General features: G+C 42.4%; 1 protein-coding gene across 2 annotated transcripts; it reads left to right on the top strand.

Annotated features, from left to right (window-relative positions):
• Positions 1–16,041: 16,041 nt before the first annotated feature.
• LRP12 (LDL receptor related protein 12) lies at positions 16,042–110,656 on the top strand. 2 transcript variants are annotated; one of them, XM_090040483.1, is made up of 7 exons: positions 16,043–16,712; positions 70,703–70,759; positions 86,371–86,506; positions 89,135–89,337; positions 99,763–100,864; positions 101,425–101,557; positions 108,226–110,656. In XM_090040483.1, exons 1-7 carry the CDS (start codon positions 16,643–16,645, stop codon positions 109,090–109,092), a joined length of 2,568 nt encoding a protein of 855 aa, XP_089896609.1. In that variant the 5' UTR covers positions 16,043–16,642; the 3' UTR covers positions 109,093–110,656. The 2 variants fall into 2 exon arrangements, with proteins under 2 accessions (XP_089896610.1, XP_089896609.1); XM_090040484.1 differs by lacking the exon at positions 70,703–70,759 and having other exon boundaries at positions 16,042–16,712.
• The last annotated feature ends 3,694 nt before the right edge of the window (positions 110,657–114,350 follow it).

Raw genomic sequence — 114,350 nt, 5'->3', positions numbered from 1 at the left:
CCAGCACAGAGCCCGGGTCCAGCTCCCTGTGGCAGCAAGTGGGGACTGCCCGAATCGCTAAATCTCTGAATCTTTCTCCAAATCTTTTCTGAATTCATTCGAAGGCTTTGAATTTGGATTTGGAGATTTGGCCATCAAATGGTTTTGGATTTGGAGATTCAGCTGCTGAATTGGGCGAAATCTCCTCCAAATTGAATCAGCACCCAAAGCTTTCCACAGCCCTAATGTGTAATATATCTTGTATATGTTTAATATATGTGTGTGTGTAATATATTTTGTATGTGTTAAATATATGTGTGTGTGTAATATATCTTGTATCTGTTTAATATACGTGTGTGCGTGTCTAATATATGTGCTTTCCTGCACAGTGATGGGTGACACGCTGCAATGGAAAACACAGCTTTCTTTTTAAAAAGTTTGGGGAAAAATTAACAAGAACAAATAAGAGGATTTTGGGAGAAGAATAGGTTGAAAGGAATGGATTGGGTAGTGATAAGTAGAGGGATTCTAGGCACTTGATTGGAAGGGTAATTAGTAATATGTATCCAATCCTTTCCGAGAAGAGACTAGCAAGAGACTGACTAAAGTCAGTACCTTTGACACACTGTTGCTTCCAGACAGACAGCTCGCATAAGGGAGAGAAAGGATTCACACAGAGCCTTATATGCTGTTTCTGCATCCCTCCCCTAGAGCACTTGATTGGAAGGGAACTCAGGGAAAGATTACAGTCACTAGCCAGCTACAGATGTCAATATCAGAGCTGTCTTTCCCCCCTCCTGCCCCTCACTTCTCAGATTCTGTTTCCCTGCAAGATAGCCTTCTGAATCACTGAATCTTTTCTGAATCAATTCGGATGCTTTGAATTGATTTTAAGCTTCTAATAGGTCTCCCAATTCAATTTGGATTTGATGATTCAGCTGCCAAATCAGGCGGAATCGTATCCGAATTATCTCGGTGACTGAAGCTTCACACAGTCCTGCAAACTAGCTCTGTTGAGAACCTGAATTTGCCAAAGCACAGAGCTGTGATCATATTGTTGCATGTTTCTGGTTCAGGGATATCCAATTGCTAAATTTGTGGTCAGGAAAGTTTTGCTTCCCCTAATTTTCGTTGGTAAGAGCAGAGGGGTGTTTTGCCTTACTCTATTATATGGGGCATAGTCCTCTGCCTAGAATCTTCTGAGAATTTATTATCTGCTTCCCTGTTGTTGTAGTAGCAGGCATAGTCTCCCTGTGTCTACATAGGACATATTATGAAGTGCTCTTGTACCTTGCAGTTGCATGCGAGTGTTTTGAAGTGGCAAATCTAGAAATTCATTGGGTAAAAGACTATCTGTGAATACAGAGGATGACTTGATGGCCCAAGAAGGTCCCTTCCAGTCCTATATTCCTATGTCCTAAGAGCACCGAGGAGATGGTATGGATTGGTTCTCAAAACCAAACATTTCCTGAAATTTCTCTTAATCACATCTGCTTCATCATCTTTGGCATAGGCACTATCATGGAAGGTGTTTCTGGCTATATTGTCTCTATCCTATACCTATATGACACTAGAGCTGCCAGCTATTTGAAAAACACCAGCAATTTCTTAAAGAAATTAGGCTCCACTGACAGGCATCCAGCAAATGACCATTTTAACTACCATGTATGCTGCATCTGTGTACATCAACATTCCCCTCAGGAAAATGGATTACAAGCTATAAAGAACATTATCCCAGACAAGAATATTGCTTCTGTTCCCATTACACTCTCCTGCTTTGTCCTCACACACAACTATTTCAGAGCTGGGGATTCCATGTAACTACAAAAGATGGGCATTACAATGGGCACATGTATGGCCCTCATTATGCCAATGTCCATTTCTTCTGCAGCTGGCCTCTCATCCCCCTCCTATAACTCAGGTACCTCAATGACATCATAATACGGACATGTGGGAAGGAATGTCTAAAGAATTTCACCAGTACTTTAACAACTTATACCACTCCAGCAAACTAACTCTGGAATACTCCACCCAGCATGTTCATTTCCTAGACAATACAGTGAAGGTTTGCAATGGCCACATTGCCACCACATTGTACTGGAAACCAATTGATGGCCACAGCTACCATCATCATCAGTTTTTATCTTAAGCACACCATCAGGTCCATCATCTACAGCCAAGCTCTACCTTACAACTGTTTCTGCTCTGATCCCACTGACAAGAAGGCACATCTTAAAAGTTCTGGAGCAGAGATTCCCATAATTACAATATGATTCCAAAATTATATCCACTTAAATCAACAAAGCCAGACTCAGACATTTGCTCTGACCTTCTGCAATATCAACCCCAGGACAAGGACAATAGAATCCCTTTGACTGTCACCTACAGTCCCAACTTGAATACATCATGCACATCATTAATGACATCCAACCTCTCCCAGAAATGAATGACCATCTCAAGGTAGCCATGGTGGACAAACCTGTTCTGGTTTACAGACAGCCCCTCAACCTCAAAAAACATCTCTCAAGCAACAGAATAACTAACTCCATTCTCACCAAGGCACTAGGCCTTGCAATGGACCCAAATGCTTGTTTTGCCCCCACATCAATACAGACCATATCATCTCTGAGCTAAATAACAAATAGTATACCATCTGAGGTTCATTCAGCTTCAGCTTTACCAGGATAGGGACAAAAGTTACACATAAACCAGTTTAAGTAATAAGACACTGATTTAAACCTGTAACAGAGCATAAGTTCAGCGCACGTAAACTAGTTTCAGAATGGCTGAAAATGGTTTAAGATAAATCTGGTTGACTGTAGTATGAGCCTTAACTGATTTGGGTCAAACCTGTTTATTAAATGTCTGACCCATCCCCCTTCCTGGTTTAAGTTAAATCAGAGTCTCCCAGCATCCCAGCATGCCTTCCAGTCCTGGGCTGGGCTGGGCTGTGATATCTGCTTCAGCAGAGAAGCAGGCATGGGAGGGGTGAAGGCAAGGACTGCCTCCCCACAGGCAAACCCCAGCTGGGGTCTGGGTCCAGAGCCAGGAAATAAACAACCCTTCCCCTGCTCAAACTTACTGCTGGGTGCAACTGTGGACTACAAATCCCAGAGGCACCAAGAAGCAGCCCCTGCCTGTGCCTGGAAGCAGTAAAAGTCCTACTGCTGTAAGTCTGGACTGCAAATCCCAGAGACCTCGGGGGCAGTCAGAAGTAGGTAGAGGAAGTCAACACACAGTCCATGCTGGCTATGTGTCAGAGAACCTTGCTCTAGCACCTTCCCCTTCCCCCTCCCCTCCAGCTTTTGGCCTGAGCCACTGCAGGAATGTGGTTGCATTTCCTTGAATCAAAAGTAAATGTGTGTCCAGTTGTTTCTCAGTTTAATCTCCTCAGTTTTGACTAATCTACAAAGACTGAATTGATTCAGCCTTAGGCTTTTTGGCTAGGGACAGACATTGCACATAAACTGGTTTAAGTGATCAGAAACTAATTTAAACCTGTAACAAAACAGATGTTTAGTGTGTATAAATCAGTTTGAAAATGGCTGAAACCAGTTTGAGATAAACCTGGTTGAATGTAGTATCAGATTTAACTGATTGGGTCAACCCAGTTTATGCAATGTCTGTCCCAGACCCCTTGCTGGTTTAAGATAAACCAGATTCCCCCAGCATGTTCTCTGGGCTGGGTGGGCTGTTTGCTCCATAGCAGGGCTGACCCCTCCCCTCTGTTCCCTGGCTGGAGCTCTGACAGAGACTTGCAGGCACAGAGCATCTGCCTGGCTTCTCCCTGCTAAGCAGGGATTATTCCCCCCCATCCCTCTGCCATATGGAGACACCTCAGCATTAATTAGCAGACCACATGCTGGCTACGGTCACTGCTGTGGGAGACAACAAAGACAGACAGGCTTTTTGGAGCTAATCAACAGGTAGCTCAATGTTCTTCCTTGGAAAAGCTGTTTAAGAAGAGCTTGGAGAGAGGCTTTGTTTTCTTAATGGGTTGATAAAGACTGAAAGCAGACTTCCTGCCTATGACAGGGGAGCTGGTATTGATGATCTCGTGAGGTCCCTTCCAGCCCCTAATGTCTACAAAATCTATTACATTTATGAGTTACAGTTGATAAACATTCCCTGCTGGGGTGCTTGGGGTGGGAGTGTGGATAATCAGAGTATCCTGCTGGGGCCATGGCCACAACCCTCAATGGCTCAGCACTATGGAATCAAAGGGAGGGCTGCTCTAGTGCCCCCTCCTTCGGCCCCCCCACCCCACCCCTCGGGTTCTAGCCTGAGCCACTGTAGGCATGTGCCTGCAATTCTAGAATGAAAAAGGAATGTCTATCCACCTCCAAATCGATTCAAGCTTTGCAGGTTAGACTAACCTGCAAAGTTTGAATCAATTCAGGCTCTTTGAATGTCTGTCCCTAGCCTTTGACTGTCTGTACTTAGCTCCAAAGTCATATACACCATCATCTTCTTACAGTGCCCCTCTGCTATCTAAATCAGGCAGATGGGGCAATCTCTATGTGTAAGAATGAATCAACACCAATCTGATAACAGTTTTAAAATGACACAGAAGCCAGTGGCACAACACTTTAACCTCCCTGGACATTCTTTTGCTGGTCTCAGGATTGCTGTTCTCGGGCAGCGACATTTCAAAAACTAGTTTGACCTGGAAATTGCAAATCAAGAAATCACACAGACTGGATTGTGTTAAGTACAATTTAAACAGGGACTATAGATGCTTATCATAGAATCATAAAATCATAGAAGTAGGTTTGGAAGGGACCTTATAGATCTTCAAGTCCGAACCCCTGCCTGGGCAGGAGAAAAAAACTGGGCTCAAATGATCCCAGCTAAGTAGGTATCAAGCCTCCTCTTAAAGACCCCCAGGGTAGGAGCCAGCACCACTTCCCTTGGAAGTTGGTTCCAGATCCTAGCCGCCCTAACTGTGAAGCAGTTCTTATGGATGTCTAATCTAAACCTACTCTCCAACAACTTGTGGCCGTTATTCCTTGTTATGCCAGAGGGTGCTAGGGGAAACAAGGTCTCCCCCAAACTCTTCTGGTCCCCCCTAGTGAGTTTATAGACAGTCACCAGGTCCCCCTCAGCCTTCTCTTGTGAAGGCTGAACAGGTTCAGGTCCCGCAGTCTCTCATTGTAGGGTCTGCCCTGTTGTCCCTGGATCATGTGGGTGGCCCACCTCTGGACCCTCTCAATGTTGTCCACATCCCTCCTGAAATGGGGCGCACAGAACCAGACACAGTACTCCAGCTGTGGCCTGACCAGTGTTGCGTAGAGGGGGAGTATCACCTCCCTGGCTCTACTTGAGACGCACCTGTGGATGCACGACAAGGTCCGGTTAGCCCTGCCAACCGAGACCTCGTATTGTCGGCCCATGTTCATCTTGGAGTCGATAATGACTCCAAGATCCCTTTCTGCCTCCGTGCTCTCAAGAAGGGAGTTTCCCATTCTATAAGCGTGCTGCTGGTTTCTACTGCCTAAGTGCAGCACCCTGCACTGGCCAGTATTGAAATGCATCTTGTTTATGTCAGCCCACTCCTGTAACTTATCCAGGTCTTGTTGCAGTCTTTCCCTCCCTACTAGCATGCTCACCTCACCCCAAATTTTGGTATCATCAGTGAATTTAAACAGGTTGCATTTCACCCTGTAGTCCAAATCGCTGATTAAGATGTTGAACAGCGCAGGCCCCAGGACCGAGCCCTGGGGGACTCTGCTGCCCACTTCCCCCCAGGTCAAATATGACCCGTCCACCACCCTCTAAGTACGACCCTTGAGCCAATCTGCAATCTATCTGACTGTGTAGGCATCAATGCCACAGTCGCCTAGTTTTTTAATGAGGATGGGGATGGGATTATCCAAGACAACAAGCCATTTGAATTTTATCACCACACCAGAGAACATTTGTATTGGATTCTCTGGAAATCTTTATATGTTTGGGAAATATGGAGATTATCAGGATGGTATGTTAGCATTGTCTCTAGATGCACAAATCAAATGTAAATAGATAATTGTAACTGACTGGCTCCAATTTTGTCCTTATGAGATCTGGATCTGTGTGAATAAAGGGTAGATTGGAGAATAAGTTTAAAATACTGTTCCTGCGCTGTCAGTCAGCCAGACTTCTACGTTACAGACCACTTTGGGTGTCACATCAAGTGACCAAGTCATACATGAAGATGAAGGCCTCATCAACAGCAGATACAATTTCTCTGAATATTTGACCCTGGATTGCTGTGAATAAACACTTAAAAACAATTTAACATTATTCTGAGTCACTGACTGCCTGAAATTGTATGTCTGAGAAGAATAAGTTCCTTTCTAACCAATTAACTTCCAGTAATCCTAGACATTTCCTATAATGCAAGTATGCAGTCCCAGATGAAAAAACTCTTACACCTCTTACTAATGTGGACAACATGTCTCTAGTGCCCCTGGGAAGGGCCATACATGAGTATGCCCTGTTCACCTACCTGCCCCCAATCACATGCACCAAGCCTGGAAATACACTAGAACCTAGATGTTTCCCCTTTTAGCTGAATGCTGTTATCACTTGGCTTGCAGAATTTTCTTCTTTCCTATGCTCTTTCTTTCTGGCCCCATTAATTTGCATTCCTTGCTTTGCACTGGCCCCAGCTTCAGCAGAAGTGTTAGAAATGGCTCCTGGTCATTTCTTGTTTAAGAATGGAGGTGAGAGAAGTGAGAGATGGAAGCTTGACTGACTTCAGGCTGAGGATGTCTCCCACATTCCTGACAAGTGGTCTAACCACTAGGCTATTCTATAAAAGTAGGATGATGGTGGTGACTCAGTTATCTGTACTCAAAAGGATGATTTTGATGCCTAAATTTAGGAAGCAGTTTTTATCCCACGCTCACATAGGTACTGAGGGCTAGGGATATTCTGGAGAATACTCTGAGGCAGTTTTTCAGATACATCTTTTTCTTTTATGTCCCTTACTGTGTAGTATAGGCATCCCCTTGTTCAGCATGCTATCTATTATGAATCCTATTGCTATTCATACAAATTCCCTCATTCACCATACAGAAAACATAGGGGTCTAATCCGGGTTTGAGAATTCCATGCCTGAAGCTAGCCACCTAAAGCCAGGCATGGAAAATCTCTGTGTTGCCATTCCCATATCCCTTTGTGGATCTGAGCAAATACCATCTTATGTCACGAAAGCAGCCATTACATGACTGCTAAAAAAAGCAACTCATCTTTCTAATAAAAAGACTAGCATGCAATTTAGATAGTTTCTGAAGTTAAGCAGACCAAGTAAGCAGGCCCAAATCCTGTTCTGTCCTGAGGCTGCCGAGTTTAGTACTGCACTTCTAATAAGAGGCAGACATTGAGCCCATGCAGCCAACTACACAAGTTTGCATAGTATAGTGACCATCTTCTAGCTGTGGTGAGCTGGCATACTTATTACTTGGGCACCCCTTGTGACTGGTTTAGGGAATTTGGAAGGAATGAGGGTAAGTCTATGCCACTCCTGTGACCACTGATACAAAGGTGCCACACTGGGGCTGCAGCTAATGGGGACAAATAGAAACTGCCTTTAGATGTTGCAATTTACCTTGGGGACCTTCCCAGGATCAGGTGAGTGCAAAAGCTGTTTTAACATCATTTTTGTGCATGTAACAGGGTTTGCTATGTGCTCCTTAGCTACAGGTGAGTGTCAAGGCCACAGATTTCTGGGACATACAAGCAAAGTATAGTTCAAAGGCTGAACTAGGTAACATTTTCCTTGATACACACACACACACACACACACACACACACACATACATACATATATATACACACACACACACACATATATAGATTTCAAAGAACATTGTTTTTGCAACAAGTTGGCATGATACCTTAAAAAGATCTAGAAGCCTGAATGACATTTTCAGCAGGTGAAAATGAATTCACCAAGAGCTTAGTTCAGAGTGATCCATAAAGCAAATGATACAGATACAAGAGTATTTTAGAAATTGAGCACGTGTATATAGCTGTAAAACTAGAACTCATGACTTACTACAGACATTGGGATCCATCAGCTGAACCTGCTATATTTGTAGTGATAGTACAAGAAAGGACTGGAGATCTTTGCCTGATAAGTTATTCAAAACAACATATCTACATATGAGAAGGTCCCTGCCCAGATTTAGATTGGGAAACTGGAGGTTTATCTCAGTTTTATGATAGGGAAATGGGCTAAAAAACCAACTCAGCTCATATTTGCAGACCATCACTTTGTTCACCCTGCCTGTATAGCATACCTCTTTTCCCTACTAGCTCATGTATCTTTAGATTGCAAACTCCTTGGGAAAAGTATTACTTTCTACAGTGCTTAGCATAATGGACCTCATTTTTTATTGATCTCTGTGTACTACTCTACATGAATATATAATAAGTGAACCTGTTGACCAGGTAAGCAGGTTTAATCGATCCCATCCTAGAGGTGTAGGCATTCTAATATGTGTGCACACAAAGACAACAGCACAACAGAAGGAGACAATACAGATGTCATTGCTATATATTTCAAAATGGGCTTCGTCCAGACATTTCTGGCAGCAACTTCTTTTGCTTATCAGCATTCTGCAATGAAGTTACTGGGGATGCTCTACCACTGGGGTTAATGTTGCCTGACAGACTCAGGTTCTGAATAAAGATCTTGTTTATTATCAGCTTTTATCCAGCTGCTATGTACTGGATTACAACTACTTCTTGTAAAAACATCTAATTTATTTAATAAACAAAACATGCCATTCTTGTTTACACACTCCTAGCTGATATGTTGTACTGTAAAACTAACGGGATGTTGTAACTGAAGTCCTGGTTCTTTGACAATTATTTTTATTTTATATTTTTACATATATAAACTGAATAAATATAAACACTCGCAGAGCATGCGCTAAATTAAAAATCTTACAGTCCCACAGAAAAGCCTTTTAATGATGACAAAGTTAAGTTCTGTTGCAGCAACAGGTAAAGGGAATCCCAGTATAAAGGGCCTGTCTACCTTTGATCACAGACTTTCAAATAAGTGGTGCTGGCTCCTACCCTGGGGGTCTTTAAGAGGAGGCTAGATGAACACCTTGCTGGGGTCGTTTGACCCCAGCACTCTTTCCTGCCATGGCAGGGGGTCGGACTCGATGATCTGCTCAGGTCCCTTCCGACCCTACCAACTATGAAATTATGAAACTATGAAATGTAAAGATTGTCAGTGTGCAAATTCCCCATGATCTCAGCCACCACAATGGAGCTGGGGAGCATGATGAGTAAGGAAGGGAGGAAGGTATTTCTTCACTTGAGACCCAAATCATACAGGACTGTATGGATCAGAGATAACAATATGAATTGTGCTCACTATTGTTCTTTGTGCTATGTTGCTAAGAGGCTTTTTCCCTCTACAGTTGTCTGTCTTATCTCTTTGCATTATAAACTCCTCCAGGCAAGTATCTATTGGCAAAGTCTGGGTACAGTGCAAACCTGCACTAAGAGCTTTTTTCCTGCCCTGAAGAATTTACAGTGTAAACAGATGAAAGAGAGAAAAGATGAGAAGAGGGTACACAGGCAGAGTGAACACTGTGGTGGTTTGCAAGAATGTGTATTTATATTTTTGGGTGAGATATGTTAGGAAGGGAGTATCAGATGATAAGGAGTATTACAGAAGAGAGGTAAGGGGAAAAAGGGGAAAAAAAGAAAAAATGATGAGGGTTGGTGAAAGAAACCTGAAGTAACTTGAGTGTGAGGTAGAGGGCAGGGAAGGTTGGTGCAAATAGCTAGCCAGCAAAGGGCAAGAGAAAATAAGTAGTAGGATGACATCATCTGTGTCTAAATGTTCCCGCTACAACTCCATCCATAGCATATTTGCCAAGCTGAGTTTCAGGTGAAAGAACAATTGTCTGGAACAACAATGTTGGTTTGGTTTGAGATGAAATGCAATAAATCTGGTTAGCCACAAGGATAACTTGTTACTATCATCTCATTAGTTGGTACATTGAATTGATTTGTACACGAAAAACTTTGTCATTTGTTAAAGTGTGATTAACTATCTCCAAATATATATGCACATAAATACTAAATCACAATTAAACTTGCTCCTGATAATACTTTTCACAGAACAACCACTAATATTCTGATCTTATTATCTTCATGTTCAAGGGAAATTTATAAAACAACTTCAGAAGGGGAGCCTGGGAACAAATATTCATAAGATGGCTGGAGACTAGGAACCAAGGACTGAACACTGATATTGACTTCACAACATGTTACAATTTACCTGATTCCAGGTAATATTTCTTCATACTCCAGGTGATAACAACCATTTTCCTTTTTGAAAGGCCTTGATCTTCTGTTAATCAAACTATCCTTTCTCTGTGCCTGTTTTGTTCTCAGACCTGAAGAGGAATGTATCACATACAAAAGCTTGTCAATCCTAACCAGGCAGTTGGTCCAATAAAGGATATTACACATAGAAATCCTTGCTTCCTGAAAATTAGTTGTTTTAAAAGGTACTGATCTATACCTCTTCCATAGCAACTGTTGAGCCAGCTGATATTTGCAAAGGCTTGAATACTCTTCAGCTTTTCTTGGCTCATCAATGCAGAGAAGATCAATTTTGTTGGATTATCCTCTTTTGGTAATGAGTGCATGTAAGAGTGCAAAGCAAAATCTTTGATTATTTACCCATCATAAACAAGTAATTCTTACATAGCAAGCTGTCTGAATTGTTGTAAGAACTGCACATTAAGTATTTATCTGAATAATCATACACATAGCGAGCTAGAGATTATACGGTTTGCACTAGAATTTTTGTAATATATTTTTTATTCTTTTCTTTACTGGGTCTTGGCATGACATAATATAGCTCAAAAGGTGCAAATGGCTAACTACTTGAAAACATAGCTCAAAATAGCTAAGTACTTCAAAATATAGCTCAAAAAGGTGCAAATGGCTAACTACTTGAAAGCAGTCATTCATGGATATTTAGTCATTGTGACCAATACTTTTGGGGCTATAAACTAATTAGACTAAACTGTTCATGAGCTATTTCAGAGTAGTTGTGTTCACCGACTTTAGGTGTCAACTTCTCCAGCATGAAATTATTTAAATATGTAAGCTTTTTAAAGTCATAATCTTCAATTAAGGTGGAACAACACAAAAATCTATCAAGTTTTGGTTGGTGGTTTCATGTGCCTATGCAAATGTTCATGATTTATGTAGGAGGCACCCCTCAGGCATTAAGGAATATTTTACTGTCTTTACTGTCCCAAACAGTAAAGGCATTAAATATGGTTACATGCAGGTGGAGAGAGGCCAGCTAATTGGGACAATTAGCTAAAAGGAAAGAGGAAACATTGCAATGGGTTTTAGGAAGGATTTAAAGAGCAGAGGGGCCTTGCAGATAAGCTCAGGGGGTGCCTGTAGACATGGTATAATTACAGCACATCAGAGCAGACTCCAATTAACTGAGTGCTGGAGTATGCTAATTAGCATGCCTCCAGCAGCCTCCATGTCTCATGTATCAGCATCTCCGCACTTCAAAATGGCTTGGCCAACAAGATTTATTTAAAGCGCTCCCACTGTCATTTTGAAGCACGATACGCAAGATGATACACAAGATGATATGCAAGATACTGGAGGCGCTTTAATTAGAGTGGCTCTTGAAGCCTCTCTAATTAAAGTGCCCTTCCCCCTTAACCCTCGCAGCATGTGTAAAAATGCCCAGGGAGGCTGCACCAGACATAAAGGGATGCATGAAAGACAACACAGATCAGTGGTTCTCAACTTTTTAGACTCAAGACACACCTCAGAAAATGCCAACTCTTAACTTTCACTCATTTCTTGACTATAAAAAAAAAGAACCAAAGCAATTCTTCTGTTGCAAAGAACTCCAGAAAGATCACAGCAGGTCAGAATGTTTTGGATACTATAGGCTCCTTTTTGAAATCTCTGGATTTCTCTTGTGAATCATAAGTAATTGTTTACACACCTAACAGTGATAATATTGTGTGGTACCCTTAAAAGGAGGTTACAGCACACTAGGGTGCCTGCCATGAGAATCACTACCATGAATTATCTGATAGTCTGATATATAGTTCCATTCGCACCTTGCTCCTGATTCCCCTTTCTCCATTGCATTAAACTTAAGCTATGTATCTTCACTTTAAAGGCCCTCCTAGGCCTGTCTCCAACCTGCTTATCTTATTTCCTATTGAGAAGTCTACTTCAGGTTAGCCAGTGATGTCTGTCTTTATAATCCATTCTGTTAAAGTTCTGGACAGGTACTTTGTGCTTTTTCCCATGGTACCCTTCATGCTTGGGAGGATTTACCAGTTCACCCCCACAAGACAATCTCATTAGCTTCCCTCAAATTTCTTCTGATAACTCTCCTTTCCCATAATGCCCATAAAGAACTTGGTAATGGCTGACAGCTGATGTGGATGAACTATAACCTATCACGCTGTCCAATATTGTTTCCTTGTACTTCCTTATTTGTATCCACCTTTTATCTCATGTCTAAGGCTTAGTCTACAGCACTATTATCAACTGTTGTTACCTAAAGTGGCAGTCCTATGAAGGTTTGTCTGCATAAGCGTAGCTCTGATAGCAGTAGTTTTTCACTATAATATACATGTGGCTTTTATAAACACTGCAATATAAATGAGGCTTTATAGTAAAGTTCAGTTAATTTGCGTGTAGGATACTTGGCTGTTTTTCTAACCCTCCCCACAGTCAAAAATGTCAACTTCTTGTGATTTTTAACTATTGGATGATTTGCATTCCCCTTGAGGTGGAGAATTAACTAGAGCGTACTGAACTTAAATGGTGAACTCTCTGGGAAAGGGAATGTCTTTTCTGTATTTTTACAACAAGTCTAGCACAATCAAGTCCTGGTCCCGAATTAGGGTTCTGCAAGACTTAGACATAGCCAAGATTTGAAAGCCTATAGAGGTCTGAGTTGAAGAGGCCACCCAGATTATGGACCTGAATGACAGGCAGGATGAAGGTATTATCCATAATGACTGAAAAAGGAAGTAGTAAAGAGAACTTTGGGGACTTATAAGCATTTTGAAGAGCTCCTTCCCAAACATGGCTTTTCTGAGGTTGAAAGCAACCATACTTCATAAAAGCCATTTCAGTCACATGGGTTTTTGGTTGTACCTGCGTTGGTCTAAGGACACAGGCTGGCAAGGTTCTTTGAGTAGATGTGATATATTTTATTAGACCAACTGAGTAGTTGGAAAAAAGTTCTTAGCGAGCTTTCAGGTGCAATCGTCCTTCTTCAGGCATAAGGAGTTTCTGCTTCTCTCGATCCTTGGAGTCTCAGAACAGTAGAGCCTCACTATGCCTGAAAAAGGGTGATTGCACCCAAAAGCTTGCTAAGAACTGTTTTCCATCGACTCAGTTGGCCTAATAAAAGATACTACATCTACTCAAAGAACCTTGCCTGCCTATCTCAGTCAGATATCATTGGCTAGAGAAGCTACTCTCCAGAGTAAAAGAGTTAGAAAAGAGTCAAGGGCTCTTATCCTGTAGCCCAAAGACTTTATCTGGTCAGTGGCTCTTTATGGTGTTGACGCTCCACAGCGCAAGGACAGGACCAAATTAGTTCTGGTAAAAACCTAGTATCTAGAATCTTAATAGTTCTGTAAACATCATGGCTGAGTTAAGGGTTGAAAGTGTGGATTCAGTACATTGGCTGGAGGTAACAGTATAGTGAGAGACAGTATGGCTAGAGAGGATGGCAAGGTCAATCAGCTTTGTTTATGCCTCATGCCTCACAAGTCCAATACACAAATCAACCCCAAACCAGGGTAACAAGCAACCAACCCACCCACCTAGCGCCTCCTCTCTTCCTTTCCTCAGTAGGAGAGTGGTTTCTCTGATCTGTTTTAGGGGTGTTGGTTGTAGCTATGTTGGTCTAAGGACATGAGGGCTAAGTAAAGACAGTCAAAAAGACTGAGGTTGAATTGATTCAGTCTTTGCAAGTTAGTTTAAGCTTCAGACATTAAATTGTGAAACAACTGGATACACATTTACTTTTGATTCAGGAAATGCAGCCACATGCCTGCAGTGGCTCAGGCCAGAAGCCAGGGGGCGCTAGAGCTTGCCTCCCTGACAGCCAGCATGGGCTGTGTGTTTGCTTCCTCTTCCTGCTGCCTTCAAGGTCTCTGGGATTTCCAGTCCAGAATTACAACAGCAGGATTCTCCAGGGTTGCTCATCACTTTCTTTTCCTGCTTCCAGGTGCTTCTGGGATTTGTAGTCCACAGTAACAGCTAGCACTAGGTTTCAGTAAATGTAGCAGCAGGACAGCTCTGTACTCAAGGGAAAGTGGGTTAAACCTCCTGCCGGCCTCAGACCCCAGCTGGGGTTTGCCTCCCCCCCCCCACTTTTTCTGCTGGCACAGACAGCCCAGCCCAGGGGTGCAAAGCATCCTAGGATTCTGGAGGACTGATTTAACTCAAACCAGGAAGGAGTCTGGGACAGAGTTTCATAGACCGGTTTGACCCAAATCAGTTAAGTCTCATACTACATACATTCAACCAGGTTTATCTTAAACCAGTTCCAGCCATTTTGAAACTTGTTCATGTACACAAACTTTCTGTTCTGTTACAGGTTTAAACTGGTTTCTGATCACTTAAACCAGTTTGTGTGTAATGTCTGTCTGTAACCAGGCAGACACGATTCTTTGGGTAAATGTGATATCTTTTATTAGACCAACTAGATAGCTGGAAAAATTGTTCTTTGCAAGCTTTTGGTCACAAACCAAACACCCTTGTTCAGGCAGAGGGAGAGTCTACAGTTGTACTGTCCTCTTCTGGATAGGATAGAAACCAGGAGAACAGAATACAGCTGTAGACTCTCCCTCTGCCTGAAGAAGAGTGTTTGTGCCCGAAAGCTTGCAAAGAACAATTTTTCTAACTATTTAGTTGTTCTAATAAAACAAATCTTTTACCCAAAGAACCTTGTCATCTCTGGCCTGTACTTTTCTCCAGCATCCTCTCCCCACTGAACTCCCCTCTAGAGTTATTAAACCTTAATTGCTGGTATTAGTATTTTTAAACCTTCAAACTTCTCATCAGCCGAGATCAGCTCCTTCTGGCTCTAGGTCTCCCAGCCAGGGAGACCGCTATCTGCTGAGCATGTACCCCACTGGGTTTCAGCCCCCTGAAGGGTGAGCACCTCTTTCCCAATGGCAAGAGAAGATTGTGCTGAGGTGGTGGCACAGCAAGAGTCAACATGGCACTACCATGTCTCTTCATGAAAGACAGGCAATGCTGTTTCCCACAGCAGCTAAAGATGAGTCCGCTCAAGTGCATTTCTAGGCCCTGGGACGTCACTGACTGCTGCTGATAAAACGAGTGGAACGCACTGGGGGAAACGGAGGGCATTGCCTCTCAGATCTTCACAACAGCAAGTAGGAAAAATGAGGTAAAGAACTGCTGGCAAAAAGTAATGGGAGGGTGAGTGTTATATCTGTGTACATCTGCAGATGATTTGGGGGGATTGTAAATTGAGGCCATGTTCATTTACATCATCATAACATGCTGTTTTATATGCAGGCTCAAGGCTTCTGATAGAGCAGGCGTAGGCAACATTTTTTGACCAGAGTGCCAAAAAACCCAATGTCTACCTTGGAAGGTGCCCGAGTGCTGACATGCCAGAGCATCTGTTTGCAGCCTCCCGGCTGCAGCCGGCCCACGGAAGCTGGGCCTGCAGCCTCCCTGCTGCCTGCTGCGAGCAGCCTGGGCTCCGTGCCTGGCAGCAGCTGCGGTGGTGTGCCAAGCAAAATGGCCTTGCGTGCCGTGCTCAGCCCATGTGCCGGGGGTTGCTTACCCCTGTGGTAGAGGAAGCATTGCCTGTAAAGGGCATGCATGGAAAGCAGTTTGCTTCTCCAGGTTGCTACAGCCACCTTCAACCAACAGCATTTATTAGCTGTAAGACCCTCCTACCTCCCCGGACACCTGGGTCTTTTTTAATCGCTAACAAGTTTTGACAGAAAGGTTACACACCTCTTTGTGCCTCTGGCCCTCCTGCACACCCACCCAGTGCTGACATGCGACCCAAGAGCCGGCTTTGCCATCAAGGCCCAGGCCACGCTTTTCAGGAGCTCTTGGAGGATCTGACACAAGTGAACCGGCAACCCAACCCCTTATCCACGCGGGCCAGGGAGGCCTGGGCTGCCGGAGCTCGGGCCCGCATCCTTCCTGGCCTGGCCCGGCCCGGCCCGGCCCGCGGCTTCCGCTCCTGCTTCTGGCTCCGCGGAAGTCAGAGTGCCGCTTTCCCGGGGCTCGCGCCGCACAGAGCGGCGGTGGCAGCAGGCCCGGCCCGGTCCCTCGCCCGCCGCTCGGGCCGTGCCTGCTCCTCGGGGAGGGCCGCGGCGGGCTGGAGGCGCCCTCGGCAGGTCGCCCCGCCCCGGCCCGGCCGGGGGCGAATCCCTGCGCTCGGGCGGCCACTGCGCAGCTGCGGCGGAGCCCAGCTGGAGCCGAGCGACGCGGCGGCGGCGGCTCATGGACCCGCGCGCGGGCCGCCAGCTCCCCCCTCCCCGCGCGCGCCCGGCTGTTCTGGCGGGGCTGGGCCGGGCCGAGCCGAGCCCCCCCCCGCCCGCTCCCGCAGACTGGGCCCCGGCTCCGGCCCGGCGGGGGGATGGCTCCTCGGCGGGGCGCCGCGGCTTGGAGGTCGGCGCTGCTCCTGCTCCTCGCCTGCTCCTGCTGCGGTAGGTCCGAGCCCCCCTCGTGCCGCCCCCGCCGCCAACTCCGGAGTTGTGTGAACGCCCCCGCCCCCGCGGGGCAGCCCGGCCCCGGCCCCGGCCCCAGGCGAGGTGTCAGCGGGGGCGCCGCCTCGGCCTCTTTGTGCCGAGCCCTGGGCCGAGCGGCTTCGGTCTCCGTCCCCGGGAAGCGGCGGGACAATGGGCCGCCCCAGCACAAAGCGAGGGCCTGTCCTGCCCCTGCCGAGGCTGCCGCCTTGTGCCCTGCCACTCGGCCTCTGCCTGAGCCGGGACCTGCTGGGGGGCCATGAGCGCAGCGGGCCTAAAGGCCTGGCCCCACTTCAGGAGTGTCTGTGCCAGGCCGGGGTGGCCACGGGGAGGCCGGCATGACCCCTTCAGGAGCGTCCGTGCCAGGCCGGGGGACCCTGAAGGGGTCACACTGGCTGTACTGGGGTAGCCATGCGACTCTTCCAGGAGTGTCCGTGCCAGGCCAGGGAAACCCCACTGAGCCAGCATGACCCCACATAGAGATACAGTCACGTTGCTGTAAGTTGGAAATGGGTTGTTTGCTGGCCCACGCAGCATATCTAGCACTTGCTCTGGTATCGTACAGAGGAGTGTGCCAACCTCTGATGGGGGAAAAAAAGCCCCTGGTCTTACACACACAGGTTAGATTTCAGCAAGCGTGTTCAAGTGAAGCCCCAGTCTTGTAGGCACATTGGTGTTTAAGGTAAAGGAGCATGAATTGAGCCTAAGCTGGTTGGTTTGGTCTGTGGGCTTCGGTATGTCATCATTGCAAACTGAACAAAGCCACAAGTGGGAGAAAGCTGGTTTATGTTACAGCAGGAAGTGGTAGGAAAATTTTGGCTCCAGGGACTCTTGAAGTAAACATCTGCTTTTATAGAATGTATTGTGAGCTCTAATTTTCATGCCAGGCACAGGCCTTATTTTTAAGAAGTGCTTGTATATATGCCCACATATACACTGTCACCCTAGAATAAAAAGAACATTAATTGTCCTGGTATCCTTGACTCAACATAACCCAAAATAGTTTTGAATAGAGCTTGCTGAGGCCATTTATGTATAGTATTTCTTAGCACTTTCATTATAAGATCAAATGTACTCTTTTTGTCAGATGTCAACTGCAACTCGTACTTAAAATCACCTTGGATGACGCATGTAAGGTTTAATGTACATTTTGCAAAATATATCAAGGACCTGTGGTCAGAGAGAAATTAGGCCTCCCAGGCTCCCTGGGAAGCCCAGCCCCATCTGCCACTTCCACTGTCAGGGAGAGAGACAGTGCTGAGATTCTACCAGAGCAGGGTTTTGCTTTTCTTGAGCAATCCTAAATCAGCCCTTGGTTACTAAATGTCTGCTATACACAGTTCCACCTCACTGCTGGAAGGGAAAACACTATCAAAATCTTCTGAATCCTCAGTTCCTTCCTTGAAGGAAATTAGATTTAACTATTCAGCCTTACCTCTATCTCTTAGTCTTCCAGATGCTGCAAGGAGGAGTATGTTTATCATAGTCTGCTCCCTAACCTCTCTTTCATAGGAGGGCGAGGGTAGGATGGGTTGTTTTCCCCAGTAAATAACTGAAGTGCTTCCATCTACTGTTGCCTATAACTTCCCAAACTGAACAAATATAAATTAACAAGGACAATTCTTTGCTGCCAGGGTTCTGAACAGCAGCACTGAAAGTGACTAGAATCTTGTAAGTTTCATTGTGGTACTGGTTGTTACCAACCATTGTGTTAAGGCTTTGGGTAGCAGAAGAGGGACTTAAATTATCTGTCTTTCAGATACCATACTGCATTTGGTTTCCATACTAAGGTTTATAACTATAAAGACAATATACATATTATTAAAGAAAAATTTGGATTAATTTTAGGAGTTTCAGTAGTTAGGACTTGATGCGCTCCCTTTTGTCAGTGATGGATACTTCCCTCCCTCCTTTAGTACTCAGTCAGAATTTTAGAAAATTAAGGATGGGGCACTGGTGTGTGAAACAATTCACTGTTATGAGTGCCTGTAGATGGGGATACTTAGGGTTTAGTACTGGTTTCATGGTGCGTTTTTGGCATAACAAAACTCCTAATAAAGTAAATGGGAAGTCTTGATCTGAGTGAGAAATCCATGATTGTTTCTCTTATGTCTGGGTAACTTTGAAGTGGTCTTAGGAAGACCAAAGACCTTCCTGTATGTCACAAGGGTTGCAGATTTTTAAAAAAATCCTATCTGAAAAAATGTCTTTAAAAACACCATTTTGAGAAATGGGATTTGTTCTCAGGCTGGGCACCTGGTTCTTCAAAGCACAGTTGAATGCTCAAGTGGGAAACTTGAAAATGAGTCTCTTGTGCTTTTTTGCTTGTTAAACATCAACTTACATGAATGTAAGATTCACTTGTAGCATTCTTTTACTATAGTTTTCTGTTTGACTGTTACCACTTTAGAGGCCATGTCATGTAGTGGGAGAGAATGCAGTTTTCTGAGAACCACGCTGGGACTGGGGTTTTAGAATGCAAGTTGGGCTATGGAAAGATCTCTTTGAAGTGGCTTTCAGAATAAAAAAGCTAGAGGAGGCTTGATATGAGACATGGTTTGAAATCTGTGCATTCATGTTTTCTGCTCACTTCTGGATTATAACTTTTTTCCCTATGAATTATACCAACTCATACATCCATTTGAAGTTTGTTTCCATAATGATAGCCCATGGATTGGGAAATTGTCATGGAATTCTGTGATGCCCTGTACTGTTAAAAGTAGTTCACCTTAAGGTTCAGTAGGATATTCTCCTTTTGTGTTTGTGTAACCTACTTTAGTATCAACAGTTGTTAGAGTATCAAAGGGAGAATATTCGTGGTAGTATGATGTTATCATTGAAATAGATTGAGGGTAGACACCTGAGGCAGGTACCAAGTGCTGGGACTAGTGAATGTTGGTACCATGTTTGCAATCTCTGTTGGCTAAGAAAATAAATTCCAGTAAGAGAGACAATATTATACAGCTCTGAGTTTTAAGACATTTGATGGTAGCATTTCAAGTCTCAGTGGTAAAGAATCAAGGGTGACTTGATTTTATCATAAGGTTATTTAAATTATTGGTAACAACTAATTCTTTTCTTCAGGCTTACAATATTGCCATGCAAATACCAGGCACAAATTTTACCTGCTGTTTACCTTATAATGTGAGGGAAAGATTAAATACTTATTCACATAGTTAAAAATGATAGAATCAGCCAAGTGAATAAGTAGGACTTTGTCAGCCCGTCTTAGTTAATTTTCTAAAGACACATTAATTCTCTTCAGTTAACTCAAGCCAGAACAGAATCTTCCAGTGAAATGGTTCTGCTGAATCCACTGCTACACGCTTACCTCAGATTCTCAAATGTCAGCTTTTAGTGATATCTGCATAATAAGAGCATCATTTACTTAATAAATATACGCTTCTCCATATTTGTCATTTTTGGAAAGGTGTTTTACAAAAGTATTAAAACCAATATATCAGACTTGTTTTTGTGTTCCTTGAAAATAAAACTATCTAACTTTGAGCATATATCAACATATTCATATGTACTATAGCGTCTGTTATCACAGAATGTCCCAGTGTGTTAAAGATCTATCACAGTCTTCTTTTCAAGGAGTCATATATGTAACTTGCTATTCAAAGTCATGGTTAGGGCTAGCTCAAGGATTGTCACAATATCCTTCATCCCCAACTCCTATGCTCATAGGACTAATCATAGCTTTCATTTAAAAAAAAAATCTGTTTCTAGACTTGATGCTTTTAAAAAGTTTGTAACTGGGTTGTAATTTACTTTGGTGATGTCCAACAGGAGAAGAGCAGCACCTGCTAGAGATGAGTAAAAGGGCACCTGGTCCTGTACTTATAGCAGAGCAGACAAGGCCTGCTGACCCCCTGTCACTTGTTAGGGAAGGGAAGAATTTCTAAAACAGTGATTCTTAACAGGGTGCCATGAGATCTTTTTAACTGCTTCACAACATTAGCAGTTGTGTGTAAGCACCTACACACGATTCACAAGATAAACCCAGAGATTTCAAGGAGGAATACATAGTGCCAAAAACTTTGACCTGTTGCTGGTTTTCTGAATTCTTTGCAACAAAAAAATTGCTCTTATTTTTCCATAGTCAAGAACTGAGTGGAAGCTGAGAGCTGGCATTTTCTGAGAGGTGCTTGAAGTCTAAAAAAAGTTGAGAACCACTGTGTTGAAGTCTGTCTTCTGTGTATTAGTGGCTGTAAGGAGCACTGAGGCAGGTGTCTGTCTAACACACTAGACAGCCTTACTCTGTCTGTATCCAGTGTTAATAAATTCCAGGTGTCTACTTCCTTCTGAATTCTTATTTGCATTACTTATCCATGGGTATGTACTAGTTTACTAGTTAATTGTTTTGCACAGGATTGAAAAAGGGGAAGATTTGATCTCTGCTTTGTAATGCTTTGTGTGATATTATGCAAGTACTTTTTTTCCTGTTTTTGTTTGTTCTACTATAATTTTTTTCTGGGTTTTACGTGGTTGGTTAGGGTCCAGAGATACTGGATTTTGATTTAAAAAAAAAAATAGTCATTCTTATTACCACCTCTGGTGTTTTCCATTTACATTTGTGAACAACGGTCTAAAGCAAGAAAACTCATAATCTCGTGCACTTGAAATGATATGAAACGTTGATTCCTGCATGTAGCAGTTTACTAGATAGCAGCTTCTAAAATATGTGGAAATAGCTTTGAAAATGAAGTTAGCGAGAGACCAGTACAAATGTTTTTAAGCCAAGTAAACTTTTCTTGGTCCTAGTTTTATAGCATTCTGAAGTAGAAGTTTGGATTTGGATTTATCATGCAACTTTTTGTTGTTATATTACTTATCTTTTCTTTGTGGTAGTGTAAAAGAGTGATACCTTCTATGCTTTTAACTGAATACATGTCTTTGGTAGTAGTCCCCTTAGAGAGTGTTTTGCATCTCTTTAGTTGAGACTCATGAGTTCAAAAAAATTTATTCATAGCAAGACTTCCCAATTATTTTCATGAAGAACTCCTCTCTGGAAGTAGTCTTTAAAAGAAAAACAATCTGCAGTTGAAATGTACCTTGCCTGTGGCTTATGTCTAAGCTTGTCTGTTACCACATCAGCAATAAGTTAGTAAACCATAATAACTTTGCATCTGAGCCAGAAGGCTTTTAGGGTTCAAAGATGAGTCATTGGCAGAAGAAAAGTAAACATTTAGTGGTGTTCATAACTTGAATCTAAATGAGCAGTAGCTTTTTGGTATTGGTACTATTAAATGCCTGTACACTTGGCTGTTTAGCTCAGAAAATATCAGACAGTTTTTTGTCTTTGCACTTGCTTTGCTGCCATCGCTGGGGAAGACATGCATTTTAGTAGTTTATGATGTTATTAAGCCTGAATATCTGTGTCAGGAATCTCTTAAAGCAGTAAATCTTTATTTAGGATTTGTTTTTGGTGGTGGTGGTGCAAACTTGAAACACTGTAGAAGTCCTGAGTTTAAATGTGTGACCTCTGTGACTTACCATGACATCTTGTTTGGTATATTAAGAGACAAAGGGCAGATAAGGGTAAAAGCTGAAGGGGACTAGGCTATTAGGTGGTGAATATTTTTAGAAAAAAATGTAACAAACTAGCATATTTGATTCAGTAACACAAATTGTCGCACTGTGCTTTTGTGGCACTAAGGCGTTTTGTGACTTTTGTCAGTACTTTTCCAGATGCTTCTTGTAGTTTAAATTTATTTGGAGTATAAGAGAGCTTCCCTTATTCACTTTAAAAACTAGCTACAAGTTAGCAGCAAAGCAGCAAAAGAAATCTGACATGCTTTATCAAAAACATTGCTAGTGTTTATATTATGGTAGAAATATGCCTGAAATGTCTACAGGAATATGATCTGATCTGTGTTACCTTAGTGTCACTGGCTCTAGTTTGGAAGCCAATTGATATCCTTTTTAGTCTAATAGATAATTCACAAACCAAGCAAACTAACAAGGGTCAGGTTTTCTCTAGGCAACAGTGTAGGACAGTGTTCTTATGTCAGCTGCTGGTACAGGACAGTAGAGCTGGAGCTCTAGTAGGTAGTACGTAGTCTGACATACAGTGGAAGATTGTAGTAAGGTCTTTAGTAAGGCTGATGTACATCTTATGTTAAAGTGTACAGCTCAAGAAGCTATAGTATCATGAGTTTAATAGGCCCATATCATCTTTTATTTTCCTAATGTAGAAATTCATATGAGCCTACCCTTCCCTTAATGACTTATACCAATGTGAAATATTTGAAGCTTGAAATGTTGTCCCTTAAAATGTAGCCTTTTTACTTTTACCATATGACTACTTTTCTAAAAGACGTGATTGGAAACTGAAATTCTGTATTTCAGAATAGATCTTAGCAGTAAAAGTGTTATACTCTGCTTTGTATAGAAAACGCAGGTAGTCTTGTTTATATCCTTAAGCTTGTCGATCTTTATCCAAAGTAAATTTGAATACACTGACAAAAATCTTTCCTATGCATTCTACACCCTAAACAGTATATGGGAATCCACCTGCTATTTCTCACATGGTTCATTCAGACTAGTTGTAGCCTTTAGCCTCTCCTGGCCTCATGGCAATGTTGTTGTTCAGCTATATAATTTCCAAGACCGAATTCCTCTGGGAGGAGCTTTTCATTTTCTTTTTTGAAAGAATCGGGTGGAAGAAAGTAATAATTGATCTCCTCCCACTTTTCCATAATCAGCAGATCTAATAATAATGAAATAAGTAAGATTTACTTATAGCTTATATATATCTCTCAATAATTATTTAAGTAGTTAAAATAGGTTTAACTATCTCTTTGTATTAGTTGCAATAATCGTCACATCATAGCGACTTAATTTACAAGATGTATTCATAATAGTGCTACCAGTCTAGTTCTTCACTTATCCTTCCCTGTATATATGCTTGGCATGCTGAATCCTACAACAGGCTGTTTACCTAAAAACTAAACAAAATATCTTTAACTGGATACAAAGAAAGCAAACATTGGTATTATGAAGAATCTTTTGTAATGGATCAGTTGTTTATCACAAGTTTGGAAATAAAACATTTAAAATTTGTAATGGCATGCAGAAGAAGTAAGGGTGATTAATGCTGAATGTGTGTGAAGGGTGTTTCAGAGCATGTCATTTGGGAAATGTAAAATCATTTCATGTGCCTTTAGATCACAGCACTGTGCAGCTGGAGGCTGCATGGTGGGATTGATTTGTATTGCAGGTTTAATTAGGGAAGATGTCTCTGTTCAAGAGACCGTCTCTCTCCTTTTCCCAAATATACTTGGTCTGTTGATACTTAAAGAACAACTAATGCCACGGCTAAGGTTTAATTAATTGTCCTGGACAGAGCCAGTTCATAAAATATGTATAAAATCTGTGGTGCCAGGAAATGAAAGGATGGGAAGGGTTTATAGAGAATGCGCAAGTGTGCTGCCTTCTGGTGGGGGACAGAGGGGAGGCATGGAACTGGCATCCTTTATTAAAAGGAAGAAGAAACAATGGATTTGGGTATTACTCATCTTTTTTTTTTAAGGAGGTGAAGGGTAGAAGGAACGTACTGGTGTCTTCCCTAAGTTACTGTGTCAGGGGATAAGTGGGAAAGATAGTGAGGAAGTAAGTATCAGGTGCCAGAGCTTGGAAGACTGAGGATGTTGTGTACAGTACAATCGCATCTTATGCAGGGGTTATGTTCTGAAGTCAGTACATAAGGCGAAAATTGCGTATAGTCAAAATTACCTTGAAAATCCCACCCTGTGCGTGCAGTGCAACAGCTGCACCTGCTACAGAGTGGCGGTGATGGCAGGACAACCTGCCGCTGCTGTTGCACATCCTCCTCAACCCTCTCATCCTCTGCCACATGTCCTCCTCACTCCTCTTGTCCTCTGCCACCTTATCCTGCCAAGGCAGCCAGCTGAGTGTGAGCAAACTGCCACCCCCCAAGCCATGCCGAGGTGTACAAGCAGTACCACACAGTGCCGCACTACGCTTTGTGCCCTGGCCGGCAGCCAACTCCAGCAGCTGAGCGCGTATAGCTGAATTTGTGCAAGTTAAATGCACTTAAGGTGTGACTCCACTGTATTCTCACATACTAATTGGGAAGGAGATGGGTCAAAACTTGTATCCAGACTCTTGACCCTTGCTAACTATGCTAAGTAGATAAGCAAGCTGTGACTTGCAAATGTTTTTGTGACCCAAATCCGGATCTCCCCATGGCTGCATTATTAGCCCTTATTGCTTTCCAAAACACAAGCTCAAGAAAATTAGTCAGTCTCTCATTGCATTAGTTGCTAGGCATATCTCCTGCTTGAGGACACAGCTGCTCTGGCCTCCATGTTGCTTTTCTCCTCAACTGAAACTCTTTTTTCAGTGCCTTGTGATTGCTACTGTAATGTTGTAGCATGTACACCATTTAACTTTAGTCCCAGCCTTGAAGGGACTTTCCCTTCTTTCCTGCTTCCTTTCTTGCAATTAAAATTAAAAGCATGGATGAAGGCAGGTTGAATAGGGTTTTGGGGCTGGTTGTTTTTTTTTTGGGGGTGGGGGGCAGGCAGGCAGGCATGGATCTCTCTGCTGTTTTGGACCCTCTTAGCCAACAGTGTGGACAGGAGCTCAAAGAGATCCATTGTATTAATACAGCTGTATTTGAAAATACAGCAGTATTTGAAAAACATGAAGAGTCAATTTAAAAAGAATAAAAATTAACCCAAGATTAGCCTGCTTGGTTCCAAAATCCTAATTTAAATGTGAACAGAAACTTCACTGTAACTTGTTATGGTGTTGCATAACATTTGTCTGTGAAAAAATGTAAATAAAATTTGTAGTATAGTCAGCAATAAATCAGTAAAGGCATCTAGATTTGAAATAAACTTGCATAGCTCCAAAGGTGTGTATAGTTAAGTTACATACTCATTGTAAACATTACTCTATTTTTCAGAGGTGGTAAACTGGAGACATTTGGAATAGCTTTAGAAGCTAAAAGAGATTAAGCCTATTGCCTTCCAAAAAAGTGTGAGTGCGTAAGGACATTATTTATAAATCATTTACTTTAAGGTATGCGAATTCGAGTACTGACAAGTTGTGGGACAATTCCTTGAAGTTTGGTCATGAGGTATTAGGAACAAGGAGGCATATTTTAGAAAGAGTTGGAGCTATTTATATGAAAGTATTAGTGTTTTGCAGTGTAAATTTCCACCGTTATGGTTCTGTCTTACTTCCTTTTTCATATCTGGAAAGCTCTTGTTAATTTCAACTAATTATAATGGATATTTCATCTTTCAAGAGAATGCAGTTGATAGAACAGATTCACTCTTTTCTGTTAATTTTTGTCTGAACAAAGGTGATGTGTTTAGTAGAATTCAATAAAATAGAGAGGTTTAGGAACAAATATACTACTTTGCTAGTAAAATTGGAGACGTGTTTTTACTACCTTTTGTTTTTGCCCTAAAAACTGGTACAGAAAAGCTTAACTTGCTCATTTTCTGCTTTCAGGTGCATTTCCTCACCTGGAAATCTTCAGCGATGGCCACCCAACCATTGCAGCAGTCCTTTTATGGCTTGTCACCCTTCTTATATAATCTGAAATGCTCCGCTTTGGCAGCAGTACTTGTCAGATAGGATTAATGTTTTTTTGCAAAACAAGGTTGGAGCTTCCCTGTTAATTACTAATCAGAACTTGTGGCAGAGGTGATGTGATATCTTTTATTAGGCCAACTAGATATTTTCAGAAAAAATTCTGTATCTGCAATCTTTCAGGCATACTCACCCTTCCTCAAATCTTTGCATTCTCCTGTGCTTGAGAGAGGGTGATTTTTTTCCCCAGTGAATTTTCTGGACATTGGATGTTCAACAAGGACCTGATTCAAATGCTGCTAAGTTAATATTAGCAAACACAGTGATAACATAAATATTGGATATTTCTAAGGTGTATATTGCTTTGCTATATTAGTGCCTATATGGTTCAAACTTCATTTGTCCCAAAAAGAGGGGTGGGATTCTCAACAGTGCTCTGGCTTGACTTAATGCTGCTTTATTTTAATCAATGGAACTTTTGCCATTAGCGAGAACAAAAGTTAGGTCAAAGTGGACTGCTCTTGAAACAGTGCATCTCAACTGTTGTGACTTTGAGGAAATCAACTTTATATATTTGTACAGAATTCATTAAGATGATTATCAGTCCAGAACTCATTTCACAAAAATTCTAGTTGCGATAGGTTTTTACTACTCAACAGTATAAATAACATTATACCACATTATATTGCAGATGACAGTTGGAATGTATATCATTCATTCCTGTCATCGATAGTGAAAGGTCTGGTCCATATTTCCCATATACGATTCAGTTTGCTTAGGAGAAAAAGCAAACAAACGTGTACCATTGTTTTTATTTTAGATGGCAGCAAGCCTGTTTGTTGGGGTCTGATCCACAAGAATGGACATAAAGGGCTTATAAAAGATCAGCTGCTCCAGCACTTATGGTGATAGCTAAATTGATAATCAAGTTACTTGATGCTAAACGTGTTCAGTCTGTGAATATATTTCAGTGGTATACATGTATGTTGAAAGATGAATCTCTTAATGTTGATCTAGAGAGTAATTTGAATATTTTATTTGCAAAATGTAAATGTTGCTGTAAGACTATAACACATACGACAATGTGAACGTTTGTCCTTGAGATTTTAAAAAGTAGATCTACCTAAAGCTACTTGTTAATCTCAAATAAATTTTATTGTCAATAAGAGGAGGAATTTGAGTTCTCATGGTTTATCTCTTTTTTTTTTTTTTTTTTTTCATTAATGCTTCAAATTCCCTTTTAATTTTTTTCCCAAAAACCATAGTTCTCAAAGTGGTATCCTCTAGGCCTGCTAGTATTTGCTTCAGATTTGGATTAGGCTGATTCGGGGAACAGCGATTTGATTCAGTGATTCAAATCACTGTCCCAAATCAATTCAGCCAAATCTGATTTGGAGATTCAGCCCCATCCCCCACCTGCTCTCAATGGCTACCTTGCATGCTCTCCCAGCTCCTGGCTCTTTTAAAAAAGAAGGCCGCACTCGCTGGCTGCTGCCAGGTGGGGAGCAATTCCTGCTGCCTCCCACTGCCCCATGCCACAGGGAGGGCTCTGCCACAAGCCCCCATCCCCTGCCTGCTGCCCCACCTGCCCCAGCTCTTGGCTCTTAAAAAAAAAAAAAAAAAAATAGCCCCCATTCACCGGCTGCTGGCAGGCGAGGGGCAATCCCTGCTGTCCCATGCCATGTAGGGGGGCTTTTCCACAAGCCCCCAGAAACCCTGATGGCTGCTGTAGCAGTCAGTGTGTCAGCTTTTTGTTCTAAAGGGCCGGGAGCTGGGGCTGGTGGAACAGCTATGGGTGGGGGGGACTGGGAGAGCGGACAGGGATCGGGGGCTCATGGTAGAGCCCCCATGTGGTGTGGGGCTGCAGGGATTTTCTCCCCTACCACCTGGCAGCAGCTGGTGAGTTGGGGCTTTTTTTTAAAGAGCTGGGAGCTGGGGATGGGTGGGGCAGCCATGAGCAGGGCTGGGGGGTGCTCAGGGGGCTAGGGGAGCAGGCAGAGGATGGGGCCTGGCAGTCATTTCCCTGCTCCCCCACCCCCTACTTACCAGCATGGAGTCTGGGTCCAGCTACCTGCTGCAGCGAACAGGTGCTGCCTGAGTCACCAAAGCTCCCAGAATCTTTTCCAAATCGATTTGGAGAGCTTTGAATTGATTCGAACCTTTAAACGATCTCCTGATTCGATTCGGACTCAGGGATTTGGCCACTGAATCAGGCTGAATTTCCTCCAAATCGAATTGGTACCTGAAGCTTTGCACAGCCCTAGTATCTTCCTGTCAAATAGCAATTGCTGGGAAAAACCAGTGCCCTTAAACTATGGTTTATTACTGCTCATTAGACAGAATTGCCTGTAAGGAATTGTAGGAGCTGTAATCTACTTTAATCGGTGCAGAAGTGTAGTAAAGCTTTTTATGTAAATTGAAAAGAAACTATACCCCATAGAATACAGCTGACTCTCAAGCGCAGTAAATGAAACTAAGGGAACATTTTGCCACATTCCCAATCTGACTTCTAAAATATTCTTCAACCACCACTGTAACATTGATTATTTTCTTTTATGTGCTGACTGCATATTGGAGTGTCCCACCCAACAGCCATCACTTGTTCTTAAAATGTTCCTCTTTCTTTATTACCTGTAGTATTCTTATCTGCCCCACCCCACCAAAAAAAGACCTTTTTCATAAACCAATTATTAGTTGGTACAGAACTGCTTAAAAAATGTGTTTATCCTGAAAGGACACTAACCTAATTAGCTTACAAATCTACTGTAATTTATAAATATTATATGCTGGTAAAAATACTCTCAAGGGATGTTTTCTGTATAATTTGCTATTTTGTACAGTAGCTCTAGACTACTGTATTGCATGTGACCTGTGTTTCTTTTAAAAATATACAAATCTTAATGATATCTCTTGCCGTGCTCTAAAATATTAGTCATATCTTGCACATAGGAAAATTTAAATGGATTTTCCAAAGCTACGCAGGAATCTGGAGCCAAGAATAAAGCTCATTTATGAACCCTATTCCCTAGTTTTGTCTAATTTTCTGTGTGTGTGCGTGCATAGTATGAGAGCACCTGTCATGCTAGCACGTGACAGATGTACATATTAGCTAGGTAATGCTCTGAAGGATGGTGGGGTGCCTGTTGTATAGTGATCTCTTTGGCTGGAAGCAGATGGATGGAAAACAACAGGGTCCTAAAGCTTCTAAATGTTGTCAGAAAAGGGACTTCTGGTGGAAGATGGGGTAAATTTAAGGCTTTCTTATTGGAACTGAAAAGTAGTTGAGGGGGACCAGGGAGGAAGGATAGAAATTTTTCTATGCTTAAAGTTTCATTCCTGCCTCTGTTTTCCAACTTGTTTAGTGTAAATAGTAGCACAATAGTAGTTGTGTGGTTCTCCTTTCCCCTTCAGTGTTGCAGGTCCTTTCTCCTCCCTTCCCCTGGTTGTTCTCCCTTTGAATTGGGAAGCCATTGTTAAAAGAAGCAGCTGCTCCAACCAATTTGATTTGAGCCCATTGGTGAGAGCTGCTTTAGGACAAACCCTCCTCTGGGAACAGGGATGACTTGGCAGATTTTGATGAGGGCAGTGATACAACAGTCAGCTGTTGGTTATGCAACACTAGAATCAGATTTGCCATTTTTTCTGCCTGTCTCTTTCTCATGCTCTCTCCTTTTATATCAGTTAGGTTGAATTGTCCATTTTTACTTAAGATCTCTTTTTGCATCCATTTACTAAAATGCCTCTTGATCAGCTTTGTGAAGGAATTCTTTCTGGCCAGGGATGGAAGTTATACAGGTTTATGTGTAAGTGATCAGAAACTAGTTCAATTCTGTAACACAACAGAAATTCAGTGATTGTAAACTGCTTTCAAAGTGCCCAAATCAGCTTAAGATGAACCTGGATAGACATGGGTGGCTGGTGCCTCCTGAGTTGGGGGAAGGGAGGGGCAAGACCAGGAGGGTCCCCCAGTGGCCAAGTGTGTCATTGGCATGGTGGCAGAAGTGCCAACAGAGCCAATTTCGGGGGGAGGTGAGTGCTCTCCATGCCCCCCTACCAGCTGGACTCAGGGAGGGCACACAAGAGACCCCCTCCTCCCCGTATCTCCCCTACACATCGCCTGTGTCAATGGATGTAGTATCAGACATAACTGGCATAGCTTAAATTGTTTTATTGAACTTCTGTTACAGATGTCCTCCAGATTCAAGTCAGCTCAGTGTCTCTGGATACTTTGCACCTCCCCTGCAAACCCCTCCCTTACAGGATGGGGTAAAGGGGAGTGGCTAGCTTTGGCCCAAGCTGCCTGCTTCAGCTGAGCGGGGGGTGTGCTGTAGAGCAGTGTTTCCCAATGTTTTCCACCCCATGGCACACGAGTCAAACACTGAGGGGAAAGGGTGGTGAATGGCTGAACACCAAGTGGGGAGGGGCAGATGGAGAGTGGCCAAATGCCAAGCGGGGGTAGGGAGGTATTGGGCCTGTAGCCATGCATCCCCAAGATTCGACGGCACACCGGTTGGGAAACGCTGCTTCAGAGTCCCCCCAGCTGGGCCACTGCAGGCGTGTAGCTGCATTTCCAGAATCGAAAGTGAATGTTCGCTTGCTTCTCAGTTCAAGCTATCCTGTGAAGATCGAATTGATTCAGTCTCAGGCTTTTTGACTGTCTGTACTTAACCTTTATGATTTAAATATATAACTGACATAATTCCTCTTTGCTTACATTGTAAAAGCATCATTGGTTTGACTTAAAAGCTAATTTTTTTGAGAGTACTTAATTTTAGGGTGGTTTAATTAGTATGGTGAAGTCCCAATATTTTGATTTTGAACAATACTTACATAATGTCCAATGGCTTGATTTTCAAAGATCCTGAGCCCCTGTGACTGACTTCAGTTGAAGCCATGGACGCTCAACATTTCTGAAAATCAGGCCACTATGCTGCTGTTGGTGATTGCTGGGCTATGGCTTATACCTACTACTGTGCTCCACAAGAAAGAGAAATATCCTACTGTTCTGTTCTGATGAAGCTAAAAATAGGATACAAATGTTCTTCTGGCATTGCAGCTGCAACATTTACCTGAAGCAGTGTAAGGTACCCAGTGTTACAAAATAAAATTGCAGGTTTTCCTGATGCCTCAGTAGTGGTCCCACTGTGGCTTTTTGTTGGTCTCTATATTTTCTGCAACACATTCTTCAACATTCATTTTTCTGTGAATGCTTGTATTTCACTTGCTTCTAATACATTATTTTTAACAGGCAATTAGAATTTCCAATGTTTTAATTAGAATGCTCAGTTTTTGAGTACTTTTTCATGCCTTGCACATTTCTGGATGAACTATTCCTGATTTACTACAAGAGTTACTGTGGCAAAGATTTTTGCCACACAATGTAAGCTATTTGTGTGGCAGAATGTAGGTTTTTTGTTTGTTTTTTATTATTCCCTTGCTGGTGTGCATTAAGGGTCTTTATAGGGGAGGAAAAATGGCCTAGTCTAAGCACAACAATACAAGAGGAGCCTGAGTCTGCCCAATTTTTTTAATGTTGTTTTCATACTGTTGCTTTGGCTGCTTGTTCAGTGGCAGTAATAGGGTAAGACCTCCCTATTTCTAAACTCTATAACTCATTGAAGGTCCTAGTGAAACATCTTTTCCTTCCTATTCCCATTTGCCCCAGGGAGACATCCACTTAGTGGAGTGAACCGCCCTTTGCTGTTAATTCCTAGGTCTTGCCATACTAGAGGGAAGAGAAAAACAGAGTTTGTCCATTTCTCCTGAGCTTTGCTGCTCTTACTTCCAGACTTCCTCTTCCCATTGCTCTGCATAGTTTCTGCTGTTTAGATTGGAGGCAGAAGAATGCATTTACCAGTAATGTAGGACCAATAGAGCAAGATGCAGTGTTGTGTTTGTGATATGTGCTTCTAGCACAGGGGTGGGCAAAATGTAGCCTGCGGGCTAGATGCAGCCCGCCAGGCCATTCTGTCTGGCCCACAGGGCCCCTAAGACGATTATAAAATTAATATTTATCTGCCCCTGGCTGCCTGTTATGTGGCCCTCGATGGCTTGCCAAAACTCAGTAAGTGGCAGCCCTCTGCCCGAAATAATTGCCTGCCCCTGTTTTAGCATATCTGTTCTTGGCTCTCCACAAAGAGGAAGGGCTTCAAAAAGGCAAGGAATGTTCCTAATCACAGTACGCTTGAGCAAGGAAAATGACAGGTGAAAATGGGTCTTGTGTCCTGCTACCCATTTATCACCTCCTACTTTGTTGTGTTTAATCTGATTTTGTTCAGCAAACAACCCTTACCTATGACACATTTGTGCAACACAAGGCTATACTGTGCCCATAGAGAGGTACTCCTCTGTGTGGTGCAATGCCCTGCCTTACTTTCAGCTCCTGGCAGACTTTCCTGTGGCACTATAACACATGGGCATTAAAGTTTCCAACTTCTACAGCACTGGGGGCTGTGCCACCCAACATTGTGTCATGCTGGCCTGTTTTCTGGAAAAATTTTCATGTACCAGGTCAAATTAGCCAGATCAATTTCGAATCCTTTAAATTGAGGGTTCTCAATCCCCGGGCTGCGGCAATTGGCCGCTAGGGGACCTCCCCACCTAGCGACTGGCTGCTGGTGCCCCCGCCCCAGACTCAGGAGGCACCAGTCACCCATACCCTTGGCACAAGAGAAACTTTTCTTGATGTGGTTTTTATATAACTTAGGTTGGCTGCCAAGTCGCAACAGGCTGGCAAACCGCGGCCCATCTAGAGCCAGTGGAGAGGCCCACGGCTCCTTCTGCAGGGCCTGCGGCAGTGCAGGATTTGCACCCCCGCCCCCCCCGCCTGTGGGGTGAGGGTATCCTTACCTGTCTTCCAGCCAGAAATTCCAACCACAGTCAGCTATGACTGCTGGGCCATGGTTTTCCAGGCCGCGGCAAAAACCTTGGGAACCCCTGCTTTAAATCATTCAAAAACCTTATGCGGCCCTACTGCTGGCAAGTATCCTGCCACAGGCTCTTCTCTCGGTGCCCCCACTCCCCGGTCAGCACCGATCTTGGCGGGGGTGGGGCGGGAGCACTAGCCATCACTTCTCTCAGTGCCCCCACTCCCCAGCCAGCAAAGGCCAATCTTTGGGGGGTGGGGAGGAGGTATGTGCCTCCCTGTGCCCCCCCCTACACTTTGCCTATGGCCAAGGATGAAGTCAGACCATGTTATGTAGTGGTGGTGCTGCTTTTAAAGAACAGTGGTAATAACTGTGTAGCCCTATGTAGAATGAAATGTGTTAACATATATAGGTAAACAAGCAGAAAGAGAAAAGTGATCCATATACAGCTCCCTAGAAGTGTTAGGCATCAACAAAAATCTGCTATTCAAGTTATCTTTTGCAATTGCCTGTTTAAATTGGGATTAGGTATCTAAAAGAGGGGTCAGGAAGTGAGGCTATTGTTAACTTGAGTTAAGTGCCTGCGGCACCCAGAAGAGAGCAGTGTAAAGTGACTTGTAGCCTTAGGCTCTGATAGCAACACTAATCCATTCTGTCAGACACTCTTTGAATGAACTCTCAAACCCTTTGCTCACAAAGAAGGTAAGAAAGCCTATCAAATCATACAGGAGTCTAGCAAAACCAACTTACTTGCAGCCAGAGAGAGTAAAAATCTTTATGGAGCCATACACCACTTGAAATCTTGATTCATTGATTTTTATCTGCTTAATGAGCAACTGAAATTGTTTAAACTAATGAGAAGGCAGAAAATAGAAGTCTAAACTGGAATATGGATATTACCCTTCAGTTTATACAGTTGCACATAAGTTTTCCTTTGAAAAAAACTTTATAGCTTATGTTTAAATAATTATACCCACATAAATCACATTTTTCCTTGTTTAATAGGCTTGTGTTTATCATTCTAATGGATTTCAGTGGGTATTTTTCAGTGGCATGAGGAGTTGAATGTAGTTATGCTTTATAGGGGTGGGCAATTATTTTGACTGGAGGGCCATTTAATGGATTTGGGGGCCTGTTGACGGCTACATCCATGTCTCTGTTCTCTTCCTTTCTCTCCCTCCCCCTCCTTCCAGAACCTGCTGGAAGTGTAGTTTGCAGGTGGGCAGGCGTTGGCATCAGCTGTGGATTCTGCCAGTAGGTTCAGGAGCCTGGATGTAGAACATGCCAGTGGCATCCACAGCTGATGCCATCTCCCTCTCAGTACAGTGGAAGCTCCCATCTGGAGCCCTAACTTGGAACCTACTGGTGGCATCAGCTATGCACCTGGGCAGGAGCTGCTGCTGCGCCAGGCGGGCGCCGTTGTCACCTGTGGGCACAGCCAGTAGGTTCTGGAGTCCCAGTGTGGAACCTGCCCATGGTGTCCACAGCTGCTGCTGCTGCCTGCCTGGTGGGACAAAAGCTTCTGCCCAGGTCCACGGCTGATGCCACTGGCAGGCTTCAGGGTGGGGCTCCGGGTGGGAGCTTCCACTGCACTGTGAGGGTGGCAGTATCAGGTCCTGCCTTTGGTTCCTGAACCTACTGGAAGTGTCTGCAGCTGATGCTGCCTGCCTGCTGCAGTGGAAACCCCACCTGTGTCTACAGCTGATGTCTGATGCTGCTGTGTGGAAGCAGTGCCACCTGCCTGGCACCGTGCGACAGCCAGAGCCATCAGTCATCCACAGGCCCTATCCAATTTGTTGATGCCATCCACCCACAGAGACAATGAATACCTCTGAGATGAATGGAGCAATTCACACTTCTCAGAGCTATATTCAGCCAGTATTCATCTCTGTTGGGTGTTTTCTTTCAGTTAAGAACATCATATTGGAACTAATGGACCACTTCACACCTCTCTGAAAAGTTGTTTCTAGTTAAAGATGGACTTTGAGGTCTGGTCTGCACTGTAAAGTTTTGCTGGCATAGCTATGGCCATCAAAAGTATGAAAAGATTGGATCAGTCCAGCTATGTTGGCAATCTCTGCTTTTCCCCTCCCAGATATGGACCCAACTATATGCTAACAAAAGAATGGTTCTACCAGCTTTGCTTTAGGTGGGTATAGCTATATTAGCAGGAGACTTCTGCTACCATGCAGTCTAATTTTTATATGTAATACTTCATAATATTATACATAATGCAGCAGCAGAGAGTGCAAGACAGCAAGGGGTAACTTTTTATATGCTAATATTTTAATGGAAGGAGGAGAGCATGAGCTAGAAATGGTAAGAGGGAGTACAGGGGAATGTGGGCATATGTGTACTTGAAGCATATTCATACAGTATAAAAAATAGTGTAATTGAAGGACCAGAGTGAAACTTGTATAGGGTGGTGTCTGTGACTAAACTTTTAGCAGAGGTAAGGTGTCTGGGGACTACCTTGTGTCTTGCTGTAATTTTGAGTTCAGCAGAATTCAAACGTGTAAGAACCTGAGAGGGAGAGTCAGGACCAGCAGAGACCAGCATTAGGACAATGGAACAAGCTGCCTAGAGAAATTTTGGAGTTGCCTTTGTTGGAGGTTTCCAAGTTGTGAGAACTGGTGGGTGGAAGGTGGAGAAGGGAGAGGTACTGTCATTTCTCAGATGAATGGTTATTATAGCCACACTGCAATAAATGTGTCAGGATCTTTTGGGACGGCTTGTGTAATAAGTTCATTTTTTTTCACACTGGTCCTGTCAGCCAATAACCACACCAGACATTTTAGTGAGCAGCCATAATCCCTGTTCCACTTTCCACATCTCATGTTCCACAATGCGTACAGGGGGAACAGGTGGGTTGAGAGTGCTACATAGTACCTAGCCAAAGTACGGTAACATTGGTTATTTAATTACATTCTATGTACAATTGTACTAGTTCACAGCTTGCTTCAAGATAAATTCCATGTTCATAAAAGCAAACAAATCAAAAAGCCATTTCAGAAATCCAGTGACATTGCCCAGTGCTATTTTTGCCCTCTAGGATGTGAAGTTTAGCAAAGTTGAAACTCCTGAAAATAGGAAATGAAAGTTATGGTGCACTCTTATGAAGATGTAACTTTGAGTGATGCCCTGGTATAACCAGAACAGAGCTGCTCACTCTGCCTTTTTAACTAGACTGAAAAGTTGCTGCCTAAATCTTTCAGGCAATGAAGTATTTGCTCCTCATCTGTTTAAATTTTACAACTCTTTCCCTTTTACTCGTGAGTTACTGCCTATTGGAATCTGTAAAATCATCACCTCTTCACTGCAAGATGTACGTTTATTGCGATGCTTACAAAATGTTGCCATCTGACTGTGACTTGGGTTCTGCTATGGTACCCTATTCACTGCATGTAATAAGTTCATTTTATCCTTTCTTGCCACAGTTGAAATTTGTTCATTTCATATACCTATTGAGCTTGTTATACATAATAATAAGCTTTCTGGAGAAGGATCTTTTTATATTTGCCTTGTTTGTACAGTGTCTGATGTTATAAAACTATGTAGTGCATATAAGTACAGTAGGTTACTGTGCCTCTTGAGTGATAATAACCATGACTGAAGCAAGGTATACTAGACTCTGTGGGTGCATCCAGATGCCTTTTGAGATGCTGCAAGGGCCATGTGTTGGAACAAAAAAATTGCTGTACAGAAGCAAAATTAGACCCCTGGATATTCAGGGGTCATACAATACCCTGGGGAAAAAAGCGGGGCAGGGCACAGTCCTGGATCATGCCCTGAGGCAGCCACAGAGACACTCTGGTAGCCTGCCAGGGCATCTCTATAGTTGGCCTTTTCCCTGGTGCTGAAGCACGCTGCCTGCCTGTGTGGGGCAGGCAGTGGTGAAAAGCTGCAGGGACCTGGACCCGACTTCATGCCAGGTAAGTAGCGGGCTGGGGGGCTGGAGGAGGGGAAAGGGGACCATGAGGGAGGTCCTCCCCCACTCACTGGCAGTAGCAGCAGCCTCTGAGGCTGGAGATGAGCAGGAGGCCGGAGACAGCAGGGAATAGTCTCTGGCCTCCTGCTCTTCTCCAGCCTCAAAGGCTGCTGCTACTGCCAGTGGGGAGGCTGGGGGGAGCTGTTGCCCCTAGGGGGGCTGGGACCCTGCAAGCAGGGTAATCTGTGCTGTGTAGGGGGCTCTGTCCTGTGAGGGGCAGGGGACCCACCCCTCCTAAGCAGCCCACACACCCACTCCTCTCCTGCAAACCCTACATCTTCCACATCACACACCCACCATGTGATAAGGAAACCAAAAGCCAACATTAAAACATAGATATTTAGGATTTATTTTATTATGATGCTAGAGACACTGATAGGTTTCCACATTACTTTATTATTGTAAATATAGCAATAAAACATTGCCCATCTGATCAGTCCCCCTCCTATTCTATCTTTGGTCTAATTGTGGAAGAATGTGGATTTGGGGGTATTTTAAAAAGTGATTTTGGGATGCTGCTTCAGCAGTCTAGCTGACACAAGGGGATAGTGTCTCCAGATACCAAGCAGGTGGGCCTCAGAAGCTCCTGAGGGCAAGTAGCCCCAAGCTGCTTGTCAGGGCAGGTTTTTATATTGCTGGGGACAGCACAGGTGCTGGCTCTGGACTCTAGCTCTTGGCTACAGATCTGTGAGGATCCAGGCAGGGTTGTTTTGCCCCAAGTGGCACAAGATGCTCCACAACAAAGTGCATGTCTGGGCATGTGCGCTGAGGCACAAAGCCCTGACTCGAATTTGCACCGCTTCTATTTGAGCTGCTGCAAGCGCACCTGCTTGCATGTGTGCGCACACCCTGTGATTTTACTTTAAGGATGCTACCAAGAAAGCTTTGTGTATTTGGTTTACATAAAGCTCAAGCAATCTAATACTATAAGCTGCTTCATCTTATTGTACAAGATACAGCTCTAGTATTCAGGAGAAAAAGACAGAATTAGGTTTAGAACTAGCTAACAATAAGAAATAGCAGTGGGATTGTCCAAGTGTGAGGAAGAATTATTTTGAGTTCTACAGAGCCTTGTACTCAAACCTCTGTGGTTTCTAATCTATATGAATGATGCAGACAGATTTATTAACTATAAAGTAGTTAAAATGTCCAGACTTCATAAAATTTTCAAGTGTCGACTCAATGTAATAATTGTAGCAAGAGAGGTCGCTAAAACGAATGTGAACAGGACTAAGGAAGTAAACTGTACTGGACTATACTACTTTTATGCACTTCCACAATTACTTGCCTGTTTTATGAAAATAATATTGCTTTTATTGCCTAAAAATCCCTACGACAGTAGGGATTTTTAGGCCAACACGTACATCATTTACATATGAAGAAGCAAACACTTCAGGAGTACTTGAGTGACCTTTTGAGCAAAGGTTTGTCCAATGTGTTTGGCCTTCTAAAAACATCTCTGGCTTTTTAAATAAGTTTGGAAGCTAAGTAGGGCAGAAAAAATACCTAGTGACTGGTGTGACAGCACCCACAATTCCACTGCCTTTTTGAATGGGTACAATTTTGTAGAAATGCACTGTGTATTTAAAGATGAAATTTCCTCTGTTAGCTGTAAGTCATGCTTGTGTAATGTACTAGTCATAACAAGTTCATGTTTTATTCTTAGTGGGTCCTGAGGATGTTTAATAAATGGTGTAGTCTAAACAAATCTAGAAAATTTGTCTGTCTCATTAGCACCAATTTCTGTTGCAGAGATTGAAATGTTTAAAGTTGACAAATAATGGTGACAAACTGGTTGTGTGGACTGAACTTCTTCCCATTTGATTCTAATTTTAAAATGCAAATGCTTTCTTTTTATTATGAATTCCAGAATTGATAAATATTCTCCAGCTGGTCTGGTTTCTTTTAAGAAGCACACTAGCAGTCCTCTTCCTACTTGAAATAACTATAGCTCATCAGGCTATGTATACCAAATACTGTCATGAGTTTTGCACTTGGTTTCTCTTTGCCAGTTATCCACAAAAATGGTTTTGAATCTTCTTGTTTGTTTGAAGATCCAAGGAGAATGTATGTAAGCCTGTGAATTGCCCCCTGACTTCTGAATGCATCATCTGATATTTATTATTTGTTCTTCATTATTCATGGTATGTGCTTGGCTATGTGTGTCACATGGTTTCTATTATTTGATTGGTTTGCTTATATTTCTGTTAAGGAGGGAAAAAAGTGAAGAAATGTTAAGATCTGTGAGCAAGCTGCGTATTTTATGTAAGATACATAGATGATAGCTGCCAAAATACCCATTCAGTCCATCTATAACTAACTCTGTGAATGCATCTTGAGTCTTGCACAAGTAACTCTGATTTCATTACTGCTGGCTTCAGGAGGGCAGAGTTGAATATTGTGGCGCATGTATTTGAATCCTGTCTTGTCTGGTTTCAGTCATTTAGTTTTGCTCACTCAGAATTTTGAAAAGGCATGAGCTATTTCCTGACAACCTTAATGAAACATTTTGTCATTGAATTCAAACATGCAGTAAATTTTAATTGTGTCACACTTAATTAATTTCACTGCTAGTCACACACTAATGTGAAACCTCTCTTTTACCTGGTTTCAGTTTCTTCAGTATCTGGATTTTAGTAATTAAATTATTGAGGCATAAGGGCCTTGTTACATGTTGTACTTTGATTTGCTCAGATGTTGATTGATTTGATTGCTTGAGTTTTAAGCAGTCACAAGTTAAGGCCAAAAACCTCTGACTGTCCCCACCCTGCACAGCTGTGACTTGTCACTGGAGGGCTGGTGAGCAAGGGCCTGACTGGGAGCTACAGGTGTGAGTTGTCACTACAGGGTTGGCAAGTCAGGACTGGCTTCTGTCCCTGCTCTGGGTGGGGTTATGTGAGACATGAGTTGGGAGGGGCGTGAACATGAAGCTGGGAGACAGACAGTTAATAGTAATGAAATGGGAGGTGGAAAGGAAATGGGGATGGGAGAAGGGTGGTGAACTGAAGCAAGTCATCCACTGAAAGATCAAATTAAAAAAAAAGAATTTAAAAAGAAAGGGGAAGTAAATTTAAGATGGTCTCATGTTCTGATAAACTGGGATTTGGGATTGGGGTGTGGGAGATGCAGATTGTTTCCCAGGGTCACTAGGAGGTGAGAGTGGTATGGGGAGCCACTTCTGAGGCAGCTTACTGCCCCTGCCCTGGGAAAGAAGCCCCAGCTCATGGGGACCTGATCTAGCCTCCTGCCTCACTCCCCTATCCCCCTTAGACCGCACTGCTGAACCTGTCCAGCCCTTTGTCCTGGCTAGGCTTTTTGCATGGGGGTGGGAAGGTCACATACCCAGGGGCAGGAGGGTAAGTTGGCTTGGTGCTAGAACCACCCTCCTGGGCAGTAGAGTTCAGGTAGTGGAAAGTTACAGAACAGAAGGGTGGTGGAGGGGACACTGCATCCTGGGATGCTGGAGGACTGTGACTTGGGTGGCTCCTCTGTGGGGAGTGGCCACACATTCATGGAACACAAGCTGGGTAACAAGGATCAGAGAGAAACCTGCCCTGGAGTGCTATAAGCCACCCAGAATGTACTTAAACTAGTTTCATGTGTTAATTTGTGGACAATTCAGGGGTTAAGAACTCCAGGAGCCACCTAGAATTAGTGTGTAACAAGGGGCCTTAAATTAAGATGTTCCTGGGTTGTTTTTCTGATTACTTTTTCATAAAGGCAGCACATCTTTATTCTCTCTAGAATTGTCATTCTCTCTGTATCTTACATAAACATCTTTGAGCCATGTTAACGTCATTTTTCTTTCTAGGTAGTTTATGAGGGCCATTTTCTTGAGTGAAAGATCAGATTAGATCTAGGCCCTGTAATGCCAGTACAAAGTGGTAATTCCTCTTAAAACTGAAATCAGTCTACTGAAATCAAGTTATTCCTTCCCTCATTGTTTCCTATTTAAAAAATCAGCAACTGTAAAAACATGCGACTCATGCCACCATCTATTATTGAAGAGGGTGGGAAGCTTGTTTTATTCAGAGGGCCACCAGAAAAAAATTAAGTTGTAGGTGGGCTGGTAAAGAGAAAAAGGTTTACATTTCTGAAAAACCTGATGTAACTTTGTGGTCATTTTATAGGTCTGTGTTAAAACCAGGGATCCTGGTTTTCTCCGATTTGAAAAATAAATTGCAAATTCTTTGATTTAAACCCCTCCCTTTCCCATACACTTTTGGCCGTGATTGAAATAAAACACTGCTGTATATAGGTATCAGTTGAACACAATGTTTTCATGATATATTTGCAATTTTAAAGCATTTTGGAAACCTTCCCATGCCTCAATCACTATAATAAAATTAATTCTAAATACTTATATATTTTGGTGTTTGATTTTTGTGATTTTATCATGGAAAATAAGCGCTCCCCCTGTGTCCCTTTTGCTCCCCACGACCTGAATCCAGCTGCAGCACCCCCCCCCCATTGCATTGTGGTGCTGAGAAACCCTGATATGCTGGTGCCCTACCCATGTCATTGCCCCTCACTTCCCACCCACAGCCCCCTTGGCTCTACTGGTACCCCTGCCCTGCTCACTCCCCACCTGCATCCCCCCTGCCCCACCAACTCTGCTGGAGGAGGCCTTCAGCTGCCAGGGCTACAGGGCCAGGGACCCAGGTCCACAGCCCCCTGCTTTCTGCACCAGCACTTGAGCCCCAGCTGTGACCCATGGGAGGCAGCAGCTGCTGTGGAAGAGTGGACTGCTGGTTCAGCCACCCCTCTGGGCAGCACAGCCTGTTGGGGGGTTAGGGCCAGATGTGGGCCGAGAACCTGGATCCTTGATTAAAATCATGGGTTTTTTTTCATTTGTCTTTATTTCTTATTGGGGAAAGAAGAATGTCAAGACATTAAGGAAATGAAGTTACATTAAGGAAATGAGATTAATATACAATCTCAAATCTTGCAAGTACCTCTAGCATAGTGGTTTTCAATCTGGATGCCACAAGACTCCTTGAAGGATGCTGTGGTATAGGTGCCACTATGGCCAGATGGAACTACTCTGCTTTGAAGCTCCTTTGCCTTGCACAATGTCTCCTAGAAAGAAAGGCACATGGGGCAGGAGGAATTGTTCTGTGTAGCTCCATTTCCAGGAGGAGCATGGAAAGGGCTGTGGCAAGAGCAGAGGTATTCCTGTTACAGCCGTTTCTCTATGAGGCAAATGGTATAGTTCCATCTGGCCATGGTGGTGGCAGCATCCCAGTTTAGGGGAAAAAAATCAATGTTTATTATGGCAAGCCTTGTTCCCACTCAGGCACAGTATGCCTTTTTAAAGAACTCCAAATCTCTTACTATGTTTAAATCCAAAAGATGAAAAATGCACTAGATAAGGCAAATCATGTCAATTTGAATTCATTTAATTCAATATTTTACCTTTATTTCATTCGCAGCAATCCCATACATATTAACAAGAGTTTCATACAAAAAGAAAAAGTAGAATAGAACCTTACTTTATTTTGCTATCTAGGCTTTGTTTCCATCTCAGTTAACATGGTGTAAATCAGGAGTAATTCTATTGCAGCTAATTCAGAATTTTTTGCGCCAGTGACAGATAAAACAAACCTGTTTTGGGGAGAAGCAGGGCAGGTGTGTGTGTTTGCGCGCGCGCATGCATAAGAGCCAACAATTGCACTGCTGCTTTTTTGTGCTGTTCCAGATAAGGAAAATATTAAGAGTCTGGTAAACTCATTGAATGAAAAGTTGTGTAAGATGGGGCATTACAACAGTATTTCAGGGTGCTATCAAATTTTAAAAAGTTATGGAAGGATGCCCTGACTCTAAAAAGGCTGAGAACCACTGTTCTGGTGACTAAGATACTAAATTAATTGTTAATTGTTCTCTGAAAAATTCAAACTTGACATGGTTCTCTGATCACTGACAGACATTTTTAAAGCAGTTGTACCGTATGGCAGCTGAGTAGACAGTTGCATGCCACCATTTGTTCCTTCTGTTACAAGGCATTAATGATGAGGTTATTCTGACCATACATAGGGCAGAAAGAAAGGACTATCCTGTAAGTACTAATAGATGGAACAAGCTCAAAGTAGGTGGGCAGCATGAATGCACAGTTCTGAACCAGTTGCATCATAATTGCTCATCCTGTAATGACTTCTCAGCCCACATGTCAAAACTTGTTCTTAATCTAATATTCCAGTTTCTCAGATATAAACTATTTTTTCCTCTCTGGAACTATGGATTCAAATAGCTAAGATTAGTACTTTTGAATATGGGCAGAGACTCTGATCAGTCCACTGTTTAAATTTTTTAAAGGAAATCGTTGCAATTTTTCTCTTTCTCATTTTGTAATCTGGTGTATGGATATGTGGCATTTGAGGGCTTTCAAATAGAAGAGCAAATAATTAGATTGGTGATAGTCATAATAGGATGTAATTACTCTGAGGCTAGATGGATAAACTTTATACAGAAGATATTTTAAGAAACGTGTAGGGGAAAAATGTGTTGCTTTTGTTTTCTAGCTAGTTTTCTGTTACTTTTCTTAAGTTGCTTTTCCTTGACCAGTAAAAACTAATTCAAGGGAAATAAACTAATTTACAATACATAATCTTTAAAAGAGACTATGTAATAGCATATACTTTTTATATTCAGTATTAATAGTCATATCTATTTGATTTAAGTTCAATAAATTATCGATTTGCCAATTATTTGCCACATCTACAGAATTTAGCCCGAGACTTCAGTACTTGAAGTCAGGCCGGTACATTTGTAGAAGCTGGCATCAGTGGGAGTATTTAAACGCTCAGAATTAGGTGTATCGCTGGAATCTAAGTTGATGTCTGTTCTAAGTTTTCAGTTTCTATTGCTTGTTTTGTTGGACTTACTAGAGCAGGGTTGGCCAGCCTGTGGCATACATACCACATATGGCGCAGGCAGCTGCTGTATGTGGCACATGGCAAACCAGGGAGGGAACAAGCGGCACAGTAGCAGGCAGTAAGGAGCACAGGGAAGGAAGCAAAATGAAGAGCGGTAGATTCAGAACTTAGGGCATGAAGCAGAAAGCAGAGCAGCAGATCTGGCAGTGGAAGGAGATCAGAATGGCACTCGGGGAGGGTGCAGGGCTAATGTATGGGATGCCCGCCAGAAAGGTTGGCCCCCACTGTATTACAGTGCCTTTTAAAAATAATATTAGAAATTCTGAATGAAAATGGAAGGCTTTTGGATTTTCATCACTGCCCACTCTTGTGTCTGGAAGTAAATCTGAAATTTTTGCAAGTTTTCAAGTGAAAAATTTCACGTGGCTTGAGAGAGAGTGTGCCAAAGCTATGCAGCAAAGTTTTGTTTTGAGAATGTTATATTTAACAAAAAGTTACTTCGTAGGATTGGAAGTCTTGGTCAGCCTTGCTATTGGTGTTGCTCTGTCTTACATACATCTAGCTAGAGTGCATCTGAAATTGAATAAAATACACAAGAAAAAAAATCAGAAACTTGCTTTCATTTTGTAATGTAGAATTGCATTGTGCTATTTCATTTTTTAAATTAGCTGGTGCAAATAGGGCCCCTCATTTTTGTGGAGCTTCAGTTATGGGGTGTTTCCATCCCTGTAGAAAGCACTCTTTGTATTCCTCTTTGCTTTCAAAGCTCTTGTGATAGTGCTTTGTGAAAGGCATCTATCAATTACAGAACTGTTTACTGCTTAATTAATGCAACTAGCAGTGACTGGGAGTTGTTGCTTCCCAAGGAGGTGAAAAAGTGTGAATGTTAGCAGCTGCCTGCCAGCTATTGGTAGAAGAACTGACAGAGATATGTGCTCCTGTCCTGCATTTACAATATTTTCTAGTCTCCTTTTCACCCAGTTATCAAATTTTACCTGCTCTTTGCCTCTTGTGGTGCCTCTCAGAGTTGATGTATGCTCTCAGTTTTTCCAGTACTGTACTAAATTCTGAAGTGAACTGAATTTTATTTTTAATTATCTTACACTGATACACCTTTCAATATCATTATTTAATATTAAAGTTAACTAGCACGACTGACTAGTGATACATCAGTTCTTAGTATTAATGGGCATTTATACATATACTTTTTGGTTCAGCAATGCACCTGAGATCCACCGCACTGGTATGTGCTGCTTTCAGTATAAATGTAGATTCAGACATTTCTGAAATGATTAGGTGTCTTTTTTGCTGTAACCATGAAGGTATGAGCTCAGCTGCTTTTCCATACACTATTACCATATTTTGTCACATACATATTTACCTTTCCAGTAGCCCAAAATTGGGGTGCGCATTTCAATTAGGGGAGCTTTTTTCTTCATTGAAAAAAGAGCACTCCTGGAGATCCCGCACAGGCTGTGCAACTGCCAAGATGGTTGCTGCTTGTATCTGCTCAACAAACTGAAGGGACAGAGTCCTGTGTTAACCTTCTTGCAGTGGTGGGCTGAGCACTGTAGTTTGTGCCTGAAGCAGCAAGTGAGCTGCTGGTAGTATCTTTGAGACTTATGATGTGGAAACAGCACTATTTACAAGAACTTATAAAGAACTACTAACAGTAAAGAAGTGACAGTCTTGTTGCTGCCTTTTGCAAGGGTCTGGGACCTAACCTTGTGTGACAGAGTCCCTGAGAGCATAGAGTATCCAGGAAGTATGGCATTGTGGGAAGTGGTTTGCCAAACCAAGAAGTTCCTGGTGTCACATTTCCTGGACACTGCTTCCAGCAGGTTTTAGTCTGTCACATAGTCATGATTCTGGAAAAATCTTTTTTCTGCATTCTGCCTTTTGAAAACAAGGTACACATTTTATTGAGGGAGGGAGTGTTGTAGGTGAGAAAATATGGTAACTAAGAAGCTGCTCTGAGAAGATACGCATGTTGGAAAAGCAAGGACATGCATGTAGATGTAATGGTTATCCTTACAAGTGCAATCACAGAGAGGTATGTTTAAGTGGGGGGGAAAAACAGCCTTCTACAGATCATAAAACCAAACTCAAACATTAACTGAAAACAACCTATGGCTCCCTCAGTTTCTGTTTAGACTGGAGAAAGCACAGCATAAAGCTTGAAAATACACTATAGATTGCAAGGGTGCTTGTGTCTATGCTTATGTTTTATTTCATTGCTAAGGAGCCAGTCACATTGCTAGAGACTGGCTACAGACATAGGAGGCGGTTAGATTGAGTTAAAAATGGCCATCCAATTTAAGGTAAGTTGGGATGGGGAAGCTAGTAGGGGAGCAGGGGAGAGGGCTGGGGATCAGGGGGCAAACAGGCTCCAGGGAATTAAATCAGGGGGGCCTTCAAGGGGATGGAGAGGGCAGGCAGGTGGGGTCCATGGGGGAAATTGGCTAGTGGGGTTTGCAGGGTGGATCAGGGAATCGGAGGTGTTCAGGGGGGCAGGAGGGATGCGTGCCGGGGGGAGGGGGGCAGGATTCAGGAAGGTTTGGTGGGATCAGAGGGGCTTCTGGGATTGGGGAGTCTCTCTTCCCACATCCCCCAGGACCAGGAGCTGTATTTAGCCCCCTGACTTCTCCCACCCCACAGGGACAACCCCCCTGGCGAATGTACCTGCCTCATCCCTCCCATCTCACCCCTCCCTCACCCTGATTTACTTCTTTGGCTTTTGGCACTGGTGAATGCTGATAAAACTGGTACCAGGAGCATTGTGGCGGGTCTGGGGAGGGAGGCTGGCTGGTGCTTGGGGGCGGGGCGAAGGGCTGGGGAGGGGGGCTAACAAGATCGCAGTGCTAGGGCCAGCAGCTGGGCTTTTACAAGCCTGGGGTTGCTCTGGGAACTGTACCGAAATCTGGGACAGTTAGATTGGTCTAAAAATGGCCAACCTGATGTAAATTAGATTCCCTTGGAGGTAGGGTTAACTTATATTGGGTCGGCCATTTTTAGTTTAGTCTAACCCTCCTCAAACCAATGTACAGTTTGCACTTTGATCAACCTAACTAGGGATCTACATATAAGTTCCACACCTGGGTGAACTAAGTTAGGTCGGGTGGCCATTTTTAATGCAATCTAACCTCCCTAAATGTCTGTATACACCCATAAACATTGAGTTTGTAAGGATCACAATGTGGTATGTCTGAGGCATACTCTGGGTCTGTCTAGAAAACTGAACCTTATGCATGTCTGCTCCTCGTTATTGAATTCCAGCTTGTCTTAGGTTTACCTGACATACTGTATGCATATATGCTGATGATCTGAGCATGCACAGTATGTAGGATCCTTCTCAGCTAAATGCTGCAACATATATAGACAGGCCCTGAAGCACATGTGGAATTGTGGAGGTGTATGTACATTTGGACTAAAATGCAGCTAGTGCACATAATTCCTTTTGTGTGTGTGTGTGTGTGTGTGTTTTGTTTTGTTTTTTTAACCTGATCCCAAGTACTCAAATCTGTGTATGTATTTTATCCAATAGTCTAACATTAAATGTATGCATACATCCCCTGAATGCATAGTTGAACAAATTTGTTTAAATAGGCCATTATTGCAGAGTGGCTTCATTCCTGAACCACTTCAAAATTTGTTTTGCTTAACATTAAGTGAAAACTGATTAAGGGGAATTAATAGAACTACTACAATATTGCAGCACAATATTTTCCCATTTCCTGAGAAACACTTCACCATTGTTAAATTTGTAGATACAATACAGTGCATTCTTTGAAGCAGAGATCCCTCCATTATAGAAATATGGCCTGAATCTTGTCAGTTATAATCCTCAGTTTAAGTAAGAAATTATGGCTGATGCCTGCATAGCACCAAGGCTGTGTAATTTGGTAATCTCCATATTTCTGTTCATATTGCATGGCTAATTTTGTACTAAAACAAGTAGTTATTTAATCCTTTCTTTACCTGAAAGAGCAGCGACCATTTTATTGAACAGCTTACAACCTTAACGTTATTTGACAAATGTCTGGCTGAAATTCCTATGAATCTAGTACTTAATCCTGAAGAAAGATAATGAAGAATGTGAACAGTTGGTTAACTGCAAACTGCTGATAAAAAGAAAATATGTAAATCTTTTCAGTGACCCTGGCAAGTGTTCTTCAGCCAAACTGGAAATTATTGATCAGATAATGCCTACAAGCCAATTGTATCCCCCTTCCTGAGGTCTTATTTAATTGTCTATTGACAGTTAATGGTAGCAAAATAAGTGTAGATTTGTGTAGAAGTAGGTGTTGCCCTTTCTTCACTAACAGAGAGAAGCAAGCTGCAAACGGCTACATGATAAAACAATCAGGAATGACAAGGAAGACATTATGTAAGGAGCAACAATAAGGTTTCCATTTTGAATATAGATTGACTGTGATCACTAATTTTATCGTGAGTGGGCTAATTCAAATACGTACTGCTGCACAGATCTTAAGAAATAGGCTGTGTGTGTGCATGTGAAAAAGAAGCCAAAAAAAGTACTATTAAGTCTGTCAAAATTAATCACTTGGCAGTCAGAAAATACCACAAATTACTAACTTCACATTTTATCTGGATTTTTACACACCTGTTTGCTGCTTTGATTATTTTTGCTGAAACCGCATACGCTAAATACAAATTTTTTTTTTCTTGTTGATAAGTCTTCTGCATTGGCAATTTCAGCTCAGATTTTCTTGGATGGATCCTTGGTAATGTGTTGTAAGCTTTCAAGCCTTGAGATAGTGGTTCCAAACCTTTTTGTTTTCCAGACACCCCCCAGAAAATGCTCTCTCTTTAGTTTTCACTTGTTTCTTGACCACAGAAAAATAATGGAGCAATTCTTCTGTTGCAGAAAACTCAGAAATACCACAGCAGGTCAGAACCTTTGTGACATTACGGATTCCTTTTATGAATTCTCTGGGGGCATTTCTTGCAAAGCAGTTAGGTGTACAAACACCTACACATGATAATTCTATGCAGCACCCTGGTTGAGAATCACTGTTTGAAGAGATGAAGGATTTGGTCTTAAACAATAATCCTCTTTCTTCAAACTATTTGGTACTTAATGTTGTTGAATTAGATGTAAAAAAAATAGTTTGAAATGCTTACACTACAGATCCTTTCCATTTACTTGCTTGGTTTTCAGTCTTGTTTTTATTACTTGCTAGTAATAATAAACATTTGCCACTTTAATAAAAGTAAAAAACAAGTGGTATGGGCAGAGCGGAAGACTGTGCTGGTGCATTAGCTGTGGAGTATAGTAGTTTCAGAGGTGGAGTTCTTTGAGTCTTTTGTTCCAAAAATATTTGTTGACTAAAGAGTTGCCTGATGTTCTGGTACCTACTTTAGTTGCAACTGCTTGTCCTTTTGCCTTTCCTTTTGGTCCTTCTATCTGATCTCAGTCTCTCCGGTACCTATTCTCCTAGTCTGCTTTCTCCAAGGACTGAAGGAGCTTAGCTAACCGTGTCTAGGAAGTCTACCTAAATCACAGGGGAATTTACCAATTTTTACAGGTTGATTGTGGTGTAAAGTTCTAATTCCACAGTCATTTTGCAGTGGACCCACCCTTTGGTACTGATTGGCCCTGGGGGAGGAGAGGAGGTACAAGGGGGCAGTTGCCATTTTGATTGCTGGCTGCCCTTCATGTACTTCTCCACCACAGCACTGATTGGCAGGGGGGAGGAGGGATGAGGGGACGGCTGCCCTTTGTGCACCAGCCAGTGCCTTCCCCTCCTTGCAGCAAGGACCACTGGCTCCCACTGGGGAGCCAGCATTTTTTTTTTTTATTATGGGGTTTTTTGTTGATTGTTGCAGATTTCATGGACAGTCCTGGATTTTGCAGTTTCCACGAAATCCACAAAACTGTGAATTAGGGCAGGCAATTATTTTGGGCGGAGGCCTGCTAGACTTGCCAGATATCAATATTCTTATGTCTTTTTAAGTTTAATGTTCTGAAAGTTCCCTAAAACATTTTTCATAAATATCTATATGAAAATGTTCAGTGGCCACTTGCTTCAGAACTTCTTTATAGCTGCCTCTGTAAATAACATGCATGCTGCTTGAAGTTTGTAACTAAGTGTGGGAAGTGGGTATGAGTCTAGGGCAGGGGCAGGCAATTATTTTGGGCAGAGGGCCGCTTATCCAGTTTTGGCAGGCTGTCGAGCCCCGCCCCTTGACAGGTGCCCTGCCCTGTGGTCACCGTCTTGGGACCAATGTCCCAATGTCTTTGGTCCCAAGACATTGGGACATTAGTCCCATGTCCCAGGGCTAGCACCGGTGGGGCCCAAAGCAGGGCACAGGCTGGCAGGGGTTTCTGGAGTCAGGCTGGGCTGCACCAGTAGGTGGAGGGGGGAGCTGGCCTGGCTCTACAGAGCCCCTGGTGGCTGGGACCCCATGCTCCTGCCACCCTGCTCTGGGCCCTCCCGTCACTGGCCCTGGGACACGTGTGTGGGCCCCGTGCTTCTGCTGGCTCCCCACCCACTCACTCCCAGTGCCTCCCAACCCAGTGGTACAGGAGGGAGGCACTGCACAGCCCTGACCCCCTGCTCACCAGCAGGGAAGAAGCTATTGCTGAGCGCAGGGAAAAGCAGCCCCTTGCCCACCCCATGGCCAGTGCTCCCTGCTGCAGCTGCTTGCAGCCCACCTGGGGCTCTCCTGAGCAGGCAAAGGCAGCCCCATGTGGGCTGCAAGCAGCTACAACGCAGGGCAGCGGCTACAGGGTGAGTGAGGTGCCGCTTTTCTCTGCACTTAGCACCAACTTGTAATCCACCTCTGCTGCCAGCCTGGGCCCTGCGCTGGGTCTGGGCTTGCCTGTCGGGGATGCACACAGCAGCAGCAGCTGTGGCCCCCCTGTATGCCACACTGGGCAGTGTTGGCTGCTGCTGTCCACCTGGAGCTCGCACACTGGGGAGCCCACAGACAGTGGTGGCAAACGCTGCCCAGGGTGGCAAGCAGGGAGCCACAGCTGCTGTCGCCACATGCAGCCCTGACAGGCGAGCCTGGAGCCGGTGCAGGCCCAGGCTGGCAGCAGGGCTGGGTTACAAGCTGGTGCTGAGTGTGTGGGGGGGGAAGCAGCCCCTCCTCGCCCCGTGGTCAGCGCCCCATGCTGCAGCTGCTCATAGCCCACCTGGGGCTGCCTGTGCCGGCTCAGGACAGCCCCACGTGGGCTGCGAGTGGCTGCAGCAGGGAGCATGGCCATGGGGCGGGGAAGGGCCACTTTCCTCCATGCAGGGAAGGAGCCCAGGGAAAAGCTGAGTGCGGGGAGGGGGGAAGCGGACCCTCCCCCGCCCCGTGGTCAATGCTCCCTGCTGCAGCCACTCACAGCCCACACAGGGCTGTCCTGAACAGGCACAGGGAGCCCCACACGGGCTGCAAGTGGCTGCAGCATGGGGTGCCAGCCGCAGGACGTGGGAAGAGCCGCTTTTCCCACCCCCCTCGTACTCGGCTTTTTCCCAGGCTCCTTCCTTGCCCTTCTCCCTCCACCCCTTACCTGTGGTTGTGACTGGGGGCAGTCACATGATCCCAGGCCAGAAGTCCAGGCTTGGGCTTCCGGCTGGGTGGCAGGGCTGGGCGGGCCCCACCGGGGCTTCCCCTGGGTCTTACTGCCCTTGGATCCTGTCATTTTTGACAGGATCCAAGGGCAGAGAAATATTAATTTTCTAAATTTTTTAGGGGCCCCATGGGCTGAATAGAATGGTCTCGCAGGCCTTGCAAAGGCGAGAGGCTAGGTGAGACGGTGGTTAACATGAAGGAAAACCTCACTTAAACAAGTGCAGTAATATCCCTACAGTAGCTCCGTTTTCCTTCTTCCCCAGACATGCTTGAGTTACAGTCCACTGTATTTTAAAAATTTCTGGCTCTCACCGGTCTGGGCACCTCCCCATCTCTCCCCCCACCTACTTTTAATATAGCTCCTTTATGATGGGTACTGTTGATATTCCTTCTTCTGGGTCTTCTGAAACGTTTACTGTCATGCTGGGGTGGTGTTGTGTCCCTACAAGGTACTGCATGTAGTCTGCTCTAGAAGAGGTAGGTCTGATGGGCAGCCCCTAATTTTATTTGTAGCATTACTGACTCTAATACAACTGCCTCAACTCCTTACCTGCTTGTTTTTCAACTTGACTGTACAAAAACAGTAGAAGAGCTTTGCCAAGTATTGCCTACCACAAAGATAACTAGGAGATCTAGAATTTGTTTCTTGGCTCAGAGGATCACAGTGTTTAGCTGGAGCTCTGTTGTATAGAACTATGCTTGTTTGCTTGCAGAGGTGAGCTAATTAGTAGAAATGACCTTAGAAGTGGACTAGAAGATGAAGCAGTTCCAAGAGATGTCAAGTAGGAGTGCACTAATAAAGATTTTTTTTTTGGCTGATGGCCAGTTATTAACCAGCCATATCAGTCAATGCTGATTTTGATTGCTGACATGCAGCCTGGCAGCTGGAGAGTTGTCTGGTCAGTAAGCTGGAGAGGGGAGGAGCATGGGAGAGGAAAGGGGGGTGTGGTAGGGGAAAAGATGGAAGTGAGGAAGGGAGTGCAGCAGGGGTAGGTGGCAGTGACTCTGGAAAGAGAGCTAGAGGGTGGGCTACAGCCCCCCCCAAATTTGCCGTAACTCCCCCCCCCAACGCCGCTGACACCCAGCCTGCCCTGCCCTGTCCTGCCTGCCTACGATGAGTACAGCCCCCAAGCCTGCAGCAGGCAGGCCACCCTGCACATATATCTGGGGGGCACCTGCCCCCTATGCTTCCCCCAGGGGTGCATGCAGTGACTGTGATCTGCCCCCGTCCCTCCCTCCCTTCCCCCCCTTCCCGACAAACCACCTTTGGCTCCATCCCCCTTAACCTGGGTAGCCTCTGCTCCAGCTCCACTACTTCTCTCACCCATTAGGACCTCAATCTACCCCCCCCTTGCCCCTTCTCCCCTCCCCCCAAACCCCCTTACTTACCACCTGGACACTGCTCTCCATGCTGCTGGACTGCATTCCTGGCTGTGTGCATGCTGCAGCTACGTGCATGCATGCAGTACTTATCAGTGATATTAAAGGCCATATTGGTCAAAAAAAGCCAATGGCCAATAACATCAATTTTCCTTTTACTGATGGTGTTACAATATGGACAGATACATTGATGCATCTCTCATGCCAAGGATTTTAAAGTTGTAGTGGATTTCTGGTCACTGACCTTTGGGTAGTGGTACTAAAGATTGTGACTGGGATAGCTGCTCATGTGAGGACAAGGGCATTATGGGATTGGTTTTGAAGGAATGTTATTATTGGTACTAGTGATGTATCCATACAGGCATTTTACCATGGGAATGTATCTCCCTGAAGATCTGTCATTCAGTTTAGTGCTTGTATTTTATTACCAAGGCTGTGTTCTGCCAGTAAGAATTAAATTTCAATATTGGGATATGCAACCCTGAGCCAGTATAAGGCAACTTGTACTCAAAAAAATTTTTGCAGACCAGATGTAACCTATTTCTTGTTATGTAACAAGATGGGCCCCCATTAGAAAGCAGACTAAGAAAACCAAGTAGAATCGGTTAAAGTGTATTCTGCTCTAAATTACAAAAAGTTGAAGTGCAAATAGTATAGTAAAGCATATTTGGAAATGGCTAGTCTGTAGAAGCTGTTTATTTTGACATCTTATCCCTGATAATTACATGTTTGACATGAGTGCTTCTGTCCATTCTGGTGCCATGGTATTATGCTACCATATCACATTTTAGATTTTAGCATTTAGCTTTTGTTAAATTACCTATGGTTATCATTTTGTGTAGTGATTCTGCTGCGGCAGGTCTTCAATTTTTAAACCTCCTTTTTTAGGGTTTTATAATTTGGCTATTAAAAAATGATGGCACAGGCTTAATCTTGACATGGATGGATTCAGCTTGTGAGCAAATATGTCTGCAAAATTTGTGGCAGAGAGGAATAATTACTTGGACTGACTGCAAAAATATAACTGACTTATCTTCATATTTTTATACTTAAATGAAGTAGAAAAGTTTTTATTAATCAAATGAATTCCTATTTAAAATTGGATTTATATGTTTTTCCATCTCAGTGTGCTTGGTTTCCCCCCAAATTGGAAAACTAAAATTAATTAGATGAAAAATATTGCCAGATAATGTGTTGGCCTATTATTAACCACTTTTGGCTTGTGTACACTTTCATGTTTGTTACTTGGAAACAGGATGATTTTCCATAGGTATGAAACTTTTATTTAACCAAAAACAATCATTGCATATTATAATTAAGCGTGCATTTTTTTCCACTTCATTTTCCAACATTAAGGCATCAGTTTATCTTGATGAAAAATCACAGCTACAGCTGTTGGCTGCCCCACAGATATGAGTGGGAATACTTTGGCAAAAAGGACATCACAGTTAATCCAAAATAACGGAATACAGCCAGTCTTCAAGATTCTTATGTTTATACCTCATTCACCTTGCTAATAATTGTTTCTGTTGTTGTTTAATCTATGCTGCCCACAGCAGAATACTTCAGATTACCTAAAGCTACCTGTACTTTTGTCTATGCAATAGCAGTTTTTGTAATGATGGCTTTATTCTCAGAAGAGTCTAGCTGTTCTGTCTGGATGTCTGCTCAGCAGGGAACCTGGTTTTCTGTTTAAAAATCCCAAATTCTCTGATTAAAAAAAACAAAAATCCATGTTTTTCCATGATTACAATGAAATGCTACTAGCTTTATAGGTATCAGTTGAACACAATTTTTTACATATATTTATAATTTTAAAGCAATTTGGAAACCTACCAGTGCCTCAATCATAATAATAACAAAATTAATTCTAAATACCTGTACATTTTGGTGTTTGATTTTGTGGGGTTTTTTTTGATTATAGAAAACTAGAGCTCTCCCTGCCCCCTTCTCTCACCAAGATGCAGGCCCAGCTGCAGCTGCTCCCCCCACCCCACTGCTTTGATGAAGCCCTGATATGCTGGTGTCCTGGACCTCATTTCTAAGCCACAGCCCCTTCCCCCCCACACACACCTCCCTGGTCCTGCTGGTGCCCCTCACTCTCAACCTGAAGCCCCAGTGCAGTACCTGTGCTCCCCTTACTCCCTTTTGCATGTTGTCTGTGCCCACAACCCCGTTCCCCATACACTGGGGGAGCTCCCCCCCTTCCTGCACCCAGTGTATGGAGAAACAGGGGGCAGCAGGTTTGGAGTGAGGGACACCAGTAGAGGCTGGGGGGACTGTGGCTTGGAAGCGAAGGGCAGGGCACCAGCATGTCAGGGCTTCATATCAGGGCAGCTGGACCCCCATCTTGGTAAGCAAAGTGGGCAAGGGAGCTCTGATTTTTCCCTAATAAAAAAAAAAAAGAAAAAAATCAAACATCAAATTATATAAGGATTTAGAATCCATTTTATTATTATGATTGAGGGACTGGTAAGCTTGCAAATTGCTTTAAAATTATAAATATACCAATAAAACTGCCAGTACCCCTCACTACTGTCCCCCACCCCCAGTCTCCCAGTATGGGAGTTGTAGGCACAGGTAACGTGTGTATGAGGGAGCATGGATGCTGCATTGGAGGGGGGCGAGGGGAGCATGTACCCGCAAGATACCTGTGCCCACAGCCAGGTGTGGGTCTGCAGTTGGGTGGGACCAGCTCTTGGCAGGAATCTCCTCTGCAGCCCAGCGGGCTGGTGCAGGAGGGAGCACCACACTGCCATGGTGAGGCATGGCAGCTCCAGCAGTACAGAGTTGTGGGCCCTGCTGCTGCCATTTGGACAGGGTGTGCCTCACTTGGGCAACCATGGCAATGTGATTTTTCCCTCCCATGCCAAGTCCTGCCTGCTGGGCCACGGAGGTGGCTCCTCCAGAGCTGGTCTGGCCCAGCTATAACTCTGCACCCCGCTATGCGTGTAGAAACCTCAAGCGGTACACTGCATTGTCTGTGTTCCCCCGCACTCTCCCAACACATCATATGTACCCCCTCACCCATGCATTTGTGGAGGGTGGGGCATAGGCAACACATCACTTGCAGGAGCCTTAAAAGTCATGTTTGGCCTGCCTTGTGTTTTTATATACTTTTGATCTTTTCAACATTCCTTATGAAAGCCTGTTGTTCTTGGAGGTTTTATGAAAGGGCACACCATTTTTTAAATTCAGATGTGCACAGGTGAAACCCCACCCCCTTCTACTGCATTGGAATTACCAGCTCTATGCAGCTGTATTAGAAATCAGATTGGTATCAGCCAATATGGCTCCTTGCAAATCAGCTATCGGTGTTGGCCCCCAAAATCTCTATGTTTAGCCCCAGGATCACACCAGACTTGGTTTGAAACTGGTGCATTCTGGGGCCAGCCATCAGTTGATTGAAGTCCCAGGGTTGGGACCAACTCTGGGACCAGTTGGAGACTCCAGTGAGTCACAGGGCTGAGACTGGGAATCAACTGATGAATTCCACATGACTCGGCACCCTGAAAGCAGGGTGGTGCAGTCCCATGCAGGTTCTAATGTGGGGGTGAGCCCCCCCCCCCCCCCCCCCCCCCCCCCCCCGGTAGTGCAGCCCAGCTTGGCTTCACAGACCCCTGTCAGCCTGCTCTGCCCTGCTCTGGTCCCACCAGTACTGGCCCTGGGACATTGGTCCCAAGACGGTGACCAGGGGGCAGAGCACCTGTGGGGGAGCGGGGCACCTGTCAAAGGGCAGGGCTACCCATGCAGCCCTCAACAGCCTGCCAAAACTGGATAAGCGGCCCTCTGCTCGAAATAATTTCTCACTCCTGTAATCTAACGTGTAGCTGTCAGCCTGCCATTTCTGGGGAGCTGTCAACTGAGTTCCACCATGCAGCCAGCATCCCACATGTTCTTTTTAAGGTGGAATGGAAACCAGTCACAAAAATATTGTACACATTTTTAAAATATTTTTGTGGTTAGTTTCTCATTGTTTCATGCTGTTAACTGCCTGAACTTGTGGCTGGGCTGTTATTTATGGTGCAATTAATGGGTGAATTGCATCTTAAATGTAATCTCTGCCAGGGGCCTCAGGGACCTTGAGGAAACAAATTAGAAAGTAATAGATTATTACACTTTTTTTCTGCTTGATAATAGCAGGGACTTCCTCTAAATCAAGTAGCTGAAACCAGTGACTTTAGTTAAAGTGGCCAGAATTGTAGGATGAGCTTTTAAAGGTGTTTAAGATAGTCACCTACAGAAGTTAAAGATCATCTTAATGTAAAACAGGGCTGTGCAACTTCCAAGTCCCCAGGGGCCACACACTTTGTGGGCTGTGCCAAGCATCCACACCATGCAACATATGCCCCTGCTGGCTCCCCCAACATGACTGCATGTGATTACATGCAAGAGTGTGATCTCCCTTTTCCAGGTGTAACACAGGCCCACATAGGCACGCACCCTCCTCACTGCTGTATCACATGGGTCTGCTTTCCCTGCTGCCCTGCACAGGAGCATGCATTACCACCTCATGAGCTGCTTGCAGCATGTGGCCACCAGTTGGACAGCCCTGATATCCAATCACCGTTTAGAACAGGCACAGATGTTTGATTATGACTAATTGGCTAGTTTTGATTGCAGTGAATGAATCGTTAAATTTCTTCTGAAACTCTGAACATTCTTTCTCTCTCTCTCCCTTTGTTCATTAAATGAAAATTTTAAAATGGGCTTCAAACCTGACTTAAACTCATCCATCATTATTACAAAGTGTTTTTGGGGGTTTGTTTATTTTTTTTAAAAGTGAACTCTGGAAATTTTACAGTGAATACTTTGTCTTCTCGTTTTTGTTTTTTTGTTTTTTTAAAGAAGTCCTGCTGTTGCCCATATTTGCACTTGTCTTTCAACTGAATGTTTGTTCAAGGCTCATATTGTTTTTATGCTTCTTTTTAACCACTGCTTTAGTACTTTACTAGAACTGCAAGCATCTTCCTCATCTGTCAGAGGTTTTTATGAACTTAATACAAGGTTGCTATATTTTCCTGGTCTAAAATATAATCAGTTCTCTCCATTTTAATGAGTTCTTCAAGCCAGGTAGCTTAAGGTGTCGGTTTTCTTAAAAGCAAAATTTGCCCTGTGCACGAGCTGCACTGCATGTTTTTGTATCTTTCTAATGACTTTTTTTTGGGGGGGGCGGTGAAATCTGAAGTATGCATCTAAAAACTGACTTGGGCAAGTTTCAGCACAAAACTTATTAGATGGCATATTTGTAATTAACCAAATGATTTTACTTGCAATAGAGTAAACTTTTTTAAAATTAAAAAGTAAATTGCTAACTATGAGAAACCTTGTTGATTAAATAAGAACAAATGTCCTATTACTCCAAGTATATTTTGCATTTTAAAGGATCGACTAGAATTTTGGGCATCTAAAAAAATTATTGATATTTCAATTCTTAGTGAAGATTATCATCTAGTATCTGGATATTGCACTGGAGTAATTTTATAGGGTGCTATTATAAGGCCAGTGTTAAGGAATGGTGCTTAAAAATATTTCATAAAGCAGTTCACAGTTAATGAAGTTTCAGTAGCACCTGATACAGGTTTCAGTAGAACCGTATACAAGTATATTCTTCTTAAGAGACTGTATGCAACACAGGGTGTGTCTACATGTACATTTACTGGGCAGTAACTTATTGCACAGAATAGGTTTCTCCAGTGGTGTCTACAGTTTTTACAGTGGTGGACTGACTTGGGACTAAAGTTAGACTTGGGACCCAAGTCAGCGCACACACGGGGTTGCTGTGCAGTATGTCGTCTACATGTGCCTTGGTGTGCAGTAACAACTCAGGTGTAAATTTGCTACCTGCATGATGTGGGTAGCAAATTTCCACCCAAGTCAGCATAAGTCACTGTAGTTACAGTGCAGTAGGGGTGCATACATGTAGACACGTACCCATACTGCACAGTAATTTTTGGTTACTGCACAGCAACTATGCACACATAGATGTGCCCACAGTGTAATAGCCAGTAATTTAGTGATGTCAAAAATGTTCACCTTTCATATTGTGTAAACTCATAGGATTTTGAAGTGGGAAATAAAATTAACTTTAGAGTCCAGTTACAGTAGAACTGTAATTTCAGTTTGCAGGGTTAGGTTTTTAACCGTCTGCAAGATGAGGGTTTGCAAGCTACATAAGGATATGCATAGCTGTGGCAAACAGCTGCATGATGCTGCTGATATGCTCCAGCTGGGTGGAGAAGCAGGACCCTTTGAAGCAAAGGCCTGAGCAGTTCATCACAACCCTCTGTGAACTAAGTATGTTGCCAACCACCCAGGTGAGGCCATATGAGGAGAGATTGACAGAAATAGACATGTTTTGCTTGCAGAAAAATCCAGTAGAAGGAACATGATAGTGGTCTTGAAATATCTGATGAGCTGTTGTAAAGAAGAGGGAGAACACTTTTTTTTACCCTCACTGCAGAGTAGAATTAGAAGCAGTGGCTTGAAATTACAAAAAAGTAGGCTGAGTTGGATTTCAGGTGAAATTTCTTCACTATTAGAACAGTGATGAAGTGAGAAACTGCCTAGGGAAGTTGTAGAATTTCTTTCATTAAACGTTTTCAAGAAGAACTTGGATAAGTATTAGTCAGTGATGATCTGGGAGAGGCAATGTCCCTGGGTGTGTTGTCAAGAGCACAGCTGGAAGTCTAAGAGAAGTTCTGCAGCCCAGAGCAGCTGGCAATTGGAGAGGACCATGCTCAGCAGCAGGAGAAAGAAGCAGATCTTTAAAATTAATTTTTTTAGGGTACAAGATTAAAGGAGCTGGAAGAAGTTTATGCAGAGGTAGGATGGATGACAGAAAGGGTGTGTGGGAGTATGTAATGTGTAGAGTTGTTCATACAGTCCCCAGGTTGCAGAAAAGGGTGGAGGGTGTTTGGTTATTTTCTCATGCCTGGGCTTCACGTGCTGATTGGTACATGTGGCTAGGGAGGATTTCTTTGGTTAATGCTACGGGTGTCACAGTCGGGTTTTCTTTGTGCTTTTTTTCCTTCCTCAGAAGTATTGTATGTTGACTGCAGGCACTAGGGGTTAGTGACTGGGATATGCTGATGCGTCACCTGAAGGATCCAGGTTAGAGACCCTTGCCTTTCTGCTGAGGGCCAGACCAGTCACCGTATTTGGGGTAGGGAAGAATTGTGAACCCATGGTCAGATTGGCATGCGCTGCAGAGGGTCTGCCTTTCTCTAGCCAGGGCGGGGGGCATGGCTGCCTTCATTGGAGAGCATTGTAACAAACTACCTTTTGTCCTTGCAGTGGCAGGATATTGACAGTGCCCTTTTCCCGTGCTCCACCTGTGGCAGGTCTGGCCATTTCAGTGCCTTGGATTTGTGTGAGGGGTGTTCATGGAGTTTTAGGAATAGCTAGGACCAGTGGTTCCCAACCTTTATAGACTCAAGACAGCCCTCAAAAAATGCCAGCTCATAGCTTTCACTCGTTTCTTGACTACAGAAATATACTAGAGCAAATCTTTTGTTCCAATTCCAGTCGGAATGTTTTTGACACTATGGATTTTAATTTGAAATCTCTGTTTTTATCTTGTGAATCATGTGTAACTCTCTGCATATGTAGGCACTAATATCATGCAGTATCCACATCATCTGTAAAAAGGTATCATGGTGCCCTTGTTGAGAATCACTTGGTGAGACGTACACTTTTATAGGATGATTTAGGTAAGATCCTTTCTTCAGTAGGAGGCTTAACTAGATGATCTCCAGAGATCCTTTCCAGTCCTAATTTCCTGTGATTTCAGTTGTGAATGATCTTGGTTTTCCTCTGTTTAGAAATCAAGGACAACTCTTTCCCTTACTCTCCAAATGTTGTCTTCTATTGGTGATAGGGGTAGTCTGTTAAGAAATGCAAATATTGTTCTGTTGGGATGAAAGACCTTTAGAAGGGGAAATACTAAAAAAGCATACCAATTTGATATTCACTTATTTGACATCTCATCACATTTTTTATTTATCTCCTATTAGAGCACCTCAACAATTCCTAGCTATGAAAGCTGTTCACAACATTTTAAAGTTGGTGGTTATATTCCCATTCCTGTTAGTTCTAATCAGTTGTTAAGGCAGCTATTTATAGTTTGCTTAGTTTTAAAAAATTCCCTTCACTATCCTTATATTTTTATTATTGATGTTCTCTAAATACCTGCCAACTTTTGAGTATCTCTCAGGTATCACCCTTGAGAATATCCATCATTTTCTAGAATCATAGAACGATTAACTCCTTGGTGTCTCAAGCTGATACTCTTATTTATGCAGCCCAGCATGATCCTCGCTGTTTCCCTCCACTTTCCTGATCTCACTAGCATAACTGGGAGGGGGAGCTGAGGGAAGGGCACTAGCCAATTTAGTGGCACTAAATCCCCCTCCACACCTGTCTGCACTCTAGCAGGGGTATGCCTCTGTTCTGGTTTTTTTTGGTAGCGAACTTTTTTGTCTAGAGTTTCTGGATATTACTGCCATATTTACTCAGTTATAAGACAAGGTTTCCCCACCCTCTCTTCAACATGTGACAAATCAAACCTCATCTTATGATTGCATACAACTTACCCAGAACCAGAAAATGCACATGGCCAGCCACCAGTGTGTACCTGAGCTCCCCTCAGCATGCAGGGTTCCTGGCTGGCTAGTGCAGGGTCACTCCAAGCTGCTGCCTGCTATAGTGTGTGCCAAATTGCTTCAGCACCCTCTGGTTGGAAACCCCACAAGCAGCTCAAAATGACTTGCCAGGTGCCAGCCAGATGCTGTCCTCGTGCTGTGTGGGGTTTCTGGCTAGCACTTTGAACTGCTGCCCCAGGGATGGGTGCTGGAGCAACTCATCACATGCTGGCACCCTGGACAGGTCTCTTTCTGTGCACCAGGTTGCTTCAGCCTCCGCCGTTTGAGTAGCAGCTTGGAGTTGCTGCCAGAAACCCCATATGCCGTGGTGACAGTGCCTGACCAGCGCCTGCTGGGTCATTTCAAGCTGCATGTAAGGAACCTGGCCAGCGCATGCAGAGTTACCTCAGCACCTGCCAGTCAGGCAGCAGCTAGGAGCAACTCAGCATGCTGTGGGGAGGGGCTGGCCAGAACACGAAGGGGGGACCCTGCAAGAGCTGTCCAGCTCTCAGGGAGGAGCAACAAGAGAGCCAGGATAGGAAGGAAAGGTGGGGGCGTGGTACTCTATATTAAGGAGGAGTACACATCCTCGTCAATTAGCAAGGAGTCAGAGGAGGGGAAGTCTGAAGTGCTTTGGGTTACAGTACAAGGCAGTCAAGGGGAAAGAGACTTAACGGTGGGAGTCTACTACAGACCTCCCAACCAGGGAGAAGAGCTTGACCAGGAATTCTTAGGTCAGCTCACAGAGGTAGTGAAGTCTAAGGATGTGGTAGTTATGGGGGACCTGAACTTCCCGGACATCCGCTGGGAAGAGCAGTCAGCCAGGTCTGACCACTCACGTAGGTTCTTAGACAGAGTGCAGGACCTCCATCTAACCCAGGAGGTGCACAGCCCCACCTTGTTGGACCTGGTGCTGGCCATGGGTGATGACCTGGTGAGGGGGCTGCGGGTGCTTGACCCCCTGGGCGACAGTGATCATCGCCTGCTGGAATTCACCATCCAGCGCAAGGTGGCAAAGGCTTGGAGTAAGGCAGCAGCCCTAGATTTCAGGAGGGCAAACTTCAACGAACTAAGGAGGATAGTTGGGGAAGCGCTGAGGTCCCAGAGGGGAGGGGAGCCAGGTGTCCAAGGAGAGTGGTCACTCCTTAAGGAGACGATCCTCCAAGCCCAAAGGAAGGTAATCCCAACGAGGATCAAAGGGAGCAGGAGGGCACACAAGCCTCCATGGCTCACCAAAAGCATCCGGGAATGTCTCCTTGCTAAAAGGGAGGCGTACACCCAATGGAAAGAAGGTTCATCACCAGGGATGACTACAGGCATACCTCGGAGATATTGCAGGTTTGGTTCCAGACCACCTCAATAAAGCGAATAATGCAATAAAGCGAGTCCCACAAATGTTTTGGTTTCCCAGTGCATATAAAAGTTATGTTTACACTATACTGTAGTCTATTACGTGTGCAATAGCATTATGTCTAAAAAAGCAATGTACATACCTTAATTCAAAAATACTTTATTGCTAAAAAATGCTAACTATCATCTGAGCCTTCAGCGAGTCGTAATCTTTTTGCTGGTGGAGGGTCTTGCCTCGATGTCGATGGCTGCTGACTGATCAGGGTGGTGCTTGCTGAAGGTTGGGGTGGCTGTGGCAATTTCTTAAAATAAGACAACAGATTAAGTTTGCTGTCTTTATATGGGCGCGGCTCGTGGCACCCCAAAACAATTACAATAGTAACATCAAAGATCACAGACCACCATAATAAGTATAATAATAATGAAAAAGTTTGAAATATTGCAAGAATTACCAAAATGTGACACAGACATGAAGTGGGCAAATGCTGTTGGGAAAATGGCGCCGATAGACTTGCTCGACGCAGGGTTGCCACAAACCTTCAAGTTGTAAAAAACGCAATATCTGCAAAGCGCAATAAAGCGAAGCGCAATAAAATGAGGTATGCCTGTATACTGCAGTTGCTCAGGGATGTAGGGGGGCAGTCAGGAAGGCCCAGGCAGAGATGGAATTAGGACTAGCTTCTCAGATTAAGGACAATAAGAAGTCCTTCTTTAAATACATAGGGGGTAAAAAGAAGATCCCAGGTAATGTGGGGCCCCTGCGTTGGGAAATTTGGTCGTCACACCAGACAACAAAGCTAACATGTTTAACGATTTCTTTGCCTCCGTCTTCCTAAGTAGGGACCAGAACAGCCACCTCCCTGCTGGGCCCCCCTCAGGCCCCAGGGGAGGCACACCTGGGCCATGGGTTAGCAAGGAACTAGTTAGGGAACTTCTGGAGGGACTGAACGTATTCAAGTCAGCTGGTCCAGACGATCTCCACCCTACAGTTCTAAAGGAACTGGCCGAGGTCATTGCAGGACCCCTGGCACGGCTTTACGAGCACTCGTGGTGCTCTGGTGTGGTGCCAGAGGACTGGAAGAGGGCCAACGTGGTTCCCATCTTCAAAAAAGGGAAGAAGGAGGACCCGGGAAACTATAGGCCAGTTAGTCTTACCTCAATCCTAGGCAAGCTGTTTGAAAAAATTATTCTGGCACACATCCATGAGGGGCCAGCAGGGGACTTCATGCTTAGGGGCAACCAACACGGGTTCATCAGTGGCAGGTCCTGTCAGACCAACCTGGTGGCCTTTTACGATCAGATCACCAATCATTAGATGCAGGGGTAGCAGTGGACATAGTCTTCCTGGACTTCCGGAAGGCTTTCGACACTGTTTCTCACCCCGTTCTCATTAAGAAACTGGGGGACTGTGGTGTCAACACCCACACAGTCAAATGGGTCACCAACTGGCTGGAGGGCCGCACCCAGAGGGTGGTGGTGGACAGGTCATTTTCGACCTGGAGGGTTGTGGGCAGTGGGGTCCCCCAGGGCTTGGTCCTCAGGCCCGCACTGTTCAACATCTTCATCAGTGACTTGGACGAAGGGGTAACCTGTTCAAATTTGCTGATGACACTAAGATATGGGGGGATGTGGGCACACTAGAAGGAAGCAACAGGCTACAATTGGACCTAGACAGGTTATGAGGGTGAGCGGATGAGACTAGGATGGGATTCAACACAAACATATGCAAAGTGATGCACCTGGGGAGGAACAACCGGCACCATACCTACAGGTTGGGGAACTCCCCTCTTGTCAGCACAGAGGCGGAAAAGGATCTTTGAGTCGTCATTGACTCCAAGATGAACATGGGCTGGCAGTGTGGGGAGGCAGTCAGGAAGGCCAGCCGTACCTTGTCATGCATCCACAGATGCATCTCGAGCAGGTCCAAGGAGGTGATACTGTCCCTCTATGCGGCACTGGTCAGGCTGCAGTTGGAGTACTGCATCCAGTTCTGGGCGCCGCACTTCAAGAGGGATGTGGACAGCATGGAGAGGGTCCAGAGGAGGGCCACTCGCATGATCGGGGGCAGCAGGGCAGGCCCTATGAGGAGAGGCTGTGCGACCTGAACCTGTTCAGCCTCCAAAAGAGAAGGCTGAGGGGGGATCTAGTGGCCTGTTATAAACTAGTCGGGGGGGATCAGCAGGCACTGGGGGAGTCCCTGTTCCCCCGAGCACCGCCAGGAGTGACCAGGAATAACGGTCAGAAGCTGGCAGAGGGTAGGTTTAGGTTAGATATCAGGAGGCGCTACTTCACAGTCAGGGCGGCTAGGGTCTGGAACCAGCTTCCAAGAGAAGTGGTGCAGGCTCCTACCCTGGGGGTGTTTAAGAGGAGGTTAGATGAACATCTTGCTGGGGTCTTTTGACCCCAATACTCTTTCCTGCCATGGCAGGGGGTTGGACTAGGTGATCTACTCAGGTCCCTTCCGACCCTAGAAACTATGAAACTGCTATGAAACTATGAAACCCCCCAGGGCCAGCCACGCACTCTGCCTGCTGCAGGAGGGGACCTGACTGCAGTGACAAGGGGCCTAGCATATGGCCAGGAGCCCAATACAGGGCAAGACTCCCAGCAGTGACAACAAGGGACCCAGCATATGGTGGTGAGGGACCTTACAATAGTGACAACAGACGCAGAACATGAATGCTGACAAGGGATGCAGCATCTGACAGGGGACCCAGAAGTGGTGACGGCAGACCCAGCATGATCATGAAGGATCTAGCACACAGCTCCTGAGGCAACCTACAGCAGTGAGATGAGGGGAGGTGGCAGTTGGCAAGGGAGCACCCAGCGGAGTAGCAAGGAAAGCAGCAGATTACAGGGTCTGATCACCATTGGCTGGTCAAAATTTAAAACCATAGAAACCTATGGTAAATCCTGTGGGGTGAGTGGTGGTAGGGAACCTTCCCCATGACAGATCATGTAGAAAAAAAGCAGAAATAGCCATACAGATGTGAAGATACTGAAAGGAATGAGGCACATCTATGATACAAACTTTAAAAGGAAGATTAAAAATTATGCTGAAAAAACAAATAATTGTGAGGCAGGAAGGAAGTATTATGTTGCTGATACAAATGTGTGTCAATGGAGACAATTAAAAGGAAAACTCAAAAATGCTGAGTCCACACAGAAAGCATTTGGGAGTCCAAATATTTTCAGGTCACTTTCCTGAAATTGATAAGCAAGTTCTCAAATACGTTCAAGAAAAGAAAGGAGGGAATGCCAATCGCCCACAAAGTGTTTTGACTCAAAGCATTAGAAATAGCAAAGGAATTGAACATTCCCCTTCAAAAATCAAAGCAAATAGTGGGTGGTGTATATGAATGATGTAGCTTAGCCCTGAGATGAAGAACATCACTTAAACAAGTTACCATCAGACTGCAGCAAAAAACCTGCTCAATTCCAGTAGTGCGTTATTGGGCTATGTGAAACACATGATTACTTGCTGGGCTAGATGGGTAATGCTGATAAGACTCTAGTCTATTTTGACACACTAAACAATGTCACCATCCATGAGAGAGGCACAAAATCCATAAAATATGAAAAGTCATATATTACATTTATGTTAGCAGTATTGACAGATGAGAGAGAATTGCAACCCTAAGTGATTTTGAAATGCAAAACTGCCAAACTAACAATTGCCACTAGGAATAGTGGTTCGATGCTAGGAGCAAAGATGGATGTCAAGTGAACTGTTGATTGAATGGTTAGATGTTGTGTGGAAATGGAGACTTTGGGCACTGCTAAAGCAGCAAGGAATGTTAGTATTAGATTAATTCAGAGGCCATTTAATATCAGATGTAAAAGCAAAAATTTGGTCAATGAATTGTAATCATGTAGTCATACCTCATGTCTGTGCCAAGTACTGGATGTCATGGTGAATATGCCCTTTAAGGAACATTTGTGGTATCAATATTCAGACTGACTCTTGGTAGGGAACCACGTGTTTACACCTGGCAGGAAGATTAAGAAGCCAAACATACCACTGCTTTGCCAATGGATTCTGACTTCTTGGGGAAGGATATCTTCAAAATCTATTTTTAAAGGCTTCCAGAAGCACTGTATATCCAGTGCCATGGATGGAACTGAAGATGTTTGTGGGAAGATGAGGAAGATGGGAACAGTGAAGAACGTGAGAGTGAGGATGCGTGTGAAAGTGACCAGTTCTAAGTTGTAGGCGCTAAGAAAGGAGTAGCACTTAACCAGGTTCTGGACAGAACCTAATATAGGTTAGGTTAAGTTAATGTTTGAATTAAATTGAAGCTAATGTTGAATATATGACTTACTGGCTTTGCTATATTTTTTGTCAGTAGGTCTGTGTATAAAAAGAATGTCAAATTAAACATTTTTTTTGTGTGGAATCTAAGTATTGAGGGGTTGATCTTAAATTCAGGGTCATCTTAGATTTGAATAAATACGGTAGGTTTTTAAATCTATCCCAACTATTGAATATCATTTTTAGTTCATTTTTCTCCTAGATACATTAGGAAGTCTAGACCAGAAGTTTTGTAAAGGGTAGGTTGCTACTACAGGCCCCCACCCCTTTCTGCAGCTCCAAGCTGCCTGCTGCTGCTTACACCGGGCACTAACACCACTGCCAGTTTCTGCCTCCAATGGCAAGCAAGAAGGGCAAATTCAGCAGCACAGGGAATGAGAGAAAGCAGCAGAGAGGGCTGCAGAAGAGATCAGTGGCACAATGCAGGGTGGAGAAAGGAAGACAAACTGGGCTGAGCTGTGTGCTTCCATGGGAAGTATCCATTCGCTTCATGGTCTGGATCTCAGCATTTAACAGACTGGATCTGGCTTAAGGGCTTTTCTTTCCATATTTATAATTGTGCGGATTCCTTATTTGTCTGTTCTGTCACTTACTTGCCTCCTAATTTCAGAACATCTACAAATTTTAATATAAAGTGCTTGTTAGCCTTTAAAATCACTAATGGAACTGTTGGATTTGTCTTACAGTTCACTAGATAAAATATCTAACTTTAAACAGAAGCTATAATTATTTATTTTTAATGCTTTTCCTTATGCTTATTAATAGAAAAACAAAAGCAAAAATCTGGATTGTACTCCCAAAAGGGATCATACCACTAGTGTCATTTGTAGCATCCATTCATATCAAATTTGATTGGGCAGCACAATCTAAGGGGGAAAAAAAACTACTACTAAATCCTAAACAAATAAATTGGAAGGACAAATATTTCTTATAATGGTGAATTGCTAGACTTCTGTCTATACAAATTGGAGGAAGCTTTAAATTTGTTTTGTCACATAATGCTATTCTTAACTATGTACCGTTATCCTCAGAATTAAGACTAGACTCAGTTAATGTAGGTAATCATTTAAATTTTGGAGGCTTTTTATCATTAAGTATATCAAAGTCATTTATCATTGGTAGATCTGGTTGAATTTTTCAGTGAAGACTTCTTACTGGAAAATACCCTCACTTCAATTAAAAAAATAAAATAATCTGTTTAAAGAGCTATTTTGTAATGGCATTCAACATTTTTCACCTTACAGTTTATTGACGCCATTGTTGAAATTTCAACAATCACTAATGCAAAAATCAAACTTTAAAATAACTGGAAGACGTTACCTTTCAAATCCTGAGTAATAAAACATTTGAATTTTCAGTACATTATTACAGTGTTTAATTGGAAAGTAGGTGAAAGGATAGTTTGACTCTGTCCTTCCTGTTTCTTTGCTATAAACACTAGACAGAAGGTTTAGAAACACTTTCACTACAAAAATGTAGTCAAGCATTGCAAAATGCCTGGTTGGCCCTGTGTGTTTTGGTTTTATCTTAAGTATTGAATCTGATTAATTATAGATTTCATAGACCTTAGGGCTGGAATGGACCTCGCAAGATCATTGGGTTCAGCCCCCTGCCCCAGGAAGTCTGCTGGAGTCACATGATCCCAGCTAGATAAGTGTCCAAGTATTTTTTGTCCAGAGTAGGTGCTTGTACCACTTCTGGGGGAAGTCTATTCCAGACTCTGGGGACTCAGATGGTACTGAAGTTTTTTCTTATGTCCAGCTTAAAACTGTCTTCCCAAAGTTTGTGACTGTTAGACCTTGTCTTCCCTTGGGATGCCCTGGTAAACAGACATTTTCCCAGTTCCTGGTGCATTCCCCTTATATACTTAGAGTTAGAATGTGAGCTTCACTGTGTGCCTATCAAGATGCTTTTTCCTGATAATGTGTCCTGGCACTTCATACATATTGGCTTTCCCATAGAAGAACACCATCTTGCTGCATTGAAAACTGGCTCTCTCGGGGGGTTAGCAAATCATGGCTTGTAGAGCCACTGAATCCAGCCTGCACAGCGTAGACTTCAGTGCTGGGGGGGGCTTTGCTCGCACCATGGCAGGGAGGCAGCTAGAACTTATGGCTGCAGCAGCTGAGTCTTAGTATCAGCTTGCCTTGGACATACCTGGGTCATCTTGGCTTGATGTTCACTGCTCTGTACCATTAGCTGTAAGTTAAGAATTCAGCAAAATCCTTTGAGTTAAGAGTCCTGATTGTAGCTGTAAAACTTTGTCCTGTTGATCTGGTTCAAATATCAAGCTCCTCAAATGTACTCAGAGCATACCACTTATAGCAGGGGAGGCGGAGGAGGTGGGGGGCAGCCTTTTAGGTAGGTATGCCAGAAATTAGCCCATGACCTTCACAGAATGCTATTCTGATTCCCTTTGCTTGCCTGATCCTGCTGCTCTACTTTATGTTTCCTACTTTGTGCTCCCTGCCCAATCCCCTAGTCTGCTTTCTGCTCCCTACCCTATCTGCTGCTGTTCTATCTGTTCCCATTAGAGGCTTCCCATGCCACTTGTGCCACTTTGTGGCTTATTGGAACAGCTGTTCTGCAGCCACAACTACTGAGAGCTGGCTGTTGCATAGATATGTCACTAGTAAAAGGGTACAAAAGCACTTGTAAAGTTTAAAAGAAAAATTATAGATGGAAAAAAGGGAAGACAAGAAAAATAGCAAAGAAAAGCAGAAAATTTTGCATCAGATCTGTAAAGTCACTGCTGGCAACAAAACTATCCATTTTACTGAAGCTGATTTGGGGTAGCAATTTGCTTGGTCTCCAGTTTTTACTTGTAGTTCATGTTTATTTGGAAGGCACATTTGGTGGAGCTGTCTCAAAAGGTAATTAGCCACTGATTAGATTTAAATATATCTTCTTGGATAGACAAACAAGCAGACTTCATTAGCAAAGTTATTTCTCATGATGTCTTTCCATAGCAAGTGCTTTCTTTTTGTCTTCCTTAATTTTAATACTTTATATAAAGTTAACTTTTCCTGAAAAATAAATGATGTTCCATTAAAAAGGTTGCAGAAAACCCAAACTGAAAATGTTTTTAAAGTATTGAGAAGCTTCAGTTACTACCAGGTTCTCCATCTTTAATTTTTCAGCATATTCAGCCATTCCATATAGCCTGATGAAATACTTTTGTTTTTCCCTTTGTATTACAATGGTTTTGTTTTCCCAGTTTCCTTCAAAGGTTTCATAATAGAAGAGGCCTGGGATCTTTAAATATTGAATACTAATCAAAGTAGCTGGGTTTTGTTCTTTCACTTTTCTGCAGAAGGGTATCTGAAAATTTTTTACAAATTTTATCTTGGAAATTAGTTTATTCATTATGTTTAATTTTAGGAAATGGTGCTCTTGCAGAACATTCTGAAAATGTGCATATTTCAGGAGTGTCAACTGGTAAGTCATTTTTTGTAATGTTTAAATTTCATGCATGACTTAAATGGTAAATATTGAAAGCCACCTGGTATCTTATGAAGAGATATTTGGCTATAAAAATTATTACTGCCTTTTGCAGCATGTAATAAGGAATGAAGGAACTGGAACATGGAAAAATTCTCATAAGATAAAATTGATACCTGCGTGCTCATGAACAGATTATGCCTTTCTAAATGGACTGCTTAATTACTTTTCCATACAAACATTGAAGTAAAAGAAAAGTTGGTATAAGTTGAATTGATATTTTCTTTCCACAGAAAAGTTTTGTGAAATGAAATTTATTGAAATGTAATTTTGGACACTGTTACTATCAAAGAATAACAAATCCAAAAATTATACATTTTGCTTGATTAGATAGAAGCTGTAACTGAAACTACTGTACACTTGACTGCACAGTTTCTTCAATAAAAAAAAAAAAGGAAATTTGGAACTTAGGAAACTGAAAAACTGATAGTTGCTATAGAATACAGGGTATAGTGTGGACAAGTTGTGCTTAAAGATTTGTTACAGTCATTGGCCAGCATTCTGTACCATAATCCTTGGCTATCTTGGGCTTTTATGTACCACCTTGGGCCTTTTATATATAACCCTGGGCCTTTCTGAACAATAACTGCCAGTTGCAGTGAGTTTTTACTGTTGTGACATGGACATGTGTCCACTACCAAGTAGACGTTCCCAAAGATAAAAGGCATGTGTATTAATGGTGTGAGAGGCTGGAGGTGCTGTCTTGTATATCTGCTCTTACTCATATCTTTAAATATACACGCACTAGAGAATCGAGCCTCTGAGAACTGGGTTTTTTTTAGGGGAAACTTCAATTAGTCCCTAAGAACCAATTTCATTTCAAAATCCTGTGCTCAAAATGGAGCCCAATGTGTAAAGCTTGCTTTCACTTGTGCGCTGCAAGACCAGTTTCCAGAGTAGAAAATCTCACCCATGGTGTTTTATTGCAGTATAGTTTCAGCCATTACATTTCTTATTTTATATGAAAATAAACTCTTCTTATGTAAATGTTAAGTGATCTTAGTCTCTGGCATACTATTCCATCTACTTTCTTTGCATGAAGAATTATCACATTCTAATTATATGATATTTGCTGCCTCATCTAGTTCTGCATCATCAAAAAAATCATGCTCTTTCAATCATAATGCAGAAAGTTAAGAGCTATGAAGTTTTGAAAGACCAACTAGCTACCTAAATGTTTAAGGAATACAAACATTGGCTTGTAATCTTTTCGGCTAGAGGCAGACATTACACGTAAACCAAGTGATCAGAAAGTGGTTTAAACCTGTAACGGAACAGATGTTCAGTGCACATAAACCGGTTTGAAAATGGTTGAAACTGGCTCAAGATAAACCTGGTTAAATGTAATATCAGACTTAACTGATTTGGGTCAAACCAGTTTAGGCACTGTCTGTCCCAGACCCTGTCCTGATTTAAGTTAAACCAGTCTCCCAGCATCCCAGATGCTTTGTAGCCCTAGGCAGGGCTCTCCGCTCCAGAGGAGAGCTGGACCCACCCCTCTGCTCCCTGGCTGGAGCTCAGCAGAGACTGCAGGCACAGTAGTGTCTGCCTGACTTCCCCTGCTCCCTACCCCCCTTGCTGCTCGCAGCTCAAGCAGGAATTTCCCCCCCTGCCCTCTCCCTCCCATCTCCCACAGCACAGACAGTAGCCAGCATGTGATATGCTAGCTAATGCTGAGTGGTGTCAGTATAAGGCAGATAGGACAGTGTCCATTTAGGGCTTTTTGGAGCTAATCAGCAGGTCAGCTGGTTCCTTCACTGGAAAAAAGTTCTTTTAGAAGAGCTTGAACTAATGAGAGAAGCTTTCATTTTCTTGATGGGCTGCTAAATTCTCTATCAGCTCCCTGCTGGCCTGGTCAGGAGCAGTAAGGCTGGGGGGAACCCTTCCCTAATCAGAGCGTCTTGTTGTGGCCTGGCCACCCCCACTTCAGCTCAGCTCTGTGGAAAGGAAGGGAGGGCTGTTCTAGCACCCCCTGGTGTCTAGCCTCATCCACTGCAAGCATGTGCCTGCATTTCTTCAGTCCAGAGAGGGGATGTCTGTACAGTTACAAACCAGTTCACCCTAGCCAGCTTAGACTGCAAAGATTGAATCAATTCTGCCTCAGGCTTTTTGAATGTCTGTCCCTAGCCTTCAAGTCTAACTTAACTGAGAATTGGGGCACAACAATAGACTTAGAAAGGTGATTGATGAGGGATTTATAATGAATTGTCTATTTTGATGGACTCTATCCTGCCATCAGTATAAAACCACTATTACCCCTTAGTCTTTTTTAATAACAAGGAATGGCATGATGTCCGGTACCTGGCTAGAGGTCTTATTCATGTGTTCAGGGCCTAACCAGTCTCTTGATTTGGGGATCAAGATGGAATTTTCACCCTTGTCAGCTTGGCAAAGACTGTGGTCTACCATTCTTTGTAGTGTGAGGCATGTCCCCTTTCTAGGTTCATTATTTCTATTAACTTTATAAATTCTCTGCTCTTACAGTGGCAAGGCATTGGTAGTGCTTTTGCCGACCACCCCAACTCCCCCATTTTTTACCTGTGGCCTTTTGTAGGGACATTTTTTTGTAGAGTGCTTTGTGGTTATGATATGAGATGAGCCTGGAAGGATAATCTGATGGATTCTTTGGACAAACATTTGCTTGTAAACATAGGGACTGGATTAATTGCTCCTATATTTCTATACCTGGAAATGTGTAACAAATTTGGAAATTTTCCATATATAAAATATAATTATTTGGGAGTCATCTTATAACCAGGGTGGTCTTATATTTAAGTAAATGTGGTATATATTGAGCTCCAGCTTAAAAGTAACTGGACTGTTCCCCACCACTCTGATTAGGGCTGTTCCAAAACTTCACTGCTCAAAATTTTAGGAATCTTCGTCTTTATATCAGTCATATCTACTCTCTAGCATGAACGACTTGTGCCTCCCACAACTGGGGGCACTATAGCAGTGAGTGGGGGCCTCCCGCAGCTGCCGCTGGCAATGTCAGCAGTGGGGGGGAGGTGGCAGGTGGTGAACAGGGACCACCCACAGCCGCTGCCCGCACTGTCAGCAGCAGCAAGCAGGAACTGCCCACAGCCATCGGTGGTAAAGGGGGAGGCGGTGACTACCCACAAAAGCCAGTGGTGGCTTCAGCAGCGGCCAATTTCAGGGGGGCACACATGCCCCCGTGTGCCCCGCCCACGTGTCCCCTATGCTCTCTAGCTTTGTTTGCTGGACTTAAGTCAAGCTCTTCTAGTCTTCTGTTGTCTGATAGACTCTCTGTTTCTATGATAATCCTTGTAGATCTTGTCTGCACATCTTCCTCTATAAATTCCACTTTCCTAAAAGTGGGTGACTAGAATAGTGCACAGTATTCCAGATAAGGCCTTACCATTGCCTGGTACAGTTGTTCCATAGCATCCTTCAAAGAGTCTTACGGCACCCCGGCTAAGAACCACTGCACTAGTAATTCCTGTTTCTCCTGGACATAGCTTTTCTTGTGTATACTATGATCTTTTTTATAGCTTTAATTTGACTCCTTTACTCCAGTCATTTCTTTCTGTATTAACAGTACCTCCTAACTTTTTGTCATATTTCATTATCTTATTCCTCCTTTCTCTGTCAAACTCATTAATTGAAAGCATGAAGTAAGATTTGTTCCCAAACTGATCCTTGGGGAACTAGTAACCTCCTTCCAACCCAATGCTTGCTTTTTCAGTACTAGTTCTGTCTTTAGAAACATGCTTAGAATTCTGCTGCTAATTGCTACCTTCTCTGGTTTTAATAATTTTTTATATGGCCCCATATCAAATGCTTTACCAAAGTCCAGATAGGCAAAATCTACTTTACTTCTTTTGCCTAAAAATCAGCAAGTTAGTCTGGCACAGTCTGCCATTGATAAGCCTAGGTTCCATTTCATCCTATTTTTCACTCACCTCCAGCTCTTTGGAAGTGTTGATCACAGGGGAGCAGTGACAATACTTTCACTCCTCTCCCCTCCCCCTCCCCGCCAAGTTCCTAAGCCCTACATGGCTAGATCTGGACTGGGCCAAGGCCCCTTCCCTGTGAAACTGGATCAGGCACCTTGTTGTGCATCCACAGGTGCATCTCAAGTAGAGCCAGGGAGGTGATCCTCCCCCTCTATGTGAAGCTGGTCAGGCCACAGCTGGAGTACTGTGTCCAGTTCTGTGCGCCCCATTTCAGGAGGGATGCGGACAACATTGAAAGAGTCCAGAGGAGGGCCACCCACATGATCCGGGGACTACAGGGCAGACCCTACATTGAAAGACTGCGGGACCTAAACCTGTTCAGCCTTCACAAGAGAAGGCTGAGGGGGCACCTGGTGACTGTCTGTAAACTCACTGGGGTGACCAGAAGGGTTTAGGGGAGACGCTGTTTCCCCTAGCGCCCCCTGGTATGACAAGGAACAACGGACAAAAGTTATTAGAGAGTAGATTTAGATTAGACATCCGCAAGAACTACTTCACAGATAGGGCGGCTAGGAGCTGGAACCAACTTCCAAAGGAAGTGGTGCTGGCTCCTACCCTGGGGGTCTTTAAGAAGAGGCTTGATGACTACCTGGCTGGACTCATCTGAGTCCAGTCTTTTTCTCCCGCCCAGGCAGGGGGTCGGGCTTGAAGATGTGCAAGGTCCCTTCCAACCCTACTTCTATGATTCTAGGCCATGCTGCTCCCCTGCCCAACTCTGCACAAATGGATTGGGCTCTGTCGTGCTTACCCCACACGCTGGATCCAGTTCATGGGTGGGCCAGGCACCACGCATCTACCCTAGAATAAAAAGGTTGAACACCACTAAGTTACGCCAACAGGCCTGTAATAGTCCAGATCACTCTTCCTCCCTCCTCCCCCTTCCCCCAGTATCCCATTCACTTAAATCTGCTTCTTACCCTCTTATTGCTAGCATTCTTTGTGGTGCTCTAGTTATGCACTTAGTTGTACACCCCCTTCCATTCTGTTTGCTTGGGAGCTCCTTCACCCCAAAGAAATTCCAAGGCTCCCCTATCCAGTTCTGCTTCCTGTGCTGCTCAGTCCAGTTGGCTTTCTGTGTTCATTTTATCAAAGTTTACTCTTGTTCAGTTTTAGATCTACCTTTGCTTATTCTTCTTTTCACTTTAAACAGAATTGGCTTGTAATGATGATGTAAGGTTATTTTCTATGACCAACTCATCTGTGTCTTCATGACTTCCTGAAACAGCTCTAAAATAGTATCTCCCGTTTTTGACTTTTGGACCATTTGGTGAAGAAATCTGAAATCTTTGGGAGCGCTTGTTCTGCTTGTAGTGCAGACAGTGGCTAATGGTATTAACTGTCCTTCTCCAGCATTCAGCTTGAAGCTGTTTTTCTGCCTTAGGTGTAGGCAGGCACATAGTATCCTAAAGATGCTTTACTGACACCTTTCCCTTAAATACTACCAAGACTTTCTCTACAATTGCAATTTTCTTAAATGTAGCAGTAATCCTTTCTGTTTCTGACTTAGATTTTATCACAACCTCAGTTCCTTGTTCTGCTTTCATTTTAAAACACTTTAACACCGTTCAAATCTTTTACCCAGCTGTGTCTATGACTTTACTGAGTATGGGATAATACATACCTTATCTTCTTCTGGGTCACAGTTACAGCTTATTATTTTATCTTTTTAACTAATCTTCTGACATTATTGTAAAGACAAATCCTTAATCCTCTTTCCTCCTGCTTTTCTGGAGTGCCTGCTTTCTCTGACATGCTTCTCATTGTAACCTTACTACTTTAGTTCTTGCTCTGTAAATTTAGCTTTGTTTCTTAACTATTTTGATATTACAACTGATAGAATCATAGAAAAGTAGGGATAGAAGGGACCTCAGGAAGTCATCTAATCACCCCCTGCTCAAGGCTTACTCCTTATTTGGAGTATCTCATGGAAGTGCTTGACTAATCTGTTTCTCAAACTCCACAAATAACCCTATCACACAGTTATAAGGTGCATTGCTCAAAAACACCAACAATTCTGTAATGTCACAGTTCAAGCAGGAGGATGAAGGCACTGTCAGTGTTTCATGTTAAAATACACTTGAGAGATCCAAAGAAGAGGGCTATGCCCTGGCTACAGAGAAAAGCAAAAAAAACAAACCGAACAACCTCCCCCCCCCCCAGTCTAATTTGGGCTAAAATTGCTTCCTGATCCCAAATGTGGCAATCTGTCTGACCTTCAGTGGAGGGGCAAGACCCAACAAGAGCATCAGCATCTCTGTCAATCTCTAGCCTTCCTATAGCTTGCACCCAATGCTTCTGAAGAAAGCAACCCCCACCCCCTCATTGACACCTGTAGCAGCAGGATAACTTCTGGAAGTTTCTGTTACCACATTCTTCAGTTATTATGCCAATTGTGTATCTCTTCTTCATCCTCCTGCTGAGCATAGTCCTCTTCAATATCTACCTGTATCTGAGATGCAGAGTTCTTGTCATGATCTAGCATTGTGTATGGAAAAGGGAGAGGGAGAAGTTATGGTTTCCAGTTGTTTCCAGCTTCACAGCACGCTCCAGGAATAGGGATGCATGGTCTGGTTCCTATACAACTTTGATACGCATTCAAACCAAATAGGCATGTAGCTGCATAGTCCTTTCTTGAAGGATAAACTACCATGGCTTAGCTTTCACTTTTCACAATATAAGTGCTGCACAGAGGTAGTTACTGTGAAAATACTGACATAATACTGTAAAATCCTGTTCTCTTTTGTTCCCCCATAAATTGTTCGGATGTCCATATCTAGTCACAAAAGAGAATGTTAAAAATAGCAATAGTAAAGATGAAAATAATACAGTGAATATACATATCTGGATAAAACAAAAAACAAAAAGAAAGAAAAGATAATGGCAACATTACCAAGGCACTGTGAATGGTACCTTCTAGGGTAAGGAACCTCATTTACTATTCACTGGTAGAAGAAAACTTGAAAAAGCTATTCAGCTCTTGTGAGAATGTATTCTTGTCCCATATGTTTTCCTTGCAGCCATCCCCTAACACAATTGTCAGCATTTCTCCCACTTTCTGTCCTTTCTCTGACTCTGTTTACTCCACTTCTGCTGCTCTTTTTATACCATATTTTTATTTTCCACAGATATTCCAAAAGCTGCTTCATTTTTCTAAAACCATAACCTTTTCACTACCCTTTAAGACCAATCAGTACCCTCACTTGTCAGCCTTTTGAAAAAAATAATAGCTAAAGTTTTTTTTAATGCTGAAATGTTAATTAGAAAATGATTTTCCCATTTTATGAATTTACTTAATAAAAGTTATGTATGGTCAATTTAATTATTGATTCTGTTGCACTGTTTGACATTGCATTTATTCTGTGTATTCATAAGCACATGAGGAAGCACACTCAATGCTCTTCCTCAAGCCTTGCAAAAAGGCAACACAATGCACAGCAATAGCAAGAATTAAACTGAAATGAAGAAAGACGCAGGGGAAGATGCACACAGAAAGAGGGAGGATTCCTAAGCCTACTTTGGTTTTACAGAAGCTCTGTATCACCAAGACACTAGTAAAATGCATAATAAATATTTTCTATAAACAGTTTTGTTTTTTAAAAGGCATACAGACTAATGGATGTTGTATCCAAAAATAGAATATGTTATAACTTAAGTCATTAAAAAAAGAAATGCTGTTATTTTGTAGCCTTTAAATATTTGTACCTGACCTGCCAATGCCCTGAAGCTATAAGGAGAAATTTCTTCTTATCCCCAGTTTCAAATGTACAATTTAGGTAAAAATGGAACATTTAAATGCACTGATGAAAGCAGAATCCCAAGTGGACTTGAGTATATTTCTGTCTTTCTTCCCTGTCACTTGTCTATCATTCTCCTAAATCTCAATATTTCTCTTGTCTTTCAGTGCTCTATTTTTATATTGATCGATTCATTCATTCATTTATTTATCACTAGTCTCAACTCTTCCACTCGCACGTCATCCTCCCTGCCCCCTGGTGACACTAGAAGCAGCTATATTCATTATAGGTGCTTTATTTATTTATTTATTTTCACCCGCACTAAAAACTAAAATGCAACAGCTAATCTAATTTGGAGAATATGGAAAATAGTGCAAAATGCACTATTTCACATAATGTCTAAAAGCTATAACTAGCAATGAAGATGAGTTATCAAAGATGTTGTCAATTTCTTCCGTTTCCTCAGTTAATCATAACCGAGTTGGCCTATTTTGTAATTTTTCTGTTTACTATTGTATTTTTCTTCAGTTTTTCTTGTGGAGATACAGCTACCATTCACCAGTATTTCTGTGCAGTGCGCTAGCTTGTTCAGGTCCTTGCTGCACTGCTGGCTTCACCTGGAGTGACCACCTGTCCCTAATTGTGCAGGACTGTCCTGCAAAGAGAGCATCAAGTCCCAGTTCTGGGCTGCATGACTCTGGGACAGCATTTGTCCTGGATCCGCAGTGTTGTGCAGGGATCCAGGTTTCCCCTTGCAGGCTGGCAGTGTTTCAGCCTGCAAGGGACTGCTTGGGGTTGCTGGGAGTGGATTGCAGGGGGCGCCACATGCATGTGCACACATGCCTGTGACTGGGAATACAGCCCAGCAACATGGAGAACAGCTCGCTGCAGGTAAGTCTATGAGAGGAGATGGTACGTGGGCATGGGAGAGGGGGCATATTGATGCCCCCACAGTGAAGGGAGGGAGTGGGGTGGAGGCTGGGGCTGGGGGCTCTGCCCAGCCAGGGCAGTCTGGGGCCAGAGCAAAGAACAGGATGGAGCCACAGACAGCTCATCCAGGGGTTACTGGGGGGCATGTAGGCAGCTCCGCACCATTTTAAATACACCCTGGGGGAGGCATGGGGGTCATGTGCCCCCCAAGATTAGTTGCTGTTAGTAACATACGGAATTCAGGCTGAATCGGATCTTGGGCAGCAGCATGGGATCAGCATGCCATTGGTAAAACACAGGCTGAATAGTCTCATTTGGGCTGCATTGGCCTGTAGGCTATAGCTGTGCCAAGGTGTTTCATTGTAGCAGTTTCTAACCCAGCAGTCCTGCCACCTGCAGAAACGTGTGATGCATTTTGTTAATCTGCCGCAACCATTAATTCAAGCCATTTCTTACAGTTTTCTCCTGCATTTTCATCATGTCCAAGCTGCTGTTCCCTTTCACAAAATTTGGTACTCTAGACAAATGGGGGCCAGCCTTTTTGTCAGGCCTCCCTTTGTGTTCTCCCTTTGCCCTCAACCCACCAAACTCTGTGGATAATTTGAGTTGAATAATTTATACTTCTAGTGAATTCTACAGAAATCTAGTCTTCTACATAGAAATGCAAATTAACAAGTGAAACTAGATGTCACTGTCAAATCTGCATTTTTTTCCCTTGTACCATGTGGAAAACAATTAGAACAAAAAGCAGTTAACTGATACGCTGAGCTCATATGAAGCCAAAATAGTAATAAATTGCATCAGATGAAGACTAACTATTTTTGTACTTGTAAGTTGGAGACCTACATAATAATAGGTAAAGTTTGCAATGCTTAAGTTGAACAGGTTTAAATGCAGTTCTAGAAACACTGTCATCCTGACTTGCACCAAGCTGAATGTAGGTGATAGATTACGACTCTGTTAACTTTCCCTATCTATGACAAAAAGTCATCTTTTAGGAGGAGCCTATATGCATGAATAACTGCTAGAATTTTTATGTGTGGAACTGTCCTGATTAATAAATTAGTCATTTTGTGAAATACAAACCTATTAGCAAATAAAAATGAGTCATAGTAACTTTTAAGATTTTATGTATCAGCGCCATGCCTGCTTTAATCCAGAATATGCCAGGACAAGAAATGCAAAACCTGCCGACACATCTCCACCATCCCCACTATAACTACACTCCACAACAGAACCATCACCATTCCTAGATCTTATAGCTGCACCTCCAGAAATATTATGTATTTCATCCAGTGCACCAAATGCCCTGATGGAAAATATGTTGGAGAAACCAAACAACAGTTGTGAACCCAAATGAACACACAATGGAAATCTATCAAAGACAATACCCAGCTACCTGTGGGAGCATGCTTCTTGCAGGACAGTCGCTCCGATCTCTCAGTTCTAATCCTCAAAGGGAACTTACGAAACACCTTCCATGGACGAGCCTACGAACTTCACTCCATAAATCTACTAGATACAAAAAAATCATAGACTCAGTATAGACACTGTTTTTATGACACATTACAACCTGCCTGACATCTGACTGAGCAGGTACCTGCCTGACCTGACCTCTTACATTTTTTTCTCCCCCCTCCATCCCTTACTTTTCTGCCCTTTGTGTCTCTGCTTTCCTACTATTTCCTTCTTCATTGAGAGCCTCTTACGCTGTATATTTACCCCTGTAATGTTTCCTTTTGGCCTTTCTTCCCCACACCCCTCTGCTTTACCTTTTGTTCCTCCTTAGTACCTATTTATATTTATACTACATCCTGTCACACTTTGAGCTCCTCTCATTCTTGTTTTCCTGATTGCTGATTTCCACCTATTTTTTTCCACTGACAGCCTTTTTTCTACCCTGTATTCTGTCACTGCAATGTCTCCTGTAACCTTTTTTCCCCCTTACTCTCTTCTCCCTCCCCTTTCTGCTTTACCTTTTGTCTTTCTAATTTCTACCTATTTATACTCTCCCTTGCACCCTGCCACACTTTTAGCTTCTCTCATTTCTTGGAGTCTCAGAACAGCAGATGCCTGAAGATGAGTAACTGTGCCCAAAAGCTTGCTAAAAACTTTTTCCCAACTACTCAGTTGGTCTAATAAAAGATATCACATCTATTCAAAGAACCTTGCATGCCTATGTCTACTTTAAACTACTAGTAAATTTGATTTTGATTTTCTGTTATAACTGACACATAGAATTAGGCAAAGACAAGAATATGTTAAAGTTGTGTTTTGAAGTATATGCATACTTTAGTGAATTAAGATGGTAAATTTACTCTAAGAATATGTATGTATTGTAGAATCCAGCACTTGATTTTTTTATAGCATTATTTAGCCTTTTTCTTTTGTAATTTACTGGCCCTTACAGTTAAATATGCACATAATAGGCTTCTTCACTTCCAGTAATGAAGTCTCTTAGGAGTTATTAAATAACCATTCTCTCCTCCTCCACTTTTCAAAATAAAGCACATGCAATTGTTTATTTATTCCTTTGATGATTTATATTTTATTCTTGAATGAAACATTTTTCAGTATTGAAACAATCTTTGGTCATTTTACATAACCATTAAATCATGCCTGTGGAATTTGTTGGATACATAATTCATACTGCAACAGTCTTACGGATAATAGTAAACTGGCCTGAAGACTTTTTATGCAGACCTTTAGACAGCTGAATTTACATAACAGGTTAAAATTGTCCCTAATGCTATGTTTGAAGCAACTGATGGGGAACTATAACTATGGATTTGGGGAATTTAGTATGAGGGAGATTAAAAGGTTTAGTTTCTTAATGATGTGCAGCTGTTGGAAGGGTTGTTCTTATTAATAAATGTGTGTTTATGAATATTTTATATTCTAATCGGAGGCTTACAAAGGTAAACTTCATGAACTTGAATAAAAAATAAATATATTGAAGGCTATCTTCAAGTTCTAGTAGAATGTTTGCTTTAATGTTGCCTATGTAAACACATTTAAAAACTTGAAAAATTTTTACAACAAAATGTTGCAAATATCCAAAATCAGACATGTATAATCTTTTAAATGTGCTTACATAGTCAACATCAAAGCAGATATTCTATTAGAACGTCAAGATATGTCTATATACCTATATAATTTTAAGTATTTTACTTGAAGTAGTCTTGTTCATAGTTTAAGATCTATATTTTAGTAGTTTTATGCAGCAGTTAACTGTTAATATCAGCATATTTGGTTTGAAAGACTTAAACACTTTTTCTTCTTCTCTGTGTCTTTGTTCATGTTAATGGAATATTCACATAAAAAGCAAATTTAAAATATCACATCTACTTGCTTGTCATTGACTCTGATTCTTTGCTAGTAACTTGAATTGCAAGCAGTAGTCATTTCAGTTCATTCACACAAAATAGTTAGCATTTCCAAATGTCATGGTGTTAGAGCACCACCTATGGGGTTTGCTGAAACTAAAACAGTAAATATTTTACTCAAGTTAATTGAATATTTGAATTTAAAAAATGTATGTTGATACTTTTTTCCCTTTCCTACAGTTAATCAAACATTTATGTACTTATTTTGTACTGTAATATATGTAGTATAGTACTACTGTACTACACTATTATGCAACATAACTACATGAGACTGATCTCAGTTATAAAACTTTTTAAAAGTAGCCTCAAAGCTAGGTTTAGGTTTAAGCTAGTAAATAGGAGGTAAGAAAAATTGCTACCATCTTAATGCCTTATTAAACCTTCATAGAATACTTAAAATAAATATTTAAAAGAATACTTTTCTTTTGTTATTAGTGCAGTACTGATGTTTTATAAATGGAGGGAAAGTAACTATAAAGCTGTCTATATTTAGAAATAATGAAAAATGTTCAAACAACCATACAGTTGGAAAAAAATACCTCTTTCTGGGGAAGAAAATATTTGTGGAATCAGTTAATTTTAAAAGTTATTCAGCTTATAAATGAAATCTTTTTCTGTAGACAATATAAGCTATTTTTTAGGTTGTGTTGTATCCTTTTGTGTCTTATTTTCTCTTGGCAGTATTGTTTTGTAGCATAAGCCAAATAATACTTCATTAAGATTCTTTTTCTGAAAAGTAAACTTGAAACAACAATTCTGTAAATCTGCAAATAAAGTCCATAGTAAATTCTTTAAACATTCAAATATTATAAAGGTTTAACTAAGTATGGGTGTGGGCATCTAATAGATCATAAGAAATTGTATTTGTTCCATTTTATTTAATCATAAACTACTGAGATTCTAAAGTAATATATTTTGAGTTGAGCCTTCAGGATTAATATTTTCAGTCACAGTGGCTAGAATCATTTTTAAATGAAAAAATAAGATTCAGGTCATCTTACATGGTTCAGGATGTAGAAAAAGACACCAAATTATCTCAAGACTTGCCATAACATCATGAATGTTAGTAGTGCTGATATGGAAGAGGGAAAAAAATGTGCTTGAATTATAGGTATAACCTTTTGTGCAGGAGCTTTGTAGCTCATTTGAGCAAAACTCAGAACAGGGGACAACAACGTTTTTGGGCAGAGTACCTAAAACATCTGTCACCTCTGCTGGTAAGATGTTGACATGCCAGGGGTGGATGGCAGCTGGCTTATAAGGGAGCTGCAAAAGGCTTGTTGTGGCAGTGGAGCCTCAGCCGCTTCCCCACTGTCCACCCCGAGGCATGTGTGCCAAGCAAAATGCCATGCTGGCACCCATGGTTCAAAAATCTTATCAGGGATTGGCTACCTGTAGCCCACAAAGGTTGGAGCTGGTCTGCAAAAGTATGATTTGGCACAGGGCAGCATGGGGGAGTCGGTAGCATATGACTGCACCATAACACCTCCCTCCCACACATACTCTCTGGAGTCCTCCCTTTTCTTCTCTTGCTCCTAAACTTACCTCTTTTGCAGAATTTTCCCATCTCCATTGTCTTGAGGGATGGGAGATTGATGGTAAGGGTAAATACAAGTGGCATGGTTGCTGGCAGTCCAGGAGAGATGAGGTTGGAGATGTGCAGCCCACAGTGGGAGCTAGGTTGCAAGCAGCAACCTGCAATGGCATAAGGTTGCCTACCTCTGGTTTATATTATTACTAGAGCCCAGAGGTTAAATTAGTCCTATAAATCTACAACTTGTAAGAAATGTATTTACAAGTGGCACAGTCAGTAATCTTTACCTTTGAAGTATTTGCAGTTGTACAAGTGAGATTCAGTTCCATGCATTGGACTATCAGGAGCACTCCAAAAGGTGAAATAGCATTGTATTATTAGCTTCCACACAAAATTGAATTTCACCCACTGATTGATTTTGTTTTTGCACTTGTTAGCATGGTATCTGAATGCCATAGTTAAATGTAATTGAAGGAATGCACCACTTCAGTTATTCTCACTCATTTTGGTCAGTGCTGCTTAGAAGAGTGCACCCAGGAGTAGGGTAGTAAATCAAGAGCCTGATTACACGTATGTGCATTCATGTACACTTTCTCCTATATAGGAGAAATTTTGAGTAAAGAAAAAGATAATTTAATTGTGCCTGAAAGGGATGAGGACTAACCATCTTTAGTTACTGTGAATTAGAGAAAATAGCCTGGAGCAAGAATGTGGCCTGTCTTCCTCCAGTGAGCCCCTGTGGCCGCCAGTCCAAATTACTCTGGTGGTTTGGAATTAGAACCTTAAATATCCCTTGCATGTGATCAGGCTAGGCTTATCAGCAGATTGAATAATGTTTTTTTCTTTAAGAAATTAAAATTTTAAATATCCAATATTCTAATTATCTATTTAAATCAAATCAATTGACATATACACCTATTTAAAAATTGGAAGTTATGGAAACCTATACGAATGCCTAACTTTGTAAAATAATTGAAGTTAAATAAAAGTATTCAAGTGGTATATGCTTGTAGCCAAAACTTGAAAGGAAGTCTAATTGCAGTGGAAATCTCCTGGCTATGTACCAGTAACCAGATTATTCAATGTGTGAACCCACCGTTTGACCCAGTAACTTTTTGTAGTAGTGAGAGATGATATTTCCTTCATTTTAGTGTATTCAGCTAGTTCAGTTCAGTAGCTACGTTATCTATCCAGTGTTGGGAAACCCATTGGGAATAGAAGAATGGAAAAACTGGAAAGGATAAATTAATCTATGAATAAATATGAGCTGAAAAGGATGAGTTCTCAAATTCCTACAATACTGAAGGCAACCAAAAACAATCATTTCAGCTCCCTGATTAACAAAAGCACTTCATTTGTTGGATAAATCAGTTTTGCATGCCAAAATCTGTTCTTATGCATCCAACATGTTTAAGGTAATTTTAGTTAACTTAATGCTGCTCTTTGCATTTGTTTTGAATTCTGGTTTCTTTTCAAATCCAACATGGCACAAATCATTAATAAAAAAAATAATCATCTAGTAAACAGAAAGTTGTGAATATAATTTATTAACATAGTAAAAGAGCTGTTAAGTTTTATAATTGCTCAAATGAATATTAATAGATATAGCATATGCTCTACTAAAGAACAAACCACTATCAAATTATAGTGACTAATGAGAATCAACATTTCTTAGGAAAATAGCTAATAAAAAAAAAAAGGAAAAAAGCAAAATGAGATTAAAACTGATGTGAATGAGCACACTCTATTTACCAAGCAAGGTTATCACATTTGGGATTAAAATTTATGCATGAGTTGGAAATCAGGAATTTTAAACTCTTAAAAACCATCTCTGGTTTACTGTTCTGACCCATACCCTCTATAGGGTTTTTTTTGTGTTATTGTTGGCCAGAATTATTGGCACTTTTTATTGTTTTAGTGATTTATTCTGTGAACAACTGTAAGTAATTCAATTTTGTTTAATATTATAATTTTTTTTTTTTTTTAGCATGTGGAGATATTCCAGAACAAATTAGAGCATCAAGTGGTACAATCACAAGCCCAGGCTGGCCTTTTGAATATCCTGCCAGAATCAACTGTAGCTGGTACATCCATGCAAACCCAGGGGAAATTATTACTATAAGGTAATTTTGATACTATTACTGCCATATTCAGGGGCCTGACCAGGACATGGGTAATTGAGGCTTGATTCTAAAGGCGGGGGGGGAGGAGGGGGGTCACAGCCCAAGGGATCAGAAACAGGCGAAGTTGGGGAAGCAAGGATACAGACTGGAGCTGGGAATCAAGGAGCCAGGTGGGCCAGGAGGTCGTGTTCTGTAAGAGACAACCTGGGTAGAACCATGGGCCAGGCAGGTTCAGGAATGGGGGGACAGCGTTCTAGACGGGTGTCGCTAGCCAGGGGGTCTGGAGCAGGAAACTGTAGCTGTACAGGACCAGGACATGGGTGATTACCTAGCCAAGGTATGAGTTAGAGGCTGGCTGTCAAAGAGGAGTCTGGAAGTACAAGGCCTCAAGGAGCCAGCAAGGCAGTCTAGAAGCATGGACAGATGAGCAGGAGCTAGGCTAAAATCAGGAAATGAGACCCATGGCACAGGATACCAGGGACCAATAAACAGGGCTAGGAACACTAGGAATAAATAGGCAGGGCTGAGAAAATCAGGAACAGGGTGTCAGAAGCCAAGGGCTAGACAGGGGTGTCTGTCCTTGAGTCATGTGCTGAGCACTGGAAGTTGTGCGCAGCAAGTAGCTGGAGCCAGTGTCGGGGGATAAGTAACTAGGGCAGGCTGGTGACACTGGCTAGCCTGCTGCCTTGGCTCCTGACAGCCATGATAAATGGAACAACTGCTAATTACAACTTGATAGCCATATTACTTTATTCCCAACTTCTGTACATAATCACACTTGTCAGTAAATGTACTATAAATATTAAAATTGGCCTGTGTAATAATTATTTCCTGAAGCCAGTCCTACAACTTTTCTAGGTAGGCACAGAAAAAGCACTTACCCAGCAACTACCATAGGAAGCTGAATACCAAAAATATGATCGCCTCCTTTAGGATATTCCAGCAGCAGTTGTGTACATCTAAGTATCTGAAAACTGACTCCAAGGATGGGTCTGAATACTTATGAAAATCTAATTCATAACTCTTTACAGAGTTTATGAGAATTTTAAATGCACAAGTCATTTTTTAATATATTTCATAGATTTTTTTTTTTTATTCGGGTCTTATAAATATTTAAGGAGGTAACAACAGAATGCTAATATAATGGTTATTATATGGACTGTCTATGTGAAATAGTATGTTATAATTGAGAAGTTGGTCATCTTAATATTGTTGCTACTGCTGGAGAGAGACAGAATTCCTGCCACTTCATGGAAGATAACTTTCTTGTCTATACTCTTTTTACCCCTGTTTGTTAGTTTTTGCATGCTTGTATGCTTAAATAATTTCCTGATAATTTCTCTCATGGGGTAATCCTTTTTAAAAAAGTTCTAATATCCTGCACCATTATTAAGTTTAATAGAAATCTAAGGGATATAAACCAATAGGGAGGTAACGAATAATCAAGGAGGGAATTCACAGATTTTGAAAAGACCAACAGTTTTGTCAACAGCTTCATGTATGATGTAGATTTATTGAAGACACGCAGTAGCTCTGTACCATATATTTTCAAGTATTCATCAGTTCATTCCCTATTATCGCATCTAGGGGGAATTTTAATATCAAGTTACAACTTAGTATTTCCTTGTAGATTTATGAAATTGCATTAGCAGCAGATTTTGGCTGGCTCCCATTGCAAACTTACTGATCTAGGATGAAAAGCAAGTTCTGTTAAAGAAAACACTTGACCAAAACTTGACTTATTTATTTTAAATGCCAGATTCAGATTCAGAGCATTTATTAACACTGGTGTGTTTCTTTTTTTTCACAGTGATGTGCTCATGTTGCAGGGTAAAATGGGAAAGAAGAGCAGCTGCATTAACAAATTTTTTTAAAAGACTTCTTTTAAACTGATGTTTTTATGACATTTGCTTTGTTTCATAGCTAGCTTTCTTTTGATTGGGGTTTATATTTTATTGGCTATTCCATTCCTAGTTCAGTGTTTATTTGCTGCACTTTGTGGCTTGGTTTTATGTAGACACAGAATCATGTTTCGCTTTTAATTCACTTTCAGTATGTCTCCTGGTTCAGACATCACTTCAATGCAGACAGGATTTAGCATTGTTAGAATCTAGAAGATGGTTTAGCATGTAGTTTTAAATAGGACCAAATTCATGTTTAAAATAATTTCTAAGCAATTTGGCTCCGTCTACAGTGGCAAGCCAAACCATATCAGAATCCTTTTTTCACTGAAACCAAGCCCAGGCTTGTGTTATATAAAGGTAAAATAAACACAGGCTTGACCTCTAAAGGTATTTTGTAGTCAAAAGAGTTAAAAATCCATTTTTTAAATGACAGTATATATTCTGTAGGAAACATTGAACTTGGTAAGCATCAAGGACAATATTATTCTGATAATAAGCCTGGGAATTTCTAGGGTTCTTTTATATAATTACATAGAATATAGTAGAGTGCCACCTCTGCAGAAACCTACTCAATTGCTTCCCCCACCCCTCCTCCTCCTCCCCCTAATATGAGCCAAGAAAAATTTCACCAGCTAATTTCTGTTTCTAATTGCAGTAATTCATCAGCTTGATTGTTAACTATTCCATTTTAATAATGCAGTTTCATACTCCATATCTTTTACAGTTTTCAAGATTTTGATGTTCAGGGATCACGACGATGCAGTTCGGATTGGTTAACAATAGGAACGTACAAGAACGTGGAAGGTTATAGAACATGTGGCTCCTCCATTCCATCACCATACATCTCTTCACAGGACCATGTTTGGATCAGATTTCATTCAGATGATAGCATCTCTAGAAAAGGCTTCAGATTGGCCTATTTTGCTGGTATGTATAAAAAAAGGACAATGTTTTTAAAATGCTTTTTTGTTTGTTTGTTTAGGTTTTGAGAGAGAGAGTTCTTTTCAGCCATGTGTGCAACATAGTGCTTCATACAATCAAGGCTCATAAATATATAAATATAAAAGGGTTTATTGAAATTTTAAACTGTAACAGATATTGTCATGTTTACAATAATGACCAGAATAAATGAGACTTGAAAATAACTACACAGTAGTAAAATACCTCTTACTGGTCCATAGCTTTTCAGGAAGTTGTGGTTTAAATTTCATAGATAGATAGATTTCTAGATTCAGAAGGGACCTGATAGATCATTAGGTCTGACCCCCTGCTCCAGGCAGGAAAGAGTCGTGGAGTTAGGTAACCCCAGCCAGATGCCTGTCTAATCTCCTCTTGATCACCTCCAAGGTAGGGGAAAGCACCACCTCCCTTGGAAGCCCGATCCATATTTTGGCAACCCTCACTGTAAAGAACTTCTTCCTTATGTCCAATCTGTTCTCCTTCAGTTTCTGGCCATTATTCCTGGTAACCTTGATGAGCATGCTGGTAAATAGAGTGCCCCCTATTCCCTGCTGGCCCCCCAGTGAGTTTGTAGGCAGCCACAAGATCGCCTCTCAGCCTTCTCTTGCGGAGACTGAAGAGATTCAGATCCCTCAGCCTATCGTCATAGGGTCTTACCTGCAGGCCCTCAACCATACGAGTAGCCCTCCTCTGAACCCTCTTAAGGTTATTCACGTCCCTCTTGAAGTGCAGCGCCCAAAACTGGATGCAGTACTCCATCAGTGGCCTCACCAGTGCCACATAGAAGGGAATTATCGCTTCCCTAAACCTGCTCATGATACTTCTGCTGATGCAAGAAAGAGTGCGGTTAGCCTTACTTATTACCTCGCCACCCTGGCAACTCATGTTCAGTTTTGCGTCAGACAGGACTCCGAGATCTCTTTCCACTGTTGTGGTGCTCAGAATAGTAACCCCAGTCTATATATGTGTTGGAGATTCTGTCTCCCCAAGTGCAGCACCTTGCATTTATCCGTGTTGAATTACATCCTATTCTGATCTGCCCATTTCCCCAGTCTGTTCAAATCTGCCTGAATTCGCTCCCTGCCCTCCAGTGTGTTTACTGTGCCCCATAGTTGAGTGTTATCTGCAAATTTGGACAAGGTGCTTTCAACACTTTTGTCCAAATCCCTGATGAAGATATTACACAGTACTAGTCCAAGAACAGAGCCTTGTGGGACACCACTGTCCACATCCCTCCAGGGAGAAACCAACCCATCCACCACAACTTTCTGGGTGCATCCCATAAACCAGTTTTTCACCCACCTTACTGTGAAAAAATCCACATTGCAGCTACTCAGTTTGCTTGTAAGAATTGGGTGCAACACTGTGTCGAAGGCCTTTTTAAATCCAGGTAAATAATATCTACTTCCTCCTCTGCGTCTAAGCACTTTGTGACCTGATCATAAAAAGAGACCAGGTTAGTTAGGCAGGATCTGCCTGCTATAAACCCATGCTGGTTGCCCCTTACCACTGTGTTACCCACTGGCCCTCTGCAAATGTTTCATAGTTGATCAGGTCGGAAGAGACCTGAACAGATCAAGTCCGACCCCCTGCCGTGGCAGAAAAGAGTACTGGGGTCAAACGACCCTGGCAAGGTGTTTGTCTAGCCTCCTCTTAAAGACTCCCAGGGTAGGAGCCAGCACCACTTCTCTTGGAAGTTGGTTCCAGATCCTAGCCACCCTGATAGTGAAATAGCACTTCCTGATATCTAGCTTAAATCTACCCTCTGCCAGCTTGTGACCATTATTTCTTGTCACTCCTAGTAGTGCTCGGGGGAACAGGGACTCTCCCAATGCCTGCTGGTCTCCCTTGGCCAGTTTATAGACAGTCACCAGGTCCCACCATAGCCTTTCTTGTGGAGGCTGAACAGGTTCAGGTCCCATAGCCTCTCCTTATAGCGCCTGCCCAGCTGCCCCCTGCTTGTATGAGTGGCCCTCCTCTGGACCCCCTCCATGCTGTCCACATCTCTTGTGAAGTGTGGCACCCAGAACTGGATGCAGTAATGTGATTTCTTTTAATGATTTTCTCTAAGGTTTTGCTGAGACCAGAGGTGAGGCTAACTGGCTTATAATTACCTGGGTCCTCCTTCCTCCCCTTGAAGATAGGGACCACATTGGCTCTTTTCCAGTCCTTTGGGATGTGTCCTGAGTGCCATGAGCATTCAGACAACTGCGCCAGTGGTTCTGTTATGTCATTGGTCAATTCCTTTAGTACCCATGGGTGAAGATTGTCAGGGCCTGCCAACTTAAATACTTTCAACCCTTCCAAGTGCCCCTTCACAAGGTCAATGCTGACTGTTGGTGGATTGGTATTACTCTCATTCCAGCCTAAAGACTCATTGGGAGGTGCAGTTGTATCCGTGTCTAGGAAAACAGGAGCAAAGAAATTATTTAAGAGCTCTGTTTTTTCCATCCTATCAGTTACGAGTTGCCCTAGTCTATTCTCTAGCAGCCCTATGTTACCCTGTGCTTTCTTCCTGCTCCCTATGTACTTAAAGAAGGACTTTTTGTTATCCTTAATTTTTGCTGCCAACCTGAGTTCTGTATCTGCTTTGGCCTTTCTCACTGCTTCCCTGCAAGCATGAGCCACGTACGTATACTCTTCTTTGGTGGCTGCCCCCTGTTTCCACAGTGTGTAGGACTCTTTCCCTGCTCACCCAAAGAAGTTTCTTGGCTTTTTTGCCTCTCTTTGCATGTACTGGGATGGTGTCCCTCTGTGCCTGTAGGATCAGTCCCTTCAGAAACTCCCATCCTTCTTGGACCCCCATCTCACAGATGTGATCACCCCTCAGTCCCACCATTACCAATCTCCTGAGCTTGATGAAGTTGGCTTTCCAGAACTCTAGCACTACTGCCTTACTATTTGTCTTTCCTACCTTACATCAGATAGTGAATCCTATCAACTGGTGGTCACTATCCCCTAGGGTTACCTTGTACCTTCCCTTCATAACTTTTTTCATTTACATAAAGTAGGTGGCTAATGTGTTCCATTGTTTGAATTTAAAAAATGTTTCTTCCCTCTCAGTACATTTATGTAACAGTCTGTCTGCATTTTTTAGTCTAGCTCAAATGGTAAATAAGTTATGTATATGGTATGATAGAGAATATTTTTTATATAACCAAGTTTGGAGACTAGGCTAAGAGTTATTACTGTTCATATGAAAATAGTTTGGTATAACTCTAATCTCCGCTTTTGCCAGATTTTTAAGAGTTCTTGGCACAGAGCCCTGAAATCATGAGTCTTCTCGCAGACCCCCTGTAATAAAGGAAAGAACAGTACAAGAGAAACAACAAGATAAGATGCATAAACTAATACTTGATCATATATTGGCTACCACATAATTGACGTGTACCTTAGCTCAGGCTACAGCTAAGCTACAGATGATAGTGAGCATACCTAACCAGCCTGCAAATACCTTTTCTCCCATTAGAAAATAGTTATGTCCCATAGCCACCTGTCACACTGCCCATCAGCTTGCATCTGGTTGAAAAGCTTCCTCTGTCAGGAACTTTAAACCCCACATTGGCAACTCTTTCTAGACTGCTTGGTGGAGGGGAGCATAGGCTTCCCAGGCCAGGCAGTTATCTCATTTATCTGTGACTAATTCTCAACAGGTAATAGATGGAGGTGACAGAATCCTTGCCCCGCCTTTGTGCACAGCTCTTGGGCTGCCACTTTCCCTTTCCAAGACAGAGAAGGAGAAGCTTCTGGAAGAGCAAAGAAGAACCTCCCTGCCCCCTCCCAAAATTTAGCTTTTAGCTTTAGAAGAAAGGCTACCATGATTTATGTTTGATATGAAACCACTGTGTTAGAGTAGGTTTTTGTTTTTGGAGAAGTCATGAAAACAATATACAGTGAGCTGTGATTTAGTCCTGTTAATTTAAATCTATCAATTTGCATGAGTAAAGGTTGTGAGATTGGGCTCTTTGTTATATTTATATAATGGCTGAAGAACACATCTGGTAACTATATGTAGTATTAAAAGTACTCGCCTGTTTTTTTCCTTGTATGGAATATTTTATTAAAGGCAGTGTGGACAGTGGACAGTTGTGACTAAAATTAATTATAATAGAATTGTAGAACCGGAAGGGACCTGTAAGATCATCAAGTCTGGTCCTCTGCCATTGGCAGGAAGTTATTGAGCTCAGACAAACTCAACAAGGTGCCTGTGCAGCCTCCTTTTGAACACCTCCAAGGATGATGACTGCACCACTTCCGCTGGGAGTGTGTTCCAGATTCAGAGAAGAAGTTCTTTCGTGTATGTAGCCTGAATTTACCCTCTATAAGCTTATGCTCATAGGTTCTCGTTCTCCTTTGAAGTGCCTTCCTGAAGAGTTGCTTGCCTAGGTCTTGGTGCTCACCCCTGAGGTAGGTGGCTATCAAGTCATCTCTCAGTCTTCTGTTAGACTGAACAGGCCCAGTTCCCAGAGTCTCTCCTCATAGGGCCTATCCTCCACACTCTTGACCATATGGGTGACCCTTCTTTGTACCCTTTTGAGCTTGTCCATGTCCTTCAGAACTGGACACAGTGCTCCAGCTGAGGCCTCACCAGGAGTACTTCCCTGGATCTGCTGGACACACATCAGCTGATGTGCACCAGATTCTGCTTACTTCCCTCATTGCACTGCTGGCTCATGTTCATCTTCCAGTGAATCATAACCACCAGGTCTCATTCAGGTGCTGTGCCAGCCAGTGGACCGCCACCCATCATGTAGTTGTGGTGAGGGTTCTTCCTACTCAGATGAAGGATGTTGCACTTAACCCAGTTAAACCTCATCTGATTCCATTGTGCCCATGAGTGCAGTCTGTCAAGGTGTCATCCTGGATCCTGACCCTATCCTCCAGTGAGCCCAGGTTTCCCTACAGCTTGGTATCATCCACAAACTTAATTTTGAGCTTTCCACTCCCTCATCCAAGTCTTTAATGAATGTACTAAAGAGCATGGGTCCAAGCACTGATCCCTGGAGAACACCACTGCAGACAGCCCTCCAGGATCAGTTATCACCTTCCAAGTAGCCCCAAACATCCCCTTGCAGGCTTGAACTCTGACAGGAAAAAGCCACAGTTTCCCACATTTTCTCCTTTAAAGGAGAATCCATTTTTAAAATTTGTTTGCAACCCTTTCATATATTCTTGCGACTCACTTTTTGCCTTGCAACCCACAGGTTGAGATATGTTGCATTTAGGCAATGCATTTAGGTTTTGTTTGGAAACTAGACTTATTAGTACCTATCATGGCCAGGTTGGTAGTCTGTAAACTAAAGCCAGATAGTCTGATCTCCTATGTAAAAAGTATTTTTGACGCATGTTAATTTTTGAACTAGAGCAAATTCTTTAGGGAAGCATTCAGTCTTAATTAAAAAATTTCTAATTATAGGAAGTCTACCACATTAACACCAAGGGTTAATTATTCTTAAGCGTCTAAAAAGCCTATACTTCAATTTTTGTTTGAATTAGTCTATCTTTAACTTCTATCTGCTGAATCTTGGAATACCGTTGTTAGCATAAAGAGTGCTCTGTTACCAGATATTTGTTCTCCTTGTAGTTATTGTGATCAAATAACCATTTAACCCTCTTTGTGATAAGCTAAACAAATTGAGTTCTTCATGTCTTTTGCTGTAAGAAATGTTACCTAATTCTTATTGCTCATTTCTGATTCCTATATTCACTTTCTTGAACTGTGGACACCAGGCCTGTACAAGGTATTCCAGTAAAAGTCATATCAGTGCCACGTGCAAGGATTATATGAACCTCCCTGTCACATTAGTCCTTTTGGCTATACTGTTAGATTTGGGCATGTACCATCAGCTCATCATCTACCATGACCTCTCAAGTCTGCAGTCATGGCTTTTCATGATCGATTCCTATTCTGCAATATATTGCCTGCATTCTTTGTTACTAATAGTATAACTTTATGTTTGGCTATATTGAAATACTGTTTGCCTGAAATGATCCCTGCAGGATCCAGTCCATGATAATTCCCCATTTGCCCTTATATTTTGAGACCTATCAGTTAAAAACACTTTAAATGACATGGTGATTTTTTAATCTTTCTAGTTTCTTCCTCAAACTAGCAGGCAGAACCAAGTTAAACTCTGCATACAAATCTTAAATATCTTACATCAAGGGTAGCCAACCTTTCCAACCTGCTGCTCCCCAGGGACCTGCAGGCCTGGAGGTGGCTCATGCTGGAGCTCCCAGGCCTTTCTGAGCCCAAGTCATGGGGTCTGAGGGTGCCAGGAAGCCCCACCGTCACCCAGTGCCACCTTCCCTGAACACCTGGCACTGCCAGCCTGGCTGCTTGAGGCCTTGGATGGGGTTGGATGGGGTTTGTGGATGGGTGTGCCCCCCCTGCCCTGCCTTTCTGCTGCAGCTAATCAGAGCCCATGTCCCGCTGAGACCCATACAAGCTGCTGGACCCACTGAGCATGTAAGTGGGAAGTTTGGGCCGGGGTTAGGGCCGGAGCAGTTGCCCCCAGCCTGGGCTTCCTGTGGCCTCTGCTGCTGGGGTGAGGGTGGGGCGAGCCTACCACCACTGGGGCCATGCTTTGGGCAGGGTCATGCCCCACAGGGCAGCTTCGCAGAAACCACTCAGGTTGGGTATCCTACCAGGGTATATGGGTGTCTGTCACGTCCCCCGTCTCCAAACCACATACACCCATAGTCCCCAACACCTTTACAAGTTCCCCCCACATACACACTACACTTCACCTCACCAAACCATACAAAGTGCCTACATAATTTTGAGGGGTTTGTGCATAATTTGGTGTTTTCGTTGTTGATTAAAATCGTGATTAATTGCAACTAATTTTTTAATTGCACAGTTAAATGCAATTAAATTTTTTAATCATTTGACAGCCCTACTAATTATATTAACATCTTTATCGAGTCCCATCTCTGTTTGTTCCATTATTTTGCTCAGGATCAACATAGGCTCAGGTATATAATTTTCTAGCGATATGGAGACTAAACAACTTTTTCACCCCCAAAGTTTGTTTTCTTGATTGGGATACTAGCATTCAGTGTCATGGGGCTATGTTGAATCTTCCATGCTCAGTTTCTCAAGTCATTCTGTACCCTATCTACCTTTTTTCCCCGATGTCAGTCGAATATTTAAAATTTCGATATTTAACATGTAAAATTATGTTTCATATCAACCTTCTACATTTTATGCATCTGTCTTTTCCTGTTAAGGCTATTAAAAAGGCTAGTAGGGAAGGCGTTACTCACTTAAGAGATTGGTTACTGAACTGTTACAGTTGGATCCATTCAGTGATTAGCCTTCTCTATTCCAGTAAAATAAACAGCATTGATGATTTTTTTTTTATTTAGAAGCCCTCTTTTTCCCCACCATTTTGTTGTTTTACATTAAATCTCAGTGTAGGTTGAATCTCTAGGCTGGATCCTGTTTTGCATAGTTCTCACCTTCAAAGCCACGTTTCCTAAAGTTGTGTTTGGTTGGTCATCTTCATCTCTGTTGTTGCTTCTTGCTCACATATTGTTTAAAACGGGTACATTTTTTTTAATCCTACCTTTGGGTAATACAAGAGAGACGACATCTTTGTTCCCTTTTCAGAATGTTCAAATATTTTACAAACAAATGGTACTGTTGGATTCTTTCTAGATAGTCCTCTGCTTAATAATGGGACACTCCAAAGCTATTTCTGTTTTGCCTTCAATTTTCTGATTCTTCTTAGTACTATCATATTAAATGTGTGTTGTCTTTTTTCATTCTTTTTTGTTTTTTGGTTCATTTTCAACCACTTGTGTATGCAATTCTCTTTCTGTTCTTCATGGTTTCACTAGACTCTGCTGAGTTCCTGAGGGATTCACCGCTTTGCTCCTTTTCCTTTTCATTACATTCTGGTCCAGCTTTTGCTGTTACACTTTGCTGTACCCTAACATTTCTTTTAACTCACTCAGACCTCTGTTCCCACCAGCAGTTAAGTTTTTTTATAGTGCAGTCCTCCCAAAAGTGATCCACTAGCTAGCATTTTGCTTTCAGCCAAAACTGAAAGCCTGAACATCTAATTATTACTTTTTTTAATCTACTGCTCTTTGCTTTCAAAATCTTTTACAGTCTATTCCTATCTTTTCTTTCTCATTTGCTTATTAGAAAACCTGTTCCCACTTACATTGCTGTTTAATTCTTCACCAAACAACCCCTTCAGCTGTATTATCGAGAAATTATCTGTAAAGCTACCTCATTCTTCTTAAAACTTTACTTGTTATGATGCTGCAAAACTCCAAAATGATGACTCTTGGGTCTCTGATACAATTCTGGTACTTCCAGTTGTACAGACCAATACATCATTTTCCTTGATTTCCTTGTGAATATCCGTGTCCTTTTTTTCCCTTTGATTGTGTAAGCTTTTGGGGACGGAGACCTCTTTTTGTTCTTTGTTTTTGTAGCATATAGCACTATGGCTAGTTGACACATGACAAGGGCTTCAACCCACAATGGCAATACAAATAACTAACAAGACTGGTGAAACTAAATGCTTCCACATTTCCCAGGAAATGTACTTCTGGGTTAAGAGAACTGCGTCTGCTTTGTGGATTTATGGACCTTTATTCCAAATGAAAAACAAACACTTAATCTAAAGTGGAGCTGGTATAACAGTACAAAAGAGACAGTGAATGGCTGCTTCTGTTGGCCAGAATTCTTTGTGATGCTGGCTGGTAGTTTAATTTGTTCTTGAAAAGGAAAAGGAAGAATACAGTGTTTAAACGGGTAAGTTTTTTTCAGTTCTTTTCACCTGCTTTTAAAGAACTGGGGCTGGAAGCACTTCTCTCATTACTAAACTTTTAATACTTACATTTTTAATTGCATGCAACTCTTGGGGTCTCTTCCCAATCAACCTTTTTCCATTCATGTATTCTGGATGCTGAGGGTTTTAAAACCACTCAGTGGTGACAAACTTATTTCTAAATGAACCTGTATAAAGAATAGGGTGAATTAGCCTGTATTGAGCTGAATGCTACCACATATAAAGTGCTTCTAGTACCTGACCAACTTGTTTTAAGGCAGCTTGAGAGCCTGCAGTATAGATGCACCATATGTTTGCTGTCCTGCAACTTGTTTGTTGAAGACCCAGCCCAACTGTTTGTCTATATAGGATCATAGGAAAGTAGGGCTAGAAGGGAACTCGTGTGTCCAGCCCCCTACTCAGTGCAGGGTCATCCCTAAGTAAACCATCCCATCTAAGAGTCTGTCTAACCTGCTCTTGAAATTTTCCAGGGATGGAGATTCCACAATTTCTTTAGTAGCCTGTTCCAATGCTTGACTAGTCTCACAATGAGGAAATTCTTCCTAATCTTCAACCTAAATTTCCTCTGCTGTAGCTTATTGAGGCCACTGCTCCTAGTCCTGTCCCTTAAAGCCGTAGAGAAAAGCCCATCTCCATCCTCTCTAAAATCACCCTTCAGGTATTTGAAGACTTATCAAATCTTCCCTTGGTTTTCTGTTCTCCATACAAAATAATCCTAGTTCTTTCAGCCTTTCCTCATCAGTCTCGTTTCCCAGCCTCTAATAATTTTTGTTCCTTTCTGCTGGACTCTTTCCAGTCTGTCAACCTTCTTGAAATGCGGGGTCCCAAACTGAACACAGTACTCCAGGTGAGGCCTCACCAGTGTCGAACACAGTGAAAGAATCGTGTCCCTTGACTTATAACAGCAGGAATATCACTTGAAACCCTGTATTGGTTTTGCTTTTTGGTAGCAAGAGCACACTGGCTTATATGCATTTTATGGTTGACTGTAACCTCCAGGTCCTTCTTTGTAGCACCTCAGGAGGTTACTTGTTCCCCAACCTGTTTTCATGCATACAGAATTCAGTTGAAGGGCCATGGGTTTTTAACATAAATACCTATAATAATTGTAAAAACCTTTTCTAGGGCATGGATATTATAAATCTGGTTTTGAGGCATTGACAAGTCCAGATGTTCAGCTGATGTGAATATTCAGACCTCTCTTGATTTCAGTAGTTCCATGACTTACAGCAGCTGAGAATCTGGTTGAAAATGTCATTTTGGCAAAACTAGCTTTTAAATATTATATTTGAAGTGAATGTTTTAGGTTTACAATAATTTATGGCAACAATCCATATCTTTCTGTGCTTGTAACCCCACTTTCATACAAGGCCAGCTTTTACAATTGAGTATCTGTGACGCTCATGATCCTTACTTCTAAATGCCACAATGTCTGCTTTGGGAGCTGCTGATTTACAGACCATTAAATAGTTGCCAGGCACTTAGCCACTGTTAGCCACATTGTGTTTGAAATCCAATATGCAAAGATGAAAGGCTCTAGAATCTAAGAAGACTTACCTATATTTGTAAATTTTGTTTCCAGGGAAATCTGATGAACCAAGCTGTGATTGCGACCAGTTTCATTGTGCTAATGGAAAGTGTATTCCAGAAAGTTGGAAATGTAATAACATGGATGAATGTGGAGACAACTCTGATGAAGAAATCTGTGCCAAAGCTAATCCTCCAACAGCTTCTTCCTTTCAACCTTGTGCTTACAACCAGTTCCAGTGTCTTTCTCGTGTCACCAAAGTTTATACTTGCCTTCCAGAATCTTTAAAATGTGATGGAAATATTGATTGTTTTGACTTGGGAGATGAAATAGACTGTGATGTTGCAACATGTGGACAGTGGTTAAAATATTTTTATGGTACTTTCAGTTCTCCCAATTATCCAGACTTTTATCCTCCTGGAAGCAACTGCACCTGGCTAATAGACACGGGTGATCACCGCAAAGTAATTTTGCGCTTCACTGACTTTAAACTTGATGGTACTGGTTATGGAGACTACGTGAAAATATATGATGGATTAGAAGAAAATCCACGGAAGCTTTTGCGTGTGCTAACTGCATTTGACTCTCATGCTCCTCTTACAGTTGTTTCATCCTCTGGGCAGATAAGAGTGCATTTTTGTGCTGACAAGGTGAATGCTGCAAGAGGATTTAATGCTACATACCAAGTAGATGGCTTCTGTTTGCCATGGGAGATTCCATGTGGTGGAAACTGGGGGTGTTACACAGAGCAACAGCGCTGTGATGGCTATTGGCACTGCCCAAATGGAAGGGATGAAACCAATTGCAGTATGTGCCAAAAAGATGAATTTCCCTGCTCTCGAAATGGAGTTTGCTATCCTCGATCTGATCGTTGCAACTACCAGAATCATTGTCCTAATGGTTCAGATGAGAAGAATTGCTTCTTCTGTCAACCAGGAAATTTCCACTGTAAAAATAACCGCTGTGTTTTTGAGAGCTGGGTTTGTGACTCTCAGGATGACTGTGGTGATGGTAGTGATGAGGAGAATTGTCCGGTCATTGTGCCCACCAGAGTAATAACTGCAGCTGTCATTGGGAGCCTTATCTGTGGACTGCTGCTTGTCATTGCACTGGGATGTACATGTAAGCTGTACTCACTGAGAATGTTTGAACGAAGGTGAGTAGCACATTACTGAATCCAGGCTGCAGTATCCTAATTATATAACACAGCAAACACTTGCTGAAGCACATATCAATAAAAGTGATCTTTTGAGGGTGGTATGACTTCCAAACATGATCCCTCCACCATAGTGCTGAAATCCTTTATTTGGCAATAAGAAAAAAGGAGGGTGGAAGAAGAATAGTTCTGATTGCTTGCCTGTGGACAAGCTAGCTTTGGTTTGGTTGCCAACCAGGAAAAAGTAAACTGATGTCAATTCCTGGGCTGTGGTCTCATTCTGAATTGAAATTAAATATTGTAGCTGTGATTAACTAATGGCACTTCTGTGCAAGATTTTTCATTTTTTTTCTCTGCTATAATTGTTTTAATTCACATTAAAGGACAGAAAGATATTAAAATACTTCTCAGTTGTAACCTGTCAGAGATCTGAGTTAGAAATGGAGTTGTGTAATAAATATCTGCGATCTACAAATGTTATAAATTGCATCAGTTTGCCCCTGCTTATGAATAACTTTTGTATGTTTATATGCTATGTAATTTTCTTTTCTTCTTGAAAGATCATTTGAAACTCAGTTGTCAAGAGTGGAGGCTGAGTTGTTAAGAAGAGAAGCTCCTCCATCTTATGGACAGTTGATTGCTCAAGGTTTAATTCCACCAGTTGAAGATTTTCCTGTTTGCTCCCCAAATCAGGTAAGATATTGGATTGTCACAACTATTCTACAGACTGACGTTTTGCTTTCTGTCATGTTAAGTGTCTTGATTCTTATTTTGTTCTTCAGTCTAAATCAGTATTTTTGGACATGCAGTGTGACACGCAGAAGCAGAACACAAATTGTTTACCAAGTGGTTTGGTTTTATTTTTTTTAAATATACCGTCTAGTCCTGATCTGAAGCTAAGGCTTTTAGGCACTATGATAAACCATTAACAATAGGAAAGTTAGACAAACTTGTATATAATGGGAAATGGAATTTAAATCTTGAACTGTGTATACATTAGTGGAGAATTAGACCTTTTGTGTTAACGTATATTGGAGCTATTTTTTGATCTGAGATTCCAGATTTCATATATTAGGGATGCACATAGAAATTAGATGTTACTTTCTTAAAAATGGGGATGTTAAGCCACAACTGAACAACGGGCTTCATTGATAGCAGTATGTCAAATAATAGGCCAGCAATATCAGCTAGTCTCCCAGCTCTTGTAGCAAATCGTTCCTCTTTACTTATCCTGGCAAAGATAGCAAAACAGCAGTTCTCTTATTTTGGAAACAATTTTGTATTCAACAGTGGCATGGCTATAGCCCAGAGGCTGAGGAACAAGGATGTAATAAACAGGCATAGTTTGATCTCTACAAGGCCTGCTTTAAGATGATACTTTGTAGTTAAGAGATTGGAACAAAAAAAATTGACACTTCCTTTTCCTGCTTTAAACATAAGTAGTTTGTCTAAGGATTCATGATTGTTGTTCAAGCAGAAAATAATAGATCTTTTTTACTTTTTTGTGATCCTCGTAATAAAGAAATGTGTGTTTTATATATAGAAATAGTTAAGAGCTTAGTTCTTCTCTGTAACAGAAAGAAATAAATATTTTTCACATAGCAACTCAAATGACTGAATTAGTAGCTTGTGTTAGTCAGTAATTTAACATATAAATTTATGGATGTTTAAAGAAACTTTCTCCCTCCCCCCTAATTATTTTAATGTCAGAAAGAGTATTTATGTCAGGGTTTTTGGTATACAAGGTCCTTGTGGCATTTCTGTGATCTTTGTAGGATTCAGCTTCTTTTATAAGTTTTAATTTAAACAATAAGACAGCTGGGGGGGTACTCTAGACTTGGTAGTTCTTATTTGTTCTAGCTCTTGGACCATAAACAGCCAATCATTTCTACCCTTCATTTCTACCCAAAAATTGATACTGGTAGAAAAGCTTTGGGGAGAGCAGCGTACAAGCATCCAGCCTGCAGCCACCTCCTTTCTCCTGCTCTCTGCGCCTTCCTGAGACTGAGATTATTCCAGTTAGGGGGAATTATGGGGATAAGTGCCTAAAATTTGGTCTAAGATTTGCCCCCACCGCCCACCAAAGGGTGAATGTGTGTGTTCTTTTGGCTCCAGATCTAACCTACACCTCTTACAGAAAACTCTGTAACTGTCCCAGGAGGGATTTCTGGTTGTAGTTGGGTTATTTTTCTTCCAGAATGACCATTTTTGGCCTGAGAGAAAAAGTTGAAACGTCTATATGCTTCTGATTTTTACTGAGAGAATGGGTTTTCTCCCAGTAGAAACTGAAGATTTGTATATGGCTTTAGAAACTAAAGGAAGATGATTTTTCAGTGAGGAAGAGATGGTGTGAGAGAATATAGTGGAATGTTAGAGAATGAAGAATATTAAAGCTTAAAGACAAATGCTCCAATTTACCCTTTTTTCATAATAAAAGGTCTGAGCGAGATTCTGTGGTAGTAGTGCTGTTTTAACCAGAGTAATTCAGGAAATATACAAAAGCAAGACTTCTTTCCTAATATCTTCCATGGATCAACTTCATAAAAGAGGGAGGTCTGAGAGAGGTCATTTTGTCCCTGAGAGCTTGTTTAACATCTCTCCCAACAGTATACTTCGTCTAGAAAAAGAGATTAACAAACAAATTTTGCTCATCACAGTTTTCCATATATATTTTTTTCTGTGCTTGGAAGAGTTAGAAAATGTTTACTATGTTTTATTAGGGATATGAGGGAAATTGTTTTTCTGCTTTAAAATGAAAGATCTTGCAGTTTGAGGCTGTGCACTGAAAATGTGAAAGAGTGCACACCACCAAGATATTTTAGTAAGAACTACATTATCAAAATAAAAATCTAATTTTAAAATAACAATTTCTTAAATAATTTTTGTTCTTAAAATGGGATTTTAGTTTTATTCTTGCACATTCATTTCTTTATATTTTTATATAATTAGCCACAAGGTGGCATTTAGGACCATTCTCTGAAGAACTGTTTTGAAACTAACATGCAGTAGAATTTAACAGGACCTGTTGAATTCCTGAGTCATAAGCAAATTTAAAATTTTCACTGCTTAGTGGCTGTTGATGATAATTCACAAAAATAAAGGGAATGTCACCAGTAAGTAACTATTACAAATGCTAGTCATTAGTTACTAATCCTGTGATTCCAAAAGAGTGCATTTGACTTTAAACATATGAGTAGTCCTAGCAGGGGACTTCACTCTCATACTTAATCATTAAGCACACCTGCTAGAGCATGAAGAATTTGGGCTTAATCTCTGAAAAATGAGAGCATCTCTAATGAGCAAGGATCCTGGTCTTTTCTTGTAAAAAAAAAAAAAATCCAAAACTCTCTGATTTAAAACCCCCCAGATCTGTGTTTTCCAATGAAAATGAAAAGCTACACTATATAGATAGATATCAGTTTGAACACAAGCTCACCAGTGTCTCAATCATTATAATAAATAAATTCTAAGTATCTATATATTTCAGTGTTTGATTTTGGGGGGTTTTTTAATCAAGGAAAATCAGAGTTCCCCCTGCCCCTTTTGCTCACGAGGATGCAGGTCCAGCTGTAGCTGTACCCCCCACTGCTTTGTGGTGCTAAGCAGCCCTGATATGCTGGTGTCTTGCCCCTGCCCATACTGGTACCCCTGCATCCCTCTGCCATGTCAGTGCCCCTCACTCCCAACCTGTAGCCTCCAATCCCCACTGGTGCCCCTCACTCCTGACCTATAGCTCCCTCTCCCCCCGGTCTCTTTCAGTGCCCATTACTTCCAACCCACAGCTCCTCTCCCACCTGTGAGTGGCCAGAGCAGAGCCAAGTAGAGCCCGTGGGGTGCAGGGGGGGGAGGATACAGGCTGTCCACTGCAGGGCTCAGGGCTCCACAACCTGCTCTCCTCCCCCTTCCTTCCCTTCCCAGGGCTTCCACATTATAGTGGGTAGGACCTGGCACAGGAGTGGAGAGGGGCAGCAAGACTCATTGCCGCTGTTACTGCCAGGAGACCTGCGCCAGCCACACCACCAGCAGCATGAGGAGTAACAGATGTGAGGGGGGACTACTGCCCTCACCACCACCTCCTGCCAGCTGCTGGCCACAGCTCTACCCCCACCACCATTGCCCAGCTGCCACCACCACTCCCCTCAGGCTGCCCATGCTGCCCCCAAGCCACCTCCCCTTTGGAATAGAGCCATGGGATAGCACACAAGCAGCTGGTGGTGGGAGGAGATGAGGGCAGCACAATGCCTCCCTATTCCATTATTCTTCATGCTACTGGCGTGGGGGTCCTGGTGCTGGCAGCAGTTGTGACGAGTCTCACTGCCCTGCTTCACCCTTCCACGCCAGGTCCCACCTGCTGGCCCACGTGCCTCCTGTGCGTGCAGAAATCTGTGGGCGCATATGCCTCCCCATGCATCACCTGTGCCCTCCTGCCTGCCCACACCTCACTTATGACCCCCTCATCAATAGACTTACCTGCACAGAGCTGCTCTCCACTAGGCTGCCTGGCTGCCACATGCATGTGTGCACGTGCACATGCACATGCACATGGCAACCCTGCCTAATAGCCCTCCTCCCTGTCCCTGTCCCCACCCCAAGCGGCCCCTTGCAGGCTGGAACTCTGCCAGCCTGTAAAGGGAAACCCAGGGTTCCCTGTGTTTTTCTCCCTCAAAAGAGAAAATCATTTTTCTGCAGCAAATGGAAAACCAAATCAACAGCATGTATATTTAATCTTAAGTATAGGCTAAAATATGGTTTTAATGTGAAACACATGACTATTTATGCAAAAGTTCTAACCAGGCTTTGATTTGCTCACAATTAGGAAGGTTTTACTTGGAAACAGATTTCAACATTAGCAGATTGGTGCATGTGGTCTAAAGAGGTGGTGAGAATATCATTTGAACTGTCCTGTTCCGATCTTGGCAGGAGAGAGAGCTGGTCATAAGGGGCTATCTTGCTTAAAATTATACTCCTAACTTATACTGAAGTTAAAATGTTGATGCAAAATTTGTATATAAGAAGAGAGAGAGAGACTCATTCAACAGTGCAAAAATACAGCAATGAAATGGTGAAGGAAGGAACTCCCAAGTTTTTGTTTTAAATTGGTATGTTTAGTTTCTTTTAATTGATACCAAAAGGAATTTGTAAGTATTTTTTAAATGAAGATAGGATGTATTAAGTACTTTTTATACCTGAGGCTTTGAGTAGGCACATTTCAGATTTGCAAAAAGTTACTATTGAATTCCAGGCTTAAGAAATCTCAAAAGTACTTGATTCATGGAAAATGCTGGCTGCCTACAAGAAACACATGTACTAGGAGAAGTCCCAAATCACTATCCTTTTTGATAATCATGCTACTGATTTAGATCACCTAATATGAATTCACATGCCTAATATTAGCCACTGTATTCTGGAAGAGCGTGTGTGTGTGTGTGTGTGTGTGTGTGTGTATGTATATATATGTATATTGGGACATGTGGTATTTGAAAAGAAAGGAGGAGAAAACTGTTGAATAAAATGACAACGTTGTAAGTCTAGGGACTGCTGGAGATTTTTAAAAGTCTCTGTTCTCTATGCTAGGTAATAAACTGGATGAAATGATATATTTGGAAGAGATTTGTCTTTATCCTAGCCATGATTTTTCATGCACAAGACCTAAAGTTGTGTTCCAAGAGCCATAGTTTGGCACCTAAATAAATGGCTTCATGTTCAAAAGAGCTGAACATCAGATTAGTGGAACATTTATCACATTGGAAGTTGTTGGGTGATTCTGAAAATTGGGCTGCTTTATTTAGCTTCCTGTATTTCAGTGCTTTGGCATTTGTGTGTGCTTTTCATCTGCTAGACCTGTAATTTGGTATTGTATTGAATCCCTTGTTCTTCTTCTCCTGCAGTCCTAAAATATGTTGATGTCAATATAGCACTGCTGAAATGCATTCTTTCCTCTTAATCTTTCTTGTCAGATTCTTGGAGCATGTCTTCAGCCTTGTGGCACCCTGTCCCAGCAGAGTCATTCCCAAACATATTCTGATCCAAACCCAGAAATATGAGTGTGAAAATGTGCAGGGACAAGCAGTTATTTCAGGCAGAGGGCAGCTTACTGAGTTTTGGCAAACCATCGCGGGCCATGTGGCAGGCAGCCAGGGGCAGATAAATGTTAATTTTCTAAATTTTTAGGGGCCCTGCAGGCCAGATAGAATGGCCTGCTGGGCTGCATCTGGCCCATGGGCCACATTTTGCCCACCTTTGCTCTAGCGCATCCCTTTGTAGCTACTCAGAGAACCAGAGGTCTCAAATATTGCTTGAAAGCAGCAATGGATGGATGCTCCTGGAGTGTCTTCACCAGCATATTTCTAGATTTGGAGTATTTGAGGGAGTGGGTAGGCAGGATGTGCTTGGGAATTGCCTGGTTGACACATACTGCTGCTCTGGGGTTAATAGACTCTTGATATCTTGGTTATCTTGTTCTTCAACTACTACAGACTTTTTCTGAATTTCTTGCATAATATTTAATAATACTCATATTCATCTTTATCTCCTGCTCTCCTGTCGCTAATGAATCACTCTTCTCCACTTTTACATAGAACTGTGTTTCTCAACTGTAACTTTTTTTTAATTAAGTGCACCCTCTGCAATTGTGGGCACAGAGCCCCGTATTTTACCCTTGCAGGCTTCCTTCCCTGACTTTTGCCTTGATACATGAAGCCCAGGGGGTGCTCCTCATTGGCAGGGCAGGGACAGCACTTATTTAGGCCAGGCTACAGGGAAACATCTTCCTAGTCTGGCCCTGCACAATGCCTTCCAGAAACGGGCATGGTGAAGAAGTGTCACTTGGCAGCGGCAGCAGCAGCAGGGCAGGACTCTTAATAGGATCTCATGGCACATTAGGATGCTGTAGCAACCTAGTTGAAAAGCACTGACATGGACCCTTGAATTGCACAAAAATCCATTCTTTCTACATTATTTTTCTCCTGTCCTCCTACCAATTCTTTTATCTTAGTTGTCACATTTAAATTGTTTCCTACCCCTGCAAGATCTGTGTATCATCAGGCCTGCTTTCACCCAACATCTCTCCCCTATTTCTGTCAGACTCTTCATTCAATTTCCACTTATAAGAGAACTGAAAACTTCTATCTCCCAGAGATTTTTGCACATGTCAAGATTACACATCCACAGTCTGTGCAGCGTGTGGACTGGATTCTATTCTTTATAACTTCTTATACTATATTCATTGCCTTAGTATCCGATAATTTACATTTATTCTCATTTAGGTTTTATGGTCCTTGGACAGAAACTATATATTCATCCTTTGTTGTTATGACAGGAAGCTGCCAGAAATCTGATTAATTTGTTTCTTCTTTTTTCAGGCTTCAGTTTTGGAAAACCTGAGACTAGCAGTGCGATCTCAGCTTGGATTTACCTCAATAAGACTTCCTATTGCCGGCAGGTCAAGTAATATTTTGAATCGAATTTTTAATTTTGCAAGGTCGCGTCATTCTGGATCATTGGCGTTGGTATCAGCAGACGGAGAGGATGTTGTTGCCAGCCAGAGTACTAGTAGAGAAGCTGAAAGAAATAGTACTCACAGAAGCTTGTTTTCAGTGGAGTCTGATGATACAGACACAGAAAATGAAAGAAGAGACACTGCAGGAGCTGTTGGTGGTGTTGCTGCCAGTTTGCCTCAAAAAGTCCCACCTGCAACAGCAATAGAAGCAACAGTAGGAGCATGTGGAAGTTCCTCAAATCAAAATATCAGCAGTAATAATACAGATAATGGAAGAGAAGCAACAAGTGTAGAACCCCCAAGTACAAGTCCGGCACGTCACCAGCTCACTAGTGCGCTAAGTCGTATGACTCAAGGCTTACGATGGGTACGCTTTACTCTAGGGAGATCAAATTCAGTAAATCAGAACCAAAGTCCTTTGAGACAGGCTGATAATGGGGTAAATGGAAGAGACGAAGATGACGATGTTGAAATGTTAATTCCAGTTTCTGATGTAGCTTCAGACTTTGATATGAATGACTGTTCAAGACCTTTACTTGATCTTACCTCAGATCAAGGACAGGGGCTTAGACAGCCTTATAGTGGAACACATCATGGCATAAGATCATGTAATCGAGATGGGCCATGTGAGCGCTGTGGTATTGTACATACTGCCCAGATACCTGACACTTGCTTAGAAGCAACACTGAAAAATGAAACTAGTGATGATGAGGCATTATTACTTTGTTAGGTACGAAATGAATAGGGGAGGTTTGTATACAAGTTGGAGCAATATCAGTAATTGTTTTGTACTTCACAGTTAGAAAAATTAGCTTTAGTTTTAAAAAGTCCAGAGCAAGATCACGTTGAAATATTTTAGCCCATGTAGTTGAATACTTTTCTTATGCTGGATAAATCCATGGACTATGTGAGTTGAGCATTTTTACAACTCAAAATATATTATATGTATCCAGTATAACCTGGTTACTCCTTTATGTAGCTAATGTTCATCCCAGTTAGTTTCAAATTAGTTTATTCTGGTACTGTAGCTCACAAAAGAAATATGGCTGCTCAAGACTTCCTTCTTGTTTCCCTCATTTTAACAGGTTAATTTGTACAGAATGATTTTTCCTTTTGAAATTGAACCCATTGTATTATTGCCAACAAACTGGTAACTTAATATACTAAATGCTGGTAGGGTTTGTTAATCTAAAATAGGTAGTTTACCTTTCCAAGATTCTATAACACTGTCTAAATAGTCTTGAATTTAATCATAATGTGAACTTTTTCAAAGGGAGGAGAGAGACTTTCTCCAAAACACATTTTGTTTAAAAAGTTCAAAATGCAGTGATATATGAATTGCAGGTATAATTGCATAAACTGATGTGAAGAGCATTTTCCTTGCTTTTATAGCACTGACTTCAATAAATTGCAATTTAATATGGTACAACCAAATAATATGTAAAAATCCCAAGTTATTAGTCTTCTTAGAGGACAAAAAACAAATAGCTGAAACACTTGAATATGCATTAGTTCTTAAAATATCTGATACATGTACAAATACGCTACAGGATAAGTTCCAACTCGTAATAGATCTTTCCCTAGTAATATAGGGTATAAAGCTTGTTTGGACTCAAGGGATTTGCACTAAAATCATATTAAGGTCTCTAATGAACTTTAGTGCACAAGCACTATCACTTTAAGTACTATTATCTAATATTGCAATGGCTATATATTTCCATGGCTCTTTTCTTGGGGTGTTGCATTTTGTTACAATTGAATTTGCTTTACTAATTCCCTATTTATTCATTGTATTTAAAAACTGGTTTACTTGGTTGCAGACTGGTGGTTGTTTTATTTTTTTAATCCCTTTATGTGTATTTCTTTATCTTAATTTTTATAGTATTACATGTCGGAACAAACCCGATGAGTGGAAAAATTGTTCATAATTTCCAATTTTGTGATAAGCAGGTTAATATGTGGCTACTAGCGCGATAGCAAGAATCTACATCTTTTAAAAAGGAAAACAAAGAGTCAACTACTGTTTTATTTATTCTTTGCCAGTCTGTTTTTAGTAGACTTAATGATTCAGTATGAAAATGTATTTGTGTGTGACAGTATGCTATTTATTAAATTTTAAATACTTTGTTGAATGTCATTTTAAAGCATGTTTAAAGTCTTGTGCATTTCTGTCGTGTTATGCTGTCAGGCACAACTGACTAAAATGTTTTAATATGTATCAGAATTAAAAATGAATTTTTGTTATGTTCTGAGGTACTTTTTAAAGATAAATGCAAAGATTTGTTTGTTTTGTTTTATTTTATAAACCCTCAACTCCAGTGTATAAAACATATCCAGTAGAAAAAAAATTTAAATAGGTTATACAGTAGACACCTCCCTCTGTGCCTCGCTTTCTCAAGTTGTAGTCCAGAAGTAGAACAATTATTTTTTTGTACAATTTTACAGCGTGCTTGGGTGACTTGAGTCGCAAGAGATAATAGGTAACTATCCAGATCAGGATGTGATCCTTCAGGTTCGAGCTTTAAAGAACTTGCGAGTAGTACATTTGGTTAAGAATGTCATTATATTAGTTCATATTGTTTCAAAAATAATTTATACTCGCATCAAACCAGGTAAAGTTTGGCCTAAAATAATTTATACCAAAGAGAATGTTTAGTGGCTACCTTTATTCTCAGTAGGCAATACTCAGTTCTGTGAATCTTATTCTATTGATTTCAGTGTAGGATTACTTCCAGAGTAAGGTATGAAAAATATCGCAGAAAGTGGCCTTAAAAAAATTTGGGGAAAAAAATGGAAAATGTAAATTAATACAAGGCCTCACAGATAAATTGGACAGTGCTCACAAAAAGTGACCTGTAGCATTAGTAGATATGATAATGTAGAAATAAAGAAGGAGGGTACAATGGTCATCTGTCTTCAGTTAGACAGAATACTGGAGAGTTTTTGGTGTGACTGAGATTATGGGAAGCTTATAAATAAAATTATATTTTTGGAAGTCAGATCTATTACAATTACGCTGATTCAAGAAAACTTAAAGGAAATGATCAAGCACCCTATACCCATAATAGAATACAAGTTTTACCTTTCCCACAGCTATTACCTCTACACTTCTGTTTCTCTGAACTGCTGGAAATGATGCTGCATGAAATCAGAGGTGTCATACTCGCCTCATGCCCAGGGCCAGATCTGGATTGCTGGGCTCCTTACAGGTCAGATCTAGCCCAGGCACAAGGTGGCTCTGGCCCAGGGAACGCTGCAGCAGCAGCAGAGCCCTTGGGCACGTGGTGGCCGTGGCATCTCCAGTCCTAACTCCAGCACCGGCTCTGTTACAGAGCACAAAGTAACAGTGGCATCTCAGCAGCCTGGCCAGCAGCAGAGGAGGTGAGGCAAGCACACAGCGATGGAAATGGGGAGAAGCTGAGTGGTCCTTGCTCACCCTCTTGCTGCTGACTGCTTTGTTCACTGGGGCCCAAGGGCCCCAAGAGATTCTGCAGCAGACTACCCACCTTGGCCACACCCCCAACTTCCAGTTGACTGCGGTAGCTCAGCAGACAAGATATATAGGCCATGGAGCTGATCTTTTTGAGCTGCATTAAGTGATTCTGGACTTTACCTTTCCTAGAATATTAGGATGTCTGAATAAATGCCAAAAATTAACAGTTGCTGTTAAAATAAACCTTTTATTTACATTTAATTTTAAAACATGACATCACTTTAGTCTATCAACTGAAGACCATGTGATTTCTGTAAGATATTTCTGGTTTTTGAGTACTGTTTTCAGTGCACCATCTTCAGATCTTGGTTCTTGGCAGTGTTCTTATATTAAATTAACAGTTCTGACCTTATGAGGAAGTTCAGTGGTTATGGCCAAAGTATCACTCAACCATTCAAAAACATCCTAATTGAGTAAACCTCCAAAGTATTGTTTATAATTTATGGCAGTACCCACAGTACTCTAGGAACTGAAAAGTCAGTGGGAAAGCTAACACTTTCCCCAAGTGGTTTAGGCCTAAATGCAGTAAAAGACTTGGCTGTTAGGGCTGTGTGAAACAGCACATTTTCATTTTGACTTCTATTTCGCTGTTTCAAAGGGACAGTGTTTCATCTGGTTTCATTCTGAAGCACTTCTCTGTTTCATTTTGTTGAAATTGTTTTGCTGTTTTGATGCATTTCACTGTTTCACTCATAGGCTATAATGGAGAATGATGAAAATGCCTAAAACTTTGTCATTTCTTACCTGATTTGGATGAAAATTGTGGGGATGCTCTTCTGAGGGCATGATGCCTGCAACTTTCAAGGAAATGGGTGCAAAAGTTTCTGGAAAACTGCACCTTAAACTGTTCAAAGCAAAAATGCTTGACACTTTCCAGCAGCAGCAGCCTCCCCTCATCCAGTGCACAGATCCAGGGGCCCACACCCCACACCCCCAGGCAGGCTGCGGGACTGTGTTAGACTCCTCCTAGGGGTGTGGGCCACCAGATCTGCACATGGGCTAAGAGGAGGCTGCCACTGGGACCAGTGCTGGGAAGATTGCTGATGCTGCTGGCCCCACGCAGCAGTGGCAGCCTCCTGTCATCCACAGTTCAGATGCAGGGGCCCACACCTTTGGGAGGGCTGCAGGCCTGTGCTGGACTCCTTCAGGGGGTGCAGGCCCCTGGATCTGCGTGCTGGATGACAGGATGCTGCCATTGCTGGCTGGGACTGGTGCTGGGTGCAGCCCATGCTGAGTGCCGGGAAGACTGCTGCTGCCACTGGCCCCAGCCAGCAGCAACAGCATGCTGTCATCCTGTGTGCAGATCCAGGGGCCTGCACCCCTGGGAGAGTTGTCAGGTTGTGCCATACTCCTCCTAGGAGGTGCAGTCCCCTGGATCTGCATTTGGGGTGACAGCAGACTGCCGCTGCTGCCAGCTGGGACCAGCACTGAAGCCAAGTAAGCCCAGCTTCAAGATGTTTTGAAAATTTAAAAATGTTTCAAGTGCCTTTGTTTCGTTTCGAAACTGTTTCAAAGACTTTTGTTTCATTTCAATTTCACTGCTTTGAGTTTGAAATGTATCAAAACAGCTTCGAAACGAAACACCTAGCAAAATTTCACACGGCCCTATTGGCTGTCTAGAGCTTAGCTGTTGTAACACCTTTAGGGGCCTCAACAAATGGAATATGTTGTCCAATATTATGACAGGGCAGAGAGCACTTCAATTCCACGTGGATTTAGAAAGAAAGGTTTTGAAGCAAAGCACCCTCTAAAGAAAAATACTGCACTTTAATCAGGTTTGCTGTCTCCAGTTCATCTTGTGTGTCCAAGCCTGTTTCCCCCTCTCCTGCCTCTTTAGCTTTAATTTTAAAATGTATTTGCTTCCATATTGTCTATTTTCAAACAAAATTGAATTTATTCACTGTATTTTTGTGGTACTTGGAAATGTCCCAGCTCACATGGTTTCTTGTGAAAGGTCTGTTTTCCCAGGCTGGCTGAGAATGCCCCTCTGGAAGCAGTTAACGGATCAGGTGAGTTTTGCTTTTATATAATAGCCAGCAACCTAGAATGTTGATTCTTGGGTTGAAGTGATTTGTTGCTAAGAGGCTTTATTGGGACTATTAATGGGCATTTTTTGTACTGCTATAGGAAAGGGATGACCAAAAGAGTACGAGCAGGTTATTGATGATCTTTAAGCACTGAACCCTCTCAGGCTCCTGCATTGATCTTCCCCAGTTGTGGCAGCAGTAGTCCCAGTGTGTGCTGTCTTCCCAAACACCTGGAAACTCCTCAACCCATCCTTAGTCTATGTACCAAGTGTTCCTGCTTGCCTTTCTGCTGCCTGTGATGGAAAACCAGGTGGTTGTTCTTCAGCATATTCAGTAGCTCTGATTGAGCTGCTTTTTTCTCAGGAAGCAGGTGAGATGGGGAAGGCAACCCTGCAGACAAAAGGTCTTCGCAATGGGAGTGTGTGAAAACCTGTGGTGTTACAAACAAGGATAATGCAGGTTTGCTTA

This window comes from Crocodylus siamensis, chromosome 3 (assembly GCF_052110815.1).
Source record: "Crocodylus siamensis isolate JL-2025a chromosome 3, ASM5211081v1, whole genome shotgun sequence".
Lineage (NCBI taxonomy): Eukaryota > Metazoa > Chordata > Crocodylia > Crocodylidae > Crocodylus > Crocodylus siamensis.
This window is presented reverse-complemented; position numbering and strand designations above follow the sequence as displayed.

Bases quoted from the DNA above. Each gene is read 5' to 3' on its own strand.
- LRP12 (XM_090040483.1), top strand. From the start codon at position 16,643: ATGGCTCCTCGGCGGGGCGCCGCGGCTTGGAGGTCGGCGCTGCTCCTG. The intron at 100,865-101,424 runs GTGAGTAGCACA...TCTTCTTGAAAG, and splicing joins CTGAGAATGTTTGAACGAAG to ATCATTTGAAACTCAGTTGT. The intron at 101,558-108,225 runs GTAAGATATTGG...TTCTTTTTTCAG, and splicing joins CTGTTTGCTCCCCAAATCAG to GCTTCAGTTTTGGAAAACCT.